Here is a 144,179-nt window from a genome sequence, read left to right on the forward strand (position 1 = left end):
CCAGGTTTGTGTCGTTAAAAAGCAGCTGTTTTTGCGTGGGTCAGGACTGACAGAGCGCTGGCTGGCTTCTGATAGTGGCTATAAGCTAATTGTGAAAAGGCTCATTATATCTGATAAAGAAGCACATAAATCACATAGCGGGGCTGACCTGAGGCCGGCCTCAGAGGCTTGGCAGGGAGAATAGGGGGAACAGGGGGGAACTCTCACCGGGGCTGACTCGGAATGCCTCACATCTCATTACGTCGTCTGCTTCACAGAGTTCTAACCGCATCTTTGATTCTGTTAGGGATTCCATCTTTACATACCAGCTCTGTTTTGTCTGGATAAAAGGAAGCTGAGAATGTGATGATGGCAAATCTTTAGAATCTCTTGATAGTGGTGGGTGGATATGTTCCTCATTGACATGTAAGCCTACAATATAGGCCTGTGTAGGAGTCGGAAAACCATCAGTGCAGACATACCGGCCAAATGTTCCTGTCAGATAAATGGAAGTTATAGACAGTAAACTAGGTCTAGGCTTTCCTTGATCATAAAAACTAAGGATGGTGGTTTGTGTTCCCTCCCAGTTTAACCTCTGTTTGTAACTTTCCACTGACATGATCCCGCTCAATGGCACAGAGCATGTACTGTAGACCGTTGAGTACTCTCATATATGAAAAAACTGTGGGTTGAGAATAGAGAGCACAATGATGAATGGAGTATTTTACTAAATATGAAACATTGGCTTTATTGCTTTCTCCTGAGTTTTGCACATGAGCCGTTGCCCATCCGAAGGCTGCATTTATTTGGCAGTAGCAGAACTGGTATAAACCCAGGAAAGATATTTAAAAGTTCATTTAGAACACATATTGGGAGAGGAAGCTGAACTTGCTTAAAATACAACATCAGACTTGGCTCATTGAGTTATATATTTGATTATTTCCTAAACAGATACAAATAGATCCGGTTGACTTCTGTTATTGGTTTTTATTTACGATTGAAATGTATTTTATTACAGTGCTGTGAAATCTGAATGGGCATCAAAAATAGACTGTTTCCCCACTTGAACTGTAAGACAGCAGGAAAAAATATAACAGAAAACGAGATGTTAACCAGCCTCTGTCTTAGTCATCATTCCTGTGGAAAACCTAAGGGATAGATAGAAATTTACATAATGGATACCTGGAGGAAAATGGGGGAGGGTCATGTTTTTGCAAGAGGGAAGGTTTAATGTTTTTTTAATCTAGACCAGGGGAGGGTCATGTAATTGATGACATTTCTATATTTCTCAGTGTTTTAGAATGAGCTACTTATTAGGCTATATATCATGTGTGCCCAATGCCGCCCCTCATCTCTGATTCTCTGCTGGGGCTTACAATATAACGTGTGCCTATAGGCTATTTAGTGTGGTCTCAATCAAATTATCCATAGCCTTTAGGTTACAAAGTGCATGCTTGGAGAAGCACAGAGCAAAGTTCTATTTCTAAGAGAGCTGCTGGGATGGTGTAAATAAAACTAGGCTGCGTTACACACTGCAGTGTTTATTCCAACCCTGATCCCTGACCTGCTCTGCTCTTGTTGATCAAAACTGTTGTGTGCTGCTTAACCAATGGCTGTGCTGTGTAGGCCTGCAGTGGCAGTTCAGGAGGAGAGTCAAAGGTTTCTTCCGAAAATCGTTTTTGATTAGGCCTAGTCCAAAAAATGCAATATCTTGCGTGCGGACTAGGCTATAGCCTATGTTCTGTTCAGTTTGAGAAGGAGAGTGCGAAGATGAGGAGGACCGTAGGTCAACTTTGATATCTTGCTACTACTATAATTGATTTCATTTAAAACAAAATGTTTCTAACCCATGATGTATGCCTATTTATCAGAGTTATTGACCTCACAATAAGCCAGATTTGAGTAATTTACATTGTGCTGATGATACTTGAAGCAGCAGCTGTGGCACAATCAATCAGAAATGGACAGCTCATTGTGCTGAAAGTCTAGGCAAATTCCAGTAGGTATAATTAATTTCAACCGTCTTCATTTTAATTAGGCTTTACTAACAACAAGAGGGCTTTGTGTTGGAGCCTATTTCTTCCTATTTAAGAAATAAAAGGTAGACCTACCTGTTTAACAGACAAAATTAGGCTATAAGCTGTTATATCCAAAGATTTGTTGGTCAATTCCTCCACCCACCATGCACTCTTTAAATAGCCTACCTGAGTGAACGTGAAGGGTTAATAAATTACAACCAAGATTCGAATTGAGGGGGTATGAGAGAGAATGCCATAGGCCTAGGTTTTATTAAAGAAAACAAGCTTACCTTGTTAGCTTAAGATTTTGAAGAAAATAAAAACAGAGCCGTGATAAAGTGATTTATAACAGTGTTTGGTCTGTGATGCATTATGCTAGAAACAAGCTAAAAAAAAATACCCGGGAAAGACGTGACTCCGATACAATTGGGGATACTTTTTTTTCTTTCTTTTTTTGACATTCAGAACCTGAGCTACAACCTTCTATAGGAGACAAACAATTGACTTTGCTTAGAAAGTAATCTAATTCTGTCACTATCCATTGATTAAGCTATTCACTTTCTGTACAATAGATGTTTAAACCCAGACAGCTTTCAGGGAAAGGGGGGAGCCTTTATCTAGCCTACTATCTATCAAAATATTTATTTTAGTTTATTAGGTACACCACCCCGTTCACGAAAATGGTTCGTTCCCACAGACAGGGAGTCACTTGGCTTGCTATATAAAGCAGGCATTGTGTAACGTAGACGCAGAGTCAGGAGGAGTTTAATGATGAAGAACATGACATTTTACAAAACAAGGGAAGCGTCTAACATGGAAACAAACAATATTGCCTGGTGGGTGATAACAAAGGAGTGCTAGACAAAGGGGAAGTAGTCAGGGTAGTGATGGAGTCCAGGTGTGCCTCATGATGGGGCGCATGTGTGTGTAATGAGGGTTGCCAGGTGTGTATAATGATGGGTTGCCAGGACCGGTGGTTAGTAGACTGGCGACATTGGGCGCCGGAGAGGGGGAGAGGGAGTAGACGTGACAGTACCCCCCCTCCCCCGACGCCAGCCAGTAGGACAGTCCTGAGCGTGAGGAGCGGGCCGCTCCGGTTGGCGAAGGTGGAAATCTCGGATGATGTTGGGATCTAGAATGTCATCCACCAGAACCCAGCACAGCTCCTCTGGACCGTACCCCTCACATTCCACCAGGTACTGGAACCGACTCCCAAGACATTGGGAGTCCAGGAGTGATCTGACGGCATAGGGAGGTGGAGGGGTGTCATGGGGGACGACATCAGCCAGGGGACCAGGCACCACCGGCCTGAGGAGGGAAACATGAAAAGATGGTGAGATCCGGTAGTTAGTGGAGAGTTGTAATCTGTAAATTACCTCGTTGACCCTCCTGAGGACATTGAACCGGGGACTTAGCTTCTTACAGGGCAGGCGGAATGGGAGGTTTCTGGTGGAGAGCCAGACGCGATCACCAGGATGGAATACGGGAGCTTCACTGCAGTGGTGATCCACCTGCTCTTTCTGGCGGTGGACGTGGGCATCGTTCCATACCTCTTCTGCGCTCCTAAACCACTCGTCCACATCAGGAGCTTTGGTCTGGCTTAGATCCACTGTGCCAGGCACAGCTGATAAGCCAGAACACACTGGAAGGGAGTCAGGCCAGTGGAGGAGTGTTGCAATGAATTCTGGACGTGTTCAGCCCAAGGAAGGAATCGAGCCCACTCCCCCTGCCGGTCCTGGCAGTAACTCATCAGGAACCTCCCCAGTTCATCCACTCCACCTTCCTGTTAGATTGAGGACCGTACCCGGAAGTGAGGCTGACCGTGACCCCCAGCTTCTCCACGAAAGCCCTCCATACACATGATGTGAATTGGGGGCCACAATCAGAGATGATATCCTCCGGAAGGCCATAGTGCTGGAAGACCTGCTGGAACAGTGCCTCAGTGACCTGGAGAGTGGTAGGGACACAAAATCTATCGACAGATGGGTCCAAGGCCACTGAGGCATGGAGAGGGGAAGGAGTTTCCCTGCTGGAGCGTTCCGGGGAGACTTGGTTTGGGAACAAACGGAGCAGGAGTTGATGTAGTGGGTGACGTCCAGCACCAAGGTGAGCCACCAGTATTTAACGGAGATGGATTGAGTGTTGCGGGTGATACCTGGGTATCCAGCGGCAAGGGATGTGTGTGCCCAGGTCAAAAGCCAATCCCTTACCTCCGTGGGAACTTAGGTGTGCTCCGGAAGACAGGTAGCCGGTGCCTGGCGTATGTCCACATCTATGTCCCAGAGTACGTGGGCAACGATTTGGGAGGGTCATTTGTGAACACTCAGGATAGGGAACTCTCCTGAATCGTGGAGATGGGACAGGGCATCGACTTTGATGTTCTTTGAACCTGGGTGGTATGACAAGGTGACGTTGAATCTAGTAAAGAAAAGGGCCCACCTTGCTTGCTGAGGATTCAGACACCTCGCTGTCCGTATGTACTCCAAGTTCCGATGGTCGGTAAGGATGAGAAATGGGTCCGTGGCGCCCTCCAGCCAGTGTCTCCACTCCTCTAATGCCAACTTCACTGCTATGAGCTCCCGATCACCAACGTCATAGTTCCTCTCTGCAGGGGACAGTTTTTTTTAGTAGTGTGCACATGGATACAGTTTTTGTGGATTACCTTGATGTTGTGACAGGAAGGCCCCCACACCCACTTCTGAGGCGTCCACCTCCACCACAAAGAGCAGAGTAGGCTCTGGGTATTTCAGCAACGTTGTGGAGGTCAAACGCCCCTTCAGCAGGCAGAAGGCCTCATCAGCTGCAGGATTCCACGGCAATTTGAAGAGAGAGGTGAGAGGAGAGGCTATGGATCTGAAGTTCCTGATGAAGCAGCGGTAAAAGTTGGCAAACCCCAAAAACCATTGTAGTTCATTTATGGTGGCTGGGACTGGCCATGACCTGACTGCATCTACCTTCCTTTCCTCCAAAACCCCTCCCTGCGGGATGATCTGATATCCCAAGAAGGAGATGGCGACATGATGGAACTGGCACTTCTCTGCTTTGACGTACAGATGGTTATCCAGGAGGTGTCCCAGGACTACCCGGACGTGGGTGATGTGATCCTCCAAGGTGGCCGAGTAGATCAGGATGTTGTCAATAAACACAACCACCTGGTGCCCAAGCATGTCCCGAAACACCTCGTTCACGAATGCCTGGAACACCAACGGAGCATTGGCTAAACAATAAGGCATCACCAAGTACTCCTAGTGCCCAGACACTGTGCTGAAGGCCATCTTCCATTCATCCCCCTCCCGAATGCAGATCAAATTGTAGGCACTCCACAGATCCAGCTTAGTAAAAAAAACTGGCCCCCAAGGAGCTGTTCAATGGTGGCCGGCACAAACGGGAGGGGGTAGAGGTATTTGGTAGTGATGGCATTGAGACCTCTGTAGTCAATACACGGATGAAGACCCCCCTCCTTCTTGGCCACAAAAAAAGATACCAGCTGACGCAGGGGAGGTGGATGGGCAGATGAAACCCTGTTGGAGAGCCTCCTGGATGTACTCCTCCATAGCCTTGGTTTCAGCCCCCGATAGGGGGTAGATGCGGAGGCGCAGAGTCTGTTCGCAGGTCGATGGCACAGTCCCAGGGGCAATGAGGAGGAAGACAGATGGCGCGAGTTTTGGAGAAAACCTCCCAGAGATCCTGGTAAACCTCCGTAATCTCCATCCTCGGCCAGGAGATGGTGGGGTCGTGGCGTTGGAGCCACGGGAGGCAGAGGACGACCTTGTGTACGGATGCCTGGATGATGAGGAAAGGGAGGCTTTCTTGGTGCAGGGATCCCACAGTGATGGTGAGTGGTGCTGTGATGTGTGTGACTGTGCCAGACCCCAGTGGTTGTTTATCCAGCGCTTGAACCAGAAAGGAGAGCAGGTATGATGTTATGTTCAGGGAGGAGGTAAGGGCCTGGTCAATAAAATTCCCTGTGGCTCCGGAGTCCACTAGAGCTGTGGAAACAACACATGAGGGACAGCCAACTAGTGAAATTGGTACTAAAAAGGGTTTGATGGAGAGTGATGATGATGGAATAGTGATGATGAAACTCACACCTACCCCAGGAGACAGATGATCACTGGACCACCTAATGCTCGAGTGGTTCTCGGGTTAGAACGCAGTGGACACCGTTGGCGCTGGTGTCCCTCCTGGCCACAATAGGGACAGAGCCCCAGCTGTCTCTATGGCGTCGCTCAGCCGCAGGGAGAGGTGTGGCCCCTACCTCCATGGATTCAGGCTCCGACTCTGATCGGTCAACGAAGGAGGGAGAGAGGCAATGGTAGTGCTGATGCTCCCGAAGGAGGTTATCCAGATGGATGGCCATTGTGATGAGTGCGTCCAATGAGAGGGTGTCGTCTTGGCATGCCAGCTCTGTCGGGACCTCTTCACACAATCATCTTCTGAATAAGGTGCAGAGCACCAGCTCATTCCATCCGCTGGATACTGCCACTGCACAAAAGGTGAGGGCGTACTCCGCAGCGGTCTGGTCCTCCTGCAGTAGTTGGAGTAGGCGTTCACCCTCCTCTCTGGCCTCCGATGGATGATCAAAGACTCTTCTGAACAGAGCCATGAACCTCCCCTAGGAATTCAGGTCCTCCTCTCCTCTCTCCCAGACGGCCGTAGCCCATTCCAAGGCCCGCCCGGTCAACAGGGAAATAACCATGACAACCTTGGACCTCTCGGTGGTGGGGGCTCCCATTTTGATAAGCAAAATAGAGCGAGCACTGGAGGAGGAAGCCACGCATTTGGATGGAGTCCCGTCATGTTTGTCTGGAAGGGACAAACGGGCCTCACTGACTTGGGCAGACTGCTGAATGTGCTGGGGTGCTGGCTCGCTGAGTCGACTCATGGTAGAGGATCCTCCGCTCGTTGGGGGTGATGCCCCTTGTGGAAGATCCAGACGTTGAAGAACACGGAGGACCTCATCCATCGTCTTCCCCAGTCGCGCCAGCTTATCGTGCTGTTGGCAAAGTAGGTCTCCCTGTTCGTCAACCATCTGGGAGATGTCTCAGTTGGCTGCTTCCATTTTGAGAGTCAATATTCTGTAATGTAAACGCAAGGAGTCAGGAAGCAAGTACAGTTAGCGAGTTCAACCTCTCTAGGGTCGGCGGGGCGAAATCGTCCCACCTACGTAACAGCCAGTGGAATCCTGTGGCGCGTTATTCAAATACCTTAGAAATGCTATTACTTCAATTTCTCAAACATATGACTATTTTACACCATTTTAAAGACAAGACTCTCGTTAATCTAACCACACTGTCCGATTTCAAAAAGGCTTTACAACGAAAACAAAACATTAGATTATGTCAGCAGAGTACCCAGCCAGAAATAATCAGACACCCATTTTTCAAGCTAGCATATAATGTCACATAAACCCAAACCACAGCTAAATGCAGCACTAACCTTTGATAATCTTCATCAGATGACAACCCTAGGACATTATGTTATACAATACATGCATGTTTTGTTCAATCAAGTTCATATTTATCTCAAAAACCAGCTTTTTACATTAGCATGTGACGTTCAGAACTAGCAAACTTCCGGTGAATTTACTAAACATTTACTAAATTACTCACGATAAACGTTCACAAAAAGCATAACAATTATTTTAAGAATTATAGATACAGAACTCCTCTGTGCAATCGCTATCTCCGATTTTAAAATAGCTTTTCGGTGAAAGCACATTTTGCAATATTCTGAGTAGATAGCCCAGCCATCACAGGCTAGCTATTTAGACACCCAGCAAGTTTAGCACTCACCAAAGTCAGATTTACTATAAGAAAAATGTTATTACCTTTGCTGTTCTTCGTCAGAATGCACTCCCAGGACTTCTACTTCAATAACAAATGTTGGTTTGGTTCAAAATAATCCATAGTTATATCCAAATAGCGGCGTTTTGTTCGTGCGTTCAAGACACTATCCGAAAGGGTAAATAAGGGTTACGAGCACGACGCATTTCGTGACGAAAAAATTCTAAATATTCCATTACCGTACTTCGAAGCATGTCAACCGCTGTTTAAAATCAATTTTTATGCCATTTTTCTTGTAAAAAAGCGATAATATTCCGACCGGGAATCTCTGTTTAGGTTCAGAGACGAACGAAAATAAAAACATGGGGTCGACTCGTGCACGCGCCTTAGCCCATTGTCCTCTGATAGAGCACTTGCCAAAAGCGCTAATGTGTTTCAGCCTGGGGCTGGAATTACATCATTCAGCTTTTTCCCGCCTTCTGAGAGCCTATGGGAGCCGTAGGAAGTGTCACGTTACAGCAAAGATCCTCAGTCTTCAATAAACAGAGTCAAGAAGCTCAAGGAATGGTCAGACAGGCCACTTCCTGTAAGGAATCTTCTCAGGTTTTTGGCTGCCATATGACTTCTGTTATACTCACAGACACCATTCAAACAGTTTTAGAAACTTTAGGGTGTTTTCTATCCAAAGCCAATAATTATATGCATATTCTAGTTACTGGGCAGAAGTAGTAACCAGATTAAATCGGGTACGTTTTTTATCCGGCCGTGCAAATACTGCCCCCTGCGTCCCGCTCCAGATCCGCCACCGTGGAGAAATGCACACCCAGACCCTCCCCTATAGGTTCAGGTTTTGCGGCCGGAGTCCGCACCTTTGGGGGGGGGGGGGTACTGTCACGCCCTGACCTGAGAGAGCCTTTTTATGTCTCTATTTTGGTCAGGGTGTGATTTGGGTGGGCATTCTATGTCCTTTTTTCTATGCTTTGTATTTCTTTGTTTTGACCTGGTATGGCTCTCAATCAGGGACAGCTGTACTTCGTTGTCGCTGATTGGGAGCCATACTTAGGCAGCCGGTTTTCCTTTGGGGTTTTGTGGGTAGTTGTTTTCTGTCTTCTGTGTTCACCTGGCAGAACTGTTGACTTTCCTTTTCTTGTGTTATTTAAAGTGATTCATTAAAGTTAATATGAGCACTTACCACGCTGCATCTTGGTCCCCTCTGTCAGACGATCGTTACAATGCGCAATTAAAGGGGAATTACACTCAAATCAAAATGTATTCGTTTTCTTCCTGACCCAAACAGTTGTCTTCTGATGTGGTTTAAGTATTGACATTGGCTCTGAACATCCAATTTTGTTGTTTCACTATGAACAGTTGTAATTTTGAGAGTGAAAAAATATATATATTTTGGGAAAATATAAAACATAATTTTGGGGAACAAATCACAGATTTTTTATGGCCCCCCTTAGTTGTTTATTAACCATTAGTTTACCAGGTATATTGACAGAAAGAATAGTGCACTGCTTTCTCTTGTACACTAAGGACCCGGGGAAGAGTTGCAGAGGAGAAGAGAAGAATGTGCGCATTTGAAAGCTAGAAAATAATGTGTAGCTAGCGAAATGTATCATTTTTTTAAAGTAAATGTCATGCTACAAAAGGTTAGGGTTTACTTGTTGATGAGAGGTCAAATGTAATCCTTCTAACCCCCCTTAAAAGATTTAGATGCACTATTGTAAAGTGGTTGTTCCACTGGATATCATAAGGTGAATGCACCAATTTGTAAGTCGCTCTGGATAAGAGCGTCTGCTAAATGACTTAAATGTAATGTAATGTAATGTAAATGTAAATGAGAATGGCAAGAACCATGCATGCTAACAGGCGGGCCACAAACAGACAAATAACGGCGCAGTACAACAGTGGTGTGCAGAACGACATCTCGGAACTCACAACTCGTCGTTCCTTGTCACAGATGGGCTACTGCAGCAGACGACCACTCCTGTCACCTAAAAACAAGAAGAAACAATTGAGGAGTCGAAAAACATTGCCTTGTCCGACAAATCTCGGTTCCTGTAGCGTCCTGCTGATGGCAGAGTCAGGATAAGCAACATGAGTCCATTGCCCCATCCTGCCTGGTTAAACGGTACAGGCTGGTGGCGGTGTAGTAACAATGTGGGGAATGTTTTCGCCGACAGCGTACATTATGCCTCCAATTGGTCCTCACACACCTCCTCTATACAGTGCTTTCACAAATAATAAGAATAATACATTGAATTTATAACATGCTTTTCATTGAAAAACAATCTCAATGTGCTACAGCAAGTGCATTAAAATAAATAAAAACGAGAGGTAGACAAAAAAAGGAAGTAACTAGACAGGGCAACTGACACAAAGGACACAGCTGATGCTACGAAAGAGGCAAGGACAGCAAAAAACACAGCTATATCTAACGGAAGGCCTTCCTTAAGGGTTGTTAGGCCATTTTTAAAGGAGCCTAGAGTCTGTCGTGCCTTCAGGTTGTCCGGTTGCTTTCAGGTTGTCCAGGACTACATTTCAGAGGCGGGGGGCGGTCGAGCAGAAAGCCTGATCACCCATGGAGCAAAGCTTGGTCCTGGGGATGTGGAGGAACAGGCTATCGCTTGATAAGAGGTTGCAGGTTGGGATATGAGATATGAGCTGGTCTTTGAGGTATGGAGGGGCATTGCCATGGATGCACTGATATGTCAGCAGGAGGGTTTTGAATTCGATTCGGGAAGCCAGTGGGGAGATGATGAAAGTGTTTACTCACTTTCATCAGGATCCTGGCAGCGCTGATCTGAATGTACTGGAGCTTCTGGAGACTCCTGCCAGGGATCTGGAGACAAAATAAATGGACGAGTTTCTCTGCATCAGACTGGGACAATGGGACATTTCCAACATTACCGCAGAACTTTGATATGCCTTGTTATTCTTACACATGCCTAATTTCTCTCTGACACATTTAAAGCAAAGACATATTCACTTTACTCGCCTCTGTGAGCTTAGATTATTGATGAGGTTTTGACAGCGTATAGAAAAAGTGATGGCAGACAGAAAGCGTATGCTGTGTGTACATTGCTTAAACCCAGCTGAGGGATCTTGTAGAACTAGACTTGGCCTATATTCCAGGCAAAAACTATCATTGTGTGTCTACTCAGTGGTATTAAACACCTTGGTTTCTTCATTTTCTCCTTTCTCCTCTCCTTCTTTTTAGAAACTGTTTTTATAAACGGTAACGTTAGTGGTCTGTGTGAAGAACCGTTACTATCTCTTGTTGGACCCCAGGAAGACTAGCTGTCATCATGGCTTCAGCTAATGGGGATCGAAATTAAATTAAATAATCCCACTTTGGCACAGTACTTCCCTCAGTAGCAACCCTCCCTTATTCTCACATCTTGTTGGCTGTGTCCATCACTCCCTACCTGCTCCCGGCAAGCACTGGGAGTTGTGCCAGTGAGTGGCAGTGTGTGAGTAATGGTAAGTCATCCATCAAACCCTATAGCATCTGTCTGCTAGCCACGAAACCCTACTGATCCCCAGTCTGAACCCCAGCTCATATAGAAACTCCTCTGCCACTTCTAGGCAAGTGTCACCAAACTGTAAAGCCAAGCTAATTAACCGAGGAATAAAATAATTTACCCTAATTAACAAAGAACAGGCCTATAAAAGGAAGGAATGTCAAACACTGTGAGGTCACACGAATTCTTGCACATAAAGGAAGGAATGCAAAGTGTGTGTGTGTGTGTATCTGTGCGTGTGTGCGTGCGACCCCTGCCTATTATCATTGCGAGTGATATAGACATAATATTTACCCCGTAACAAGACATTATAATCTGTGCTCTAATTACACTTATGATCTAGTCCTGTGTGGCTCACTTGGTTAGAGCATGGTGCTTGCAACGTCAGAGTTGTGAGTTTGATTCCCACGGGGGAGCAATATGAAAAAGTACTGAAATATAGAGCTGTAAGCTGCTCTAGATAAGAGCCTTTGTTGATGTGCCTTCTATTTGTCTCTTTTCTCACAGACACAAACACTGCAGACAGGCTCCCGTACTCACACTCTGTCTGACGCATGCCACTGACTGTCCCATTTACCTTTGTACTAATTCTGTACTAAGAGCAGAGACAGTGGCTGTTACTTCAGTGAACGAGTGTGTTGTTGAGCTGTCCTGTCCTGTCCTCTCTGAGAGCTGGCTCCTGGGACGTGTGTGTGTTACCGTGTAGTGGGTCAGGTGGCTCCTCGGAGCCCGGGGCTGCTGGGAACACCTGCTGCTGTAGCCTGGAGGACTCTACTATCCCACATGCCCCGGCTTGTGTAAAGCCGGGGCTACTGTCTTTTGGGTGCTAATATGATACTGTCTTTTAGGTGCTAATATCCCATATCATTCCTGGACCATTATTTTTCCTGTGTCAGTCAGTGAGAAACCATCAGCCAAATGAAGAGGACAGAAAGTTCTTGTTATGTTATTATCTCACAATTTAATGCAAAAGTAGAATCAGTCCGGAAGAGCAACTACTCATGACCTATCGCATTGTAGGATGACTTTGACAATGTAATACCTGTGATGTTATTACAGATATCTCTCCTGTTCAAGTGAGAACTTCCTGGAATAAAAACTTTTGCACACCTGAAGTAATGCCTTGTCACAGGTATGCACCATATTAGTATCCATTTTACACACAGACTGAAATTCCACTAATTTACCATGGCTGCATTTTGCCTGCTCTGTTGTATATCTGAAAGGTGTAAGTGGTAAAAAAAAAATACATGGGAATCCCCACCTAAAGGCCTAGTCATGATTCCTGCATTTGCATAGACTCTGTAACCAAAATACAGGTATCAGGTCTGTGTGAATGGTTCTCTGCTTGTTTGCAGGTAAATTCATGAACACTATCATTGTTCAACACCTCCCTAATTTGAAATGCAAACAGCCCCCGTGGTTTATCAACACCCCCCTGCCACCACCCCTCCCAATTTGCCAGTTACCCACTGATATGTATGAAAAGGGTATACCTGCAAGAAAGTGGTAAATAAGGGGCTGTTTGAAAGGGGCTCATAAACATTGCCTTGTATTTTTTACAGGTAATATACCACATATTCTGTCTCAAATGGGTATAGGAGAATCAACCATTTTTCTTCAAAGTGAGAAACTGACAGCAACGCTCATTGATCAGACACAGAGGCCAGTCTTCGCTTGGTCAATCATTTTTCTTGTCCAGACCTACATGTGTCTGTCTGGATTATAGATTTATAACTCGTCCATCTGAGAGCCATATTCTCCATTTTCTCTGGCTCCATCTCTCTCCTCAGAAACCCCTTTCAGCTCGAGGCCATCTCTGCCATAGAGAGACGAGAGAGGGATGAATACTCTCTCCACTCCATCTTATTTATAGAGTTTTGAGTAGAGTTACAGATGGCCTATATAAAACTGAATAGGGCTTCATTTCAGTAATAGGGCCTAAAATTGGCCACTGAGCCATTGTGAGGTCTATTATCTGATGTCCAGTAAGTTGTCCCTAGCCAAGTTCAGTACAGTACGGCGGTAGGATTTCTCATGATGATTTTAAAAGAGGCTTTCTCATCATGAGAATTTCCTATCACTCGGCGAAGGCCGCGTCTTCAAACGAGATGATACTGTCTTTTGGGTGCTAATATCCCATATCATTCCTGGACCATTCTTTTTCCTGTGTCAGTCAGTGAGAAACCATCAGCCAAATGAAGAGGACAGAAAGTTTGAATTAAAACAGATATTAAAAGCTTCCCCGGTGAGATCAAATGAAGTCGCTGCGTGAGGTGTGACAGTGATACGAAGGAGAAAAACAGGATCAGGAATTAGAACATGTCAAATGTAAATCATACCACTCCGCTAATTATGTTGCACAAACTAAGTTTGAATTTGATCATGAAATCCCATTTTGCCCTCAGGATACAGTGTGTGTGGATCCCTCAGGCGACATACTTCAGTCAGAACATCCAGCTCCTACCCATTGAGAACATGCTCCTATGTGCATGCTTGTTGACTACTTTCCATAATTCTCTCCTTCATCTATGCAGGATGCAGATCTCTAGTCTTAAGCAGCTGACCTTCCGTTGCTGGGTGTGTAGACCCAACAAGGCTATAATATCAGGGTGTCCCACAGTTATCTGCCAGACTAAACACACAGTACGCTTCCTGTTGTTGACATTTCTCAAGGTGGCAGGTTTTCCTTGCGACAGTTAATGAACGCGATGCGCTCATACCTCCCGCTAATGCATCTGCTGGGTGAGACTCGCCACAGATGGAGAAACAGACAGAAAACAGCTTCTAGGCTTACATTTCAAAGGAAGATGATCCAGCTAGCCCTCCTCTCGTCTATTTAACCCCCCGCCTATATTTCTCTCTCCCTGTCTGTCTGTGAGGTGGTTCATATTTAATGACACATTCATAGTAATCCAATCTAACACAGATCATGTAAAATGAGGCATGTACCACACACTCCCATGGGTGGAAACATATCCTCCATATTAATCACTGGTGCTTCATTGTCAGAAGTTGATCCACAGAACAGCCAGACATAAATCTCTCTGCCTAATCCCATTAAAGAGAACAAGGCTGTGGATTTAACCATCTTAATCATCTCAACATGAGAGTGTATGGAAATGGAAGGGGATTATACTTCACCTGATTCTCTTTCAAGGTAAACCCCCCCGCTACGCAATACTGGGCTATTCCGAGGTTCCTGTACGCATTGTACAGACATTCCTGAGAGAGGGTAACCCTCATTCGTGGTTTACTAAAAGTAAATTATATTCTGTCTGTCTTTCAGTTAGCATACCACACCACAGTGCTGGTTGAGAATAGCAGTGTGTGTGGTCCCCTCAGGACTATGACGTGGAGTGGCGGTGGGTTTAGGTGTCACTGAACAAGGAGAGGAAGGAAGGTCAAAGAATGCAAGCAGATTCACAGGTCGTCTGCCTTGAATGAGACCCAGCTCTTTTTCTCCACCAATCCTGTGTAGCGTGGCTCAACTCTGTCTTGTTGTTGAAGATAAAACACATGATTGTTATAATGATTCTCTCTTGGTTGAGAACTGTTCTTAACCTTTAGTTGTTGTTTGGTTCCCAGGGTCTCTGTGAGGTTGTAACCTAAATAACTGATAAGGCCTCTATAGCTCTCCCTTACATTGTAATTACACTGCTGTTTGGCAAAGGGCTTCAGTGTCAAAATCACTGTCTGCTCCCATTAGAGAGAGAGTGTGAGAGAGAGTGTGTGAGAGAGAGAGAGAGAGAGAGAGCGAGAGAGAGAGACAGACAGACAGACAGACAGACAGACAGACAGACAGACAGACAGACAGACAGACAGACAGACAGACAGACAGACAGACAGACAGAGAATGAGGACAGAGAGGACAGAGAATGGGGACAGAGAGGACAGAGGATGAGGACAGAGAGAGAGAGGGGACAGAGAATGAGGACAGATAGAGAACAGAGAGAGAGAGGGGACAGAGAATGAGGACAGAGAGAGAACAGAGAGAGAGAAAGAGAGGACAGAGAATGAGGACAGAGAGAGAACAGAGAGAGAGAAAGAGAGGACAGAGAATGAGGACAGAGAATGAGGACAGAGAGAGAGAAAGAGAGGACAGAGAATGAGGACAGAGAGAGAACAGAGAGAGAGAAAGAGAGGACAGAGAATGAGGACAGAGAGAGAACAGAGAGAGAGAAAGAGAGGACGAGGACAGAGAATGAGGACAGAGAGAGAGGGGGGACAGAGAATGAGGACAGAGAGAGAACAGAGAGAGAGAGGGGACAGAGAATGAGGACAGAGAGAGAACAGAGAGAGAGAAAGAGAGGACAGAGAATGAGAACAGAGAGAGAACAGAGAGAAAGAGAGGACAGAGAATGAGGACAGAGAGAGAAAGAGAGGACAGAGAATGAGGACAGAGAGAGAACAGAGAGAGAGAAAGAGAGGACAGAGAATGAGGACAGAGAATGAGGACAGAGAGAGAGAAAGAGAGGACAGAGAATGAGGACAGAGAATGAGGACAGAGAATGAGGACAGAGAATGAGGACAGAGAGAGAGAAAGAGAGGACAGAGAATGAGGACAGAGAATGAGGACAGAGAATGAGGACAGAGAGAGAGAAAGAGAAAGAGGGAGAGAGGAAAGAGAGGAAGGTCAGAGAAAGAGAGGGAGAAAGGAAAGAGAGGAAGGTCAGAGAAAGAGAGGGAGAGAGGAAAGAGAGGAAGGTCAGAGAAAGAGAGGGAGAGAGGAAAGAGGGAGAGAGGAAAGAGGAAGGTCAGAGAAAGAGAGGGAGAGGAAAGAGGGAGAGAGGAAGGTCAGAGAAAGAGAGGGAGAGAAGGAGAGAGAGGAAGGACAGAGAAAGAGAGAGAGGGAGAGGGAGAGAGAAGGACAGAGAGAGGGAGAGAGAAGAAGGACAGAGAATGAGGACAGAGAGAGAGAAAGAGATAAAGAGAGAGAGAGGAAAGAGAGGAAGGTCAGAGAAAGAGAGGGAGAGAGGAAAGAGGGAGAGAGGAAAGACAGAGAAAGAGAGGGAGAGAGAGGGAGAGAGGAAGGACAGAGAAAGAGAGGGAGAGAGAGGGAGAGAGTGGAAGGACAGAGAAAGAGAGGGAGAGAGGGAGAGAGAAGGACAGAGAGAGGGAGAGAGAAGAAGGACAGAGAATGAGGACAGAGAGAGAGAAAGAGATAAAGAGAGAGAGAGGAAAGAGAGGAAGGTCAGAGAAAGAGAGGGAGAGAGGAAAGAGGGAGAGAGGAAAGACAGAGAAAGAGAGGGAGAGAGAGGGAGAGAGAGGAAGGACAGAGAAAGAGAGGGAGAGAGAGGGAGAGAGTGGAAGGACAGAGAAAGAGAGGGAGAGAGGGAGAGAGAGGAAGGACAGAGAAAGAGAGGGAGAGAGAGGAAGGACAGAGAAAGAGGGATAGAGAGAGAGAGAAAACAAAGATAATGAGAGAGAAGCCTAGCAGCTTTTGGCAGAGATCCTAAGAAATCACTCAACACATTGCAGGTTCAAGTATGATTGTTTGAAGTTCTGTAGTTTTTCTATTTGTGAATTAACTTCAGATAATAGAATGACAGCTGTTCAGTAGTAAGGAGCATAATTAAACAACTTCGGATGCCTAACACGTACTGCTTATTGACAGTTATCTTCCATTTTTGTCAAAGAGCAATGAACAAAAACTTGTCTCTATTTCATTTTCCATCCATTATTTAACTAGGCAAGTCAGTTAAGAACAAATTCTTATTTACAATGACGGCCTACTGGGGAACAGTGGGTTAACTGCCTTGTTCAGGGGCAGAACAACAGATTTTTACCTTGTCAGCTCGGGGATTCGATCTAGCAACCTTTCTGTTTGTCACGACTTCCGCCGAGTCGGTCCCTCTTCTTGTTTGGGCGGCGTTCGATCCACTTTTCATTTTCCATTTGTTTTGTCTTTGTTTTACACACCTGGTTTCAATTCCCCAATTACATGTTCATTATTTAACCCTCTGTTTTCCGCATGGTTTTTGTGAGTGATTGTTTTATTGTAAGTTCGGTCCGAAGTTTGTGGGCTTGGTATTACTTTATGTATTTGGAAATTTTGAGTAAAGTTCATTGTGTTACTCATCTCTGCTGTCCTGCGCCTAACTCCTCTGCACCAGCTACACCCAGAACCTTACACTGTTACTGGCCCAACGGGCTAACCGCTAGGCTACCTGCCGCCCCATTAGACAAAGCAGTTGTGATTAAATTTACATAAAAAAGAAAAGACATTACAAATTTGAGAGACAATGACAAACAACTTTTATTAAATCTTTTTGTTGTTGTTGTAGTTAGTCATAGCTGCTCCAACACGTGTATTTACAAATAATGGCCTTCGTATGAAATACATTTGCAGAAAAACCTGGTGAAGCGAGTTAGACCAGGAAGAGAAGGAGGAGTTACAACAGTCTGGGGAGGTGAGGACAATAGGTCTGGGACAAGAGGACAGGCACAGAGGACAGGGACAGAGGCCAGGGACATGGACAGAGGCCAGGAGACAGGGACAGAGGACAGAGGCCAGGGACAGAGTCCAGAGGACAGGGACAGAGGACAGGGGACAGATACATACAGTAGGACAGGGTACATAGGAGGGCACAGTGACATTAGGTTCAGGCTAAATGGCTACAGTAACAGGTACCAAATTCAGGCGAAGACCTCCTCCAATCAGACTCACTGTTCACCCTGTAACAAAACTGCATCTAATACTCTACATCAACGTTTGAATAGAAAATTACAGTTAACTGATTTCGGACATTGTGATATGCACAGAAAACCAGCACTCAACAAGCTTTACAAAAAAATGGACACGCCATCTTCTGAATTCAGGTACAACAACATGGTGCTACTAACTACTGAAGCTTCATCTGAAACCATTGGAGAGACCACAGACAAACTAAGCAGGTACAAGAACTCAAAACATTAAGCACCTAAACCACATTCCAGATGAAAATACTACTCAGTAAAGGTCTGGTCGAAAGGGGAGAGCGATAGGAGCGTGGTCTGGCTCTTGGAATGAGCATGGATGGATATAGTGCACTTCCAATAGCAGAGACCTTAACTTCAACCTCCACACACACACACACACACACACACACACACACACACACACACAACACAACACAACACAACACACAACACACACACTGCACAGTTGATATTTGAGAAGCTTACACATAATGCTAACTGCACGGTGGACTCAGAATTGACAGATATAGACTGTAACATTGATCATGTTTCTCATACAAAAAGACATTTAGAAATGAAATCAACTGTTTTTTTATAGCAAACATTTACATTTTTCTCACTAACAACATTAACTATGTCTCCCTTAACTCTGGTTGCCCTTCAAAGAAGTGTGAGAATCACTGCTCTGTACGTTCTATTAGACTACCGCTGGATACACAGTACCCATAAGACAAGCTGATCCATATTTCCCAATGTTGACCGAAGTGAATGTCGGTGACAATGAATTTTAACTTTTCCTATCTACAGATTTGGTCAAACTGAATCCCACAATGACAGCCTACAGAGGCAGAGGCTAAATGTATTTCTCACTGATAGTCCATTCGACCCTTTACAAAGGAGGTGAGTGAGTGTCAGTACACTAAATAGACTGTGTATAAGTTAGTGAAGGGACTGAGGGAAATATTTACCGAGTGTTCCTGGGTTTGAGAAGCCGATTTCTATTGATCTCAGCTGGGGCCTCTCTCACCTCATCACTCACTCCGGTCCTCTGGGCTGAACAGGACACCTCTCTCGCCCCTGCTAGTGAACCTATCCAGAGACTGAACAGGACACCTCTCTCGTCCCTGCTAGTGAACCTATCCAGAGACTGAACAGGACACCTCTCTCACCCCTGCTAGTGAACCTATCCAGAGACTGAACAGGACACCTCTCTCGCCCCTGCTAGTGAACCTATCCAGAGACTGAACAGGACACCTCTCTCACCCCTGCTAGTGAACCTATCCAGAGACTGAACAGGACACCTCTCTCGCCCCTGCTAGTGAACCTATCCAGAGACTGACCAGGACACCTCTCTCGCCCCTGCTAGTGAACCTATCCAGAGACTGAACAGAACACCTCTCTCGCCCCTGCGAGTGAACCTATCCAGAGACTGAACAGGACACTTCTCTCGCCCCTGCTAGTGAACCTATCCAGAGACTGAACAGGACACCTCTCTCGCCCCTGATAGTGAACCTATCCAGAGACTGAACAGGACACCTCTCTCACCCCTGCTAGTGAACCTATCCAGAGACTGACCAGGACACCTCTCTCACCCCTGCTAGTGAACCTATCCAGAGACTGACCAGGACACCTCTCTCGCCCCTGCTAGTGAACCTATCCAGAGACTGAACAGGACACCTCTCTCACCCCTGCTAGTGAACCTATCCAGAGACTGAACAGGACACCTCTCTCGCCCCTACTAGTGAACCTATCCAGAGACTGAACAGGACACCTCTCTCACCCCTGCTAGTGAACCTATCCAGAGACTGAACAGGACACCTCTCTCACCCCTGCTAGTGAACCTATCCAGAGACTGAACAGGACACCTCTCTCGCCCCTGCTAGTGAACCTATCCAGAGACTGAACAGGACACCTCTCTCGCCCCTACTAGTGAACCTATCCAGAGACTGAACAGGACACCTCTCTCGCCCCTGATAGTGAACCTATCCAGAGACTGAACAGGACACCTCTCTCGCCCCTGCTAGTGAACCTATCCAGAGACTGAACAGGACACCTCTCTCGCCCCTACTAGTGAACCTATCCAGAGACTGAACAGGACACCTCTCTCGCCCCTGCTAGTGAACCTATCCAGAGACTGAACAGGACACCTCTCTCGCCCCTGATAGTGAACCTATCCAGAGACTGAACAGGACACCTCTCTCGCCCCTGCTAGTGAACCTATCCAGAGACTGAACAGGACACCTCTCTCACCCCTGCTAGTGAACCTATCCAGAGACTGAACAGGACACCTCTCTCGCCCCTGCTAGTGAACCTATCCAGAGACTGAACAGGACACCTCTCTCGCCCCTGCTAGTGAACCTATCCAGAGACTGAACAGGACACCTCTCTCGCCCCTACTAGTGAACCTATCCAGAGACTGAACAGGACACCTCTCTCGCCCCTACTAGTGAACCTATCCAGAGACTGAACAGGACACCTCTCTCGCCCCTGATAGTGAACCTATCCAGAGACTGAACAGGACACCTCTCTCGCCCCTGATAGTGAACCTATCCAGAGACTGAACAGGACACCTCTCTCGCCCCTACTAGTGAACCTATCCAGAGACTGAACAGGACACCTCTCTCGCCCCTGATAGTGAACCTATCCAGAGACTGAACAGGACACCTCTCTCGCCCCTGATAGTGAACCTATCCAGAGACTGAACAGGACTTCTCTCTCCCTCTCTCTCCTGGTGGTCATTTTTCTTTCCATTCCAGAAATAACCAACGCATGGCCCCCCAGCATGTGGTCTGCAAGGACGCTGCTCCACACGACATCAAAGACACGGCTAAATCATACCAGAGCTGCAGCTGCTATAGAGGAACCTTATGTCCACAACGTTACCACAACCTTCCTGCAAAGTTAGGACTGTGGGGACGTGTGGGTGGATCATCACTGCATGGTCGCTAACCCATCAACATCAATATCAATGAAAGTGTGTGCTGTTTGCCTGGAAGAACCCAAGAATACTACTAAAAACATAATTGAAACTAATCGTGTTAGCTACAGAATGGTGTCATCCCTGTACCTTGTGTTTATAAACGTAAATGTAGTTTGGTAAAGGTTATGACAATGTTTCCAAAAGAAGTAGTGGATTGTAATATGGGCTGACTTTTTAGCACACATATAGTTTGTGTTTATTGTTACAGAGAAGATCACAGTTATAACTCACATTCCTACACCCTGATACAACATGCAACTCTCTGTCCTCTTCCCTGAACTCAGCTTGATAAACACAATCCAAGCCCACAGTCCAAGCCCAGATATTTAATGTGTATGAGTAATGAAATATGAGCATACCTGTCCTAAACAAAAAGAGAGACTGATGCTTTTTAGTGGTGGGATGTTTTGGGCTTCTCTCTGCTATAGTTACAGTGACTGAACCAGGACGGTCATCAGAAAAGGGACAGAGCACAAGGACTCAAGAATAAATAGGAAAATACATTTGCCTGACAAAATACCATATCAGCTCCCACGCTCCTCGCAAATATACAACCGTGTTGGCCGCTAAACTTGAATTATGTGATTTATTTCAAAAATACATTAATCGATCACTAATTCCCCTAAAAGGACAGAAAGTACTAAACATGAGGGCGTATTTTTTCCGGTTAATCTCAAACATCCTCCCCCAGTCTCTGAGTCATTGAATCCAACCCCCATCACCTGAGAGGAACATCTAATGGACTCTTCAAAGGAAAGAAAATAACAGAGCCCCCCTCCGCTTGGCAACAGGATTTCTCCAAGCTACAACCATGGCTTTGGATCCTTGTTTCACCGTTGATTGGCCAGTATGCCTTGTCCTCATTTTATTGGCCTGTATACCTTGGCCTCATTTGATTGGCCAGTACGCCTTGGCCTCATTGCCATTGGCTGATCTGATCAGTCACAAGCCTTCTTCAAACGATCAATTGTCATTTGCTGTAAGACTTCATCATATTCTCAATCAAAGTAATTTGGGGGTTTGGAAAATGTTTTTGCTCGGTAGTTGAATCTTGCAAAATGTTTGTTGTGGCTACAGAGGAGGGAGGGAGAGAGAGAGAGAGAGAGAGAGAGAGAGAGAGAGAGAGAGAGAGAGAGAGAGAGAGAGAGAGAGAGAGAGAGAGAGAGAGAGAGAGAGAGAGAGAGAGAGAGAGAGAGAGAGAGAGAATGTGTGTATGTTAGTGTGTGAGAGGGTGTGGGGAGGGCAAATTCAACGGCATACCATGGCCTTCAAATATCAAAATTCACAGGAAATTAAAAGACAAAATAAGAGTCAAAAAGGCTTTTGGCATCTTAACTCCCCAAAGCAACGTTTATAAAAAAGGACTTCCACTTATAAGTCTCTCCTCTCCCTTGCACTGAGAGAGACTGTCTGTTAAAAAGTGCTCCTTGGGGGTTGTGGGGGGCCTGTGGTCCAGTCAGGGCGGTCCACTCCGCTCTGTCTAAAACCCTCAGGCTGGGCGCTATGAAGACAAGATGGCCGCCAGGAGAAGCAGGGAGGAGGTCAGCAGCAGGCCGGCGGTCTGAACCCGGCCCACGGAGTTGACGTCCCCTCGGGATGGCTCAGCTGACTCGTGGCTGGTGTCATCTAGATGAAGGGAGGAAAAGATGGAGGAGAGAGGAAAGAGAAGGAGATAAGAATCATTGGAGAAGAGACATCATTCACATACAAGACTGAAACATGAATGTGTGAAATTAAGTAGTGGCTTTGTCATTCCATAAATTGTCTATGTGATTGACTTGTCCATTCCATTGGAAGAATGGGAAAATAAGAGCCTCTTCGGGATTCTGTATCAGGAAATACAATTTGTCATTCCTAGGTACACACACACGCAGGCAGGCAGGCACACACCCAAAGACACACACTCACACCCCCCACAAACAAACCTCTTGGTTCTAGGGAATTGTCCACTCTATCATTGACGTCAAAGACCCGATCGTGAACACTGACAGTTTTCACACAATTGTCTGCAACAAAAGGAGTTGGGACGTGAACATTCATAGCGAGCCCAAGATTGATATCAGACTTTCACATAATGCAATAAAAGTTGTCCACAGATTGAAAGAATAGAGAATGGCATGTTCTTTCAGAAATACATTTACTTGCTGGTCTGACGAACACCTTCAGTCGTAGGCAACTTCTCCTTCCATTGTCAGCAATGGTGGAAGCTGTGAAAACATTTCAGATATGTTAAGAACAATGCTTACGTACTTCAACGCTAACAGCAAAGAACTGAGAGCTACTCTGTACAGACATACACTACTGGTCAAAAGTTTTAGAACACCTACTCATTCAAGGATTTTTCTTTATTTTGACTATTTTCTACATTGTAGAATAATAGTGAAGACATCAAAACGATGAAATAACACATATGGAATCATGTAGTAACAAAAAAAGTGGTAAACAAATCAAAATATATTTTATATTTGAGATTCTTCAAATAGCCACCCTTTGCCTTGATGACAGCTTTGCACACTCTTGGCATTCTCTCAACCAGCTTCATGAGGTAGTCACCTGGAGTGCATTTGAATTAACAGGTGGGCCTTGTTAAAAGTTAAAATGGAATTTATTTCCTTCTTGTTGCATTTGAGCCAATCAGTTGTGTTGTGACAAGGTAGGGGGGTATACAGAAGACAGCCCTATTTGGTAAAAGACCAAGTCCATATTATGGCAAGAACAGCTCAAATAAGCAAAGAGAAACGACAGTCCATCATTACTTTAAGACATGAAGGTCAGTCAATATGGAACATTTCAAGAACTTTGAAAGTTTCTTCAAGTGCAGAAACAAAAAACATCAAGCGCTATGATGAAACTGGCTCTCATGAGGACCAAAGGATAAGTTCATTAGAATTACCAGCCTCGGAAATTGCAGGCCAAATAAATGCTTCACAGTGTTCAAGTAACAGACACATCTCAACATCAACTTTTCAGAGGAGACTGTGTGAATCAGGCGTTCATGGTCAAATTGCTGCAAAGAAACCACTACTAAAGGACACCAATAAGAAGAAGAAACCTGTTTGGGCCAAGAAACATGAACGATGGACATCTTTGTGAGATGCAGTGTGGGTGAACGGATGATCTCCGCATGTGTGGTTCCCACCATAAGGCATGGGGAGGTGTTATGGTGTGGGGGTGCTTTGCTGTTGACACTGTCTATAATGTATTTAGAATTCAAGGCACACTTAAACAGCATGGCTACCACAGCATTCTGCAGCGATACTCCATCCCATCTAGTTTGCGCTTAGTGGGAGTATCATTTGTTTTTCAACAGGACAATGACCCAACACACCTCCAGGCTGTGTAAGGGCTATTTTACCAAGGAGAGCGATGGAGTGCTGCATCAGATGACCTGGCCTCCACAATCCCCCGACCGCAACCCAATTGAGATGGTTTGGGATGAGTTTGACAGCAGAGTGAAGGAAAAACAGCCAACAAGTGCTCAGCAGATGTGGGAACTCCTTCAAGACTGTTGGAAAAGCATTATAGGTGAAACTGGTTGAGAGAATGCCAAGAGCGTGCAAAGCTGTCATTAATGCAAAGGGTGGCTATTTGAAGAATCTGAAATATAAAATATATTTTGATTTGTTTAACACTTATTTGGTTACTACATGATTCCTTTGTGTTATTTCATAGTTTTTATGTCTTCACTATTATTCTAGGTTCTCAAAGGATGCAACTTGTGATGAATGTAGCATACGATTTGGTCCTGCCGTACATACCTACACGTACGCTACAGTCACAAGACGCAGGCCTCCTAATTGTCCCTAGAATGTCTAAGCAAACAGATGGCGGCAGGGCTTTCTCCTATAGAGCTCCATTTTTATGGAAAGGTCTGCCTACCCATGTGAGAGACGCAGACTCGGTCTCAACCTTTAAGTCTTTACTGAAGACTCATCTCTTCAGTAGGTCCTATGATTGAGTGTAGTCTGGCCCAGGAGTGTGAAGGTGAACGGAAAGGCTCTGGATCAACGAACCGCCCTTGCTGTCTCTGCCTGGCCGGTTCCCCTCTCTCCACTGGGATTCTCTGCCTCTAACCCTATTACAGGGGCTAAGTCACTGGCTTACTGGTGCTCTTCCATGCTGTCCCTAGGAGGGGTGCGTCACTTGAGTGGGTTGAGTCACTGACGTGGTCTTCCTGTCTGGGTTGGCGCCCCCCCTTGGGTTGTGCCGTGGCCCCCCCTTGGGCTGTATTGGGCCTTGTCTCAGGATGGTAAGTTGGTGGTTGAAGATATCCCTCTAGTGGTGTGGGGGCTGTGCTTTGGCAAAGTGTGTGGGGGTACATCCTGCCTGTTTGGCCCTGCCCGGGGGTATCATCGGATGGGGCCACAGTATCTCCTGACCCCTCCTGTCTCAGCCTCCAGTATTTATGCTGCAGTAGTTTATGTGTCGGGGGGCTAAGGTCAGTCTGTTATATCTGGAGTATTTCTCCTGTCTTATCCGGTGTCCTGTGTGAATTTAAGTATGCTCTCTCTAATTCTCTCTTTCTCTCTTTCTTTCTTTCTCTCTCTCGGAGGACCTGAGCCCTAGGACCATGCCTCAGGACTACCTGGCATGATGACTCCTTGCTGTCCCCAGTCCACCTGGCCGTGCTGCTGCTCCAGTTTCAACTGTTCTGCCTGCGGCTATGGAACCCTGACCTGTTCACCGGATGTGCTACCTGTCCCAGACCTGCTGTTTTCAACTCTCTAGAGACAGCAGGAGCGGTAGAGATACACTCAATGATCGGCTATGAAAAGCCAACTGTCATTTACTCTTGAGGTGCTGACTTGTTGCACCCTCGACAACTACTCTGATTATTATTATTTGACCATGCTAGTCATTTATGAACATTTGAACATCTTGACCATGTTCTGTTATAATCTCCACCCGGCACAGCCAGAAGAGGTCTGGCCAGCCCTCATAGCCTGGTTCCTCTCTAGGTTTCTTCCTGGGTTTTGGCCTTTCTAGGGAGTTTTTCCTAGCCACCGTGCTTCTACACCTGCCTTGCTTGCTGCTTGGGGTTTTAGGCTGGGTTTCTGTACAGCACTTTGAGATATCAGCTGATGTAAGAAGGGCTATATAAATACATTTGATTTGATTTGATACTGTAGGCCACATGTACGAATTAGCAATGTCGATCAACACCTGAAACACATTTCAATTGGCTACTGAGTGAGGGCAACATCTGCGACATAGACTTCCATTAGCTTTAAACAACACAAACACCTGCCCCCTTCAATTTTGATTTTCTTTCGAGAAACATCCGCATCTGCTAATCAAATGTCCATTGGCTGAAAGAACTGTCTGCACCTGCTACTCAAACTTCTATTGGCTCCAAATGTTGTCCACATCTGCAACACAGAATTCGATTGGCTCAGAGTAACATCACCATCTGCTATGAATGATTTGATTGGCTGCAGAGGCCGTCGACACCTGCCACTGGGTTCTATTAGCAGTAAAGTAGCACAACCCTGCAACACAGATGTCTACTCTGGATAACTGGAATATGACTGTTGCTTCACTAAATCCCTATGGTGGCAGGTCACTTCAACTCAGGTCGCCTCACCTTCTGATCTGTCAACAACTAGGCAATATCACCTAGGACGCAGTCACCAAAGTGACAAACTAGACTGCGGGTGTTTCACATTGTGTGATGTCTTGAGAAGCAGTAGTTCTGAAGTCCCAATCACACTTCTATTCTGAAAGTAGGTTGTGACTGAGATCTTGTTCTTGTTGCTAGTTTGACAGACCCTGACCGTGACTGTATTCATCCCCTCTATAGAATGCCTCTCTTATTCTCCCACCCCACCCAGCAACCCCCAACTCTGTGGGCCCCTATGTTCTGACCCCGTCATTTCCTGGCCTGCCTGGGGTCTCAAGCTGCTCTTAATCTAGACATAAACCCCCACCCCTCAGGGCACCATCATGCTGTGTGTGTGTGTGTGTGTGTGTGTGTGTGTGTGTGTGTGTGTGTGTGTGTGTGTGTGTGTGTGTGTGTGTGTGTGTGTGTGTGTGTGTGTGTGTGTGTGTGTGTGTGTGTGTGTGTGTGTGTGTGTGTGTGTGTGAGATAGAGAGAGAGCGATACAGTTTGACTATAGAGTGTCCTATAGCCTATCATCTATCTTGATATACTCTTCTTCCCCGTGAATGATACTGGCAGTCAATTCCCGATAAAAACGAGCCATGTCAGTATTTCCATGACTGAAGACTGAGGTTCCGATTTTAAAGCACTTAGCGTGGCTATGAAATATGATAAAAATTGTCTTTACAACTTGATGTGGAGAGTTATATTGGCAGTGTGGCGTCAATCATGGCTCTTCTGTCTGTGTCAGCGAGTATCGTGTAACTTACCTCACACCCCTACAGTGGCAGGCACTCAGGCCAGACTGTACTAGCTCCCCTTCTATTCCCAGTCAGTCAGTCAGACAGAGACAGAGCCTGGACTCCACAATACACCACACAGCAGTGAGCTGCTTTTCTACGACCCTGTCTCACGCGCTGCGACACTAGATCCCAGGTTAGTCATGCCATGTCGCCCAGTGGAGGAGATTAGCATCCTCTCGTGAACACACACCATCCCATAAACGTCTCACACGTCCACGCACACTATACACATGCAGACACTCCCGAACACACACACACACCACCAGACACACACACGCAGACACACACACACACACGCAGACACACACACACATGACCAGACACAAGCTAGGGGCTCAGATGCCGTGTAACTTAAGTCTGGGGTATAGACCCGAGAATTGGAGATCTGATATAAATACGATGGGATCAGATGATTCCCTTGTGATCAGTTTGTATCCGTCGGAGCAAAGCAAAACCCTAGACAGTGGAACAAACACACTGTTGAACAGGGTTTATCTCATTATCTATGTAGATCTTCAGACTGTGTACGGAGCAGAACCTGGGCTTTTGAAGCTTTACAGCATACAGTCAGCCCCAGTCACACAGAGAGAGACAGACTCTCTACTGTCTCCCCAGATAATTGGATTTCTATCCCCTGAGATTTGGATCACACTTCCCCATTGGCTATTTTAGAAAAACATGCAGCTGTAGCCTGGGAGAAGCCCGGGTTCACATTCAGCCATCAGGACATGCTGAACTTTGACCCCCCCCGGGACGCCCCTTCTGATCCCCCTGATGGCTTCCTGCAGACGTCTGTCTGCCAGACGGACGGACAGACCCAGGGCCAACCGCAGGTGTCAGCCATTTGATTTTACCCACCCCATGTCCCACCGCACCCATTCCTTTCCTCTCGTCGCCTGGGGGGGTTAACTATCCACGGGGGGACAAAGGGTTGTCTGTCTGTCCTCTGCGCTGAGTCGTTGTCACCGGCACATGTCAAACTCCAAACACTTGACTTACTTGCTGTAAGTTCCCAGCTCTATTGTCCAGTAGTGTTACAACATGTGCTAGTATCATCTGACGATGGAACTCTTTAGTCATACTTGACAGATCAGACACATGCAATGTGATCCCGAAACTGATATCACATGGTTTATTGTGAGATATCCAGCTTTTCTGGAACTACATAGAGGGACAAGATGTTGGAGCAGATTAGTGTACACCTCGGTATGTTCCCCGGGGTGTGATTACGTACACGCCTTTTTGTTATTTCATCCTCCTTGCAGGTGACGTGTTCTTGTTGAAAAACAGCCTCCTTTCTGAGTGAATCTCTAACTGTTGAATAATAATTCGGAGTCAAGGAAGGAAATGCCTTTAGGCCATGTGGCCAGTCTCTCTTTCTCTTTCTCTCTCCCCCAGTTTCACTGTAAAAGCCAGTATGGCAATATATACTTGATGGCTATTTTGACTCCATCTTGGCTCTCCTATTAGCACATTAAACAGAGCCTGAGAGACATCCTAACGTAAAGTCCATTACCTGCCCCACACCATCCTTTATTCAATCTATCCCATCCAGTAGAATAACATCCTAGGAGATTGGGCAGGTCAGCATATCATGTGCCTTTAAGGACTGCCGATTCGTCAGGCAGCTTTCTCCTAAATCACATGACGGGGGTCTGAGGCGTGCAGCTGAGGCCGAGGCTACTGAGGAGTAGGCCTAAGTGAAGCATTCTCTGTAAGGGGAATCAGAAATACTGTAGCCTAGCAGGCCGCCCGGTGCTATCTCTTATTTAGTCTCAGATCTCTGCCCTGTAGGGCTCCGACTCGACTTGTAAAAACATGGCTTCAGATGCTTGTGTTCCAGAGGCCTTCTCACGGCCAGTAGGAAGTTGAGCCTGGCGAGATTGTAACAAAGTCTCTTCATATGGAGACCATGAGAATGGAGTTGTTTTCCCTCAGGCAAATGTTGGGTTTTGAACCTCTTTGCCAGGACTTGCAAAACAAAGTTCTACTTTGCTATTGTTTTTTCCCCCGCAGTCAGTTCCATGCTTGGACTCAAATGTTTGGCCTCACATCACACCCTTGAATCGTCTAAGTATGTTGTGTTTTTCCATAGTAGCCTGAGCCCACAACATAATAACTCTTCACTGATATCATAAATGTCCATGCCATGCAGGAAAACTGTGGTAGCTCTCTCTCTCTGCCTTTAAGCAAAGCATTCCTGTACTGTGGTACCAACAGTGGTTTTGTATGATATGTAAATGAGTGGTATTCAGGCATACATGGCCCTGATAACTCAATTTGTTGGGGCATGGTGCTTGCACCAGCAGAGTTGTGGGTTTGATTCCCGCACTTTATACTGAATGCTTTTGTTAACTTTAAGCTTATTTGACTATAAGCATGAAGATTACCATTACTCACAGATGTAGTAGTACTCTCTGCCAGGGCGGAACTCGAAGCCCAGAGAGAAGGGGGTGAAGAGCTGGAACTTCTCGGAGAACTTCAGGGGTCCGTTTGGGGAGTGGGGCCTGTTACACTCCCAGCGTTTGAAGCCCTTGGCCGTGTGGTCACAGGAGCTGTAGCCGTCGTAGTTGACCATGTAGAGGACGTAGTGCTCTGTCCGCTCCTCTGGGACAGAGTCCAGGTAGTGGGGACAGAAGACGTCCAGGTAGTCGTTTATACACACGTCGATGTGGTAGTCACCCCGGTAGAACCTGGGAAGGAAAGCAGAAGGGTTATGGAGTAGGATTCTTCAAGACTACATGGTCTAACAGTATTGATACTATCACGCATTTCCATGACTCTACCGGTCTTGATGTCATCACTGATCTAACACTGTTGGATAGGTAAAGTATACGCAAGAGCTTCATTATGGAGCTCTCACCTACAGTGTCATGTCAGGTCGGTGATGACTTCGAAAAGGGGAATAACATAAGATGCACTAAAAGTTTGTGAACTAGAGCCCTAAACTAGAGAAAATGCAACCAGATGTGTTGTGAAAGACAGAGACACTTCAGACTGCCAGGTATGCCAGGTATTCATTCCTGGGGAGTGATGGGAAACACACATTCCCATAGGCGCCATATACGGTTGCATTTCTGATGCTTTTAGTGGAGACAGATTGGGTTAGGATGGCCAGCACGTCTCAAGAGTCGCTAATGGCCCGAGCTCAGTATCACTGACATACTGCGGATGTCTTCAATACTCCACCTCTGTTCATTGACACACTGGGGCCGGGGGGAACAGGCTGGAGACCGCGTCTGTGCATGCTGAGCACTGATGATCCCATACGGGTGAACTCACTCTGGCTCTGTGGGAGGTTTCTCAAGTAAGGACTGAGACTCACAGGCCAAGGAGCAGATGTTACACCTACCTAACAACCTTTCCAGGGGGGAAAGGACCACTCAGAACTGATTCAGGGTCAGGTGAGAGAGGAGCCTGCGTTGGACGGCAGTGCAGCTGTTCTCACTGACACGTACATTTCCAGGCTTTAAGAGGCGTATAAAGGGAGGTGTGTGTTGGCTGGGACCTGCTGGGGGTATCAGGTTGTCATTATACGGATTGCAAATGTGCTGCAGGATTAGTGACTGTACTACTGGGTTTGGTGGGCCACAGAGGTGTGTGTGTGTGTGTGTGTGTGTGTGTGTGTGTGTGTGTGTGTGTGTGTGTGTGTGTGTGTGTGTGTGTGTGTGTGTGTGTGTGTGTGTGTGTGTGTGTGTGTGTGTGTGTGTGTGCATTCCATGTGTGTCTTATATTATGTGTGAGAGTGTGTCAATGTGTGTGATTCTCATCATTTTTCTTTCAAGTTATAGTCTGGTCAAACACAAAACCAAAGCCTTGTTTTCTCTCTAGTTATAGCCTGGTCAAACATGAAACCAAAGCCTTGTTTTCTCTCTCAAAGGCCCACTTTTCTCATGCTCCAGCTGAGTGCTGTGGCTCCAGGCAGACACAGCAGGGCTTCCATCAGCCTCAGTTTCAGAGGCTTTCACTGATACCATAACTGACAGAGGGCAACCAAACCACAGAAAGCCACCAGTAAGTATCACTTCCTCAGCCAGGGGCACTGTGGGATAGCCAGCTTGGTCTGTCCATCTCTTTAAGCTTTTAATGCTACCTTTCAAGTCAACCTGTGTGTACATGTAGATGCTCTCACCTAACTGTCACTCAAATCTGGCCTGGGACCTGCCATAAAGATTAACACGGATTAGAGAAGAGAGTTTGGCTAGATTTTCGTCTGACCGAGAGGTGAGGAGTGGTCACTTTTCTGAACATGACGAGCGGAGGATTTACGTCAAATGAGCTAGCAGGGACAGCAGAGAGGATTACTCTGGCCCTCCTAGAGAGTATGCTCACCACAGATACACCGAGAGAGACTTCCTTGTGAGTGATAGTACCCAATATCGATCCACACTGAGCCATAATCTTGAACCATAATGCCGAGACATATGTCTCAGTCTGAAACTCATTAGCACCTCGAGAGTGAGTTTTCAATCTTTTTGTGAATGTCTTCAGGCTAGAGTAATGCTTCCCAACTCACAGACAGAGCTCAACTGGGACATCAGCGTTTTCTCAGAGTTCTTTTGGGAGTTTGCACAAAAACAATGACGAACGAGGATACGCTCAAAGTCTCTTACAACGAACATGAATGTAGCAGACAAGGAAGTAAATAACTCAGGCTTTAAAACTGACGACAACATGATCAAGGAATCGACACCTTCATTTGTTAATTCAGTTGTTCATGTGATGCGATGACCCAACAGAGTTTAAAAAATAAAGACAACCAAATCCTAGCACTATGGTGTTTGGGATTAATTACGCTTGATTGGCTGAATTACTCACAGCCACTTAGACAGGCTCATGTCTGATTCAGGGCAAGCACTCTTAACAAAGCACTCTCATAACGATAATCCTTCTTTTTACTCCTCTAATCCTATCTTTGCTCCTCTTTCTCCCGCTCTCTTTCGCTCAGGTGACCAAGCATGGGTAATGAATGGTTTGCACCCTGGTTCAGAGGAGGAGAGGAGGAGGGAGAGAGAGAGAAAGACTTCCTGGTGTTTTCGATAACACATGATTACAGTGGGGTCAGAGCAAGGTCAGATTCCAATGGTTTTATAACAATGGGAGAAAAGAAGAGACACGTTCCCTGCCCAGACCACATGAAACTGCTGACCTGTCCAGAATCACTGTCTAAATATGAAGTAAATGGTCACAGGAGCAAACATTTCAAGGTTCAACTGCACTGTCTTTCCCATAATTACATTGTTTTCCATTGAAAGCCTATGAGTCAACAATCATAGCTTAAAGCAATGTGTATTGTAGACCACAGTCTCTGTGCTTGGGTTTTAAAATATTTCCTTGATATCTATTCTCCTGATATTTGTTGTGTGTTCTACAAACTCGCAACAAGCACACACCCCACACGGTATGTAGTTCATATCCTTGACCTCTAGGGGGAGCTCTTTAGGTAGTTCATTTCACTACTGTGGCCCCACAGGGTGGAGGCTAATACATCTGGTCATTTGACCCTGGGCTCTGATGTCACCATATGGAGTCTATCTTTCCCTCTGCCTGGTGTTCCCCCTCTCCCTCAGGGCAGGAGGACCTGACCCCCATCCACCCGGCCCATCATTCATAGCACTGGGAACCTGTGCCACCAACACCACCAGCACCATCAGCCATGGTTCAGACATCATTACCTCCACTGATCAGTGATCACACACATCTGTGCAGACAAACACACACACACACACACGCACGCACGCACGCACACACACACACACACACACACACACACACACACACACACACACACACACACACACACAGAGAGAGCTGTCTGCCAGGGTTCAGAGTCAGACTGGGTGTTGACAGCAAAAATGGATGAGAAAAGAGAAACTATAAAAAAAAATACACTTCTCTCTTTTCTTTGTGGTAAATTTCCCTGGGAACAAAAGGTTTTGTCTGAGCTTGTCAGACAAGGGGCGAGAGTAACTGAGTTTTAGATTGTAAACCCATTGCTGTTCTTGGGAGGTAGGTCCTACATGGCAGGAATATTACAATGAGAGCAACAGAGAGAGAATATAGACAGAATATAGAGTAGGAGAGTGAGAACCAGAGCACTAAGGAGAGAAACAAAGACAGAAAGAGAAGTTTACAGTAATTCTAAGCTGTTTACCCTGAATGACATAAGAAGTTAAGTCACAGTACAGGACAGGTTAATGAATGATGATGCTATTCTGGTGGTCAAAGGGTCAAATAGGCAGCATGGAGTGAGTGTCACTCAACACACACACACACACACACACACACACACACACACACACACACACACACACACACACACACACACACACAAAGACACAGCAGGGATCCATCACTCACTCAGTGCTTAACCCCAGGGGCTGGCAGCTCATACCATAAACCCCTGGTCTCAAGGTAGACCCTCACACAGGTTGCCATCACACTGACTTATGACAGAGCTGTGCTCTACCTCTTTTACACGCACAGGGTGCTCAAATTCAAGGATACACACACAGATCTCAGGGTGTTCTCCGTCTAAGCTCAGAAGCCACATAACTGGAGAAGCCCCAAGCCTTGTTAAAATAACCCTACTAAATATGGCACACTCAGCACCTTGGACAGAACAGGTGTAACATATAGCCCTAGATCATAGAAACAGACGCCTAGACCTACAGAGAACAGAAACATCAATGATGGAGCATGAGCTTGGATCCCAAATAGATTGCCTGTCTAGATGGCTAGATGCTCCCTATCACTATCAGACATTCCACTCAGGAGGATATCAATCTGACACATAAGAGCCTGGCCAGGGGTGAGAGGTCACTGACAGACCATTATTCATCTAGGGCCTCAGTATTTGGCCAATGTCTGAGCCAGGTGACGGGGATGACTCCAGGGTCGTCCATCTTAGGAGCTGCTGTGTAGGTGGCGGGGCTGCTCAGGGACGGAAGGGGAAGTTTAAAATGGTGGATCCATGAGGCTTACAGCAAACAGAGTGGCCCAGCCCTCTCATTAAACACAAACTCACACACACACACACACACACACACACACACACACACACACACACACACACACACACACACAAATTAATATATACATACACAGACACAAAGTAATGGTATAAGCATCTGTGAGTTATACAGGAAGGGTCTACCTCAGTCCGTGTTTGACTAACATGACCCTGATCCCCCTCACCGGACTGGAGTTTTGACATTTGACCCGTCACTCCGGGGGCGATTTGAACCCCCCGCACCGCCCTATCACTTTACTGCACCCCAGGGAACTCCAACCCGCCCTGCCCTGGGCCAAACCAACCCTGTATAGCGGTGAGAGAAAAAAAACACAACGTCTGGACTCAATCACCCACCCATGACAAGGCTCCACAGCGTTCACACACACCACCAGCCATCCACTAGTGAGGTCTTACCCATATCACAGTAGGGTAACATTGACTAAGTTGAGTAATAGTGTTCTGAGGGAAGATGGTAAAAAACTAAATGACGCTGTTGGATATTTGTTGTGTTCAAGGTTGGGAAAAGTCAGAAAGACGAAAGACGAGGAGAACAGAAAAGAGAGAAGCAAGGCGAAAAAGTGGGAGAAAAGGAGGGATGAGAAAAGGGGGAAGAAGGAGCAAAGTGGGAATAGGAGAGGGAAGGAAAGAGAGATGTGCTCAGGTCAGATGTAACATGGGTATCGTAGAACCAGAAAGGGGTCGGTTGATTTTTTTTACATTTATTTTTTTATTTCACCTTTATTTAACCAGGTAGGAAAGGTGAGAACAAGTTCTCATTTACAATTGTGACCTGGCCAAGATAAAGCAAAGCAGTTCGACACATACAACAACACAGAGTTACACATGGAGTAAAACAAACATACAGTCAATAATACAGTAGAAAAATAAGTCTATATACAATGTGAGCAAATGAGGTGAGATAAGGGAGGTAAAGACAAAAAAGGCCATGGTGGCAAAGTAAATACAATACAGCAAGTAAAACACTGGAATGGTAGATTTGTAGTGGAAGAAAGTGCAAAGTAGAAATAATGGGGTGCAAAGGAGCAAAATAAATAAATAAATACAGTAGGGGAAGAGGTAGTTGTTTGGGCTAAATTATAGATGGGCTATGTATAGGCGCAGTGATCTGTGAGCTGCTCTGACAGTTGGTGCTTAAAGCTAGTGAGGGAGATATGAGTCTCCAGTTTCAGAGATTTTTGTAGTTCGTTTCAGTCATTGGCAGCAGAGAACTGGAAGGAGAGACGGCCAAAGGAGGAATTGGCTTTGGGGGTGACCAGAGAGATATACCTGCTGGAGCGCGTGCTACAGGTGGGTGCTACTACGGTGACCAGTGAGCTGAGATAAGGGGGGACTTTACCTAGCAGGGTCTTGTAGATGACCTGGAACCAGTGGGTTTGGCGACGAGTATGAAGCGAGGGCCAGGCAACGAGAGCATACAGATCGCAGTGGTTGGTAGTATATGGGGCTTTGGTGACAAAACGGATGGCACTGTGTTAGACTGCATCCAGTTTATTGAGTAGGGTATTGGAGGCTATTTTGTAAATGACATCGCCGAAGTCGAGGATCGGTAGGATGGTCAGTTTTACGAGGGTATGTTTGGCAGCATGTGTGAAGGATGCTTTGTTGCGAAATAGGAAGCCAATTCTAGATTTAACTTTGGATTGGAGATGTTTGATGTGAGTCTGGAAGGAGAGCTTACAGTCTAACCAGACACCTAGGTATTTGTAGTTGTACACATATTCTAAGTCAGAACCGTCCAGAGTAGTGATGCTGGACGGGCGGGCAGGTGCGGGCAGCGATCGGTTGAAGAGCATGCATTTAGTTTTACTTTATTTAAGAGCAGTTGGAGGCCAAGGAAGGAGAGTTGTATGGCATTGAAGCTCGTCTGGAGGGTTGTTAACACAGTGTCCAAAGAAGGGCCAGAAGTATACAGAATGGTGTCGTCTGTGTAGAGGTGGATCAGAGACTCACCAGCAGCAAGAGCGACATCATTGATGTATACAGAGAAAAGAGTTGGCCCAAGAATTGAACCCTGTGGCACCCCCATAGAGACTACCAGAGGCCCGGACAACAGGCAATCCGATTTGACACATTGAACTCTATCAGAGTAGTAGTTGGTGAACCAGGCGAGGCAATCATTTGAGAAACCAAGGCTATTGAGTCTGCCGATGAGGATGTGGTGATTGACAGGGTCGAAAGCCTTGGCCAGGTCAATGAATACGGCAGCGCAGTATTGTTTCTTATCGATGGCGGTTACGATATCGTTTAGAACCTTGAACGTGGCTGAGGTGCACCCATGACCAGCTCTGAAACCAGATTGCATAGCGGAGAAGGTGCGGTGGGATTCGAAATGGTCGGTAATTTGTTTGTTGACTTGGCTTTCGAAGACCTTAGAAAGGCAGGGTAGGATAGATATAGGTCTGTAGCAGTTTGGGTCAAGAGTGTCCCCTCCTTTGAAGAGGGGGATGACAGCAGCTGCTTTCCAATCCTTTGGAATCTCAGACGACACGAAAGAGAGGTTGAACAGGCTAGTAGTAGGTGTTGCAACAATTTCGGCAGATAATTTTAGAAAGGGTCCAGATTGTCTAGCCCGGCTGACTTGTAGGTGTCCAGATTTTGCAGCTCTTTCAGAACATCAGCTGACTGGATTTGGGAGAAGGAGAAATGGGGAAGGCTTGGGCGAGTAGCTGTGGGGGGTGCAGTGCTGTTGACCACGGTAGGGGTAGCCAGGTGGAAAGCATGGCCAGCCGTAGAAAAATGCTTATTGAAATTCTCAATTATAGTGGATTTATCGGAGGTGACAGAGTTTCCTATCCTCAGTGCAGTGGGCAGCTGGGAGGAGGTGTTCTTATTCTCCATGGACTTTACAATGTCCCAGAACTTTTTTGAGTTTGTGTTGCAGGAAGCAAATTTCTGCTTGAGAAAGCTAGCCTTGGCTTTTCTAACTGCCTGTGTATATTGGTTTCTAAATTCCTTGAAAAGTTGCATATCACGGGGGCTGTTCGATGCTAATGCAGAACGCCACAGGATGTTTTTGTGTTGGTTAAGGGCAGTCAGGTCTGGAGAGAACCAAGGGCTATATCTGTTCCTGGTTCTACATTTCTTGAATGGGGCATGCTTATTTAAGATGGTGAGGAAGGCATTTTTTAAATAACCAGGCATCCTCTACTGACGGGATGAGGTCAATATCCTTCCAGGATACCCGGGCCAGGTCGATTAGAAAGGCTTGCTCGCTGAAATGTTTCAGGGAGCGTTTGACAGTAATGAGCTGAGGTCGTTTGACCGCTGACCCATTACGGATGCAGGCAATGAGGCAGTGATCGCTGAGATCTTGGTTGAAAACAGCAGAGGTGTATTTAGAGGGCAAGTTGATTAGGATGATATCTATGAGGGTGTGCGTGTTTACGGCTTTGGGGTGGTACCTGGTAGGTTCATTGATAATTTGTGTGAGATTGAGGGCATCAAGCTTAGATTGTAGGATGGCCGGGGTGTTAAGCATGTCCCAGTTTAGGTCACCTAGCAGCACGAGCTCTGAAGATAGATGGCGGGCAATCAGTTCACATATGGTGTCCAGAGCACAGCTGGGGGCAGAGGGTGGTCTATAGCAGGCGGCAACGGTGAGAGACTTGTTTTTAGAGAGATTGATTTTTAAAAGTAGAAGTTCAAATTGTTTGGGTACAGACCTGGATAGTAGGACCGAACTCTGCAGGCTATCTCTGCAGTAGATTGCAACACCGCCCCATTTGGCCATTCTATCTTATCTGAAAATGTTGTAGTTAGGGATGAAGATTTCAGAGTTTTTGGTGGACTCCCTAAGCCAGGATTCAGACACGGCTAGGACATCCAGGTTGGCAGAGTGTGCTAAAGCAGTGAATAAAACAAACTTAGGGAGAAGGCTTCTAATGTTAACATGCATGAATTAAGAAGTCATCAAAAGAGAGCGCCTGGGGAATAGGAGTGGAGCTAGGCACTGCAGGGCCTGGATTCACCTCTACATCACCAGAGGAACAGAGGAGGAGTAGAATAGGGTATGGCTAAAAGCTATGACGTCCAGAATAGAGAGTAAAAGGAGCAGGTTTCTGGGGGCGATAAAATAGCTTCAAGGTATAATGTACAGACAAAGGTATGGTAGGATGTGAATACAGTGGAGGTAAACCTAGGCATTGAGTGATGATGAGAGAGATATTGTCTCTAGAAACATCATTGAAACCAGAAGATGACATAGCATGTGTGGGTGGTGGAACTGAAAGGTTGGATAAGGTATAATGAGCAGGGCTAGAGGCTCTACAGTGAAATAAGCCAATAAACACTAACCAGAACAGCAATGGACAAGGCATATTGACATTAAGGAGAGGCATGCTTAGCTGAGTGATCATAAGGGTCCCGTGAGATTCAGACAGCTAGCAAGGCCATAGGTAGCAAGCTGGCAGAAGATGGAGGGAGGTCTGTTTTTAGCCACCTCGTGCGTTTCCGTCTGTAGATTAGTGGGGTTCCGTGTGGTAGGGGGGACAAGTCCAATCGGCAAAATAGTTATAGTTATAGTGGCCCAAGAAAATTGTCCGATAGACCTATTCAGATAGCAGCTGATAAGACAGCTAACGATTAGCAGGCCACAGATGGGCATTCAGGTTACGTCGCGACGGAGGGGCCAGTTGGATAACTCCCTCGGGCAGACAACGTCGGTAGTCCAGTCGTGAAGGCCCGATGGGGCTCCGCATCGGCAGTAAAACGGGTCCGGATAGGTGATTGTAGCCCAGGAGTGGCTGATGGAACTCTTCAGCTGGCTAGCTCCGGAATAATTGATGTTAGCTCCGGGACCGACGTTAGCCAATAGTCACTCAGGTAGCAGCTAGCTAGCTGCAAGATCCAGGTGTAAATGTCCAGAGCCTGCGGTAGAAATCCAGAGATATGGAGAGAAAATAGGTCCGGTATGCTCTGGTCTGAGTCGCGCTGAACAAAACTGGCGATAGCTTTTCGAGTTAAGGGATAGCTGATGACCGCAAACCGTGGCTAGCTGAACTCCAACGTTAGTCAGTGAACTGGCCAACCTCTGGCTAACCTCTGGCTAGCTTCTGTTGAGGATTTCAGATTTCAGATTGGAGGTAAATAATACTTTTTTTAAATTGGTGAGGCGGGTTGCAGGAGAGTGTTTTGAGGTTGAGTTTTTAGAAAAAAAATATATAAAAAGATATGTGAAGAATATATGTAAATATATATATAAATGGGACACGACAAGACGAAGGACAAAGATGTCTGACTGCTACGCCATCTTGGAAAGATGCCTGTTAGAGTGTAAGAGGGGGTGGTCCGGCCGCCACTGAGGGGGAACCATTCTGTTCTGTCAACAAACAGCAGCAGGCCCAGAAAAAACAGCACATGTACAATCATGTAAGGGCTAAACATAGAGCGTCCCTCAGAGTGCCAGGCATGCCAGCGCCAAGTCACAACACCTGCCCCCCTCAATCGCACCCCTCTAGGCCCCATAACCCACCTTTCTTCACCCACTCCCACCTCACCCCACCCCCTGTCTGTCAAAGCCTCCTCCATCAGTCCACAACCAGAGCTCCACACATCCATCCACATCCACATACACCACCTTAAGAGGCAATTCCACTTCTGCAGCATTTCAGGTGTCATCAAATACACGCTTGCTACCTTAGTAGACCACATGCCCAATACTATACCACTCCAGGAGGACATCATCTCAAACTCAGCCATTGTGACTTTTCAAAGGGCAAGTTTTCTATCCACATTTAACATTTATTTAAAATGGCAACCCACAGATAATATTCACACAGTGGCCCATTAAAGAGTTCATAGCCAAACGCTCACACACAGAAAGTTTAGCGATGCAGCTCATATAGTTCTGAGATCAAGGCCAAAGGACAGCAGGAACAAAAGCCGGTCCTGAATCACAGGCCAAGATCCAGCAGACAAAAGCAGCCCACCCCCGATGTCATGGATGGACCAGCCCAGACATTCCCTTTACCAGCTGGTCACATGCCCCTACAGCACCTGCTCAGGCCTCGCTGAAGCCAACACTGACTCATCCTCCTCCTCTCTGTCCTTCAAAACTGATTTCAGATCAGCTCTCCCAATCCCAGCCCTAACACTAACCATTAAAAGAAGAGAAACAACTCTGATCCTGGGCCAACTGTCTAAGGGCTAATACAAGCCACATGTCACTGGCTGTTTATATATTTGTCCAGGGATGTACAGTGTCTTTCTGGTGATAGAGTAGGTAATAACAGAGCAAGATAGGTTCTTTTGATAGATCACCTCATGACAGGCCAGTTTCCATCCCAAAGAACATTGAGTCAGACACTTCTCTGTCTGAGGTACGACGCCAGAGGAATAGAGACGTACAGTAAGACAGATGCTCTGTCTCCCTCAGACCATCCATCCAGTCAGTGTTGGATCAGTGTATGTGTGTTATTAAGCCTGGCCCAGCAGTTTGGATCTCATCTCAGTATCGTCATGGACGGTGGAGCTGAGCACATGTTCAGGTTAAAGAGCCTTCATTTCATCTGGGCATGGTTCCATCTATACCCATCCCATCCACACAAAAAGCTGTGTGAATATGTGTAGGCTATGTGTACGTGTGAATGTGCATGGGTGAGTGCATTTATTTGTGTGTGTGTGTCGGGGGCAGGCTTTTTGGCTATGTACTGTGCTGCCAGTGCAGAAGGAGGGCTGTGTGCTGAATCATTATCACTGTGTTTTAGTGAACCGACTGTAGTGATTAGCCCCAGACACTGAACCACGGGCCACCTCATTTACCACACCACTTGATGTGATTGTTATTGGAGTGGAGATACTACCCTGCTGTGAAAACGCCACCTCTCCTCTCCTCTCACTTCCGCACAGTCACTAAGTGTCCTTGCCTCAGAGAAATGGAGGGAAAACGAGAGAGAGAGAGAGAGAGAGAGAGAGATAGGTGAGTTAGCGATAAAGCGTGAGGCAGAGAGAGATAGAGGAAGGAGAAAGGAGAGAAGAACAAGTGAGCGAGAGGGAGAGAGACAAGAGAGAGAAAGAAATGGAGGGAGACAGAGTAAGAGAGAGAAAGAGAGGGGCAAGCGAGAGAGAGACAGAAGAGGAAAGAGAGCTGTGCAGTTCCAGCAGGCCTGGAGCACAGTGGTGTGTACATAAATAAACCCCCCTTGTGAATGACAGGCATGCTAGTCCCTCATCTACCCCATGTGGAGAGAGGAGCAGGGAGGCTGCAGCCATCTTAACCCTTACTGTCAGCTCACTTTACAGCCCTACAGAACAGAACACTCTGCTGCAGGCGCTCACTGTCATGGCTACTGGCTAACCTCTACCCCATCTTAAAACCCTAACTGCCAAGTAACCATAGTGATCCTGAAACAGTAAGTGCATAAAGCCTGTACGTCATAATCTCTACACATAACCATTCGTGCCTTCTATATGTTCTATATGTTCTTCATGTTCTATATGTTCTGCATGTTCTATATGCTCTACATGTTCTATATGTTCTGCATGTTCTATATGTTCTTCATGTTCTATATGTTCTGCATGTTCTATATGTTCTTCATGTTCTATATGTTCTGCATGTTCTATATGTTCCTCATGTTCTGTATGTTCTGCATGTTCTATATGTTCTGCATGTTCTATATGTTCTATATGTTCTGCATGTTCTATATGTTATATATGTTCTGCATGTTCTACATGTTCTACTTGTTCCCCATGTTCTATACATTCTGCATGTTCTATATGTTCCTCATGTTCTATATGTTCTGCATGTTCTATATGTTTTATATGTTCTATATGTTCTGCATATTCTATATGTTCCTCATGTTCTATATGTTCTATATGCTCTATATGTTCTGCATGTTCTATATGTTCCTCATGTTCTATATGTTCTGCATGTTCTATATGTTTTATATGTTCTATATGTTCTGCATATTCTATATGTTCCTCATGTTCTATATGTTCTGCATGTTCTATATGTTTTATATGTTCTATATGTTCTGCATATTCTATATGTTCCTCATGTTCTATATGTTCTGCATATTCTATATGTTCCTCATGTTCTATATGTTCTTCATGTTCTATATGTTCTGCATGTTCTATATGTTCTGCATGTTCTATATGTTCCTCATGTTCTATATGTTCTACATGTTCTATATGTTCCTCATGTTCTATATGTTCTATATGTTCTACTTGTTCTGCATGTTCTATATGTTCTGCATCTTCTACATGTTCCATAAGGTTCTATAAGTTCTATTTGTTCTGCATGTTCTATATGCTCTATATGTTCTGCATGTTCTATATGTTCCTCATGTTCTGCATGTTCTATATGTTCTGCATGTTCTATAAGTTCTATTTCTTCTGCATGTTCCATATGTTCTTCATGTGCTATATGTTCTACATGTTCTGCATGTTCTATATGTTCTGCATCTTCTACATGTTCTATAAGGTTCTATAAGTTATATTTGTTCTGCATGTTCTATATGTTCTATATGTTCTGCATGTTCTATATGTTCTATATGCTCTATATGTTCCATATGTTCTTCATGTTCTATATGTTCTGCATATTCTATATGTTCTGCATGTTCTATATGTTCCTCATGTTCTATATGTTCTACATGTTCTGCATGTTCTATATGTTCTGCATCTTCTACATGTTCTATTTGTTCTATTTGTTCTGCATGTTCTATATGCTCTATATGTTCTGCATGTTCTATATGTTCCTCATGTTCTATATGTTCTGCATGTTCTATAAGTTCTATTTGTTCTGCATGTTCCATATGTTCTTCATGTTCTATATGTTCTGCATGTTCTATATGTTCTGCATATTCTATATGTTCTATATGTTCTATATGTTCTGCATGTTCTATATGTTCTACATGTTCTATATGTTCTTCATGTTCTATATGTTCTTCACATAATGGAATATGGACTAACACAGGTAAAATCATGGAACCCACTGGACAAAATGTTGGATCATCTAATTTTGGTTGAGGTAAATTTGACTGAAAATAAAACAAGCCTTTAAACTCTAGCATCGATTTGTGGTTTGAAAAGAGACATGTTTCATCCAGGAGAGAAGGGCCTTGTGTGGAGTGTCCCTTGGATTGTTCTGTGAGTCAGAGAGGGCGGTGGGGCTTATTATAGGTTTGCGTGTTTCCGTGTAAAGCTGTCACTTTATTAGCATACACATCTGTCCTTCCTTTCAGGGGCACAAGGTGGGCAGTCACATGCGTTAAAAACTGTAGCAGAAAGCTTCAGAACAAGGGTCTCGAAGACCAATGTACAGTATCCCTTCTCTCCTGGATGAAACATGACCACCAATGAAATAGAGTGTGTGTGTCCACATGCGTGTGTGTGTGTGGAAGGGGGAGTGGGTAGGGTTTAAAAACCACTGTGAACCCACATCAGTCAACATACACATTAAAAACACATGGCTGAACACACACGGCACCCATTGCACACACAGGAACACACAGTGCACACTTAACGTGCTCAACACGTCGTAGATAGTGTGTTCATCCTTATAACAACACCCAAGTACATAAAGATGGAGGCTTTTCAGCAGCACTACTGGCATCTATCTGTGCTGTATCCATGTTATACTGATGCATAGGGTGTCAAAGGGTGGCTACTGTGTCATCTATAAGAATCGTTTCGAAAGAGGAAGATCAATCAATAGACCCCGATATCTAATTTGAAGGCCTATGAGTTTTTCCTGATCATGTGACCTGACCATGAAGATCTCTGGCTCTAGCTCAAAGCTATAGCAGTTGTGTACATTTGATACCCCAGAAGAAGAATGGACTCTACAGCCACAGGTCAAGAGGTCATCATTAATGTCTAATCCAGCCTAACCCTGTTAGTAACTCTAACCCAGCATAATCCTCCCTCACAAAGCTCCTCTCTCTCAGACAGCAGTGAGTGATGATCTGCCAGGTAGAATAGACTCTGCTGGTCCACTCTATACACAGGAGGGATTACTGACCAAGGTGTGTTACTGGGAGACAACACAATGGGGGCAGGTAGGAGGAGGAAGTCTAATGTGTGTATAACGGGGTTCAACATGATCTGTGACTGTGTGTTGAAGAGTTATGGTTTGTATGTGTAAGGGGTTGGACGATGGCTGTGTTGTGTGTGTTATTTTAATGGATTGTGTGTGATCAACTGGATTCATCCGCGGGCCGATTTCTTCTTGAGCGGATAGTCCGGGGGCTGGAAAAAATTGCTGATCATTTGTAGACTGCAAATTGACTGCAAGAAGCCCAAACAGATATAACATTTGGATAAAATACACTGCTCCAAAAAATAAAGGGAACACTTAAACAACACAATGTAACTCCAAGTCAATCACACTTCTGTGAAATCAAACTGTCCACTTAGGAAGCAACACTGATTGACAATAAATTTCACATGCTGTTGTGCAAATGGAATAGACAACAGGTGGAAATTATAGGCAATTAGCAAGACACCCCCAATAAAGGAGTGGTTCGGCAGGTGGTGACCACAGACCACTACTCAGTTCTTATGCTTCCTGGCTGATGTTTTGGTCACTTTTGAATGCTGGCGGTGCTTTCACTCTAGTGGTAGCATGAGACGGAGTCTACAACCCACACAAGTGGCTCAGGTAGTGCAGCTCATCCAGGATGGCACATCAATGCGAGCTGTGGCAAGAAGGTTTGCTGTGTCTGTCAGCGTAGTGTCCAGAGCATGGAGGCGCTACCAGGAGACAGGCCAGTACATCAGGAGACGTGGAGGAGGCCGTAGGAGGGCAACAACCCAGCAGCAGGACCGCTACCTCCGCCTTTGTGCAAGGAGGAGCAGGAGGAGCACTGCCAGAGCCCTGCAAAATGACCTCCAGCAGGCCACAAATGTGCATGTGTCTGCTCAAACGGTCAGAAACAGACTCCATGAGTGTGGTATGAGGGCCCGACGTCCACAGGTGGGGTTTGTGCTTACAACCCAACACCGTGCAGGACGTTTGGCATTTGCCAGAGAACACCAAGATTGGCAAATTCGCCACTGGCGCCCTGTGCTCTTCACAGATGAAGCAGGTTCACACTGAGCACATGTGACAGACGTGACAGAGTCTGGAGACGCCGTGGAGAACGTTCTGCTGCCTGCAACATCCTCCAGCATGACCGGTTTGGCGGTGGGTCAGTCATGGTGTGGGGTGGCATTTCTTTGGGGGGCCGCACAGCCCTCCATGTGCTCGCCAGAGGTAGCCTGACTGCCATTAGGTACCGAGATGAGATCCTCAGACCCCTTGTGAGACCATATGCTGGCGCGGTTGGCCCTGGGTTCCTCCTAATGCAAGACAATGCTAGACCTCATGTGGCTGGAGTGTGTCAGCAGTTCCTGCAAGAGGAAGGCATTGATGCTATGGACTGACCCGCCCGTTTCCCAGACCTGAATCCAATTGAGCACATCTGGGACATCATGTCTCGCTCGATCCACCAACGCCACGTTGCACCACAGACTGTCCAGGAGTTGGCGGATGCTTTAGTCCAGGTCTGGGAGGAGATCCCTCAGGAGACCATCCGCCACCTCATCAGGAGCATGCCCAGGCGTTGTAGGGAGGTCATACAGGCACGTGGAGGCCACACACACTACTGAGCCTCATTTTGACTTGTTTTAAGGACATTACATCAAAGTTGGATCAACCTGTAGAGTGGTTTTCCACTTTAATTTTGAGTGTGACTCCAAATCCAGACCTCCATGGGTTGATAAATTGGATTTCCATTGATTATTTTTGTGTGATTTTGTTGTCAGCACATTCAACTATGTAAAGAAAAAAGTATTTAATAAGATTATTTCATTCATTCAGATCTAGGATGTGTTATTTTAGTGTTCCCTTTATTTTTTTTGAGCAGTATATAATAATATCAATACTTTGGAACAGATTTCCAAAATTAAAATGTTTTTCCAGTCTTTTATTTTATTTATTATTTTTCTCAGGGGCTAAATAAACTCACCAGCAGGCCAATTTCAGCTCGCGGGCCGCCAGTTGGGGAACCCTGAGGTATGGTTATAGCTTTACAATGCCAGCATACCCTGGGACTGTGTCAGGGCTGTCACAGGTAGACTGATGATGTTGCCTTTTCTCACCACAGGTAAAGGCACTAATCCCCATAATTCCCTCAGTGATCCCACCCAGGTCAGGAGTGATACCACACACACACAACAATGAGGAGTAGAGAATTTGTCATACAGAGTAAATGATGAGGGACCAGTCTGCTGAACGCAAACAAGCAGTACTGCAAACCAAACAATCAGTCAGTACAATTCCATTTAAACACCACTCTCAGAAAGAGATGAACACACACACAACCACACACACAACCACACACAGAGTGGAGTCTGTGCTGCATTCCTCTGTGCCTGCTGGCTCTTGTCCCTCCACACTTGTCACCAGGCGATTCTGGCCCTCGAGCGTGTTGGAGTTGTGTGAAGAGCCTCTCACAGGCCTGTTAGCATGCGGGGGGCGTCGGCTGAGAACTCTTGCCTTGTGGACACACAGGAGGGGACCCTATGGCAGCCTCGGCCCCTCCCAGTACACTCACACACATATACAGGTAACTGCCAAAATGAAGGAAACACTTGAGTAAATAAGGGATACCAAGTACATTGATAGGAGGTGCTTAAGCAATTAACATCCCATCATGCTTAGAGTCATGTATACAAATGTGTGTGTGTGTGTGTGTGTGTGTGTGTGTGTGTGTGTGTGTGTGTGTGTGTGTGTGTGTGTGTGTGTGTGCGTGTGCGTGTGTGTGTGTGTCTCAGTCACCAGATCTCAACCCTATTGATTCTGGAGCGGCGCCTGAGACAGCGATTTCCATCACTATCAACAAAACACCAAATTATTGAATTTCTGGTGGAAGAATGGTTTCACATCCCTCTAACAGAGTTCCAGACACTTGTAGAATCTATGCCAAGGCACATTGAAGCTGTTTTGGCGGCTCGTGGTGGCCCAACGCCCTATGAAAATATTTTATGTTGGTGTTTCCTTTATTTTGGCAGTTACCTATACACACTGGTCGGACACACACATGTGCACACACACCCTGCAGGCAAAGACAGTCAGACTCTTTAGCTATATACACAGTTCTGTGAATCCTACACCAAATGAATCCCGATTTGGGCCCATCTGGCAGTGTGTATACAGCATACAGGCCTCTGGTGCATCTTCCTACATACCTGTGTCTTCCTGTCCAGGGCCGAAGCTGTCAGATTTAAGACAGATGGTTGGATGGGGGGACAGAGACGGACGCAGGCGCTGAAACTGAGACGGCATGTTTGGTTTGGGGCTTAATTGGAAGAATAACAGTGCCCTTTCCAACTCCTAACAGATCTGGAGTAAGGCTCTCCACTCAGGCAAGCAGGCAGAACGTGAAGAGAGTGCAAAATGACCACAGTAGTGGGATTTTACCTTATCCCTCCTCACCCCTTTCTCACCTTCTAAAACATATGAACATCTGCCTCTGTGTCTCTTCTCTGTCTCTTCTCTCTTGTAACATTGTCTCAACTGTTCTTCCTTCTCTTTTTATTATCCCTTTCTTCTACCTACATCCATTTCCCTGTCTCACTCAGTCTGTTCCTTACATCTACATTCCTCTCAATTCCTTTTTCCTCCTTCCTTCTTTTTGCTCTCTTTGTCTCTCTGTCAGTCTCTGAAGCCATTATGTGTCTCATTGATTGAGGCAGTCCTTATTGAATCCTGTGTGTGTGTGTGTGTGTGTGTGTGTGTGTGTGTGTGTGTGTGTGTGTGTGTGTGTGTGTGTGTGTGTGTGTGTGTGCGTGTGTGCGTGCGTGCGTGCGTGCGTGTGTGTGTGTGTGCGTGCGTGCGTGTGCGCGTGTGTGTGTAGGGATTCTATGGATGGGCTTGTTTTCTCAGCAGAGCTTGGTACAAATAGAGGCGGAATGGAGAGGGGTTTAGGGGATTCCAGGAGCAAAGAGAGACCCTGGTGAAGGGTTACAAAACAGCTGTGTCCACTCTGCCCAATATCACTCTGGAAGAGAGGGAGACCACGAGGGAGTGGAGAAAGGGAGAGACAGATAGGGATGTAGAGGTTGGGGAAGAAACGTTGACAGACGTTGCAAAATGAAGAGATCTTACCAAAAACCAACTAATCATCCCAAAAATGTGACAAGGGACTTGATTCAAGCAAGTTTGAAATATTACATATGCGATTGCAGAGGCAAAGAGATACAAAACAAGAAAGAAAAAGCGAGTGAAACTGATCCTATATAAGCCTTTGCACAATCACATCTCTCTATTATGCGTGGGAATAATACATTAAAATCACTTGGAGCTGATTTCCTGGTGTTTTTGCAGTCTTTTAGGTCCAACGCTAATGTTTTTTAGCCAAATAAAACCACCGTAGGCCAAATTTGTTCAGCGGGCCACCAGTTGGGGAGCCCCAGCTGTACAGTATATCTACTGTATCCTGAGCTATGCTGATTAATATTTGGGTCCAAGTTGCATCTGTAATTTAGACGTTGAGTGGTGTTTCCTCCCAGATTCCTCTTTATGAAGGGGATGTCCCTGTAAATGAGAGCCTTGTTTGGAGTAAACATGCAGCTGTCTGTTTACATTTTTACATTTAGCAGACACTCTTACCCAGAGCGTCTTACAGCTAGAGCATTCATCTTGTGGGACAACCACATATCACAGTCATAGTAAGTACATTATTCCTCAATAAAGTACAGTAGCTATCAGCAAAGTCAGAGCTATCTGGGAAAAAGTAACGTGCGGGGGTTAGTTCACGAAAGGCTTATTTTTCTACCACCATCACCTTCCTCTCCTATTTCTCTCTCTCTCTCCTGCAGGATCTGACACCAGAGATGAAAAGCAGAGACACCGTTAGGCTGGCACCACATCCCATTAACACACTGGTAAAACGCTGCCACATCCATATCCACACGCACGCCGAAAGGTACGTACACGCGCACTGCCCCACCCACAGCCACCGCAATCCAAGAGTGAGTGTAAACCCAAGCAGAGATCAGAGACACCGTGACTATGCCGTAACTGACTGACAGTTTACCTGAACAAAGTCAGGACGGGGTTGCTGGTCAGTGTTACCGTAGGAATGAGGATTAGATATGTGTGTGTTGTCATAACACAGAGTAGATTAGACCAGGAGGCTGTGGATACTCTGCCCAGGTTTAAGCCAGCCTGCTCTACCCTGGGTTTATCCACGGCTCTGGCTTGATCACCAACCCCTCGAGGGGTGGAAGACAGAGGAAAGAGAAAGAACAAAGCTTCACTGTAACAGATCCAGGTGTGAATATTTCCCAAACAAACTCGTGGGCTCCCGCCCGCGGTGCCGGGGCTACATTATGGGGAGGTGTCGGGCTGTGGTGAGATAACTGTGGTGAGATAACTATGGTGAGTGGATGGTGTTGACAGTTTACAGTATACTCCTGAATGATATTACATTCAATGAGATCTTAAACGCCCTCGAGTGGTTTCTGAAACACACAGGGCGTCACTGTTTAGGCTCAGGTTGCCATGACACTGCGGGTGGACACTGTTAAGGGCACACATGGAGTGGTCAGAGGACAGAGGAATAAAGGTATAAAGGAATGGAGAGATGGATAAATGAGTGAGAGCAGTGGAATTGATGGCTTCCTAATCAAATCAAAGTTTATTGGTCGCGTGCACAGTTTAACAGACGTTATAAAGCGGGTGAGCAAAAAGCTTTCTATTACTAGTTCACAAATAATCAAAACCTAAATTCAAGAAATGTCAGAACAAATCCAATTAACAACTCAAATAACACTGTATCAGTAAAAACCTGCCCAGGGACTGTGGTTGAAAATTTGGCAACAGGCTAAAACCGGCACTTTTACTGAAACGTTGATTAATGTGCTGTAAAAATACAAATAAAGTCAAACTCAAACTCAATCCAAATGCAATCTTTGCATATATACACCAAAAAGATATACTAAGAATGATATGTACAGCAGTAGATACACTAAACATAAATATAAACGCAACAATTTCAAAGATTTTAGTTACACTTCATATAAGGAAATCACTCAATTGGAATATATTATATTGGGCCCTAATTCAAATAGGCCCTAATCTATGGACTTCACATGACTGGGAATACAGATATGCATCTGTTGGTCACAGATACCTTTAAAAAAACACATTTCCTTTGAATCGAGTTGATCAGGCTGTTTATTGTGGCCTGTGGAATGTTGTTCCACTCCTCTTCAATGGCTGTGTGAAGTTGCTGGATATTGGCGGGAACTGGAACACGCTGTCGTACACGTCGATCCAGAGCATCCCAAACATTTTAAATGGGTGACATGTCTGTTGAGTATAGAGGCCATGGAAGAACTGGTACATTTTCAGCTTCCAGGAATTGTGTACAGATCCTTGTGACATGGGGTGATGGCGGCGGATGAATGGCACGACAATGGACCTCAAGATCTCGCCACAGTATCTCTGCGCATTGAAATTGCCATTGATTAAATACAATTGTGTTTGTTTTCCGTAGATTATGCCTGCCCATAACATAACCCCACCGCCAACATGCCTCTGTTCACAGCGACATCAGCTAACCGCTTGCCCGCACAACGCCGTACACGCTGTCTGCCATCTGCCCGGTACAGTTGAAACCGGGATTCATCCGGAAGAGTACACTTCTCCAGCGTGCCAGTGGCCATCGAAGGTGAGCATTTACCCACTGAAGTTGGTTACAACGCCAAACTGCAGTCAGGTCAAGACCCTGGTGAGGACATGGTTACACGTAGTCTGCGGTTGTGAGGCTGGTTGGACGTACTGCAAAAATCTCCAAAGCAACATTGGAAGCAGCTTATGATAGAGAAATGAGCATTCAATTCTCTGGCAACAGCTCTGTTAAACATTCCTGCAGTACGCAAACCAATTGCACGCTACTTCAAAACTTGAGACCTCTTTAGCATTGTGTTGTGTGAGTGGTCTTTAATTGTCCACAGCACAAGGTGCACCTGTGTAATGATCATGCTGTTTAATCAGCTTCTTGATATGCCACACCTGTCAGGTGGATGAACTATCTTGGCAAAAGAGAAATGCTCACTAACAGGGATGTAAACAAATTTGAGGCCAACATTTTTGAGAAATAAGCTTTTTGTGTGTAGGGAACATTTCTGGGTTACTTTATATCAACACTTTACATGTTTTGTTCATTGTATATTAAAGTGAGCTATGCTATTCCATATGTTACAGCCATTCTGTCACCCATGTCATCATATCCCACAAAAGAAAGTGTTCTCTCTCTCTCTCTCTCTCTTTCCTCTCTCTTCTCTGTCTCTTAGAGGTTCTAGTAGCATACCCTGAGCTGTCAAGGCCAAGTCTAGGGAACAGATCAGAAACAAATTTTGTCTGGCACTCATGAGGAAGGGAAATATGTCTTATCTTAGCTTTAGTGGGGGCTTTAGGAACGCACCTCAACTTCCCCAGCCCTTAGCCCCGTTCCATCAGCCCCGAGCCCGGAGCAAGAGCAGCTCCCAACCCCTTTATCTGAGGAATGTGGGAATGTGGTCTGTGGAGGCTTGGAATAGAGGGATAGGAGAGAGCAACAGGGCTTACTGGGAGAGAGGGATCAGGGGTGGATGGAAGATCTCTATATGTTGACAGCCCCCTTCTCCAAATGGACACCTTCCCCTGAGCGGGAATGCCCGGGTGGATTAGAGGCCTGGTTAAGAGCCAGGCCAGAGCCCTCACCCCCCCACTCTCCCTACACACAGCCCTACCTCCCCCTCTTCATGTGCCCGAGACAGGGCAGCTGTTTCAAGAAGACCAAATGCTATCATAACCCTCAGCTTGGAAAACCAACTACTAACAGAGAGAGCGGAGGGGTAAAGAGAGGAAAGCTAGAGAGAGAGAGAAAGAGAGGGAGCGAGCCTCTATACTGGTTTACGTGTGAGTGAGCAGTGAGCACTCCCTTCCCTCTCTCCCTCTCCCTCTCTCTCCCCCTCTCTCCCCCTCTCTTCGCTCTCATTCCATTTCAGTCGATCTCTGCCTCTCATCCCTCGTAATCCGTTATCCAAACAGTGAAGTGTAAGTATTGACACACAGCCACATCGTCTGTCTCTGCCCTGTCTGCTGGGGATTCACTTCCTAAACAATGGCCCAGAGATAGAAGGGACGGACTAGCCCGACACACACACACACACACACACACACACACACACACACACACACACACACACACACACACACACACACACACACACACACACACACACACACACACACACACACACACACACACACACACACACACACACACACACACACTCCCCACCAACACAACACACACACACACACACACACACACACACACACACACACACACACACACACACACACACACACACACACACACACACACACACACACACACACTTGCAGTTTGCAAACACTCACGCACTCACACATTCACATGTGGACACACACAGACGGGCCCTTCCCAACATACGTGGTCACTTATTCCCATACACACACACAGGTGTGCTCAAAGCAATCCTAAAGATCCTATCTCTCATAGCTTAGAAAGCAGCAGGACTGTATGCTATTGTACAGGCTTGGCCGTATTTCTCCTTAAGGATTCTGTTCCAATGGAATAAACAAGTCCTGTAGTGACGAATGGCTCCCGAGAGGGCTACTTTTCCTTCACTGTCTCTCTCTCTCTCTTTCTCTGTATCTCTATCTTTCTCTGTCTCTCCCTCTCCTTTGTCCATTCCTCTAATAACTGGGCCGCTTGCCGGCACACGGACCCCGGCCCATCCATAACCAACCATCTGTCAGATCGAAACCATCATGTGTTTGCGTGTGTGTGTGGGTGCAGTGTGTGCGTGTATGCCTGCGTGCGTGTGTATTTCTGAGTATATAAACCATGTGTGTGAATGGGAGTGTGTGTCAGGCAGCTTCACACCACACCTGCCACACACACACACCAGTGCCCAGCCTGTTAGCTCCTCTCAACACATCGTATTCATGTATGAGCCAGCGTGGCGTTGCTAATCCATACCGTTAAGGGTCAGCTAGCGGCTATGGAGCTGCTGCTGTACTAACAACAGGGTCCTCCACATGTGTGAATGGGAGCGGAATGCATCACAGATGTTAGCCTTATGCATAGCCTACTGTACATAGCCATGGAGGCCTAAACCTGTGAGACTGGCGATGTACAGTTGGCCTGTATTAGATGGGCAAAATGATAGAAGAGTCACATGCATGCTAAAAAAGAATTGCAATTTCAGTTGTGAAGGGCCACACTGTGTGCACGCTTTTACACGAGCCCAGATTTATAGCAACACTAATTGTTTTCAAGATTGAAGACCATGTCTAATCACAATTAGCTGAATCAGGTGATATAGTGCTGGGATAAAACAAGAGCCTGCATACACTGCAGCTCTTAAGGACCAGAATAGCACCACTTAAAAAGACATGAAGACAATGGGAGCTATAACTCTTCCCTGACTGTTTGAGTGTAGTTATGGCAGGAGGTCCATTAGCTAAATGGAGAATATGCACATAGCAGTAGCCCTAAATGACCAGTAGCCCTAACCCTGGCCCTGACCCCACAGCACTCTGAAGAATCGAGCCGGACTAATTCCACACATCCCATAATAACCCCAGCAGGTCAGGCCACAGTAAATCTCAGGGTGATTAAACTGAGGTGACACCCAGGAATGTCCTAGCAATGACATGATCTCACACACTGCGAGGCATTCCAAGGACTTCTGGTGACCAAATGTGATTAGTAGAGTAGAGTGGTCAATGACTCACGCGGGCCATTGTTCTCAGTGTCGATTGAAGACAGTGGACTGCTGGGCACTGCCTCATTCATATAAGGTAGTTAGGTTTGACAGTGGAGAAAATGTTGCTCAACAGGTCACATGTTAGAACATGCCCTCACATGTTGGAGACAGGTGGGGAACGTACATGCACAGAATAGCACACACCTCTGTTTGACAAGCCAGCGCTCTGACCAAGAATATGGTCCTAAGGTTTTTCCTGACCACAAGAACTGAATGAGAAAAACTCAGGGCCCTAGAACTCTCGGTCAGAGCACTAGAATACCAAAGACAGAAGTCTAATATTCAGTGGTCTAACTGCCTCACAACACGACCCACCACCAGCACTATCTTAGAACCCACAGGTCAATGCCGGGACCAATCAAGCCACTGCTCTGGCCACATTGTATTGAAGCCCAGCTGTTATCAATATCAGCTGTCTGGCTGGCTTCCCACACACTGCCAGGTATCGTGTGTTCTCAAAGAGCGTCACTCTATGATGTATTGAGCTGTTTGGGAGTGTTGCCTCTGATCTAAGGTAACAAAAGAGGCACATGAGCTGCCCAGTGTGTGTGTGTGTGTGTGTGTGTGTGTGTGTGTGTGTGTGTGTGTGTGTGTGTGTGTGTGTGTGTGTGTGTGTGTGTGTGGTGTGTGGGTGGAGGAGGCAAAGTTACTCCCTATGATAAGGTCAGGCCCTCTCATCTCTGTGTGCTGATAAAGGGAATACACACACACTGTCTACACAGCCATACCAGGCATCAAAGCAATGATAAGACACCTCATATATCTCCCTGTTGTTTTGTCCAAGACCACAATAAAATAAATTGTGTCTTGAAACGGGAAAGGCATTTCAAATCAGCTCATTACATGAGGAGACAATCTGGTGTTATCCAGCCCAAACTGAGGTAAACACAATTCTGAAGGAACAAAGCACGGTATCTGTCAAAGTTGATCTGTTAACCTTTTACTGCAGTGGGCTAAATCAGGGTCACACAGAGTGTTTCTTGGTAGTCTTAAACAAATCTACTTTGAAACAAAAGTATCCACCTCACACACATGGTTATGGGCTTAAAAAAAAGAAGACACCTGTACCATGTCAGATATAGAGTTGAAATGTATTACATTTAGAATTTTAATCCCAATGTTACACTTTATATACATCACAGAAGACTGAAATATAACAACACCGTTTGACATAGAAACACCAGATTTTTCAGCGTTTAAAATAAAAAGATGTTTATTGTTTATGAAATTATGAAAACTATTAATAACATTCCACCCATGAGGCCACTAGAGGGGGATTAGGAAAGGGACCCTGGTCTGGGCTTGTACTAAGGCATATATATATATATATATATATATATATATATACTCGAGTAGCTTTGGATTGTATAACATTTCCCTATTATTACTTTCAAAAGAATTCAAGCTCTGTCAAATTGGTTGTTGATCATTGCTAGACAACCATAGATTTTAAAGTGTAAATCGGCCACTCAGGAACATTCTCTGTCTTCTTGGTAAGCTACTCCAGTGTAGATTTGGCCTTGTGTTTTAGGTTATTGTCCTGTTGAAGGTGAATTCATCTCCCAGTGTCTGGTGGAAAGCAGACTGAACCAGGTTTTCCTCTAGGATCTTGCATGTGCTTAGCTCTATTCCATTTCTTTTTTATCCTGAAAAACTCCCCAGTCTTTAACGATTACAAGCACACCCATAGCATGATGCAGCCACCACTATCCTTGCAAATATGCAGAGTGATACTCAGTTATGTGTTGTATTGGATTTGCCTCAAACATAACACTGTGTATTCAGGAAAAAAAGTAAATGCCACATTTTGCAGTATTACTTTAGTGCCTTGTTGCAAACAGGATGCATGTTTTGGAATATTTGTATTCTGTACAGGCTTCCTTCTTTTCACTCTGTCAATTAGGTTAGTGTTGTGGAGTAATTACAATGTTGTTGATCCATCCTCAGTTTTCTCATATCACAGCCATTAAACTATGTAACTGTTTTAAAGTCACCATTGGCCTCATGGTGAAATCCTTGAACGGTTCCCTTCCTATCCAGCAACTGAGTTAGGAAGGACGCCTGTATCTTTGACTGGGTGTATTGATACACCATCCAATGTGTAATTAATAACTTCACCATGCTCAAAGGAATATTCAACGTCTGCTTACCAATCTATGCGAGGCATTGGTTCCTCTCTAGGTTTCTTCCTAGGTTTTGGCCTTTCTAGGGAGTTTTTACTAGCCATCGTGCTTCTACACCTGCATTGCTTGCTGTTTGGGGTATTAGGCTGGGTTTCTGTACAGCACTTTGTGATATCAGCTGATGTAAGAAGGGCTATATAAATACATTTGATTTGATTGGAAAACCTCTCTGGTCTTTATGGTTGAATCTGTGTTTGAAATTCAATGCTTGACTGAGGGACCTTACAATTATACTATATGTATGTGTGGTGTACAGAGATGAGGTAATCATTCAGAAATCATGTTAAACACTATTATTGCAGACAGAGTCCATGCAACGTATTATGTAACTTGTTAAACACATTTTTACTGCTGAACTTATTTAGGCTTTCCATAACAAAGGGGTTGAATGCTTGTTGACTCATGACATTTCAGCTTTTCATTTGAATTAATTTGTAAAAAATGTAGTAACATAATTCCACTTCAACATTATGGAGTTTTATGTGTATGCCAGTGACAAAACATCTCAATTCAATCAATTTTTAATCAGCCTGTAACACAACAAAATGTGGAAAAAGTCAAAGGGTGTGAATACTTTCTGAAGACTCTGTATATATGGTATTACAGTACCATGATCCGATTGTAACGTTCTTCCTCATGGTACTACACTGAGATACAGTATGCTTTGCCAGACCACTTCTCACAGTATCACCCAACCAAAGCCATTATGATCCTGTTACAGACAGGATATACGGTTGTCTCTAGGAGATAAGGTTGGACAAACTCCACACACTCACATCCTACACTTAACAACTGATCTTACATCAGCTTTGCCTCTACCAGCCCCAACCTCCTTCATTCTGAGATTCAACAATAAACCTGGCACCAGGCCAGTTATTAAGGGCATAAGCAACAACATTAGTGAACCTAACACCTAAAGATTCCCTGGCACACACGGGGGCAGTGCCACCCGATCCTGGAGCCACCGGCCCACCAGACTGTAAATCAGGAGGGCTGTGAGACGCTGATCTGGCGTGAGAAGAAGACGAGACAGACAGGAACGCTGATCTCGGTCTCTGATCGCACAACTACACAGTGCTCCCGACTCTTCCCAGTTCTCACACGACTCACAAAAGGCTGGGCGCAAAGAGACCAGCAGGGAGATCACACCAGGACTGACATGGTGGTGTACACACTAATTATCTCCACACCACGCTTGCAGGGCCACAATGGGCTTTTCATAGCCACCTCGTACACTACACAGGAGACGCTGGTATCAGGGTCGGGACCGCTGCCATGTATCTGATACCCCCTTTGATCTAATGTGAGTGGTACTCTGCCCCCTAAATAATACACTACAGAGAGAGGGGGAAGAGAGAGGTGGCTGGACTTGTTTGAAGAGATGACTGTGACAGTGTGAAAGGCTGATGCTGGGTTTTGTTTGGGGGTTGACAGGCGTGTTATGAACAAGCGTTGCTGGTTTTGTTCGGCGAGTGACATTCTCTCAAAGAGAGGGGCCAGAGGGGCCTTTGTTGCCCATGTCCAATGACATGAATGACGTTCCGGACCTGGCCCACTGCCAAAGGGGAGTGGTCAGCAGATCACGGCCTGATGACATCACTGCTGACCTACAAATATGACACTGATACACTCTGACAAACATTTCCAAATGATGCTCTACTAGTATGGCAAACACACACACACACCAACACACACACACACACACACACACACACACACACACACACACAGAGATACTCATGCTCATCTGTGTATACAAGACTGTGTGTGTTGAGTGACACCCTCCCAGCTGTATTTCTGTATCTGTTAACCAGACGAGGCGGATGGTTGTGATAAGCGCATAGTGTTCCATCACACACCCAGGTGGCTGGGATTACACATCAGACTTAGATCATCTTAGATCACAAACTCACACAGTGAACAGCTTGGATGGAGAGACACGTTGATAAAGGGCGGGGTGTGGATTTGGAAAGCTCAAACTCTTTCCACTGTGGATGATTCGGGCAGCTAAAAATGAACGTGTTGTTTCCGCAGACAAAATCGAGATGAAAAGATCTTGGGAACAAGAAAGAAAGAGACATATACGCGTTGATAGAAATATGGGGTGAGTTCCTATCCCCCTCTCCTCTCCTCTCCTCATCTCCCTCCTGAGGTAGCGTCAGTCCACTAGGGGTGCAGAGAACATCCAGCGTGGCCCTGCTCAGCCTCGGAGCTCCGCTGATTTAAAACACCTCATCCATCTGGCCCCCCCCTCAAAATAGCCAACTGTTTATTTTATTTACTGCTCATGGAAAATATCTGTCTGTGAGCCTCCAGCGCTAGTAGGTACCCTGGGTTATCAGTGCGCCAGCATTAAGGAAAAGCACATGTTTGGCCTGACATGAGAAAGGCCTGTCAAGAGGAATGGAGAGACTGACTGGGGGAGAGAAAGAGACACAGAGCGAGAGAGTGGAGGAGTGCAGACTGGTTTCACTGGTCCCAATCCAGCCAACTGCCGACAGGCATGCCTCTTTTCAAATGGCTGTGTCGCTGAATTTGACCAGTCTGCAAATATTTCAAGGTAAATGCAAAACACATTTTATATGTTTTTTATTGGGTGTATAAAATACTGGGTGATAATAAAGAGAAGTTTGGCTCAAGGAGATGGCTTTATGTTAGCTACTGATCTAAGGTCAGTTTCACTCTCTTAAAGGACCATTAAGGAAGACTGAGGACAACAGAGAGAGAAAGCTGAGAAAAGGCATCCATCTCCCCCACCTCTTCAAAGCCAAGCACAAGAGATACACAGCACAGAGAGGGCTAATGAAAGTGTGTGTGTGTGTGTGTGTGTGTGTGTGTGTGTGTGTGTGTGTGTGTGTGTGTGTGTGTGTGTGTGTGTGTGTGTGTGTGTGTGTGTGTGTGTGTGTGTGTGTGTGTGTGTGTGTGTGTGTGTGTGTGTGTGTGTGTGTGTGTGTGTGTGAAATCCTATCAATGTCACAAAGGTCACGCTCCCTCAAGATAACCCGGGGAGATTGCTGTGGGCTCCTGTGGGATTTTTTTCCCTCTCTCTTTTTGTGATTAGGTGTCACGATAATTTCCTTGGTGTAAAGACGAAGCCTTTCATGTTGTGGGTTTCTCAGGGTTTACTGGGCCATGTCGCAGGCCATTCAAACCCATACAAAGCAGGGTCGCAAAGCAAACTACACACTGTTCATTCATTATACATTTGCACAAAGACAAATCCATATTTACCTAAGGAGGTGTTCTGCATCCTAATAGGGTTTTTGACCTGGTTTGGATGTCAATGGGTGGCTGTTTGTGTTATTTCAAAGGGAAGCAAAAGAAACTGGGCTGGTAAAAACAGCATCATGTGGCATTTACTGAGCACCATGACTAGGATGAGCTTATGTTGAGTGTGTCCTGTTTGTGAAGGCTTTTTAGGGGCCAAAGTCAACAGTTAACACAGGACCCACACACACACACACACACACACACAGACACACACCAACAAACACACACAGCGGCTTTTCAGTGACAACTGTTTACAGCTGATATGTTAATGGGTGGTGTAATGCCATTCCGGCTCTTCCATCCCCCAGTGCCAGAACTGGCCTTTTAAAAACCCTTGCTCATCAGGAAACTAATTTACACGTTGGGCCCAGATTTGGCAAGCAGCTAAAAACTTGAATGACATTCCATAATTAAAGTGAACCCTTCCAATTACACACCCCCCACTGAAGATATTTACACCTCATCTGCCTGTGTGTGTGTGTTGCTGAAGCTCTGCACAAATGTCATCTGTGAGCATCGGTCCTAGTTCTGAGATGGACAAACTAACAGAGCAGGATGAGGGGATTTCAGAGAGAAGAAAGGAGTGAGTGATGGGGATTGGGTTGAGATGGAGAGAAGGAGTGAAATATTGAACTAGAAAGATGAAAGGAGGAATAAGGAGGATTAAGAGAGAGAAAGCAGGACTGAACGAGAGAGAGAGACATCGAGAGAGAGAGAGAGAGAGAGAGAGAGAGAGGGGGCGAGGATGGAGAATCTAAGGAATGAGGGTGAGAGGGACAGTAGTGATAAAAGGAGGAAGTGAGGAAAAAGGAGAGTGGGAGTGGGTTTCCTCCATGTGTGAAACAGTTGGGACTGGCTGGGAATCACACAGGGCTGGGGTGGAGCGGTTGTGGCTCTGCTACTACGTGCCTTTCTGCCCTCCGATCCCAATCATTCATACTCCCCAGCAAGGCCACAAGCCCACAGGGAGCGACCCTGCACTGCCCTTACAGTGGTTCAGACTTCCTGTGGGTTCCTTCCTGCCGAGAAATGCACTCCTGCTGCCGCTCCTAAAACCAAGGAATGTCTCAGCTAAATAAACAGAGTGATATGACTTAGAAATCCAAATAAATGCTGTGATGTTTTACAGTGTAAACGTACATACATTGGAGTGGGGATGTAGCCCCTTGGTGATGTACTGAAACATACAGGCCATGCCACTGAGAAAAGGTGTCAGACCCCGTTAGAGGCCTTAGGCTGGACGCAGCTCAAGTACAACTTGGACAAAAGCGCTGCTTGTCTCCCCTCATTAAGTGATTTAAGTCCCGTGTTCCCAGGTTCCTTTCATCGGCCGCCAAAGTGAACACGTTTTTTTTTTTTTTTACAAGAATGCCGGGCTGCGGAGATGAATAGAGCGAGGGGGAAAGCTGGAAGTTAGGGCCAGGGAACTGGGTCAAAAGCTGAGTGGCTACGCTAGCCATGCCTATTAGCGTCCCCAGTACGGAGGGCCATATGTGAATGAACAGTAAGGGCCTACACTGGGAAAACAGCCCCTCACCGGGAAAAGGAGCAGCCACTTAATCCATTAACAGTTCTCTCCCCACAGAACCAGCTTTTCCCATGGAGGTTCAGTTTTGTAAAGTGCTGCTATTTCCACATTTCTTGCTAACGAGACATAGCTGTCATGGGGGAAGGGGGGACTACTGCTCACTGCGCTGACCAGCCCCAGGGGACTGCTGCTTCAGCCGACTGGTGTCATAATTACATCTGATAGCCTATTGGATATCACACAGTTTGCATATTTACTCTTAAAACACCATCACGGTGCGTTGGGATGTGAGTGACGCCACTGGGCTTGGCGGGAGGAAGGAATGTGGCCAGAGAGAGAGTGTTAGCGTTCGCTAGCTGGGATGAGCTCTCTGGCAAACACACACTGTTTCAATTTGCACCTGAAAGACAGCAGGCTCTTCTGGGCCAATATGTCATCTGTTTGTGAGCTCTCTAATTGGAGAGCTGTGGAAGGAAGGCCCCCTCTGTTCAGCACGGACGGCCTCGCTGATGCCTGTTCTGCTAGCCATGCTGCTGCAGTACAGTCCTCTGCTGTACAGGGGGTAAGAGCAGTTATCTCATAATGAGCTGGGTTGATCTGTGATCAGTTTGTAGAGGAAAGGGATGTATTCAGAGTCTCAGTCTGTGACACATAAGTCGCAGAGGGATGATAAATGATACAGTGTGAAAAGCAGCACTTGCACATAGTCAATTCTCTATGTTTCCATAGCCAAGTCTCTCCAGCAGGGGCCCTGGCTATCGTCTGTAGTCCCGGGGAGAATCTCAATTGCATACTTCTCTCGTCCTCTCTCCTCACCTCCTTCTCAAAACCCATTGGAGGAGGTTAGAGGGGCGGGACCTCTGTCTTTCTCATCCAATTGGTTTTGAGAAGGAGGTGAGGAGAGAGGACTTGAGGAGTATGCAACGGAGATTCTCCCCTAGTGGTAAAGACAGGCTCAGGGAGGGTTCCACAGTTCATCAACCCAGTGGGTGTGGCTACACCCCAGCAGCCAACCTCGACCCCCTGACATTACACCCCAGCCATGAGGTCAGAGGGAAGCTCTTTCTTCCTCTTCACAAAGAAGTGATTTTTCTATCTCCCCGTGAGAACAGCAGCGGATCATGAACCTTTGGGCTGAGGATATCACGTTCGCTTTCACACGCGTCAACTCCATTCTGAACCGTAACAAAAGGCTGCAGGAAAACATTGGTAGGGAGGGACCGGGAGTCGGGGTACGCTAAAGCGCATTTATCCATCTTAGATGTGAGGGATGTGGGGAGGTAATGTGGCTTCTGCAGATCTGAGAATTACATGCGGGGCAATACAAACAGATGAGGCCACTGTTAACATTTTAACTGCACTTTATTCACGGCTATTGACGTTCATTAATCACAACCTCTGGTCAAAACACTTATTTACAGGGGGATAAAGTAATGTATGGCATGATGTGTTTGGCAGTTCTGTGTGTGTGTGTGTGTGTGTGTGTGTGTGTGTGTGTGTGTGTGTTTGTGTGTGTGTGTGTTAAGACCTCTGTCTCCGCACAGTCTGCAGACTCATTTCCACACCAGATTAGATGAGAGTGTCTGTCTGGGCCAGAGTGTGGTTTCAAATTAAAATCATGCAGTGCCACACAATCATCTGAAGAGCATCTGTAACAGCCATGAGCACTGAGCACAATACGAGGCCCAGAAACAGTGAACATCACACCCTGCTGCTTACTGTGGTACCACACATCAAGCTGTACACACAGCCTGGATACTGATTTTAAAAAAACAAGCATCTGCTATATGCAGTCATATCCAATCACACATTCACATCCATTAAAAGACGCAGAGGAAAGAGTACGGGTATACAAGTTGGGAAAACACCTACTAGAGATCCATACGATACGATGCATAGTATCGGTCCTGTGGGGTCAAGCCAAGAGGGGAGGAAATGACATCAGAGGTAAACTCTAGCCGTTCCAGTATGGGGGAGTCAGCTGGGTCGGAGGTGGAGGGTCGAGGGGTGGGGGAAGGAGAGGAGTGAAAGGCTGTGAAGTCCCTCTCCTCATATCTGATATCAGCCCAGGACTGGGAGTCAGCATATGTGACAGACGTCTGGACACCAGGGCAGGGAGGGAGGGAGAGGAGGGTGAGGGGTTAGAGAGGGAAAGACAGAAAAAGGAAAGCAGAGAGAGAGAGAGATGAGGAGAGACAGGGATACAGATAAATCATTCTCAAGAAAAAGGGTAAGAGAGAAAGAAAGTGAGGAACAGAGAGAGAGAGAGACAGGTGGTTATAACCTTCTCACATTTACTTCAGATGTCTTGGGCTAAGGGAAGGCACCTGTGTGTGTGTGTGTGTGTGTGTGTGTGTGTGTGTGTGTGTGTGTGTGTGTGTGTGTGTGTGTGTGTGTGTGTGTGTGTGTGTGTGTGTGTGGTTACAATGTGGCATAGACACTATGTTGTGGATACTGTTTTAAAATGATTGCTCTGTGCTTTTCAGTGGTTACATGCCCCAAAATAAACTAGCACTGCCACACAGCATAAATCCAACAGTGCATTAATGGCCTCCCTTTAGGCATGGGTACAGATGGAATACGATTTCCACACGGTGTATCTGCCACACTTTTGGTTATCAGTGCTGATCTCCCAATGAAAACGCAGCTGCTCTACGCCTCATTGGTTGCCACAGGATCTGGCTTAATCCTTATTGGTGAGTTTCTGACTGATCACACCTCTCGCTTCCATTGTCTTTCGGCTTCGATTTGCATAATTCCTATCCCTTACACTAGCCTAGAGGATTTGTAATTCGAAATACTCTGGGATTTAAATAACAGGAACAAAGCTACCAAATGGAGGAGATCATTAGACCAGCACAGGCAAGCACTGCGAGCCACACCACCAGCTGAAACTGAACACCAAAATTATTAACACAATGATATAGATCTATTAAATGAAGCCTTGAGTTTACCTAAAAGTTTTATCAGAATTATCAGTTATTTCAATGTTTTCCAGAAACAATTGGGGCATAATCCAGTTGCACACGGTCAATTTTTAACCAATATAAAAGGAGAATTGTAACCAGCAATATTATCTCAGCCCACCATATTTCCTATCATGTTGCTGGGCAAAATTTCAAATGAGCCTGCCTCCGTCATACTATGGTAGCTTGGTTGGTGGTTATTAATCGTGTGTGATGTGTTAGCCGGTGCACTTCTTTGGCCCCCTGTGTATCGTGTGTCTGACCTCACTAACAGAACTTCTGCATTGCCCAAAGTAGCAGTCACAGGACTTCAGCACCTAACAGACCAGAGGCTTTTTTTCAATCAATTCTCCCTTTTCCCCGTCTTTAATCATTCGCTATGCTCCAATAGGCGAAACAGAGGAGTAGTGACAGATTTGGAAGCCGTCACGAAACACCCATGGTTGGATCAAAGGTCCATCCAAGCACTGAAATGCCAGCTTCCTAAATAAAACTGCATTTTTCTCTTAGACTGAGAGACAAATAACCATTATATCTAGAAAGCACCATTCACATGACTGTGTTATTTACTCATTTCACAAAATATGGTTAGGGCCTCCTTTACATAACTTTTTAACTTATCAAATAACTAACTCAGCAAGAGGATCAAAATGAAAATCCTTGATTGTATTTTCAAACAATTCAAATGTAATTATTTTGTATTTAACACTTTTTGATCGATTTTGTCAGAAGTTCATTGTACATTTTATTTTATTTATACCCACCACAAGACTCTTATGAAAATGTTGTTGTTTTTTGTTTTTTTAATACTGATGTTTATAAAGTTACACATCTATCTTTCTCATCTATCTATCTAAAAAAGAGTTGGCGATATTTAATTTATTTGCTTAAAAGTTGTCTTTATATTTTTCTAAATCCATTTTATTATAATAAAATATTGTACTTCAATTTTGGAGTAATGTAATTGCTGAAATATAGCTAGTACAGTCCAATATTTTTTTATAATTTTTTTGCTTCACTTTAGTGAATGCCTTGATTTCGTTTTTGCTCTTAAACACAGGCTACAAACAAATGCCCTAGCGAGTCCAAACACCGATATTGCAGTACAATATTATATGTGACAATTTACGACTATTTCGTCACCATTTTGAGGATCAACATATGAAAACAATAAATTCTGGTAAATATTACTAGTAGTGCCTCTGTATGAGCGCTACCTGGGTTGTTCCATGTCTGGCCCTAAAACATCTCTGCCCAGAAGTGCACTTAAAGGGCCTGGGCTTTGGTTATTAAGATCATAAAGTCCTGCTCATAAATATGTTTTATTTGTTTCCTGAGTGTGCTCACTGCTTAGGAAGTCTTTATAGCAGAGCGGTAATGTTTTTTTCTCCAGACGGACCTGCCCATTGAGTTATTATGGAATACTGTAACTGGCCAAATCATAGCATGGCTCAGAGTTTATAACTGAAATATATATAAAAAATTCTCCTCTAATAAGCTGCTATAATATACAATCCCTTGAGAATCTTGATTCTTAAAATAAATAGTAATAAATATACAGTACATTGCTTGGTCTGATAGATTGATTCCATGAAATAGATGTTAGGTTTTAATTAATACAACTAAAATATCATCACTTTATTAGATGACTGTTGGTCGTATTCAAATGATATAACGATGGGAAATAAATTGCTATCTATTTCTAACAACTAAAGGATTTCTTTAAAAAATTTAAAAGACATGTTAATTTATCCATTGAAATTTAAGGCATTTTCGTTTATATATTTTATTGCAGACTAGGCTGACTTACATTGAAAAAATACTACATTCTTTTTTATTTAACTAAAAAAAAATCTAATATAGTTGTAATTGTCTCACATCTATCCAGTACAACTGGTCCCTTTTGTCTGTCCCATAGTACTACAATACTACTGGGAAAGATACTGAGCGGTTTCAGGCTCTGATCGCAGCATCGTAACCAGGAACACAGGTATTTCAGATGGGTTTCAGGGGACGTCCTGCAGCTTTTATTGCAGTTTTTTGTTGAGAAAGGTAGTCGTCTGCTTCGAAGTGGAACAGGACAGGTTATCTGTGACCTGGCCTCTTTGTTTAATAGACAACGGAGGTTTTATTTGGCCATTAGTGTATCTTTGTAGTGACTTGTCTAGGTGTGAATACACCCTGTCACTAGAGATCCAGCACAGCCAATCTCTGCTACATCTAATGCATGACAAAGGAACAAAGATGGTGGAGACAGTGCCTTGTGACGCAATGTACCCATAAACACCACAATCCAGGCTCATTCACATGACCAGTAAAATGCCAAATTACTTCAATTATAATCAATGTAATGTAAAAGCGTAATGCTACTCATTCTCTATTTCAGTTTAATTTAATATGAGAAAGGGCTAATAAAACCTATGAAAACTTAGCACATCATCTGCAGACTGCGGACTGCTAACTACGGTCGGTTGTCTGATTCACGGGGAACGTAGTATTCTGCTTTGGCGAAGACGTCTTATTGGTGGGAAGATGTTGAGCTGTGATTGGCTGGGAGGGTGACATTCTGTGTCAAACTCCACGCACCAGAGGACGGGGACCTGTTACTCCAGATGTCCTCTCGTCGTCCCCTCCAATGTTTGCAGCCGCACGCACGCGATCCCTCGCTCCGCCTGGCTGCACCCTCTCATCGCATTACTTCTGCTATTCTAACTCCGCCATCAATTATGCACTAGAATAACTGAGGGACCTGGCGGAGCCAAGACATAAAGGGAGATCATCAGCCCGGGCCCTGCGAGCATCTGCCTGCTTGTTCCCACTGTGTTGCCGTGAAGAGTGATACGGGTGCCAGGCCGCCAGCTCAGCTAGGGCACCGGCAACCACGGCACAGATACAGCTATGCTAAGCTAGGCTAGGGCACTAACGCAACATGGCTATGACACAAACACAGCCAAGCCATGACTATGTTGCTTCTACCATTGTTTTCACTCTAAACTAACGTTGTACATGGTTTTGGAGAAATGCATTAAAATCGCAATATTTTTTTTTGGGGGGGGGTAATCATATCTAAAGCTGTTCGTTGTCTCCTAAGTATCTTCATGCTGAATTAAACAAGGGGCGGAGCCTGTTCAGTAAGGGTCCCAGGATTTTCAACCGACTTTATTTCTTGAAAACAAAATGGAGTCGAATTTGGAGGAAAATGGCGGTCTCTGCTTCCTTCCTTCCCTGCCACAAGACACAGCTGGGAGTCAGGCAAAGAGGAGAGAGAGACACCTATGAAGACAGAACAAATCCTAGCAGTCTGAGATTTCAATCAACAGTGCTAAACTTGGGGTGATGATAAACTCATATGATTTCATCGAAGTCTCTTAACATCAAAGAAACATGGGGTGGGTGAGAAAACATGTATGTATTATGGAGTGAGACAAAATGTCGACCCCTGCATTGAAGTCATGGCAGTCCTGACCTGGATTTCTTCTGGTTGCGTGTGAAGGTTTGCTGTCCAGGCTCTACTGTGAGATCGCAAACAACTTTTTAATATTTCATGGGTTCCAAAGCACTGAGCATGCTCAAAGCCATCAGGAGGAAATACTCTCTGTCTCCATGGGCCAGTAAGCCACACTAAAGGTCCTGCAAAGTCACATCAAGTTCATGAAAAGAACATTGTTCTTCCCAGATATCTAATGTCACTTTTTTTTATTGACTCAGAAATCACATTATCAATGCACTTTACCTAATCTGTCCACGGGTGCCTGAAATGCCACAACGATGCCAAAGATCATTGCATACACTAAGCTAACCCAATATATAAGACTTCTCTTAACATGCTATGAAAAATAATGAGCTTTCATCAGACAAAACAAAGTTTCATCAGACAAAAGTCATATTTACTTCACTTGAACCAAATTAATTACAGAGGAGGAGCACAGTACATTCAACCATTAAAGAATGTAGGCCAATTTCGTCTTCAGAGTGTATCAGTAATTCAATCTGATCTAATCAGCAAATACAATGGGGTGAGAAAATAATACTACACACTTCATCTACCCTGTTTGTCTGATGCAATCACAGAAGAAATTCTGTAGAAGCAAAATGTCTTAATCCCCCCCTCCCCCAAAAAACACAAGACCTTGAAAGTTAGTCACCAATGAAACGAGGAAACTTTGCCTCTTGGAGAGGGATATTTGCTTTTTCTTTCATTTCAAAAGCCACATTGACCCAAATAAAGTTCCAGAAGCATTACACGGATGCTTGGCTGTAATCACATTTGTTTTATATCGTGCATACTTTCCGGCCAATTTGGATTCATTTGGAATAGTATATACTAAGGTCTGTAAAACACAGCTCCCTGCGCCAATGTGCCTGGTGGGAGCCACAAGCATGCCAGGTCTGTGTGCCATAGACCAGAGAGCAGCACTGGTGGAATTCCAGTTAGCAACACTAAAATAGCCAAACTGTCATGACCACACCCTTCTGGCGCTATCTCAGACTGAGCACTACTAACAGCAATCATGACTAATTACTAAAGACAGAGGACGAGCCAGTCGTCTCTAAATAACCAGGCTTTAGGCCAGGGGTGTCAAACACGCGGGCCAGATCGAGCCCACAAAGTAGTAGAAAATGTAGGTCCATTAGAAACGATAATGGGCCTACATACATACAGTTCCATACAGTTGTTGCCAGCTCGCTAATAATCACAGAATGAAAGACAGTCAGGGAGCATCAAAAGTTCTAAAAACGATGAACATAGGACTATTTTTTAATCTATATTTTTGACGGTGAGGAAATATAACACATTGAAGACCGAACGCAGCCCTGGGCAAAATGAGTTTGACACCCTTGCTCTAGCACTCCAGCTGCAGAGAGCTCTGCTATGGTCGACAGAGGGAAAGGAGATCATTCCAATTCTCTTTCTGCCTTTTTCTCTCTCTCTCTCCCCCCATCTTTCCCCTGATTTGCACTGAGACAATTTGTTCTCTCCATGTACTTGATCCATTTAAAGTCTGCAGTGCAAAATGCATCCTTAATTTCCGTTCCTCAGAGAACGTTCTGCAATAGGATGCATGCGGTAGATAACACAACGTTACTGCAGCTCACCGCAGTAGAAAGTGTTCAGACCCTTCACTTTCTTGGTGGATTCTGTTTGTGGAGTCCATTTTCATTACCTTGGCCTTGGCCTACTGTACATAGTCCTCTTTCATTGTGGGTTTGTTCTGCTAAAGCGTACTGTAAAAGGAAGCTCAGATAGCCACTCACCACACTACTGCATAGAGGCCGTCAATACAGAAGCCTTCCCAGCACCCCACTACACTGTCTGTCAGGAGGCTTTAGGGACTCTTTAGGGCCTTCAAGCGGCAGTTCCAGAAGCTTTACTGCAGTCATTAGGGGCTGTGCCAGATTAATGTGAATGGTCAGGCAGACCCTGGCTTTCTGGGGGAAGAACAGAGCGGGGTGAAGGGTCCCACAGGAAGTGTTTTGTGTCTCCACACAAAGGGAGGCTGACCTCTTAAGCCCCTTAGAGCCTCTCTGCTAATACCCTCACTGGTGCCTACAAAGACACAGTGGACGCCGTTTCACCACTCACATTTAAACAGCACACAAAAAGCCCCGCCGAGACTTAAACCTTAAGAAACAGCAGAAAAATGAACCTTGGGAGCACTGAAGTGAGACTTGGAGATTAGGGGCTGGAGGGTTGGCTCTAATCCACTGACTGGCCCGCGCATATTAAATGGTGGATGCCGACTTGCCGAGCTATACCACCGATCGGAAAATGGACTGAAAACAAGTTTACGGAAGTTGCTGAGAGTGTGATCTGCACAAAGTTTAACAGAAACAGCATGGCAAAGACTTTCTATCCAAAAAGGGATTAATTGTGTGGTGCTCTGAATATTGAGTATTGCTGTAAGGTAACAGAGAAATCCCTACTTACACACAGTTAACACAATAAATGTTCACCAACAAGACACCCACTTAAAACACCCTCCTCTTTTTAGTCCCCGTTAGTCAAGCAGTGGCAGCCTTGTTAGTTTGAAGAGAATGACAGGGCCAAGGCACCTTTCTCTGTGTGCAGGGTCACAGAGCAGTGGGACAGGCTGCTTTCTCCACAGGACTATTTTCCCCTTCAGAGAGGGCCAGGACAAATCACCTCACTCTCTGACGCCAAGAGTTCCCTGAGAAGATGGATGCAACATGCGGCTCCATCCACAGGCTAAGTAAGGGCGGGTGTGGAAACACTTGTTTTGACCTCATGCAGGGGGCCCATGGCATGGCCACTATTTCCCCGGGTAACCCTGTGTCCCATCTCCAGAAGCTTCTGTTACCTCTGTGACTGTGTCTCGCTCCCGTTGTGTGCCCCTTCCCTTTCGCCTCCTCACGTACTCACCCTCACAAGAGCCTGCCACAACTACCTTTCTCTCTCCCACTCCCCTCTCCTCCAACTCTCCCTATATGCCTGTCTCGCTTTAAGAGCGTGCATAGTTAAAAGACGTCTATGGGGCCGCTGAGTACGATAGGAACAATAGTGTCCTTTCACGCGGTCTGGGCTGGGGCTGGGAGAGGGTTGCGGTCCTGAGACCCAGTCAATATTTGGACGTGGCTGCTTTTTGTTTCCGTTTTGTATCCAAGCGGAACCCAGCAGCAGGGAGCCGGGAAAAGGCTGAGGGGGAAAACAAAGGTAAACACTCTGAAAAATGCAAACGGAGCAACTCACAATGCCACTGGGAAACTATCACAATATCAACTTGTCACAACCTGGAAAGTGGTGTATTGTTTCTTAAGTGGAGATTAAAAATGTTGCCAGAATAGAGAAAGCAAACAGCCAAGGTCATTTTCGCTGACTGGAGAACTATCTGTGTCTGTAAGGGCAAGGATGTTATGAGGTGGAAAGAGAAGCCACTGAGTCATTTTCACATTTCTTAGGTGTCCTCACAAGGACTGCAGAACCAAATCATAGTATACCAAAGTAGTGGACCGCAAGACAGACGAAAAAGTAGTTTGATTGTCTTCGATAAATATGTCACATCTGTTGTAGAAAGATTTGAGGGGCATTAACGAAGCTTAAACTGCAGTCCCTAGGGTGACAGTGCTCTTGTAGAATGCTGAAATCCCTCTCCCCAGCTGTCAGGTCGTTAGTCCCACCCAATGAGCCTCTTTGATGAGGAAGAGTATCAGTTTCCATGGCATCGGAGACACAAACAGCAGGAAGATTAGGGATGGAACTCAGCCTGATTCTCCACTGATCCCACCTATTAGCAGCAAATAAACACCTTGCCACAGCAATGGTTGCATGTGTCCCATATGGAGCCTGACGGTTTTAATTAAGCAACTATCAAACTAAATACAAGCCGGTGGGGATTTCTCTAATGCTAACTCATCAATGGGCAATAATCCAATCGTTAACTTTACTTACAAATTGAGTTTTAAATTACACATGTATTAAGACAGTATTACTGAAGAAAATGCATGACCAGCCCCTCCACCGTGTTTACAGAACATTCACGCATGTATGTTAACCAACAGCCATCCAAAGATACCACAGCCCTTCTCCTCCAATCTTTACAAGACATTTTATTTTGTGGCCGAGCAATTTCTATAGCTAATTACTACCAATATAGCACATTCTTATAAGATGAACATTTAAAAATGATGCTCTCTTAAAATGTGTCACAAACAAGTCAAACATAACACTCTGACTCATTATAACATAGGGTCATTCCATTTTATTTCAATCACTTTTTGACTGCACCCCTTTTGATTTGAATGAAACTTTCCATTCATATTTGCACATGGTAGAAGCGGTCAGAAAGTTACTTTTTGGAACTGAATGCCAAAACATTCAGGAGATATAGGTGCCCAAAGTTGACCCATTTTGCATACCCCACAATACCATGAGACATCCATGTCTTAATCACAGTAAAAGATAAACGGTTGAGTTTGATATCATTTAAACGCTTACAAAAACAGTTGTCAAACTATTCCATAATTTTGTAATTATATATATTTTAACTTTTTTAGCATTTAACGTCAATTATCTGAAAACGTGGTCAACAACGATTTCTTTCATTTTCGCACATGTAGTTTAGACCCTATTTTACATAATCTGAGGTATTTGTGTTGTGCCCACCATCAGTGGTCTGAAGAGATAGAAATATAATTCATAGAATGGACCTATGAATGAAATGACACCCGCCCTGTATTCAAGAGTATGCTGAGTCTCAACTGATGGCGGGCACAATGCATGCACTTCAGATTATGCAAATTAAGTTTTAAGGTATAACATATGTGAAAATGTAAATAATCGGAGTTGACATGCTTTTAGATCATTGACGTTAAATGTAAAAACAAAATACATTATAATTATTGATTTATTTTTAATTCAAGAAATTATTACATTGTTTGACAACCCTGTTTGTAAGATGTTAAATTATATTAAACTGAACCTTCAATCTTTTCCAGTGATGTCGTATGGCATGGTTGGGTATGCAAAATCTGTCAACTTTGAGAATCTGTATCTCCAAAAAGTCACTTTCTTACCAGTTTTACCATGGGCAAGTATTGAAAGTTTCATTCAAATCAAAAGGGATGCGGTCAAAAGTGGATTGAAATCAAATGGAACGACCCTATATCCATTGCAGCTCAGAAATGTTATGTCTCCTCAACAAGCACTTCATTTTCTTTTAATTAATGCGATTATAATGACTTGAGCGCCTCACTGTCACTGATTGATGCATTTGTACCTCCGAGCATGACTGAATCCTTATCATAGTTACACTACTGTTCCACTGCTTTTGATCCCCACTGTTGGAGTGTATCAACAAAGTGCGTCAGAATGCTGAGAGGTTTTTCTTGGGATATATTGGGAGGGAAATAGGAGCTACGTTTATTAAGCGTGCAACAAACATGACACCATCAACCTACATGAGTTTTAAACAATATAAAATGTCTTCACCATTTACATTTTTCACGATTCACTTCACATTTCAATTTCAGAGTCCCTGTAGGGGATTTCATGAATGGCTGAGTATGGACTGCAGGACTGCAGGGCTGCCGCGTTGGGTGCCGTTTTTCTACTGTGGTCAGAAAAAAAGCCTCATCTGGAAGTTGTGACTATACCCCAGCAGGCTTTGGGCTCCGATGGCTGAGTATAGTTACATTACCCAGCAGGGGCCATGGGCCCAAGGTCTAACACAGAGCATGGTTATATTAAACGGCAGGGCCAGGGGCCCCTGAGTCTTAGCATGGTGCATGGTTACATTATACAGTGGGTTGGGTTTGGATTAGGCCCCTGAATGAGAAAAGGAGAGTCAATTTAGAGTTAGTCATTTATTTACTCGAGGAGCCCTACTCTCCTCAGACAAAACCCAGGCAGGGTGCCATTGCATGGCCATCGCAGAGCCTCAGAGGAGAGGCAGGCTCTGCCCCGGGCTTAACCCTGACTACAGTCCCCTCTGTGCTGCTCTGTGATGGTTAACCCAGGCCCTGCTTGGTTACCACAGAGTGTGTGACCTCAGCATGTGTGTGTCTCTCACAGGAGCATGCACCACACTGGGCCTGGGCACTGCTGAAATACCCCTCTGTGTTCCCCTCATTGTCTGCCCCAGCATGTGTGGGGGGGGGAGGCAGGGACGGGGGGCATGGCTTTGGAGGAGCAGGACTTGGGAAGCTGGAAAGCTTTTTCGTTTCTTTTTAGGCAGGAGCTGTTGGAATGAGCTGACGACACTATGGGAGCACATCAAAGATGTTATCTGTTCCAGGCAAAGAGGTAGAGAGGCAGAGAGCCCTGCCTTTGATGCCACCATGTTTGCGTTAATATCTCACCCGTTCTCTTTCTTCTCCTAACTAGCTCATTGCACACACTTTGCCTCAGGGTTACCACAAAAACACAAACAAGTACAGCATCATCTGTTGACTCCGTGCAAAGCAAATCACCCCAACGGACCAGTTTCTTCTCCTTAAGCATAAATGTTGAGGAGTCATCCCGTAACAGTAAATGTCAGGAAAAACCTGATAAGGTACAAAGGTGATATGTTATGCATGACACGAAGTGGTACACTCATACTACAAACTATATTCTGAGACAGTTAGTCACCTGGGGAGTCAACTCAAAGCTGTAGGCTACTTGAGAATAGTATTGCATAATTAGCATCTCTGTCAAATAGCAGTCGCATCTGACCATTCCATTACAGTGGGTAATTACAGCCATTGCTTTACCCTTGTGACCACACTAACTGGCAACTTTGACCAATTACAATAAAATACAAACGGCAGGTTGAAACCTAACTGAATATTTATTGTATTTTATTGTACAACCATAAGGAAAGGCTTTAACATGTTATAAGCAGGAACAAGTGTTGCGGTTTTTGTTGTGCGTCATATGCAAACGCCTTATCATTTTTTCCAAATAAAACTGCCAGATAATATTGACTCTTATTCAAGGCAACATTTTAGATGTGTTGAACAGACAGTTAGATACATTCGTAGCCAATTCTAACAGAAATCAATAGCTACTGCTGCTACAGAATAATTTTCCTACTGCCGAATCAGTAAAAGTGAACGCGTTAAGAATCTGACTCACCCACAGAATATTTGAAATGATCAAACTAACACCCGATTTCCCTCATTCGAGAGACAAGCCACATGATTTTCCATTAGTTAAATTATAAGCCTAGCTAAAATGAAAGCCTTCCGCGGCAACAGATCTGTGGACGCATTCAGCAGAACCAGGATAATATTAATAATCATTCTGGTGTATTTACAGTATAGGATATAACAAACTTATTGATGAGAGGTAGATAAGATATATGTCACGCAACATACAAGTTCGTCTTTGTAAATGATTGCCGATGTGCATCAATAAAATGTATATTTAGGCTATAAACAAGTGACCATTGGTCAATGAATCGTGGTCAGCATAGTAGGGCAGAATATTTCAAATTCACATTGTAACAAATATCATATGGTCTACGGGCCATCCACCTCCATCCAATGAAGTTGATCCCGCATGAAGTTTGTGACCGTGGCCCATCCCTGACACACATTGCGGTTACGCACGAGACTCACCTGGGGTTGGTCCGGTTCCAGTAGACCGCATAGCGGTCGGACACCACCTTGGAGGCCGGCTCTTGGCCGTAGACACACGTCCATAACACCAGCGAAACGCATAGGATCATTTCCACCTGCGGCATGGCTCCCGAACTTGGACACGCCAAGGTCCCTCTCGATGCAGCGTCTGGCGCGGTAGAATTCTTCAAATGAACAGAGTGAAATTAGATTCACATCTGAAGGCTTTTCAAATATTATTGCCTTATGTCTTAGTTGACTGCTCGAGTATAACGCATTGATTGGATTATTACACGAGGCAGGTATTGTGCTAAGGCTTGAATTGATATTTGTAAAAAGTTGTTTTTTTCATTCAGTAAAAAAAAGCACTGCCAGTTTGTGGAATAAAAAATGATTACAATTGGTTGTTAAATGTCTTGATTATTAATTAGTTGAGGATCCTTTTAAAATACATACTATTTCAGTCAATGTTCTTGTCATGTATTCATAGCAACAAGCGCATCCTCTTCAACCGCAGAAGATGTGGAATGTCACAGATATTATAAACATGAATCTTTAGCTTTATAATAGTTTTCTCCTGTAGTCGGTCTACCACAGCCTACACAAACGAATAATTATTCTATCGGATCAACTCTTCTTTGGGCACCAATAGTATCTGTAACTATAGGCCTACGCAGCGTTGAATTGTTGATTTTCAAGTTAATAACAGCGTGGTCCATGCATAAATATGCTATGAAATGTTTCTATAACATTTGAATAATAATTAACTCCACAGAACCAACGGGCTACAGACAGTGCCAAATCTTCCTTGACGCTGTACTCGCTCGGATCTGTGTCCGTGTCTTCGGCGCTGTCGCTGTCGCTGTTATTGTCACGGCTGAAGAACCGCTGAAGAACTAGGAGCAGCTCTTTCCTTGAACCGGAGTCGTTCAAATGTGCCGTGGCAAAAAACGAGTTCATAAAATCCTTAGCATGGACACAAATACTTCTAAGTGTCGCTTGAAACGAGGCAAATATAAGCAGGAGCGGTGGAAAGTCGTGTAGTTCAGCATGAAGAAATCAACCAATGTCAGAGCAGCGCTCGCTCGGCCATGCATGATCCCCCACTGTGCCAGCGCGGGTACAGTTTCAGGCTCACGCACAGTCTCATTGGTTTGCATTTTGAATGATGGGCGTTTCGCTTACAAAAACAACATCCCTCCTCCTGAGGAGGTGTATCTGCTTCAGTGCTTCCTCAAGCGACGGATAATTTATTTCACAAAGTAGACCTACTGGGCATGAGGACCATGGACCCTAAACGAGATTATAAAGATCTGATACCAGCTCCGCAGGTCGGTTACAGGTTTACACCTTTCACCCAGGTTGATGCTGTCTTTACGCACACATAAAGTATTTTGAAATGAACCATGTTTTTCATTATACAGCATTGTGGCAACTTATGCTGCAACTAACCACTGAGTCGTATTGACCGCTACTGTATTTTCTATCACCCATTGAGCTCAAATAGTTAATTTACTACACCTTTAGCTCCTGTGTTCAATTCCATTTAGATATACCAGTGTGTAGAATGAACAGTTCAGTTAAACATGTGAATAAAGTGACATATGTATGTGGCACTCTGCATTACCTCCTAGTTTTTGTCAATGTATGCATACTATTCAACATTCAAACATTGGCCAACCCTGTCTTGTAGGGTTTGCTGACTTGTAGGCTTGGCTACAGAGACTGATGCGCCACATCGGTTTTTGCCCATACCATGCTTTACGCAGTAGCCTTCCAGTGTTTCTTGGCGCCCCACAGTGGAGGTAAGGAGAATCGCTTATTGGAAGGCAGGAAAGTAGGCTATAAAATAGTCATTCGATTAAATATCAGGTAATGTGTTATGTTTTCTATATTTGTAATCAATATGATTATTTTAGGATTAACATCATAGGCATGTAGTAGGGTCAATTGTTAAGGTATTTATTGTGTATTTTACAATGGGTGGATCTAATTCTGAATGCTGATTGGGTAAAACCACATTCCCACCAGTGTCTATTTAAGCAATAAGGCACGAGGGGGTGTGGTATATGGCCAATATACTACGGCAAAGGGCTGTTCTTAGGCATCACACATCGCAGAGTCCCTGTACACAGCCCTTAGCCGTGGTATATTGGCCATATACTACAAACACCTGAGATGCCTTATTGCTATTATAAACTGGTTACCAACGTAATTAGACCAGTAAAAATGAATGCTTTGTCATACCCGTGGTATACGGTCTGATATACCACTGCTGTCAATCAATCAGCATTCAGGGCTCGACCCACCCCGTTTATAATCCACAAATGACCACCGGCTAAATCTATGACGTTAAAATGCCTATTTACTCTGTTCCATCTGACTACGCAATCCACTGTCTCATCAGCCCAGCCCAGTAAGTTAAAAACTTGATCCCCACTATAAAAGAATCTAGACATTATCTCACGTTTCTTTTTCACTTACATTTAGTTTTCAACAGCAGAGAATTGTATAAACCTTGCTGTCTGTCTCTCTGACATTTGCAACATTGTTTCAATATTCAAATTAGATCTCCAGCTGTCCCATAGTAATGAGCATGCCGGGAGTCGGGATGAGACGGACAGGCAGCGTTTCTCAGCCAGTCGAAATCTTGAATCAGCTGGCATAATTTTTATGGATATATACAAATAAATGTCAATTTAAAAAAGGTAAAACGAAATTAAGTGCAGCTAGTTTGCAGTCTTTCTAGAATCAGTTCAAAATGATTGTGTTAGCTGTGTTGTTGGCTAGCTCCTCTGAACAACAGTGTCCTGACGAGAGAGCTTATTTTCAATGGCAGGCGAAATCGCGCCTTATTAGCTCATTGTTATGGATGTATCCAAATAAATGTCACTAGAAAACAGCTAAACAAATGCAGCTACTGTTGTTATGCTGGCTGCGCGGTTTGACTTGACTGTAAATTAGCCGTAGTTGGCTAGCTAGCAAGCAAGGGGTGAGAACGTTGCCAGCCAGTATGTTAATGGAACATTTAGAACGAACGACTGGGTCGCTTCCACAGATACAGAACAAAAAGACTGAACAACTGGGTCACGTCTCTGGCAACCAAACCGATAGAACGAACGACCATCCGGCTTGTGTAGCAACCCTACATTTGTGTCGGGACTATATGTTGTGGAAGGATGAAATAGCATGAATAAATTCATCAAAATAATTTTTTTAATGAAAATATGTCAATCATTAACCCGTTGTATAAAAGTGTTAATGCCCTGGAAGATATATCCTCCAAACACTGGCTTTTTGGGCATTATTACTTAAGTATAGGCTAACATACCATCCAGCAGACAGAATGGCAGTACTATACGCAGGAGGGTCTGGTGCGCCAAAGATAATCCCTAGTATAACAGTACCACGGAGGAACTCACCTTAAACCCTGGATATTCAACCAGAACATGAATCATTCAAGATCCAGAACATCTCAACATTCCTAACCCTAACATTTGCTCAAAACAGTCGCCAACTCCTGAGTACCTTATTAAGTTCAACCATCCAGTGGCTTGGAATTGAACTTGGCTCTTCGCATAGCGACACACTTTCCAAGGCTGAGATCTCGAAGACATCTGTTGCTTAGTAATCCTGTAAACACTATATCTTTGCAGAACAACTAGCCTGCGTTGCATACAAATACACATAGAAAGGCAATTATATTGTTGAAATCTGAGAACCTAGTTTTGTATGTCGAAAAGAAACCATTAGCGTAATCACACAGGACAATTAGTGTAATATGTTCCTTTGGTTGTGTTTATCTCAGTCTCACACTGTGTTTGTTTGGGTGGCCAGTCTGGCTATGTGTGATGTGTGCGAGCTGGTCACCAACAGGCCCAGTCTCTCACCCAAGTAGACTAATCCATGAGCCTTAATCACCTCACCATCTCCCCAGCTAAAGCGCCTGTCCTACTTCATTCATGCACCATATACATCCATGTCACGAGAGACAATGGAGTCATTATGAATTAGGGTCAGAAGAGCCGCAGTGTGTGCTGGCGCGATACACAGCGCCGCATTCTAATGTGCCCTCTTTCTCATGGCCTTGCGCGGCTGCCTCTGTCACACACATAAAGAAATATAATCTCTATCTGCCTCCACATATGAGCAACATATCACACACACATACAGAAGGAGAAGGAGGAGATTGGATCAAATGAACAAGAAACTGCACGCAAAAAGCAGTGATGGGAAAATGGCTTGTTTTTACCTTTTTTTTCAATGGGTTATTCATATTTCTCATAACCCATTGGCATCAAACCGTCACTGTGTTTGTGTTATAACACACTCATAATGCCCCTAGAGTCCTATTTCGTTAGCAAGGGATAATAAGGCAGTAATCACATTGTAGCTGTGTGTGAAACCAGATTCCACCTACACATCTGATAATCTCCACTGTAATGGTTATGGATTCACTGAGGGTCAACTACCTGTTCACAATTTAGTGGGTATGGAAGGTGTAAGACACAGCATAGGGGTGCTTTATCCTGAGTTTGGTTTACTGCTGGTTGTTCTGGCCTGGCTAACACCTGGAGAATCATTAGAAAGGATGCTGTTATGATCTACGCTAGAAACTGAATGATGAATGGAAATGTCTTTCTCTTCCTTTCTTTCTCTCCCCCTTCTATCCTCTTTGACCACATGTCATGCTAATGCTAACTCCTCATAGAAAAGTAAATGTTTATCTCTCCCTCGGTGGAGCGGTTTATTTCTCTGTCTCTCCCCATCGCTCCTCTGTCTAAAAGTCCACTGTGACCCATTCCAGCTGGCCACTCTGCTAATACAAGACTATAACAGAGCTAAGGTGAAGGATAGTTCCTAATAAAAGAGAGATGCCAAAAAGTGGTAGAGTTACATAAGTTCAGAACAAGAGAGAGAGAAAGAGATGGATAGAGAGATCAAATCAAATCAAATTGTATTTGTCACAAGCGCCGAATACAACAGGTGTAGATCTTACTGTGAAATGCTTACTTACAAGCCCTTAACCAACAATGCAGTTCAGAAATAGAGTTAAGAAAATATTTACTAAATAAACTAAAGTAAAAAATGAAATAAAAAGTAACACAATCAAATAACAATAACGAGGCTATATACAGGTGGTACCGGTACCGAGTCAAGGTGCGGGGGTACATGTTAGTCAAGGTAATTTGTACCTGTACGTAGGGGTAAAGTGACTATGCGTAGATAATAAACAGCGAGTAGCAGCAGTGTAAAAACAAAGTGTAAATAGTCCGGCTGGCCATTTGATTAATTGTTCAGCAGTCTTATGGCTTGGGGGTAGAAGATGTTAAGGAGCCTTTTAGACCTAGACTTGGCGCTCCGGTACCTCTTGCCATGCAGTAGCAGAGAGAACAGTCTATGACTTGGGTGACTGGAGCCTTGAAAAATGTTTGGGCCTTCCTCTGACACTGCCTAGTAAGTAGGTCCCGGATGGCGGGAAGTTTGGCCCCAGTGATATACTGGGTCGTACACACTACCCTCTGTAGCGCCCTGTGGTCGGATGCCGAGCAGTTGCCATACCAGCCTGTGATGCAACCAGTCAGGATGCTTTCGATGGTGCAGCTGTATACATTTTTGAAGGTCTGGGGACCCATGCCAAATCTTTTCAGTCTCCTGAGGGGGAAAAGGTGTTGTCGTGCCCTCTTCACGACTGTCTTGGTGTGTTTGGACCATGACAGTTTGTTGGTGATGTGGACATCAAGGAACTTCAAACTCTCAACCCGCTCCACTACTGCCCCATCGATGTGAATGGGGGTGTATTCGGCCCTCCTTTTACTGTAGTCCACGATCATCTCTTTTGTCTTGCTCACATTGAGAGAGAGGTTGTTGTCCTGACACCACACTGCCAGGTCTCTGACCTCCTCCCTATCGGCTGTCTCATCGTTGTCGGTGATCAGGCCTACCACTGTTGTGTCGTCAGCAAACTTAATGATGGTGTTGGAGTTGTGCGTGGCCAAGCAGTCGTGGGTGAACAGGTAGTACAGGAAGGGACTAATCACGCACCCCTGAGGGGCCCCCGTGTTGAGGATCAGTGTGGCAGATGTGTTGTTACCTACTCTTACCACCTGGGGGTGGACCGTCAGGAAGTCCAGGATCCAGTTGCAGAGGGAGGTGTTTAGTCCCAGGGTCCTTAGCTTAGTGATAAGCTTTGTGGGCACTATGGTGTTGAACGCTGAGCTGTAGTCAATGAACAGCATTCTTACATAGGTGTTCCTTTTGTCCAGGTGGGAAAGGGCAGTGTGGAGTGCGATTGAGATTGCATCATCTGTGGATCTGTTGCTGCGGTATGTGAATTGGAGTGGATCTATGGTTTCCGGGATGATGGCGCTGATGTGAACCATGACCAGCCTTTCAATGCAGTTCATGGCTACCAACGGGAGTGCTAGGCAGGCTACCTTCACTTTCTTGGGCACAGGGACTGTGGTGGTCTGCTTGAAACGTAGGTATTACAGACTTGGTCAGGAAGAGATTGAAAATGTCAGTGAAGGCACTTGCCAGTTGGTCCGCGCATGCTCTGAGTACATGTCCTGGTAATCCATCTGACCCGCGGCCTTGTGAATGTTGACCTGTTTAAAGGTCTTGCTCACATCGGCTACGGAGAGCGTGATCACATAGTCGTCTGGAACAGCTGGTGTGCTCATGCATGTATGCTTTGCCTCGAAGCGAGCATAAAGGGCATTTAGCTCGTCTGGTAGGCTCACGTCATTGGGCAGCTCGTGGCTGGGTTTTCCTTTGTAGTCCGTAATAGTTAGCAAGCCCTGCCACATCCGATGAGCATCAAAGCCGATGTAGAAGGATTCAATCTTAGTCCTGTATTGAGGCTTTGCATGTTTGATGGTTCGTCTGAGGGCATAACTAGATTTTGTATAAGCACGTCGGATTAGTGTCCCGCTCCTTGAAAGCGGCAGCTCTGGCCTTTAGCTCGGTGCAGATGTTGCCTGTAATCCAGGACTTCTGGTTGGGATATATACATACGGTCACTGTGGGGACGACGTCGTCGATGCACTTATTGATGAATCTGGTGACTGAGGTGGTATAGTCCTCAGTGGCATTGGATGAATCCCGGAACATATTCCAGTCTGTGCTAGCAAAACAGTCCTGTAGTTTAGCATCCATGTCATCTGACCACTTCTGTATTGTGCGAGTCACTGGTACTTCCTGCTTTAGTTTTTGCTTGCAAGCAGGAATCAAAAGGATATAATTATGGTCAGATTTGCCAAATGGAGGGCTTTGTATGAATCTCTATGTGTGGAGTAAAGGTGATCTAGAGTTTTTTCCCCTTGCACATCTGACATGCTGGTAGAAATGAGGTAAAACTGATTTAAGTTTGCCTGTATTAAAGTCCCTGCCCACTAGGAGCGCCGCTTCTGGATGAGCATTAACTTGTTTGCTTATGGCCTTATACATCTCGTTGAGAGTGGTCTTAGTGCCAGCGTCAGTTTGTGGTGGTAAATAGACAGCTACAAAAAATATATGATAAAAAAAAATAGATGAAAACTCCCTTGGTAGATAGTGTGGTCTACAGCTTAACATGAGGTACTCTATCTCAAGTGAGCAATACCTCGAGACTTCCTTAATATTAGACATCACGCACCAGCTGTTATTGACAAATAGACACACCCCCACCCCTCGTCTTACCAGACATAGCTGTTTTGTCCTGCCGACGCACGGAAAGCCCAGCCAACTGTATATTATCGGTGTCATCGTTTAGCCACGACTCAGTGAAGCATAAGATATTACAGTTTTTAATGTCCCTTTGGTGGGATAGTCTCCAACGAAGATCATCCAGTTTGTTATCCAGTGATTGTTTGTTGGCCAATAGAACAGATGATAGAGGTGGGTTACCCACTCGCTAACGAATTCTCACAAGGCACCCCGATCTCTGCCCCCTGTATTTTCATATTTTCTTCAAGCGAATGACAGGGATTTGGGCCTGGTCTCAGAGAAGCAGTATATCCTTCGCGTCGGAATCATAAAAAAATATATATTTCTCCAGTTCGAGGTGAGTAATCGCTGTCCTGATATCCAGAAGCTCTTTTCGGTCATAAGAGATGGTGGCAGAAACATTATGTACAAAATAAGTTACAAACAATGCGAAAAAACACACAAAATAGCACAGTTGGTTAGGAGCCCGTAAAACGGTAGCCATCACCTCCGGCGCCATTATCCCTCAAGATAGAGATAGCGAGAGAGAGATAGAGATAGAGAGAGAGTGAACGAGAGAGAGATAGACGGAGAGAGTATATGAGATGCAAGGAGGCAAGGTGATTTAGATTCAGCTAGCTGAAGTTCTGTCCTTGAGCTGTTCTTGTCAATAAATGTTCTGTATTATATCATGTTTTGTGTGGCCCCCCGGAAGAGTATCTTCTGCTTTCATAATATCTAATGTGGATCCTAATAAATACCAAATACCAACGCTGTAGGAATAGTATACATGACCGTTGGAATACAAACGTATACACAGAAACACACACACACAGAAACACACACACACAGAGAAACACACACACACACGGAAACACACACACACACACACACACACACACACACACACACACACACACACACACACACACACACACACACACACACACAGGCTTGTTTATGGCCAGAATAATGACTTCCCTCCATGCATGTTTTCATAATTTATGTTTTCATAATTTATGTTTCCCTCGTCCAAAGTAAGTAATGTCTGTGACCCATGAAGGCTGCACTGTTTAAAGTCATTGTAAAGAAAGTGAGGACTGCTGACATTTGAATGCCAGCTATTTCAGTTGGGAAAGTTCTCACCAGATTTCTACATTTCCACATACAGTGTCTTGCAGAGCCGTAGAATGAAGATCAGAGTCGCGGTCGTGACACGGGGAGAAAAGAGTCACAACTGTGGGTGTCCGCAGTTGGAGAATCAGAGTGGGTCAGAGCCAATCAGCCAAAGGCAGTCACATAGCAAAATCAATGGGGTGGCAGGTAGTCTAGCGGTTAAGAGCGTTGGGCCAATAACCAAAAGGATGTTGGTTCAAATCCCATAGCCGACTTGGTGAAAAATCTCTGGATGTGCCCTTGAGCAAGGCACTTAGGCCTAATTGCTCCTATAAGTCACTTTGGATAAGAGCGTCTGCCAAACGATTAAAATGTGAAAATGTCCAATCAGCTCATCCATCTGTTCATATTGCCTTCTCAGTCCACTGATAACATTGTTCTCTCATCAGTCACATAGTTTGTTACGTGAAATAAGCTTTGTTCAAGGACACAAGATAAGATAATCTTTGTTCTAAGATAAAGAAATAATCTAAAATGGTGTTCTATTGAGTGGTATTACATGGTCACCTTAAGCACTAGGAGGCTCTGCTGATCCATAGCCGTCTGGTTCAGTACAGTATGTCTGGCCTTTTGGTTGTTTTTGTGTCTGCTTCTTATGACAGAATAGAAATTGATCCAGTAACCAAACAAAGCACAAAATGGTCCAGCCTTAGAAGCAGCTTTTGTGTTTGTTAATCTTTTTAATAACTGATTAATTATGCATCATATACTCAAACACACATCTAAACCCCCTAAATGAAAAGGCCTGGAAATTAGTTTTGGCCGCTTTTATTCATTGGCCTTTGATCTGAAGAGTTTCAAGTTGAAGTAGGTATGTGTTCATAACAGGACTAAAGGGAGTTGTCATGAATTGGATGTGTAAAATGAGAAAGCTCAAAGCGGTGTAAAATTTATCTGAAGCCACTAGTGTTGAAGGGACATCAGTTCACGTCTGCCGTCCAATGAAAGGAGTGGGCGGCATGGGGTCGTGATCCAGGCCTGACAGGGTCTAGGGGAGAACAGGAGGGAATACATGGAGGAAAATGAATGTCTGGCTTCACTTCCAACAGACACCTGATCCCCTGTGGGGACGGGCGATCGGTTGTGTGTGAATGAAATAGGCACTTTTCAATAAAGATGAGAAGCCAAAAGGTGGCCTTTAAAACACGCTCGGAAAACAAACGCCTTGTCAAACATGTGTAAAGAGCCTGAAATTGGTATTGAAACATCTAATAAGAATGCCTATATAAGGGTACACTGCAAAGCATAAGATATGTTGATGTAAGGAAATGATACAGCATTGCTGCACATGTGTTACATGGTTTGGTGTAAGAGTTGTACAAGTATGCTACAAAGTTCTTATAACTACACAAGCTGCATGTAGAGGCATATGGTTGATGCAACTGCACTGGGTAGTGTAGGATCCTGTGCTTTAGTCTAAGGCTAGGCAGTCCAGCAGTACTGAGGAAGACCTCATAGGACTGGGGATCGAGTCCTCTGGTACGGCCTTAGGATAGTTTCATTAAAGCCTTGAGATGGAGCAGCCTGCCAAGTGAAACACTGAATAATCCATATGGAAATGTCAGACTAGCCCTTTGGAAGTCAATACTTATTTTATCTTATTCATGAGCCTATTTGATGTTGTAAGGTACAAAACTACAAACTATCAAAATAAAGAAAGTCACACACTCCATGTATAAACTCCCAGCAATTTAATGGGTATTACGAACGTTTCGGCATCACTGTGCCTTCCTCAGGGTGATGTCATGAATACTTGAACCAGGTTATGTAGACAAACAGTGCAATTAGTGCAACCAATGACAATAGTGAGGGGTGTGTCATAATGATTAAGTTAATTAAAATGAATTAGTGATAGTTTATGGCATATTAAATATATTACGCTGTTGTTATCATATAGAAACATAATTGAATATTGTACATCATATTAGCATCAACATACATTATTGTTAATTCAATTTCGCATAATTGTTTTGTATTTCGTATTTCATATTTGTTACATGTAATCTGTTGGTTCAACCTTAATGTATAATGAGCATCATCAGCAGGGGGACATATTAGGTGTATGCTAATAAGCTGTAGCAAGAATATATCAATTTATAAGACTTGTTCATAAAATAAAGATTTGTTCATAAAAGAATGTTCTAACAAATCTTTTTCGCCGTTAGTCAGCACCTCCACACAAACACATTTTTCTGGGTGTATGCCAGCTCGTGTTTTTTAAGGTACAAAACTGACATACTTTCCCATTCACTAACGAGGTACAACCCCATGCTTGTTTTAGTTGGTTTTGCACATCCAATAATTGGGATTGGTTGTTTGGAATTGGATGTCTTTAAAGGCAAATCCTTTATACGTCTTTTAACTCTCTTTAAACACAGCTTTAGTCCCCCAAAGGTGGTGTATTTGTTTAGTTAATCTCAGAGGGAATCCTAAAGCCGCTCACTATGGTGAACAGTCAATGGGGATTAAGGGGCAATCCGAGAGGAGCTGCTTAAAGCATACACGAGGGGCAGAGTTTTTGGGAGGAGAACTCATACTTAACGTACACACAGTGAACGAATTCCATTTCACCCCTGGTTTGTGTCCCACAAAATTAATAATAATAATAATAATAATAGATTTATATAGCGCTTTTCTACCAACTGAGGTACTCAAAGCGCTTTACATAGTAGGGGGAAACTCACCCCATGACTGTATGATGCAGTGAGAGGTGAATAGGAGGAGGCAGCAATAGGACCCCAGTCATGGGGAAAGGGAGGGCCTGGATAGTGTAACATGCTATGAAGGAATTCCCATAGTGGGCTTTGTTAGCTAGTTACATAGAGCAGGTTTCTCGCCTACACCCTCATATCTCTGAGAAAACGACGTGCCTGTGTGTGAAGTAAATGGGTCAGACTAGGTTGCGATAAATTGGCATAGCAGTGTTGCATGGAGAGTTCAATAGGCATTGTGATGAGAAATAATGGAAGGTTTCAACTGTGGCAATGGAACACACATCCATCCTTTGAACTTTTCCAGCAGATGCATACAGTCATTTTCATGTATTCACATAAACACACACACACATTGTGAGAGAGTGACACACCACACACATGACCATCACTGTGTCACTGTAAACACATTTTATAACCTGTGGGTCAGCAACAGTCTAGGTAGGTTGGTTCACCTCTCCTCCTCCAGCTGTACTCCCCACTGGCCTCCACACACACACACACACACACACACACACACACACACACACACACACACACACACACACACACACACACACACACACACACACACACACACACACACACACACACACACACACACACACACACACACACACACACACACACACACACACAGGAGAAGGTGCTTTTACAGGGCTGTGTTTTTCTTTTACAGGATACTGTGAAACCTGCTCCCCTGGGTTAGAGAGAGACTTTAATGAAGGTAGGGTGAGAGCCAGGTCACAGTGACTAGTCACTCTGGCCCGGCCCGATCCCTCCTCAACAACCATCTCAGTTCTGTGGTGGGAGAACTGAGAATAATAATAGAAAATTGGAGTGCTCAGCCTAATGTTTGTAGTAACAAAAAGTATTTGGCTGCTGGGTTCAAAAGGCATATACTTGAAGAAAGGAAAAACCTGCACTAACTGAAATATAAGTTTGAATGTACATTTTTTTAGCAGCAGAGGTCTGAACAAACTGTCACGTTTCGGCGGCAGCCTTCATCACCATTAAATAAATATAATAACTCTGAAATCATACAGTGCTGTTTTCTGGTCTAAATTTGACAATGGTCTAACCCTGGAGGTCACAGTTCATCATTTGTACATCTGTAAATAGAAATATTGATATGCTAATGATTATTCAATTACAGTCGTGGTCATAAATATTGTCACCCTTGCAATTTTCCCTAAAAATAAGTTGAAATTGGCCAAAGTATTTGATCTCCACAATTCTTTATTTCACTGTTAATATTACAAAACCTTTGTTCTGTAATAAATACATTTAAATCAGAAAATAAACAGAAATGCATTGACAAAATTAGGGACACTCTAGACTTAATATTTTGGAGCATATTCTTTGGCCAAAATAACTGCAATCAAACGCTTCGTATAGCCATCGAGGAGCTTCCTGCACCTCTGTACTGGTCCCAATCCTCTGGTGCAAACTGTTCCAGTTCTACCAGATTTGAAGTGTGCCTTCTCCCAACTGCTGTTTTCAGATCTCTCCACAAGTTTTCAATGGGATTTAGATCTGGACTCATTGCTGGCCACTTCAGAACAGTCCAGCGTTTTGTCTTGAACCATTCCTGGGTGCTTTTTGAAGTGTGTTTGGGGTCATTGTCTTGCTGTAAGACCCATGACCTGCGACGGAGACCCAGCTTTCTGACACTGGATCTGACATTGCGCTCCAAAATGCTTTGGTATTCTCCTGATTTCATGATGCCATGCACACATTCAAGGCACCCAGTTCCAGAGGCAGCAAAGCAACCCCAAAACATCACTGAACCTCCTCCATGTTTGACTTTAGGGAAGATGTTCTTTTTTTTGAAGAGTTAATTTTTTTTCTGTAAACATAGAGATGGTGTGCTTTACCAAAAAGCTGTAATTTGGTCTCATCTGTCCACAGGATATTCTCCCAGAAGGATTTTAGCATGCTCAGGTGTGTTTTGGCAAATTGCGGTTGGGCTTTCTTATGTCTCTCTCTCAGCAGGGAAGTCCTCCTGGGTCCCCTACATGTAACCCCCTTTCATTGAGTTGACGACAGATGGTGTGAGTTGAAACTGTCGTACCTTGTGTCTGAAGGTCAGCTTGAATCTGTGTGGCAGTTGATCGAGGTCCTTTCTCCACCATTCGAACAATCCTTTGCTGCAATCTTCCATCAAGTTTTCTCTTGCAGCCACGTTCAGGGAGGTTGGCTACAGTGGCATGGGCGTTAAACACATGTCAAAAATGTTCTAAAATGATTAGCATTTTAATGAGGGAAATAAGTATTTGACCCCTCTGCAAAACATGACTAAGTACTTGGTGGCAAAACCCTTGTTGGCAATCAGAGGTCAGGCGTTTCTTGTAGTTGGCCACCAGGTTTGCACACATCTCAGGAGGGATTTTGTCCCACTCCTCTTTGCAGATCTTCTCCAAGTCATTAAGGTTTCGAGGCTGACGTTTGGCAACTCGAACCTTCAGCTCCCTCCACAGATTTTCTATGGGATTAAGGTCTGGAGACTGGCTAGGCCACTCCAGGGCTTTGATGTGCTTCTTCTTGAGCCACTCCTTTGTTGCCTTGGCCATGTGTTTTGGGTCATTGACATGCTGGAATACCCATCCACGACCCATTTTCAATGCCCTGGCTGAGGGAAGGAGGTTCTCACCCAAGATTTGACGGTACATGGCCCCGTCCATCGTCCCTTTGATGCGGTGAAGTTGTCCTGTCCCCTTAACAGAAAAACACCCCCAAAGCATAATGTTTCCACCTCCATGTTTGACGGTGGGGATGGTGTTCTTGGGGTCCCATTCCAGCCTTGTGTAGGTCTACAATCTTGTCCCTGACATCCTTGGAGAGCTCTTTGGTCTTGGCCATGGTGGAGAGTTTGGAATCTGATTGATTGATTGCTTCTGTGGACAGGTGTCTTTTATACAGGTAACAAACTGAGATTAGGAGCACTCCCTTTAAGAGTGTGCTCCTAATCTCAGCTCGTTACCTGTATAAAAGACACCTGGGAGCCAGAAATCTTTCTGATAGAGAGGGGGTCAAATACTTATTTCCCTTATTAAAATGCAAATCAATTTCTAACATTTTTTACATGCGTTTTTATAGATTTTTTTGTTGTTATTCTGTCTCTCACTGTTCAAATAAACCTACCATTAAAATTATAGACTGATAATTTCTTTGTCAGTGGGAAAACGTACAAAATCAGCAGGGGATCAAATACTTTTTTCCCTCACTGTAATTGGATTTTAAGGCCCATATTCATGTCTCGCTTAATATAATGTTTGTGTCATCAACGCAAATTGACTGCATTATACTTAAAAAACACTTCAACTTCAACCAGTAAAATGGCTCTTTGGCAAGCTTTTGCAACAGCCTACATCAATGAGTATTAGCATTATAGCTAACAAATGCTGCATCCAAAATAGTTATTTTCCAAAGATCACAACCAAATATAATCTTAGCGATTGTTCAAGCAAGAATCAAAACATAATTGTAAGTGTATGAGAACCCAAAAAAGTTATTTTGTTTAGAAGTAATAAAAACTTCAATCTAGGCCATGTTGAATGGGCGCAGATGGCGATGGCTCTCATTCTGCCGCCAAGAGTCGCACGCGTCTGTTCATGATGTCAGTTTGTCGTGTACTGGGAAAAGGTCTAAATTTGAGACCTAAATCTCATTTTCAAATGCGGCCTGTATGATACAACATAAATATACACATGATACACTATATATATATATATATATATATATATCAGTGCTTTCGGAAAGTATTCAGACCCCTTGACTTTTTCCACATTTTGTTAGGTTACAGCCTTATTGTAAAATGTATTCAATTGTTTTTTCCCCTCATCAATCTACACACAATACCCCATAATGACAAAGCAAAAACAGGTTTTTAGAAATGTTTGCAAACGTATAAAAAAAATAAAAACTGAAATATCACATTTACATACACTACCGGTCAAAAGTTTGGGGTCACTTAGAAATGTCCTTGTTTTTTGAAGAAAAGCACATTTTTTTGTCCATTAAAATAACATCAAATTGATCAGAAATATAGTGTAGACATTGTTAATGTTGTAAATGACTATTGTAGCTGCAAACGGCAGATTTTTTATGGAATATCTACATAGGCACACAGAGGCCCATTATCAGCAACCATCACTCCTGTGTTCCAATGGCACGTTGTGTTAGCTAATCCAAGTTTATCATTTTAAAAGGCTAATTGATCATTAGAAAACCCTTTTTTGCAGTTATGTTAGCACAGCTGAAAACTGTTGTTCTGATAAAAGAAGCAATAAAATTGGCCTTCTTTAGACTAGTTGAGTATCTGGAGCATCAGCATTTGTGGGTTCGATTACAGGCTCAAAATGGCCAGAAACAAATAACTTTCTTCTGAAACTCGTCAGTCTATTCTTGTTCTGAGAAATGAAGGCTATTCCATGCGAGAAATTGCCAAGAAACTGGAGATATCGTACAACACTGTGTACTACTCCCTTCACAGAACAGCTCAAACTGTCTCTAACCAGAATAGAAAGAGGAGTGGGAGCAAGAGGACAATTACATTAGAGTGTGCTTTTCTTTCAAAAACAAGGACATTTCTAAGTGTTCCCAAACTTTTGAATGGTAGTGTAAGTATTCAGACCCTTTACCCAGTACTTTGTTGACGCACACTTGGCAGCGATTACAGCCTTGAATCTTGTGTATGACGCTACAAGCTTAGCACACCTGCATTTGGGGAGTTTCTCCCATTCTTCTCTGCTTATCTTCTCAAGCTCTGTCAGGTTGGATGGGGAGCGTTGCTGCACAGCTATTTTCAGGTTTCTCCAGAGATGTTCGATCGGGTTAAAGTCCGGGCCCTGGCTGGGCCACTCAAGGACATCCAGAGTCTTGTCCCGAAGCCACTCCTTCCTTGTCTTGGCTGTGTGCTTGGGGTCATTGTCCTGTTTGAAGGTGAACCTTTGCCCCAGTCTGAGGTCCTGAGCGCTCCGGAGCAGGTTTTCATCAAGTATCACTCTGTACTTTGCTCTGTTCATCTTTGCTTCGATCCTGACTAGTCTCCCAGTCCCTGCCGCTGAAAAACATCCCCACAGCATGATGCTGCCACCACCGTGCTTCACCATAGGGATGGTGCCAGGTTTTCTCCAGACGTGACATTTGGCATTCAGGCTTAATACATTTTTTGGTACCCTTCTCCAGATCTGTGCCTCGACACAATCCTGTCTCTAAGCTCTACGGACAATTCCCTCATGGCTTGTTTTTTTCTCTGACATGCACTGTCAACAGTGGGACCTTATATAGACAGGTGTGTGCCTTTCCAAATCATGTCCAATCAATTGAATTCCCCACAAGTGGACTCCAATTAAGTTGTAGAAACATCTCAAGGATGATCAATGAAAACAGGATGCACCTGAGCTCAATTTTGAGTTTCATAGCAAAGGGTATGAATACTTATGTAAATGTCATATTTCTGTTTTTTAGTTTTAATACATTTGCAAAAATGTCTAAAAACGTGTGTTTTTTTGCTTTGTCATTATGGGGTATTATGTGTAGATTGCTGAGGATTTTTTATTTATTTAATCAATTTGAGAATAAGGATGCAACATAACAAAATGTGTAAAAGTCAAGGCGACTGAATACTTTCCGAAGGCACTGTATCTCCAATGGGTTATATGCTCTGGGTTTACTGTTAGAATTGGTTTTAGGACTACAAAAATACCATTAAAGTAACAATGCATAGGCATAGAACATGCATTGCCGACTTTGCTCCTAGAGATCTAGCTGCTGGGTGTGCAGGTTTCTGTTCCAGCCCAGCCACAACACCTGACATTCTGCTTATTATTTGTATTAGACACTATTCATTCAACTATTCAAATCTTGTTTTGGAGTATGGATGTCTTAACCCACTAACCATTTACATAGGTGTTCTTTGTATGATATGAAATGAAGTGTTGATAATTTGAATTAAATATTGTGTATTTTAGTCATTCCCTGTCTGTCTGTTTTATTTGGTTGTCACACACTCTCAATTTGTCTGATGATATTGCACCAATTTGTAGCTGCAGCTGGTGGCCTTGATCATTGGTGTGGGTGTAACAATCCCTGTGTGGCGGACCTGGGATGCAGCTCCTGTCCACAACATCACTTTATACCCACAGAGCAGCGTCCATTATCCTACAAAAACAAATGATCTTGGTTTGGCTAGGATAACAGTACTTTAGGTCTGGGGGCAGGTGACATCACCACACGATGGCTACTAGGGCTTTGTCACACTTTTTCTTTCCATGATTCTTCGCATCCCATCTCCTCACCTGTATTGTCTCGCAGCTGTATTGGAGAAGGTACAAGGTCCCACCCCTCTGACCTTCTTCTCCAGTGGGTTTGAGAAGGAGGCGAGGAGAAGATTCGAGGAGGGGTGAATTGAGAAAGAGCCTAGCGCTCACCTGTCAACTAGCTCACATGGGCTGAACACTCACCCCTCTGTTACGTTCACTGACCTCCTTCTCCGCATCAACCTCAGCGGCCAGCAGAGCAGACTGTGTGAACTCAGGCAATCTAGCACCCACATAATTCATTTTGTAGATATTTAATTCTGCTACATTGACTCAGACCACACAGTCGGCCTCTGAGTTATGCTGTCGGCGGCGTAGGAGGAGGTGAAAGGGGTGTGACTGGAGCAGAGGTGAGCTGCAGGTGAGTTCTAGTAGCCACTGTGATGTGATGTCACCCCTTCTGAGACTTGAAATAGTGTCTCCTTCTGTCTATCATGAATTGATCTATATTTTAACCCTGTAACTTCTCAGCTGGGGGACAATCTCAAATTTTGCACCAATTTGCTTAATTCTGCTACACTCACTGATCTCCTTCTCCAGTGGTTGGCATGCTAGTGTAATTTGATCAGGGTTTGTGTCCTGGCTCGGTCAGCCATACATGGATGAAACTCATACATTACATGACTACTTTGCAGCCAATGTAAGGTGACCCTTCACTGTGGTCACTCTCCAGGGGATTTTTCTCTTGCCTCCACTATCCGTGCTCTATCCATTTGCTTCTATAGTTTACAGTGGATGTGAGATTATTTATGGCGTGCATGCCCAATGCAGACATATGGTGGGATTAGTATTTGCCTCGTTGGCATGTGCAAAACATTTGAACATGTGGCTTGTCATTTATATACAGAACCAGGATTATCAAATTCTCACACATTGTTTACTTGTTGTTGAGATGTTTTCTCCATTTGAAATGAAACTATTAGAAATAGTAAAAGCACTCACAAATCTGAGGTAATTTATGTGTGAGTGGGAATCATTTGATAATAACTTGAAAGGAAAGAAAAGGCTGTCAGTGAAGAGGTGACTCCGGGATGCTGGCCTTCTAGGCAGAGTTGCAAAGAAAAATCCATATCTCAGACTGGCCAATAGAAATAAAATATTAAGATGGGCAAAAAACACAGACACTGGCCAGCATCCCGGAGTCGCCTCTTCACTGTTGATGTTGAGACTGGTGTTTTGCTGGGTAGTATTTAATGAAGCTGCCAGTTGAGGACTTGTGAGGCGTCTGTTTCTCAAACTAGACACTCTAATGTACTTGTCCTCTTGCTCAGTTGTGCACGGGGGCCTTCCACTCCTCTTTCTATTCTGGTTAGAGCCCGTTTGCTCTGTTCTGTGAAGGGAGTAGTACACAGCGTTGTACTAGATCTTCAGTTTCTTGGCAATTTCTCGCATGGAATAGCCTTCGTTTCTCAGAACAAGAATAGACTGACGAGTTTCAGAAGATAGTTCTTTGTTTCTGGCCATTTTGAGCCTGTAATCGAAACCCACAAATGCTGAAACTCCAGATACTCAACTAGTCTAAAGAAGGCCAATTTTATTGCCAATTTTATTGCTTTTCAAATGTGCTAACATAATTGCAAAAGGGTTTTCTAATGATCAATTAGCCTTTTAAAATTATAAACTTGGATTAGCTAACACAACATGCCATTGGAACACAGGAGTCATGGTTGCTGATAATGGACCTCTGTACGCCTATGTAGATATTCCATAAAAAATCTGCCGTTTCCAACTACAATAGTCATTTACAACATTAACAATGTCTACACTGTATTTCTGATCAATTTGATGTTATTTTAAAGGACAAAAAAATGTGATTTTCTTTCAAAAGTGACCCCAAACTTTTGAATGGTAGTGTATATAAGTTGTCTGTTCAGTTTTTTTGGTTGGATCAAGAAATACAAACTTGTAATTTTGTGCTAGCTAGCTAGCAATTATGGCGTGCTGCAGCGCCGGGTGTTTACTGGGAAAATCTTGGATGTGCATGCATATAGAACACGTTCTTGTTTTGAAAGTTGAAAGGTCTATAACCAATATTAGGATCCATTAGTCCATTATTGCACAAGGCTGTGGATTGACTGCATTGTTTGAATGGAATGTTGGCATATTGGCAGTCAATTAGAACATTTTATGGAATCATTCCTCTAAATCTGTCTGGATAGCTAGCTAACAAACATACAGTGGAGATGAATTCTTCAAATTCATTATTTTACACTATCTTATCACAGCACTGGCAAACCATGGTTGACCAACTCCCTGACCAAAATGGTTGACACTTCTCCCACCATAAGAAGGTTCATGTCCATTCTATATTCTAATTCCTAATTCTATGGGTGAGACAACCACATATTACAGTCAAATATACAGTATACAAACATTCCATTCCAGCTAAACAATGGATATATAGCATTTAGCAAAATAAATACAATGTAACATACATCTAAAATCTATGAATAAACAATCTGAGAACAGTAATATTTTACAGATACATGAAGGTACAATAATCAATCATTTCTGGTGAAAAAAAACACAAATGTGAAAAATGTATGGATATATAGCATTTTGAAATAAACTCTTAATTTCTTTGTGTTCGTTTGTCCTTGAGTGTCTGTAGCTATATGTCTGTACTGTAATAGAGACCATCTCAGACAAACCGTGGAACAGTCAGTGGGGTGGCAGTATTACTATTATGACTGCATTTCCTCCCTCGCCTATTGGCACTTTATGAATATGGCTGTTATTTAGTTTGCCAATTTAGTCAATTAACAAAATTACAATACATTGAGCAGGCTATTGTTGTTTTCCCCCCTGCCAGCTGTGATGGAAGATCAACACTGTCGCAATTTCAATCTCCCTCATATAAATGGTCAAACTAGATCTGAGCATGGTTATGATACACTCTTTGGTTTCATCAGTACATGTCTAGGTTACGCGTTTGAAATTGCAGAAGGGCATGTTTATGTATGTGTGCGTGTACTTGGGTCAGGTAAACAGAGTGTGCATTTGCACATGATGTATATTTAGCACATGGGGATGTGTGAAACTTACTCCTCAGCCTGAAGTGTCCCTACTTGTGACAGCGAATAGCCAGCTTTTCATGTGGTGCTGACTGGTGAGATGCTTCAGGAGGGTGGTTAGGTGTGCTAGCAAGGTAGAGGTCCTGAGTTCGTGCCAGGTATGGGCCAGACCAGGAAGTAATACTAGCTAAGCAACCAGCGTGATGTCTTTTACATATGCACGTCTCACTGTCTCCAAATTGCATGAAAAATAGTAGCTCAGACAGAATCAAGCATCACTTTGCATTCAGTTCTGAGAATAAGTATTCTCAGAAGTTTTTCTGCTGCATTTTTTTCCGAAGCCATCTCTGTCTCTAAAGCCAGGAGATTAGAGAGACAAGCAGATGAAACATCGCGATGATTAAAATAATATGCCTCTTATTGTGGGGGAGAGAGAGACACAGCTTCTAGTGAGGAGTCAGTCTCTCTCCGCTCGATATCACCTCTGTGTTAAAAATGAAAAGTATTGATCCCTTTTACCTCAAGCAGCTTGGCTGATTGAGCCTGAGAAAACCTGCATCAGCTGCCAACACTCACAACCAGGCCCCAGAATGATAAACGGGCCAGGTCGACCATCTCACAGTTAATTTCAAGCAACACATTTCCTGTCCATATGATTTGGGTTGAGCCCTGTCTGCTCCTGTCCTATAACATGGACAGACTTATCTGGAGATCACCAAGGCTTCTCACGTCACACCTGGACATCCATGGTGGCTGAGATAGTGGCTTTGCCCAGACGTGACCCCTTGTTTCCCCCTGCATACCTCGTTGGTGAGATCTGGTTCTATGTTGAATGGAACTGGGTTCCTCCCACTGTAATCTCTATGGGAAGCAGACAGGGCTATGTGAATCAGCTCAAACAGAGCTTGTCATTGAGGAAGGTAATGCGGTGAGTCGGTGACAGGCAAGTCTCTGTTCTTTCCAGACCTCACTCCTGATTGTCATATGGCTGTGGCTGGGCTGTGTGTCTGTTCTCCAAGCTCACTGGCTGCCAATTACATCTGTGGACCTGTAATCAAATGCCAGAGTCTGGTGACCAGCAGCAAGACGTGCACACATTCCTGTTTCGGTAAATGAGTGAATGAGTGAGAAAGTCATGCCTCTGTCAGTCTATGAATGTCAGTCTGTTAAGGAGTGTATGATGAAGACATTACCTGTTCCATACTGATGAAGTGTGTGGTTCACAGTGTCATACATAGGCCACAGTTCAGTGTCTGACCAGCAGAAGTAGCTTATGGAGTTTGCATGGTGTGGAGATGGTATACCCATGTGGGCTCAATTCCAGTCCATTTCAGTCAACTCAGTAGATTAATTAAAGTTTAATGAATGAATTGAAATGTCCTCATTCATTGACATACACAAAATAGTGCACAAAACATTAAGAACACCTAATATTGAGTTGCAGCCCTCCCTTTTGCAGTCAGAACAGCCTCAGTTTGTCAGGGCATGGACTCTACAAGGTGTTGAAAGCGTTCCTCGGGGATGCTGGCCCATGTTGACTCCAATGCTTCTCACAGTTGTTTCAAGTTGGCTGGATGTCCTTTGGGTAGTGGACCATTCTTGATACACACAGGAAACTGTTGAGCGTGAAAAACCCAACAGCGTTGCAGTTCTTGACACAAGGCACTTAAATGTTTTGTCTTGCCCATTCACCCTCTGAATGGCACACATACACAATCCATGTCTCAATTGTCTCAAGGCTTAAAAATCCTTCTGTAACTTCAAATCACATGTTATTTGTCACATGCGCCGAATACAACAGGGGTAGACCCGTGAAATGCTTACTTACAAGCCCTTATCCAACCATGCAGTTTTAAGAAAATGAGAGTTAACTATTTACTAAATAAACTACAGTTTAAAAAAAGTAACAATGTTTCCTCCCCTTCATTTACACTGAATAAAAATATATATGCAACATGTAAAGTGTTGGTCCCATGTTTCATGAGCTGGAATAAAAGATCACAGAAATTTTCCACATGCAGAAAAAGCTTATTTCTCTCAAATTATGTGCACAAATTTGTTTACATCCCAGTTAGTGAGCATTTCTGATTTATCAAGATAATCCATCCACCTGACAGGTGTGGCATATCAAGAAGCTGATTAAACAGCATGTTCATTACATAGTTGCACCTTGTGCTGGGGACAACAAAAGGACACTCAAGTTGTGTCACACAAGACAATGTCACAGATGTCTCAAGTTTTGAGGGAGCGTGGAATTGGCATGCTGACTGCAGGAATGTCCACCAGAGCTGTTGCCAGAGAATTGAATCTTCATATCTCTACCATAAGCCGCCTCCAATGTCGTTTTAGAGAATTTGCCAGTACGTCCATCCAGCCTCACAACCGCAGAGCACGTGTAACCACACCAGCCCAGTGTCAGCGTGTGCGCAACTGGTCGAAAGAAGTCAGGTGCAGGAGAGCAGAGATGAGTGAACAGGCACACTTTAATCAGGCATAGGAAAACAGCCGGACGCAACATGCGTCACAACACTCCGGCCCAAGGAAAAAAGCGAATGCGCACAAATAACACAAACTGGTACAAAATACAAAACCACGAGTTACAATAAGACCCAGCGCAAAACCAGCCTGTAGCGTCACACGTAACGACCGAACAATACCACACACAGACATGGGGGGAAAGAGGATAATATACACGTTCAACTGTACTGAGCAGAAGGCAGACAGTGTGTATGGCATCGTGTTGACAAGTGGTTTGCTGATGTCATCGTTGTGAACAGAGTGCCCCATGCTGGCCATGGGGTTATGGTATGGGCAGGCATAAGCTACGGACAACAAACACAATTGCATTTTATCGATGGCAATTTGAATGCACAGAGATACTGTGATGAAATCCTGAGGCCCATTGTCGTGCCATTCATCTGCCGCCATCACCTCATGTTTCAGCATGATAATGCACGGCCCCATGTCGCAAGGATCTGTACATAATTCCTGGAAACTGAAAATATCCCAGTTCTTCCATGGCCTGCATACTCACCAGCCATGTCACCATTGAGCATGTTTGGGATGATCTGGATTGACATGTATGACAGCGTTTTCCAGTTCCCGCCAATATCCAGCAACTTTGCACCGCTATTGAAGGGGAGTGGGACAACATTCCGAAGGGCACAATCGACAGCCTGATCAACTCTATGCGAAGGAGATGTGTCACACTGCATAAGGCAAATGGTGGTCACACCAGATACAGTACTGTCTAGTTTAATGATCCACGCACCTACCTTTTTTTAAGGTATCTGTGACCAACAGATGCATATCTGTATTCCCGTGCATGTGAAATCCATAGATTAGGGCCTAATGAATTTATATCAATTGACTGATTTCCTTATATGAACTGTAACTCAGTTAAATCTTTGAAATTGCTGCATGTTGCGTTTATATTTTTGTTCAGTCTACATTGATTGAGGTGGATCAATAAGGGATCATAGCTTTCATCTGGATTCACCTGGTCAGGCTACGTCATGGAAAGAGCAGGTGTTCCTAATGTTTTTAACACTCAGTGTATATGTGTAATTTGGAGTTGACACAATGGAATTGAACTCAAACCTTAGTAGCCACACACTCTGACTGGTGGATAGTACATTACTGTCAACTGGATGTTACACTGCACACCATGTGGCTGATGTAGCCGTGCATGTGTGAGTGGTGTTGACATACAGCAGTCTGATTGTGCTGGACAAAGTAAAGAGGAGGAGAAGGAGGAGGAGGACAGATGAAGCCCATTTCAGGCTCTGTCGGAGGCTTCAGACACTAGGTCAGAGAGGTCACAGCTGAATCCACAGATTACTCTACTGCTCAGTGAGACGGAGGGATTTGATGGTGATGGGGATGGTGACCACCTCCCTGAAAGAGGAGGTGATTCATCATACAGGCTATAAATCAGGCAGGCTGACACCCCCACTCACACCTCATATCCGCCTGTTTATTTTACCGCCCCAACTATCCATAATACGGCAACTGTCAGAAGGACCACGGCTGAAATACATGGACCAGCCAGACTAAGATGTGAGTCACTGTGTGTGAGATTGTGTGTGTGTGTGTGTGCGTGCACGTATGCATTGGTGTCGCTGTGTGTCTGTGTGTTTGTGTGGGTGTGCACACGCGTGTGGGAGGAATCTTCTCACAAAAACAAATACAAAAGGCTTGTTTGGACCGTCTGTGCGCTCAAAGTGCTAATTTAGATAAACTATAAGCGAACACACTTGAGCTAGTCAACGTTTATTGCCTAAGAAACGGAGGAAGTAAACAAACACTTATCTCGTGGCCAAAGGGGTTAGTTTGTGTTCTCACGGAGAATGCCTCCGCTAGTGACTGTATGCTACCTTTGTCCTCATTGTCATCAGGGACTTCAAGTAAACGCACCAAAACCTTCCAACAACAAACTAATAAAGGCACAGTTTATATAATTTTTTGGTCTCCTAATCAACTCTATCAGAGCGTTCACCTGAGGCTGTGGAGAGAATTCAAATCCTCATTGGCACAGTAGGCTCTGCTGATTTTGAATCAGGTGAAATAAAAGAAAGAAAATAGTTGTAGAAAATTAAAAAGATGGTGACTGTTAGTTCACAGATAGTTCACCCAAATTAACAAAAATGTATTGTGAAGTTCAACAAGGTCACTTATAGATGTTTTGAATATGATGCGTGAAAAATGCTAATAACGCCGACAGAGATGGTCGCCTCGCTTCAGGTCCTTAGGAAACTCTGCAGTAATTCGTTTTTTTTATGTATTATTTCTTACATTGTTAGCCCAGAAAATATCAAGTGTTATTACATACAGCCGGGAAGAACTATTGGATATAAAAGCGACGTCAACTTACCAACATTTCGACGAGGAATACGACTTTCCCAAAGCGGATCCTTTGTTCGGACCTCGACTCTGGACATGGGATCTTATCCCAGAGGCCGACCCAAAACTACGCGGTCGCCGCAGGAGAGGCAAATGGAGCGGCCTACTGGTCAGACTTAGAAGGCGAGCATACCGCTTCCAAGCATATTACTCGCCAATGTCCAATCTCTAGACAACAAGGTGGACAAAATTAGGGCACGAGTAGCCTTCCAGAGAGACATCAGAGATTGTAACATTCTCGGTTTCACAGAAACATGGCTCACTCGGGATATGTTGTCAGAGTTGGTACAGCCACCCGGTTTCTTCACGCATTGCGCCGACAGAAACAAACATCTTTCTGGTAAGAAGAAGGGTGGGGGTGTATGCCTTATAATTAACGACTCATGGTGTAATCATAACAACATACAGGAACTCAAGTCCTTTTGTTCACCTGACCTAGAATTCCTTACAATCAAATGCCGACCACATTATCTACCAAGAGAATTCTCTTTGATTATAGTTACAGCCATGTATATTCCCCCCCCAAGCCGATACCTCGATGGACCTGAAAGAACTTCACTGGACTCTATGTAAACTGGAAGCCATATATCCTGAGGCTTCACGGCTTAATGTATTGTAGCTTGGGATTTTAACAAAGCTAATCTGAGAACAAGGCTTCCTAAATTCTATCAGCATATCGAACACGCGACACGAGCTGGTAGCATTCTGGACCATTGCTACTCTAACTTCCACGATGCATACAAAGCCCTCCCCCGCCCTCCCTTCGGCAAATCTGACCGTGACTCCATTTTGTTGCTCCCAGCCTATAGACAGAAACTAAAACAGGAAACTCCCGTGCTCAGGTCTATCCAACGCTGGTCTGACCAATCGAATTCCACGCTTCAAGATTGCTTCGATCACGTGGACTGGGATATTTTCCAAGGAGCCTCAGACAACAACACTGACACATACACTGACTCGGTGAGTGAGTTTGTTAGCAAGTGCATCTGTGATGTTGTACCCACTGTGACTATTAAAACTTTCCCTAACCAGAAACCGTGGATTGACGGCAGCATTCGCACAAAACTGAAAGCGCGAACCACCGCTTTTAATCATGGCAAGGCGACTGGAAACATGACCGAATACAAACAGTGTAGCTATTCCCTCCGCAAGGCAATCAAACAAGCAAAGCGTCAGTATAGAGAAAAAGTAGAGTCGCAATTCAACAGCTCAAACACGAGATGTATGTGGCAGGGTCTACAGTCAATCCCGAATTACAAAAGGAAAACCAGCCCCGTCGCGGACATTGACGTCTTGCTCCCAGACAAATTAAACAACTTCTTTGTTCGCTTTGAGGACAATACAGTGCCACTGACACGGCCAATGTGAGTAAAACATTTAAACGTGTTAACCCTCGCAAGGCTGCCGGGCCCAGACGGCATCCCTAGCCGCGTCCTCAGAGCATGCGCAGACCAGCTGGCTGGTGTGTTTACGGACATATTCAATCAATTCCTATCCCAGTCTGTTGTGCCCACATGCTTCAAGATGGCAAACATTGTTCCTGTTCCCAAGAAATCTAAGGTAACTGAACTAAATGACTATCGCCCCATCAAACTCACTTCTGTCATCATGAAGTGCTTTAAGAGACTAGTCAAGGATCATATCACCTCCACCCTACCTGATACCCTAGACCCACTCCAATGTATTTACTGCCCCAATAGGTCCACAGAGGACGCAATCACCATCACACTGCACACTGTCCTATCCCATCTGGACAAGAGGAATACCTATGTAAGAATGCTGTTCATTGACTACAACTCAGCATTTAACACCAAACTCGTCACTAAGCTTGAGACCCTGGGTCTGTATCACCGCCTGACATGGCAACTGCACCACCCACAACCGTAAGGCTCTCCAGAGGGTAGTGAGGTCTGCACAACAAATCACAGGGGGCGAACTACCTACCCTCCAGGACACCTACACCACCCGATGTCACAGGAAGGCCAAAAAGATCATCAAGGGCAACAACCACCCGAGCCACTGCCTGTTCACCCTGCTATCATCCAGAAGGCGAGGTCAGTACAGGTGCATCAAAGCTGGGACTGAGAGACTGAAAAACAGCTTCTATCACAAAGCCATCAGACTGTTAAACAGAGATTTAACTAACATAGAGTGGCTGCTGCCAACATACTGACTCAAATCTCTGGCCACTTTAATACATTTAATAAATGGATTTCATGAAGTCACTAGTCACTTTAAATAACGCCACTTTAATAATGTCTACATATCCTACATTACTCATCTCATATGTATATACTGTATTCTATACCATCTACTGCATCTTGCCTATGCCACACGGCTATCGCTCATCCATATATTTATATGTACATATTCTTATTCATCCCTTTACATTTGTGTGTATAAGGTAGGCGTTGTGAATTTGTTAGATTACTTGTTAGATATTACTGCACTGTCGGAACTAGAAGCACAAGCATTTCGCTACACTTGCATTAACATCTGCTAACCATGTGTATGTGACCAATAAAATTTGATTTGATTTCATGTGGAAACAGTGCCAGGTAAACTAAACCAAAGCATGGATTGCTGTCATAACTTTTCATAGACTGCTTACAGGGTAAGGAAAACACTTTGTCATTTTGTAATTTCGGTGAACAATCCCTTTAACTCTGTAGACCTCCTCAGCAAATCGCTTAACTGTTGTAGCTTATGTGTCCAGTGACTGTGACTTCCCATGACTGTGAGAATGTGCCACACTCCTTTTTAGTAGCTCTTTGTAACTTTTCCCATGGGAACGCATGGTATGCGCATGGAGTGATTACATGGTCCTTCCACTCTTTTTCAGCTGGAGCTCCTCAATAATACAGTATACTGTACACATGCAGGATTTTTTCCATTTGTATTCAGCCTCTGCAACTGAGCCAGGACATATGTGCTCTGAGCTCATGAGAAAGATCATCATTGTCTTCATTCTGGTAGAAGTCCCCATAGACTCACAGTGCAGGCAGCACCTCCTGGTGGAGAGAACAGCTCACTGCAGGGCAGGACAGAGTTCACAGGATCTTATTAGTGTATAAGCAGGATTGGGTTGGTTACTTTCTAAATGTAATCCATTACAGTTACTAGTTACCTGTCCAAAATTGTAATCAGTAACGTAACTTCTGGATTACCCCAACTCAGTAACGTTATCTGATTACATTCAGTTACTTTTAGATTACTTTCCCCTTAAGAGGCATTAGAAGAAGACAAAAATGTATGTTACCAATTGAACAACATCTACTGCACAATAAACCGATGTTAAAGTTTACATAACTGGCCATATATGGATGTAAAATGTTACTTTATGGGTTGGTTATATAGGCCTCTTCTAACCCATCGCTTTCTACTACATATACAGTGGGGCAAAAAAGTATTTAGTCAGCCACCAATTGTGCAAGTTCTCCCACCTAAAAAGATGAGAGAGGCCTGTAATTTTCATCATAGGTACACTTCAACTATGACAGACAAAATGAGAAAACAAAATCCAGAAAATCACATTGTAGGATTTCTTATGAATTTATTTGCAAATTATGGTGGAAAATAAGTATTTGGTCAATAACAAAAGTTTCTCAATACTTTGTTATATACCCTTTGTTGGCAATGACAGAGGTCAAACGTTTTCTGTAAGTCTTCACAAGGTTTTCACACACTGTTGCTGGTATTTTGGCCCATTCCTCCATGCAGATCTCCTCTAGAGCAGTGATGTTTTGGGGCTGTCGCTGGGCAACACGGACTTTCAACTCCCTGCAAAGATTTTCTATGGGGTTGAGATCTGGAGACTGGCTAGGCCACTCCAGGACCCGGGCGGTGTGTTTGGGATCATTGTCATGCTGAAAGACCCAGCCACGTTTCATCTTCAATGCCCTTGCTGATGGAAGGAGGTTTTCACTCAAAATCTCATGATACATGGCCCCATTCATTCTTTCCTTTACACGGATCAGTCGTCCTGGTCCCTTTGCAGAAAAACAGCCCCAAAGCATGATGTTTCCACCCCCATGCTTCACAGTAGGTATGGTGTTCTTTGGATGCAACTCAGCATTCTTTGTCCTCCAAACACGACGAGTTGAGTTTTTACCAAAAAGTTCTATTTTGGTTTCATCTGACCATATGACATTCTCCCAATCCTCTTCTGGATCATCCAAATGCTCTCTAGCAAACTTCAGACGGGCCTGGACATGTACTGGCTTAAGCAGGGGGACACGTCTGGCACTGCAGGATTTGAGTCCCTGGCGGCGTAGTGTGTTACTGATGGTAGGCTTTGTTACTTTGGTCCCAGCTCTCTGCAGGTCATTCACTAGGTCCCCCCGTGTGTTTCTGGGATTTTTGCTCACCGTTCTTGTGATCATTTTGACCCCACGGGGTGAGATCTTGCGTGGAGCCCCAGATCGAGGGAGATTATCAGTGGTCTTGTATGTCTTCCATTTCCTAATAATTGCTCCCACAGTTGCTTTCTTCAAACCAAGCTGCTTACCTATTGCAGATTCAGTCTTCCCAGCCTGGTGCAGGTCTACAATTTTGTTTCTGGTGTCCTTTGACAGCTCTTTGGTCTTGGCCATAGTGGAGTTTGGAGTGTGACTGTTTGAGGTTGTGGACAGGTGTCTTTTATACTGATAACAAGTTCAAACAGGTGCCATTAATACAGGTAACGAGTGGAGGACAGAGGAGCCTCTTAAAGAATAAGTTACAGGTCTGTGAGAGCCAGAAATCTTGCTTGTTTGTAGGTGACCAAATACTTATTTTCCACCATAATTTCCAAATAAATTCGTAAAAAATCCTACAATGTGATTTTCTGGATTTCTTTTCCTAATTTTGTCTGTCATAGTTGACGTGTACCTACGATGAAAATTACAAGCCTCTCTCGTCTTTTTAAGTGGGAGAACTTGCACAATTGATGGCTGACTAAATACCTTTTTTCCCCACTGTAGTAATACAAATAAATTATATCTTTACATTAAAAACCAAAGTCTATCAGAATTCCAGTCATTCCAATAAATGTTATACCTCTTGATCTTCAAGAATAGGACTTGGAAATATGGAAGAATATATTAGTCATATTGTTTTGCCTGAGCATAACCCCAAAACTAAGGACTTATTAGCCATCTGAAGGATGGGCCTGGAGAAGTGTAACCACTCTCAGATTAATAGGCAGAGCAATGGATGCAAGGACTGACCATCCATGATATCAAAATGATTGTTTTAACCATGTTATGAGGCTATACAGTGTTTGTTTACATTTCCAATGTAAAAGACATCAAAAACTATGAAATAGCACATATGGAATATTTTAGTAACCAAGCAAGTGTTAAACAAATACAAATATGTGTATTCAAAGTAGCCACCCTTTGCCTTGCTGACAGCTTTGCACACTCTTGACATTCTCTCAACTAGCTTCAAGAGGAGTGCTTTTCCAACAGTCTTGAAGGAGTTCCCACATGTGCTGAGCACTCGTTGGCTGCTTTTCCTTCACTCTGCAGTCCAACTCATCCCAAACCATCTCAATTGGGCTGAGGTCGGGTGATTGTGGAGGCCAGGTCATCTGATACAGCACTCCATCACTCTCCTTATTGGTCAAAAAGCCCTTACACAGTCCGGAGGCGTGTTGGGTCATTGTCCTGTTGAAAAACAAATGATAGTCCCACTAAGCACAAACCAGATGGGATGGCGTATCGCTGCAAAATGCTGTGGTAGCCATGCTGGTTAAGTGTGCCTTCAATTCTAAATGAATCACTGAGAGTGTCACCAGCAAGCACCCCCACACCATCACACCTCCTCCATGCTTCATGGTGGGAACCATACATGCTGAGATCATCCGTTCACCTACTCTGTGTCTCACAGTTGAAACCAAAAATCTCAAATTTGGACTCATCAGACCAAAGGACAGATTTCCAACGGTCTGATGCCCATTGCTAATGTTTCTTGGCCCAAGCAAGTCTCTTCTTATTATTGGTGTCCTTTAGTAGTGGTTTCTTTGGAGCAATTTGACCATGAAGGCCACGCAGTCTCCTCTAAACAGTTGATGTTGAGATGTGTTTTACTTTATTTGGGCTGCAATTTCTGAGGCTGGTAACTCTGGGTCTTCCTTTCCTGTGGGGGTCCTCAGTAGAGACCTTCATGTCTTAAAGTAATTTTGGACTGTCATTTCTATTTGCTTATTTGAGCTGTTCTTGCCATAATATGGACTTGGCATTTTACCAAATAGGGCTATCTGTATACCACCCCTACCTTGTCACAAGACAACTGATTGGCTTAAGAAGGAAAGAAATTCCACAAATTAACTTTTGCCAAGGCACACAGGTGACTACTTCATGAAGCTGGTTGAGAGAATGCCAAGTGTGTGCAAAGCTGTCATCAAGGCAAAGGGTGGCTACTTTGAAGAATCACAAATATAAAATATATTTTGATTTGTTTAACACTTTTTTGGTTACTACATGATTGCATATGTGTTATTTCATAGTTTTGATGTCTTCACTATTATTCTACAATGTAGAAAATAGTAAAAATAAAGAAAAACCCTTGAATGAGTAGGTGTGTTCAAACTTTTGACTGGTACTGCATATATATATATATATATATACAGTGAGGGAAAAAAGAATTTGATCCCCTGCTGATTTTGTACGTTTGCCTAATGACAAAGAAATTATCAGTCTATCATTTTAATGGTAGGTTTATTTGAACAGTAAGAGACAGAATAAAAACACAAAAATGTTATAAATTGATTTGCATTTAATGAGGGAAATAAGTATTTCACCCCCTCTCATTCAGAAAGATTTCTGGCTCCCAGGCATCTTTTATACAGGTAACGAGCTGAGATTAGGAGCACACTCTTAAAGGGAGTGCTCCTAATCTCAGTTTGTTACCTGTGTAAAAGACACCTGTCCACAGAAGCAATCAGTCAATCAGATTCCAAACTCTCCACCATGGCCAAGACCAAAGAGCTCTCCAAGGATGTCAGAGACAAGATTGTAGACCTACACAAGGCTGGAATGGGCTACAAGACCATCGCCAAGCAGCTTGGTGAGAAGGTGACAACAGTTGGTGCAATTATTCGCAAATGGAAGAAACACAAAAGAACTGTCAATCTCCCTCGGCCTGGGGCTCCATGCAAGATCTCACCTCGTGGAGTTGCAATGATTATGAGAACGGTGAGGAATCAGCCCAGAACTACACTGGAGGATCTTGTCAATGATCTCAAGGCAGCTGGGAACAAAGTCACCAAGAAAACAATTGGTAACACACTACGCCATGAAGGACTGAAAGACTGCAGCGCCCGCAAGGTCCCCCTGCTCAAGAAAGCACATATACATGCCCGTCTGAAGTTTGCCAATGAACATCTGAATGATTCAGAGGACAACTGGGTGAAAGTGTTGTGGTCAGATGACACCAAAATGGAGCTCTTTGGCATCAACTCAACTCGCCGTGTTTGGAGGAGGAGGAATGCTGCCTATGACCCCAAGAACACCATCCCCACCGTCAAACATGGAGGTGGAAACATTATGCTTTGGGGGTGTTTTTCTGCTAAGGGGACAAGACAACTTCACCGCATCAAAGGGACGATGGACGGGGCCATGTATCGTCAAATCTTGGGTGAGAACCTCCTTCCCTCAGCCAGGGCATTGAAAATGGGTCGTGGATGGGTATTCCAGCATGACAATGACCCAAAACACACGGCCAAGGCAACAAAGGAGTGGCTCAAGAAGAAGCACATTAAGGTCCTGGAGTGGCCTAGCCAGTCTCCAGACCTTAATCCCATAGAAAATCTGTGGAGGGAGCTGAAGGTTCGAGTTGCCAAACGTCAGCCTCGAAACCTAGATGACTTGTAGAAGATCTGCAAAGAGGAGTGGGACAAGGATTTTTTGGTTCTTATTCTGTCTCTCACTGTTCAAATAAACCTACCATTAAAACTATAGACTGATCATTTCTTTGTCAGTGGGCAAACGTACAAAATCAGCAGGGGATCAAATACTTTTTTCCCTCACTATATATATAAATCCAAAAATTGGATAATCTTTGGATGCCGACAGCAGTCGCACCATTGGAAGATACAGCTTGGACTGTAGCCTACAAAAGCCCATTCCTGCTCTTTTCCCGCGATCCATCAAAAACATTTTGTGTGTCTTCATAGTGGTCTCTGACTTGTGGTCAGACTCGCTCAGGTGGAACAAACTTAAATGTGCACCTTTTTTCAATGCTGATTTGAATGTCATTGAGAAAACATTGAGGGGTCAACAACAAAAAATTCTCGCAAACATCCTTTCTGAATTTTACAGTAATCCTCAAAGTAATCATCTAGTTTTTCAAAAGTATCTGTAATCTGATTACAATATTTTTATCTGGTAAAGTGACGGATTACAGTTACCAGTTTTTTGTAATCCCTTACATGTACCGGATTACATTTAATCCTTTACTCCCCGACCCTGTGTAGAAGTAATCACATTCATGCAAAACGCAAAACAAGAATCACACATAACCAAACCATTGGAAAAATAAAAAACCCTAAACCCCTATGGCAGAAACACACACAAATCTAATACATAGATCGATCATTCATCTAGTAATTTCATTAACTCATAAACGTTGGTCCTCATAACTTTTCACCTGTTTGTATGAAAAGTCCACATTCCACAGCCAGGGCTCTCTCTGTCAATGCAGAGAGGGGTCCTCATTAGTGGTGACCCTCTTACTAATAGCTCTTAATTTCACATAAGTGCAGCGACCTTTAGCACCACCGAGTCAGGGGTCGCGACCTGCCTCTCGTTAGCTCTCTAAAGGGACATAGGCTACGTTTTATATACCAGTGATTAAAACAAAGCCTCAGCTGTTGCCATTTCAAAAGGCTCTTTCTGGCAATCAGGTGCTCTCTGTGAGTTTACCCAACCCTAACACTCAGCTCTGTTTAGGCCCACAGAGCCTTCAGAGGGAGATGTGACCTCAAAGCCTAACCCCAGCGCATGGAGAGACAGACGCATCGCTGACCCTAACCGCTGACCCTAACACTTACTGTCAGAGAGGGATACAACCCCTAACGCGAACACTTTCTCACACAGATGGATATGCCTTCAAACCTAATGAACATTTAAATGTCAAAGATCCACACAGCCCTTATACAGACGCCCACTCACAATAATTGCATTGTCTCAAAAGCTAATGATTTCATATATGATAACAGTATTTTTCTAATTCTTATCCTTAGTCGGAGGGAGAGTGATATGAAAAGACAACATAACACAGTCAAAGAGCATTTGAAGTATTATTTTGGGGTTTGATACTAGTCAAGAGTGCATACAGTGGGGCAAAAAAGTATTTAGTCAGCCACCAATTGTGCAAGTTCTCCCACTTAAAAAGATGAGAGAGGCCTGTAAGTTTCATCATAGGTACACTTCAACTATGACAGACAAAATTAGAATTTCTTTTCTAGAAAATCACATTGTAGGATTTTTAATTAATTAATTTGCAAATTATGGTGGAAAATAAGTATTTGGTCAATAACAAAAGTTTATCTCAATACTTTGTTATACACCCTTTGTTGGCAATGACACAGGTCAAATGTTTTCTGTAAGTCTTCACAAGGTTTTCACACACTGTTGCTGGTATTTTGGCCCATTCCTTCATGCAGATCTCCTCTAGAGCAGTGATGTTTTGGGGCTGTCGCTGGGCAACACAGACTTTCAACTCCCTCCAAAGATTTTCTATGGGGTTTAGATCTGGAGACTGGCTAGACCACTCCAGGACCTTGAAATGCTTCTTACGAAGCCACTCCTTCGTTGCCCGGGCGGTGTGTTTGGGATCATTGTCATGCTGAAAGACCCAGCCACGTTTCATCTTCAATGCCCTTGCTGATGGAAGGAGGTTTTCACTCAAAATCTCATGATACATGGCCCCATTCATTCTTTCCTTTACACGGATCAGTCGTCCTGGTCCCTTTGCAGAAAAACAGCCCCAAAGCATGATGTTTCCACCCCCATGCTTCACAGTAGGTATGGTGTTCTTTGGATGCAACTCAGCATTCTTTGTCCTCCAAACACGACAAGTTGAGTTTTTACCAAAAGGTTCTATTTTGGTTTCATCTGACCATATGACATTCTCCCAATCCTCTTCTGGATCATCCAAATGCTCTCTAGCAAACTTCAGACGGGCCTGGACATGTACTGGCTTAAGCAGGGGGACACGTCTGGCACTGCAGGATTTGAGTCCCTGGCGGCGTAGTGTGTTACTGATGGTAGGCTTTGTTACTTTGGTCCCAGCTCTCTGCAGGTCATTCACTAGGTCCCCCCGTGTGTTTCTGGGATTTTTGCTCACCGTTCTTGTGATCATTTTGACCCCACGGGGTGAGATCTTGCGTGGAGCCCCAGATCGAGGGAGATTATCAGTGGTCTTGTATGTCTTCCATTTCCTAATAATTGCTCCCACAGTTGCTTTCTTCAAACCAAGCTGCTTACCTATTGCAGATTCAGTCTTCCCAGCCTGGTGCAGGTCTACAATTTTGTTTCTGGTGTCCTTTGACAGCTCTTTGGTCTTGGCCATAGTGGAGTTTGGAGTGTGACTGTTTGAGGTTGTGGACAGGTGTCTTTTATACTGATAACAAGTTCAAACAGGTGCCATTAATACAGGTAACGAGTGGAGGACAGAGGAGCCTCTTAAAGAATATGTTACAGGTCTGTGAGAGCCAGAAATCTTGCTTGTTTGTAGGTGACCAAATACTTATTTTCCACCATAATTTGCAAATAAATTCATAAAAAATCCTACAATGTGATTTTCTGGATTTTATTTCTCATTTTGTCTGTCATAGTTGACGTGTACCTACGATGAAAATTACAGGCCTCTCTCATCTTTTTAAGTGGGAGAACTTGCACAATTGGTGGCTGACTAAATACTTTTTTGCCCCACTGTATCTACAGGGTTCATGACTGGTTGGAATGGGTTAACATTTTTACAGGTATGATGTCATGACAAGACATGATCTTGGGCGTAACAGCATAACCTGGTGCATTATGGAAAGAACTGGACTTCAAATAAAGCCCAGATAGCTCAAATAACTCAAGAGCCAAAATAGTTCTAAGAATGTAAATCTAGAGATTTGGTTGCAGAAAACAAGCAGGTGGAGGAGAACCAGGGCTTTTGTGATTTTGTGTGAATATTCCTGCCCTCTTTTGCTCAAACAAGTTTGTTTGATTTGTTACAGTATTCCTACACCGAGAGAGAGAGAGAGAGAGAGAGAGAGAGAGAGAGAGAGAGAGAACAAGATAAATGTATACAGATAGAAAGAGGAAGAGAGATGGAGAGAGAGATATTGAGAGATATGACACTAAATGAACAGAGAGAGTTGTCGCAACCTGACCATCTATAGCCATCATGCATCATCCATATCCACATGTTACTGACAGACTGATATGAGCAAAAACTGCATCATCAGTGTAGACATATATGATGGAGAGATTTGAGGTTGGCAGTCGACGTGAATCTTAGTTGATGGTGCTTAGGAAGAACCCATATTTTTCTAGGGCTGATAGAGGACATGCTTTTGCATACACAGTGGTGATATTAGTGAAGGCTTGCCTGCGTCGCCGCACAGCAGGTTTATAAAACACTAACGATGTATGCAAATGCAAGCCACAAAATTATTAAACATTGTGACAAACACTGCTTGTTCTATTTAATGTGTACACATCAGATAGGGGGATATTTTATTTTCTGCCCCAAACTGTGTAGGAAGAGATAATACAAGCAGGCTTTGTATTTAGAGCTGTGTGACCTAATTGTAGCCTAATTATTGAATTTCAGACTAACATCATGGATATTCAATTTAAAGTTCCGTCTTCAAGAGAGCGAGAGTTGCACCCCTTCTGAAAAAACCTACACTCGATCCCTCCGATGTCAACAACTACAGACCAGTATCCCTTCTCTGCTTTCTCTCCAAAACTCTTGAACGTGCCGTCCTTGGCCAGCTCTCTTGCTATCTCTCTCAGAATGACCTTCTTGATCCTAATCAGTCAGGTTTCAAGACTGGGCATTCAACTGAGACTGCTCTTCTCTGTGTCACGGAGGCTCTCCGCACTGCTAAAGCTAACTCTCTCTCCTCTGCTCTCATCCTTCTAGACCTATCTGCTGCCTTTGATACCGTGAACCATCAGATCCTCCTCTCCACCCTCTCCGAGCTGGGCATCTCCGGCGCGGCCCACGCTTGGATTGCGTCCTACCTGACAGGTCGCTCCTACCAGGTGGCGTGGCGAGAATCTGTCTCCGCACCACGTGCTCTCACCACTGGTGTCCCCCAGGGCTCTGTTCTAGGCCCACTCCTATTCTCGCTATACACCAAGTCACTTGGCTCTGTCATATCCTCACATGGTCTCTCATATCATTGCTATGCAGATGACACACAATTAATCTTCTCCTTTCCCCCTTCTGACAACCAGGTGGCGAATCGCATCTCTGCATGTCTGGCAGACATATCAGTGTGGATGACGGATCACCACCTCAAGCTGAACCTCGGCAAGACGGAGCTGCTCTTCCTCCCGGGGAAGGACTGCCCGTTCCATGATCTCGCCATCACAGTTGACAACTCCCTTGTGTCCTCCTCCCAGAGTGCTAAGAGCCTCGGCGTGACCCTGGACAACACCCTGTCGTTCTCCACTAACATCAAGGCGGTGACCCGATCCTGTAGGTTCATGCTCTACAACATTCGCAGAGTACGACCCTGCCTCACACAGGAAGCGGCGCAGGTCCTAATCCAGGCACTTGTCATCTCCCGTCTGGATTACTGCAACTCGTTGTTGGCTGGGCTCCCTGCCTGTGCCATTAAACCCCTACAACTCATCCAGAACGCCGCAGCCCGTCTGGTGTTCAACCTTCCCAAGTTCTCTCACGTCACCCCGCTCCTCCGCTCTCTCCACTGGCTTCCAGTCGAAGCTCGCATCCGCTACAAGACCATGGTGCTTGCCTACGGAGCTGTGAGGGGAACGGCACCTCCGTACCTTCAGGCTCTGATCAGGCCCTACACCCAAACAAGGGCACTGCGTTCATCCACCTCTGGCCTGCTCGCCTCCCTACCTCTGAGGAAGCACAGTTCCCGCTCAGCCCAGTCAAAACTGTTCGCTGCTCTGGCACCCCAATGGTGGAACAAGCTCCCTCACGACGCCAGGACAGCGGAGTCAATCACCACCTTCCGGAGACACCTGAAACCCCACCTCTTTAAGGAATACCTGGGATAGGATAAAGTAATCCTTCTAACCCCCCCTTAAAAGATTTAGATGCACTATTGTAAAGTGGTTGTTCCACTGGATATTATAAGGTGAATGCACCAATTTGTAAGTCGCTCTGGATAAGAGCGTCTGCTAAATGACTTAAATGTAAATGTAAATGTACACCTGCTCCCCCGCTCCGCCCTTCGACATCCCTGGTTTACTAACCACCGGTCCTGGCAACCCATCATTAAGCACACCTGGACTTCATCACTACCCTGATTACTTCCCTATATCTAGCACTATGTAGCTTTTCTCACAAGGCAGTATTGGTTCTGTTTTCACGTCAGACACGGCTCTTTTGTGGGGTGCCATGGTTGTTTATATTAAACTCACCGACTGCACTTGCTTCCTGACTCCCTTTGTCTCCATTACAAAAGTAAAATGGAATTATCACTCTGCCCTGACCAGTCATTGTTCTGTTATTCCATTATCCTTCTGATGATTACTGGTCTTTATGGATCTGGCACACGCAGTGAAAATGCATTCTCTGTAGTGATGAATCACACTTCACCATCTGGCAGTCCACTGGACAAATCTGGATTTGGCAGATGCCAGGAGAACGCTACCTGCCCCAATGCATAGTGCCAACTGTAAAGTTTGGTGGAGAAGGAATAATGGTCTTGGGCTGTTTTTCATGGTTCGGGCTAGGCCCCTTAGTTCCAGTGAAAGGAAATCTTAATGCTACAGCATACAATGACATTCTAGATGATTCTGTGCTCCCAACTTTGTGGCAACAGTTTGGGGAAGGCCATTTCCTGTTTCAGCATGACAATGCCCCCGTGCACAAAGCGAGGTCCATACAGAAAGGGTTTGTCTAGGTCGGTGTGGAAGAACTTGACTGGCCTACACAGAGCCCTGACCTCAACCCCATCAAACACCTTTGAAATTAATTGACTGCAAGCCAGGCCTAATCACCCAACATCAGTGCCCAACCTCACTAATGCTCTTGTGGCTGAATGGAAGTCCCCGCAGCAATGTTCCAACATCTAGTGGAAAGCCTTCCCAGAAGAATGGAGGATGTTATAGCAGCAAAAGGGGGACCAACTCCATATTAATGCCCATGATTTTGGAATGAGATTTTCGACGAGCAGGTGTCCACATACTTTTGGTCATATAGTGTATGTTGCCAAAATGTTTTTTTTTTCACGTCTTGTGCAAGACTTCTTAACAGGTGAATGATAACGGCAACGAGAATGAATCCACATTTTAAAATGAATAGATTTGGTCGATAGTTTTTCATTATTTTGACCTCCCCACATAATTGGAAGAGGAAGTGTAAACTCTAACATACCTTTCTAGCTAATAAGCTAACTCCAAATAAATGTTTCACTAATAACTGTTAGTCTAAGCCGTTGGGAGGGGGGGGGGATTTGTTCTTTATCGCCCATAGATGCGAATTGAATAAAATAAGGAATAAGGTTTTTAAGTGTCTGTCCTATATCTAGGAGATAACAAAATCACAGATGACCTGACCTCCACAATCACCCGATCTCAACCCAATTGAGGTGGTTTGGGATGAGTTGGACCTCATAGTGAAGTAAAAGCAGCTAACAAGTGCTCAGCATATGTGGGAACTCCTTCAAGACTGTTGGAAAAGCATTCCAGGTGACTACCTCATGAAGCTGGTTGAGAGAATGCCAAGAGTGTGCAAAGCTGTCATCAAGGCAAAGGGTGGCTACTTTGAAGAATCTCAAATATTTTCATTTGTTTAACACTTTTTTGGTTACATGATTCCATATGTGTTATTTCATAGTTTTGATGTCATCACTATTATTCTACAATGTAGAAAATAGAAATAAAGAAACCCTTGAATGAGTAGGTTTCCAAACTTTTGACTGGTACTGTGTAAATATAGTTCTACACATATAACCCCTTTTTTGGCTAGCCACAAAACTACCTCCATACTTTTAATCCAGTTACCTTCAAATGAGTCCCCTGACACTTGTAGGGATCATAGAGCAAAACAACATTGTGTTCGTGTCGTGAGAATCTCCCCTAACCACAGTGGGATCATGTTAGTTTGCATGCCAAACTGGTACTTGCGATTCCTTTTTCAAAGCCTATGTCAGATACTGCAGTGAGTGTAATTAGCTCAATATTAGGAGTTGTGAAATAAAGTTGACATCTTTAGAAAGATACGCTCATATTTTATACAGAAACAAATGTTTCTGTTGTTGCTAGTGTTATTCATAAAAACTTTATATTCAGTGCATTCAGACCCCTTCACTTTTTCCACTTTGTTACATTACAGTCTAATTCTAAAATAGATTAAAGGATCATAGTACACTCGAAAAACAACAACCACTAAGTCTTGAAACCTCACTCAGGAAACAACCACACACAGTAAACAATTCAAGCTTCTGCAAAGGAAACCAGACAACACACCTCTTTTAACATGCTGACCAGACCGGACATGTCGCGTGCGTGAGCGTCGCAAAATAAATATGGAAATCCATGTTATTCAATTATTGCACCCACACTGCTCGCGCGCGCCAACGAGCGTCTGCGTTACCAAGGGCTAAAATAGAACTCCTTTCTATGTCTGACGCAGATCGCGCTGAAAGTCCTGCCTCTCCCATCTCCTCATTGGTTTGTAGAAGCAGGTACCCACGTGCCATCTCCTCATTGGTTATACCCACGTGGGTGATTGAAAGACGAACTGTTTTGCCGGTTGTTGTGGTAATACTATGAAAGTGTAGATGCCTATCACCATATAAGTTCAAAGATGAAAATGCCTGGAAGGAGGAGAGATGACTATAAACGATTCGGTTGGCCGTTTTATGTGTGGATTAATTGTCAGAGTAGAGGACCTTGTGCATTTCAGGTAAAATAACAACTGAATGTTTATATCCCAGGACAAATTAGCTAGCAACAGCAAGCTAGCTAAATAGGACAAATTAGCTAGCAAGTGCAAGCTAGCTAGCTAAATTTCCATACATGTTTAATGCTTTTCGACTTGTCCCCAAATGAATGTCATTGGTTCAGAGTTTGTTTTGATATTTTAACCTGCGTGTCGTGATCGCATTTGGTGTGGGGGGGACATAATAAATTGATGCACGATAGCGCACGATGGTGCACGCACGCAGCCGGTTTGGGTTCCGTGTTACAGGTAGATCATAATGAGTAACAGGAAACACCTGAGTGTCATTAATGTCTCTAGGGCGGTCTCTGCTGCCCTCTGGTGACAGGTGGAACCATGACACTCAGGGGGTTGAATACTTATCTAATCAAGATATATTAGTATTTATTTATTGATTCATTTTTCAAGATTTATTTTACAAATGTTAAAAATGTTCTTCCACCTTGACATTACAGAGTATTTTGTCTAGATTGTTGACAATTAATGACAATTAAATCCATTTTAATCCCACTTTGTAACACAACAAAATGTGGAAAAAGTCAAGCAGTGTGAATATTCTCTGAAGGCACTGGATATTTTTGCGGGCCCCCTGCAGTACCCTCGGGGTCCACTGACAACAGGTTGAATACTCCTGCACTATGTGATTGGTACTGATATGCCTTATTCATACAGCTCTACTCTACCATAACACATAGATGAGACTTGTTCATATTACTAAAATACATATCCCTAGAAATACCAGACAAAAATCAAAGGCAGAAATCCTGTTGACTGCATTGAGAGAAATCCCATAGAACATGAATAGTCATGGTTTAGAGAGCAGGGCCACTGGGGCTGGGGCTTTTGGGTTTAACTCTGAAGGGGACAGCACTGTGGGCAAGGGTAATGCATTTACATTGACCCACTTCAATATAATGTTGATCAAAACATCCAGCTGTACTCAATGTCAAAATGTATTTCTCAAGGAGTTTTACAATATCTCATGCAAAGTAAGGCTAATGTAATCTTATAAAAAGTGGATGATGATATGGCAGATTACTACGATGTTAAGGGGGGAAATCTGTGCAGAAAAGCAAACAAAAACAAAGTATTGGATTTTTTAAGGAACAAAATCTTTGGGACTGTTGGCACATAACAAACCATTAGGCGCCCGGCTGGATTTAAGAACAGGGGCAGGAAGCCATTTTAGGAACACATCAGTGCATCATAGCAGAAAATAATCCAGCGTGAAATGGAGGGGAGTCCACCATCCTTATAAAAGCCTGGTGTACACACTTATAGACACATGCATACACAGTGCACACACACAGCCTCTTACTGTAGGCCTTACAGTAAGTCTCATCCATTGCGCTGAGAGCCAAATCCAAAAATCTCCTCTGTGCTGGGGCGGTCAGCAGTCTAATGAGGCCCTGTAGAAGCAGCCAGCCCTACTGTAAGCAGTAGTTAGAAAGTAGTAGCTTTGGATGTGTGCTTGTGTTTGCAGGCCAGCACTGCTCTTCCCAGGCCTTGGATCTCACAATCTCAGCAGGATTCAAGGCTTTAGGTGAGTGTACTTTAGCCTGCCGTGTAATGCTGAGAAGACTGAGTAGACATTCCATTGGAAGCATAGAGCAGCGTGGTGCTGTATATGACAGGGCCTTCATAGATATCTAGCATGAGTCTTCAGTGAAACATATTTTCCAACTTCATGTACAGTAAATCCCAGCAACAGTCTGCTCACTGCTTTCCATGTGGACCTGAAGGTCATTTACATTGTACTGCAGCATAACAAGCTCTCAACTAGTGGTTTACTTGTGTGTGGGCATGAATGTGTGTGTACCTCGTGCATGCATATAAGCGTGCATGTGCATGAAACAGTGGCAATGAACTGGGCACTGTGCTGTATGTTGTGCTGGTCCATTCACAGAAAGTGTGTGTGTATGTGTGTAAGTGTGCTCATTTTTGAAAGTAACGAGCATAAACCATCATTATAATGGAACATAATAGTCTCTCCAGAACCGCTTACTTATGTGTGTGTCTGCCTCCTCAGTGTTAATGACCAGAGCTTCTCCCCTCCCTGCCTGCCCCTGACAAAATGGCACCACTGTGAGAATAACAATGATCATTACTCATATGTACACCGCATGCATACACTACACATGAACCGGTAGGGGATTGGAATCATATGTTTTCAAGGTCTCATGTCCAGTCCAGTACTCTACTACACATTACTTACAATAACACCCTCAGGCTAGCATACGTTTTGGCCTGTGATCAAAATGGCATGCTCTCAAAAATGTACATTTTGTGTTAATCCAGAAGTCTTCTTTCACTATCATTTGTAAAATTCAATGTGTATTTGACAAACATGAAGTCTAATTCCTTATCTGTCAGTAACTTGACCTACAATGTTATGACTATTCAACAAGATTTTTCTCTTCTCTCTAATCTACTGTCTTTGTTATGCAGTCCCGCCCATGTAGTGCTGTCCTTGTTACGCTCTGTGTGAGTCCTCTAGTCCACTGTAGTCCTCTCAACGGTTTAGTCTTTGTTCAACACTGACTTCTAGCCCTCTTCTGTCACGCCCTGATCTGTTTCAACTGTCCTTGTGATTGTCTCCACCCCCTCCAGGAGTCGCTTATTTTCCCCAGTGTATTTATCCCTGTGTTTCCTGTCTCTCTGTGCCAGTTCGTCTTGTATGTTTCCAAGTCAACCAGCGGTTTTCCTGTTCTCCTGATTTTTGCATTTTCCTTTTTCTAGTCCTCCCAGTTTTGACCCTTGCCTGTTTCTGGACTTTGTACCGCCCTGCCTGACCATTCTGCCTGCCTTGACCACGAGCATGTCTGCCACTCTGTACCTCCTGGACTCTGATCTGGTTTGGACCTTTTTGCCTGTCCATGACCATTCTTTTGCCTACCCCTTTGGATTAATAAACATTGTAAGACTCCAACCATCTGCCTCCTGTGTCTGCATTTGGGTCTCACCTTGTGCCTTGATATCTTCTCTCTGGCGCCCTACTTCGACTCTTTGTTTGTCCCTTCACCTGGCCTGGCTCTCTCTAGTCCTCTCACAGCCCAGTCACTCTTCATGTCTAACTCCTCTCTCTCTCTCGCTCTCTCACACCACAGGAAACTAGTCAGCCTGTTATTCCTGGCAACCAATTCCGCGACAGTGTTTTAATATTTATTCACCAAACCCCTTGTACCACATAAATCAGCAGCGCGGCAGGTCAATACCAGCTCAATCACACCATTACACAGACCACAAAATGAATGTCCTTGGACAAGCAGGGAAGGTAAATATTTGAACGGATTGGCAAAGTGGAGGGAGTGGCTGCCAAGATACAAATCTGGTTGGTAAATTGAAGTAAATTTTGTGCTCGAGTGATTGAGAGATTCTCCATGCATCTTGATACAGACTCAGACCCCATGTGGACTCAGGACATTCAGATGACACCAAGATCCACGGGGGCAAGATAATGGTGGAGTAGCTCTGCGTGAATCAAGACTTTAATTCCACACCGCACGTAATGGACTGGCTGATTCACTTAGTTTATCCATCATCCTCAATGTGGAGACTTTCTGAGAGGCAGAGCCAGCCAGGGCAGGAATAGGATCTCAGTTGGCCAAGAATTTCACTCACACCTGTCCTCTGAGGATCGGACTCATAATGAAATGGTACAGTGTCTGTAGGTTAAACACATAAATCCATTAGCATGTCATGTCAGTTAACGAGTCCCTGGATCCTATCCTCAGTGTCAGCCGGTGCCGGGATGAGGAGCCTTGAATGTATAAAATGGAGCCTCAACATGGACCCTGTCACCAGGTAATATGTCCTTCACTGCACTCAACAGACCCAAGCTGAAGAAATGTTTTGTTTTTCAGGAACTTCCACTTCTCTCTAGGTTGGTGAGGGGCCAGTGTATCAGAGAATCTCCAGAAGTGTGTAATATTGTGTTACATAGAGTAAGTAATTGATAAAGAAGGCAGACAGTATATTTTTAGTCGTATATACATCATATATGGAAGACGCAAAGGTGTACAGAAACACGGTGCACATTTCCCCCATAAAAGGTTAGCCAGAGTAACACTGGGGCTGCTGAACCAATCAGAGGGACAGGGAGTGCTCCTTGGTGTCCTTAAGCCTGTGTGTCAGAGGGAGTATCAGGTATCCTGCACACGGTCAGCCAGACCCTTTTATATAAATCCCAGATGTTTATGGAGAGATGTATATGGCTTTTAGCTTCAACTAAGGTTCTAGAGCTGACGCTGGACCAGACGCGGCCATATCCAGTCCTCCATGACTGTTTGGCGCATGTGGGGCAGGGAGCTTATTGGGAGCCGAGAAAAGTAGCAGCCCGGGGGAGAAATAATATAGAAAGCACCCATGATATAACTCTCAAATAGGTACATGCAGTATCAAATGTGCAGTGTTCGTAGGTGTGTGTATGTATGCGTGCGTGAGGAAGAGAGAGAAAGAAACAGACAGTACCTGTGAGCCCATATCTGACAGTTGGTGTTGGAGAGGTTTCTCCCGAAGATGTGAATCTCCCTAAATCTGGACCTAACAGGTTTAGCCATGTGATATAAGCACTTCATGTCCATTACAGCACGCCAAGTGTAGAGATGTACCGAGACGAGAAACCTCTCTCCACCTTTTTCTTCCCCTCGCTTTGCCCTTCTCTCTTACTTTCTTTGTCTTTGTCAGCCTAGCTTTGCATTTTGCTCTCTCTCTCTCTCTCTGTCTTTCTATTTCTATTTCTCTCTCTTTCTCCTTATCTCTCTCCTTCTCTCTCTCTCGCCTTGTGCTTGGAGAGGAGCCTTCAGATATATAATCAGCTTCATTTCACCATGCAGAGAGAGGCTTGCTTTCTCACCAAAAATGAGTCTGCCTTTGACAGAAAAGTGCTCTCTCCCCTGAATACAAGGTATATTAATAGAAGCACCAAGCATGCATTCACCATGCTGTGGCATAAATTGAGATGTTTGGTTGGGAGAGGTGCGGAGCTCACGCTCACAAAGGTGTGAGTGGCACAGTACTGTGCTGGTAAAAGATCCATTATAAGCATTGACACATGTAACCTATTTTAATCCAGGGCAAAATTATGTATTCATGTCAGCCTAAGTGACAGCTCATATCAATACCAGCCTTTTAAGCTAACTAAAGCTCTATTGTGTGAAATACTGGTGTTCTCTTGACTGTATTTGTGGATATGGTGCTAAAAGTACTCTAGCAGGATCTCTATAGAACCAGACCCCATATCACAAGTCTCCATCTCCACCAGACCAACAAATGGCCTTTTAGTGGCCCATCTAAAATGACTCATAGCCTATTAGTGTGACCCCTGATCCATTTGGTGACACAGGTACCTGCCTATAAGAGCAGCTCTTAGTGATGTCTGAGTGCTGCTCTATTAGTTAACCCAGAAGCAGGGTTGTTAGTGTAGTTAGTGTTGACTGCAGCCTTGCTGGTTCCTGTAATACTGGGATGATTTCTCTCCCTGGGCTAATGGAAGCTGAGGCGAACCCCGCTCTGAGGAGCATCCGCCAGTCATGACCGATAGCCCTCCACATACCACAATGGCACTTTCATGTTGTTGCCATGACGACGACCACGCTCCCCAGCCGAGTGGAGGGTTTGCGTGCCACTGCGGTATGGCCGGCTCCTTGGTTACGGGAGCCCCTGAAGGGGTGCATCCGTGGCAACCGCATCTCAGTGAGAGTCGATGAAACAGACTGGTTTCTGACTGAACATAACAACACTACAAACTGCTCCAAAGCACAACAGTGACAATGACACAACAAAGAAAAACCCACGCCTTTCACTAACAGTATGAGCAAAAACCATGAGGATTGTAAACTGAGCACAAGCACACAAACACACACCTGACCGAGACGGCTGTGTTATCTACACAACAGTGAGGGGTCAAGGGGTTTGCTTTACTGGGGGGGGTGTAGGTGTGTGTGTAGGTGTGTGTGTTTCTGGCCTCAGCAGGGTTCCATCAGCCTCATGGATCACAGACTGTGACCAACACAGTGGCTGGAAATCTTCTGCCCTTGTTATGAGCTGCATATGAAAGCAGAGGCAACACCAGCTGTGGCTCATCAACACTCCATGGCTCTAGTATTGAGCTTACTTTTTTTGCAAGATTTTATTTATTTAAACAATTAAAACAACATACACATACACATATAGACGCACACAAACATACGCACACAGACCAGTAGGCGTGAAACATGAGCTAAACGTTACAAATGGTTGAAACGCTAAGACCAGAAAACGTGTAGCTGCTGCTACATGGCTGAAAATGGTTATAACTTTGAATCTCCACACGAGTTGAAGAAGATAAAGACTAGACCTTGCCAGTCTGCAGCTGGGCATGTACAAGTGGTCCTAGAATTTAAGACTAGGACTCAAGCTGCAGCTAGGTCTCCATTGGTCAGGACCCTGAAAATCAACACGAGGGGAAGACGACAAAGCAGCCTCTAACAATCAACAATAAGATTCAAGAAGTCTGCAACGTTCAGAATGAGACTGATATGAGGTAATGATTAATAAGTAACTGTTATCCACGTATAACATATCTTTTAGAGTAATTCGGGAGATGGTAACTCTATAAACAACTTCTTCCATGGTGCCCCACATTCCTAATGAGTTAGTTGTTACATGATTAATTTAATCGGGTAACAATTAAACATAGTTAGTTGATTTGATAAATAACAGTCATCACATTATAATAAGTCACGTCACGACACTGATAACTACTTTTTGGGGGAAAAGTCTACTTACTATGCCTGTTATTTGTGGTTTTTCCACATAGTTATCTTTAAGATGGATGCACTAACTGTAAGTAGCTCTGGATAAGAGCGTCTGCTAAATGACTAGAAAATCAAAAGATGAGAACACAGTCATTTTTTTAAATGATTTATTGAAATTAGCTGTCATACATTTTTGCAACACCTCCACCTTTGCAGAATGCGCATGGGATATGGTCACTAGTGTAACCAGGATGAGGCTTCATTTAACATAGTAAATTCATCAGGCTTGAGCCATGTTTCAGTCAGGCCAATCACATCATGTTTATAATCAGTGAGTTGTTTTTTGACTATTACTGCCTTGGAAGTGAGGGATCTAACATTAAGAAGTCCTATTTTGAGATGTGAGGTATAATCACAATCTCTTTCAATAATGACAGGAATGGAGGTCTTTATTCTAGTGAGATTGGTAAGGAGAACACCGCCATGTTTAGTTTTGCAAGACCTAGATCGATGCACAGACACAGTCTCAATGGGAAAAACTGAGCTTTGTTATTACTTTGTTGTCGCAAATTATTCAATTTAGGGATCTGTAACCAGCAGAGCACTCCTGATTTTCCTGATTTTAAAATAATTAAAATAACTATTTGATACATGGAACCAGGAAGTACTGAATTGAGTGACGTGTGTTTACATTTGTGTAAATAGGGGCGCTACTTTGTCCCAAAATGTTAAATTGAGCCGTCCATTCCTGGTGCTTTTCTCCGCTTGAATGTTTTAAAGGTGTCTAATGTTTATCTTTGGGTGGTCTCTGTTTTTAGTGATTCTTTTTTGTCTGCTGATATTTGCTTCAGGGTTGTTGAGTCTAAGAAGGATGTAGGATCAGTCCAAATGTTGTTTAATTCTGATTTATCAATCAATCAATCACATTTATTTATAAAGCCCTTTTTACATCAGCCGTTGCCACAAAGTGCTATACAGAAACCCAGCCTAAAACCCCAAACAGCAATCAATGCAGATGTAGAAGCACTTTCATAGAATCTATATATTGCGTTGTTGTTGTTTCTAATTAACACATTTGTATCTTTATCTTTTAAAATTATAACTGGTTAGGTGTGTATTCATTTTGTGGGGGCTGCAAGATGTTTACCAGGTTTATTTGCAATTAAGTAGTATGCTTTATTTGAGTTTAACCTGCAGTTGTTGGCTCTCTACAAAAGTAAAAGATCATATTCCTGCTTAAATTAAAAACAATTGTATGTTCTTCTTTACCTTGTGAAGATTTTTGATGGTATTTTTCTAAGATAGTTATTTCTTTTTCTTTTACTTACATAAACTCAGGTTTAACTTTTTGCCGAGTATGAGATTATCATTTCTCTAATGTACGCCTTAAAAGCATCCCAAAGTATTTTGGTGGTTGGCTTTTCTCTGTCCTCTATGTTTATATTTGTAATGGTAAAGGTTTACATTTTTCATTTACATATTTCATACAGTACGGGTCTCGAAGATGCACTCTGTTCATTCTCCATATTCTGTCGTTAAGTGTATTTTCTGGTTGTGTAATTAATCATGATACAGGTGGATGATCTGATATCACTATGTCATGGTCTTTTTTAACCCAGCAAATTGTTGAGTGCATTTTTGGAAATAAAAATGTAGTCAATTCTTGAATAGCTTTCTTACTTTGAGAAAAAAAAAAAGTAGTCTTTTGTAGGTGTCCTGGAAATATTTTGTAGAGATGACATTTTTCAGCCTCTTTAGAGACTCCTTGAATTTGTCTTTTTTATTGCTACGTCTGTCAAACTTATCGAATGTATGATTTAGGTCTCCTGCTAAGATAATTGTTCCTGTCTGGATTTGATCTAGCTTGAATTATAGCTTATAGCTTGAATTCTATCTTTAAAAACAGATTTGCCTCTGGGGCAAATACAATGAAATCAATGTGTATTTTTCACCATGTAATGCACAATTTAACATTAGAAAACGTCCTTCTTGATCTGTGTGCTGGGATATAAGGGAAAAAGGTGTATTCTTATTTATTAAGATACCTATACCTCTGCTGTTACTAGTTACTACTAGTATTGGTCTTCCTGTTAGCGTTGTTTCCAGAGAGATAAATAGAAAATATTTTTTGGACACTATCGATCAGTAACACGAAAACCACAAGACAGCAGTGACTGCAGTACATGACGAAGACTTAACGAGACATGAGTTAGAGGTTCTGTCTCAGGTTGTCTCTGTAGAGGGACTGAGGGTTCTGTGCCAGGCAGGGGCTCAGGTGTTCGCATGGCCCCTGTTCCAGAGGCCTGTGTCCCTGTCCTGTCTTCTTCCTGTCTTCTCCCAGCTGTGACACAGTGAGTGTGCTGAAGGTGATTAGATTAGCAGCATCTGAGGCCTCGGTGTCTCTCCAGGTCTCTGTTTGTTTCACTGACAATGACCCTGGGTCCATGGCCATAACACAGCGTTAGTGTCAATATCCCCTATCTACTTTCAAACCTCCACACTTGGCTATTCTTCTGTGTGCGTGCGTGTGTGGGTGCGTGCGTGCGTGCGTGTGGCGTGCGTGTGTATGTCTTGCACTGCAACTGGTGTTAAAACCTAATTAAACTATCAGTATTCACTGTTGAATCATCTCACCATCAGTGGTGGTAGGTCTCAGGTTTTGTTCCTACATAGTTCAACAGCTGGTTAAGTAGTAAACAGAGTGTACATGTAAATGGGAAACCTTGCCTATTGCTTGTCTGTCATTTGATAGATACAAAGCTAAAAGAAGAGCTGCGTTCACCAGCCACATGGGTCCTGTTCTCAATACAGACTAGCTTTACAGAACTCTAAATCTGCGATCAGCTCTGCCACCAACATTACTCTGACGAAACATCTCCATAGAACAATCTCAACTCAATCTTAACTTTCATATTTTTTCTTGATTGTTTTCAGACTTGGAAAGGAAGTGCATGCAACGCTGCCTACCAAACACATCTGTGTTATACAGAGTTCATATTAAAAGTCAGCCACTCCGACTGCAATACATATTTATCATTTTCCTCCTTGAATAATCTTTTCACCTCTCTGTTCAGTTTTGAATATCATTCAAGCACTTCTCTGATGCCACTCTTTGCCAAGCATCTTGTCCATCTCTGGTTGCCAGCCAGGGTACCCAGGTGTAGCATTGAGGTACCCAGCTGAGAGGCCACATGCCCAGGCATGACTCATAACCAAGTCCCCCCCAACCCTGTCATACAGTCAGTCACGGCTGACAGAGGCCTCAGCAGAGCACCGAGCGTGAAGGATGGGGAGTGTTTGGAGGGGTTGGGTGGGTATTCTGTGTGTGTGTGTGTGTGTGTGTGTGTGTGTGTGTGTGTGTGTGTGTGTGTGTGTGTGTGTGTGTGTGTGTGTGTGTGTGTGTGTGTGTGTGTGTGTGTGTGTGTGTGCGAAGGTGTCTGCCTGTCTGCCTTGGCCAGGACATAGTGTGTGAGCCATGATGTGTGCATGGGTGAGTCAGTAAGAGAGTGTGATGTCATGCCCTGGAGTGGGTAAGAGCCCCTGGTGTGCATTATGTGAGGGTCTGTGTAGCTCTATTTAAGTACGCTGAGGTAGTGAGAGCGTTCGCATGGCCACTCTCAGCTTGATCAACAATACTGGTTGCATGTTCTTGCCCTTTCTTCTTCCCACCCTGACTTGCACTCCCCAGTCTCTCTCCCTCCTCCGTTCTCCATTCCCCACTTTCTCACTTTCTTTGCATTTCTCTTGCCTTTCCTCTCACATTCTCTCCCTTCCCCTATCTCCATTGCTCTCTCTCTCCCTCTCACTTTCTCATTCATTGAGCCCACTCATGCGGACTAGATGATCTGCGATTCTGCCTCTGACTCCGTGTTGCGCTGCAATGACCCATCATTTCACACCAGGGCAAGCAGCACGAGTGTATACATATGAATAAGAGGCTGCTCCCGCCGACGCTGAGACTGGGAGAGCACCTCTCTCCCGCTCCACCACCCCACCCTTCCTGAAGCAGACCTGATGAGTTCAGTCACTTGGGGAAGACAGTGCAGATACTGGCAGGAGAGAGAGAGAAGGTGAGAGAGAAAGAGAGATACTGGAAAAGGAGTCCATCCACTGAATTTCATTAAATACTGTACACACTCCAGCAAATGTTTTACTTTTCCTGTTGAAAAACAATATCCCAAATATAAATACAGTAATGTACTCTTATATTTTGAGCAAAATAGTGTTTTTTTAGACATTCAGGGAGTTAGTCTGATGGTCTGGTGCGATGTCATTGGCCTCCCCCCTTGCTTGCGGTAACAATAAAGGACAAAAGAGGAAAGCCCCCCCACACTTGTGCCATGTGATGTCATACCTGGACCACCTATTGAGATGTGCCTTTTGTTAAGTAAATCAGGTGATAAACGAGTTTAGAAGGAAACTGGAGTACGACTTTAAGCGGAAGGAGATGATGCCTGTTTCTAACGGCCCAGTGTTTCTTGGTTAGACATGGTGGGATGATTCCGGTTGCAGCTGATTTCTATGCTTATGTGTGAGTTACAGTGTCAAAAATGTTATGCTCATGTTTCGGCGCTTATGAGGACTAATTTGATCGCGTGAAGAACATAACAATTCTGCCGCGGAGGCAGTCAATAAACATTCAATAGACATCAGGAGGACATTATGTTGTAATGTTCCTCGGGGCAGATAAATACCCTGCCATATGCGGGCCGGCAATGTGATCATTTAAATTATCACCCCGGATATTAGAATTAACCACAACTAGCAATTACGGAGGCTAGGGCTATTAGTGAGAAATGTCAATCTAATTATGCATGGGGATGGGACATTATCAGGTAATCCAGGAGAGAGCCTGGCCCGACGCGTAGACATTATTGTCAATGCCTGCCACACGCCTTACGTGGAAAATCTATTGGCTGTTACTCCGCAAAGGTCAACCTGCCATGCCTGATAACATTCATGTCCTGAGTGTCAATTATGATCCTAGGCTGCCAAAATAATTACAGTGGGAGAAGGGGAGAGACAGAGGAGGAAAGGAGGGCAAGGGCTTCAGAGCTCGGTTGAGATGGGTGGCCAGTAGCTGAGTCTTGACAGTATTGTGATCAGGCATTGTGAGAGGCATACATACATTTAACCTGGGCATGAACATCAACAAGCAACTGCAGGTGCTCTAAATTGGTCACAAGATGCGTAAGTAAATGCGTTTACACAGACAGCCCGATTCTGATATGTTTCCCAATTATTGGCAAAAGAGCTGATCTGATTGGTCAAAAGACCAATTTGTGGAAAAATGGCAGTATTGGGCTGTCTTTGTAAACACAGCCAAAATGTGTTTAAGTTTCTAAAACAATCTACTCAGCGTTCAGCGAGCATGACCAATCGTGTGTCTCAGAAGAACCGAGGAGCAAAGAAGAGGTCAATGGGGAATTTATTTTTCGGAGCTGTATCTTTACAGAGGCAGACTGTCTTCAAAGCGAGCGGGAGATGAGGTGAGCTGTCTGTGTCTCTGTCTTTGTCTCTCCATCAGAGACGGGCCCTGGAGGTGAGGGATGGCCAACCCACTCACTGCCAGGGAGAGGACCAGACCATATCTGTTATTTGACTGATAAAATAGTAAAAACCTCAACACTGTGACCCCCTCTGCTCTCTCGATGCCTCATAGGAACGGGAAAAAACAAAATAATCATCACTGAATCTGACTCCAGTGAAGCATCAGAGGGAGCATAGAGGGGGAGGATTCATTAAGTAACACAGACTCAGATGAACTCACTACTCACAATTGTGATCCTGCATATTCTGTGGTTATTACTATTATGTTTTGTGTCCTACTTACAGGGACTGTGTGTAATTTCCTCCGACTGCATTCATTAGACCCAATCTGAACGATTTTGGCCGGCCAGATGATTCTAAGATAGAGAGTGGGGCTTAGCTGAGTGTTTGGACACTAATGAATGTCTTGTGTGGAGCTGAGAATAACTCTCTCCAAGTGTCTGTCCCTGTGTGTGGGGGAGCCTGGGTAATTGAGTTTGGGAGGAGGCCATGTTTTTAATATAAACAGAGAGTGTCATGTGTCTTGATCTGGTAATGGAGCCATTTGTTGCTTCTATTTGTCATTTGAATGTCATTATAACATCCTCCTGTTTGTTGTGAATATTAATCTGTTTTACAACCGACTGAGGATTTAGACTGGAACAAGAATTAGACTGAAAAATGTGACGACACATTTCAGTAAGATTTTTAGTCACCTTTCAAGATTTCCAAATGTAGGTTTTTCAATAGGAGACCAAAGTCAAGTCTCTGTACTGTATCCTTGCTCTACGCAAACATGAATATCCGAAATCAATGCCAGGCATTCAAATAAGATGTTTTTTTTCTGTTTTTCTTCTGGAAATACAGAGAGGGGATAGACAGGGGTAGGGGCAAAGACAGCTCAACCTCCGTCGCCATGGGGCTATGCGTGGTCCGGAGTCAGGAGTGTTACCGCTGTGCCAGACGCCGGCACAATAAGACCCATTCTCAGACATATTTCTGTTTGGTCTTGTTCAATGGCCATGCGAACCCAGGTATGCGAGGCCAGTCTCTGTCTAAGTATTCCCGACTCTGAGCGATGCTCTAAAACCCTCATTTAATTCAAGAGCACCTTTTCACTCAGAGCGGGATTCTGTGCGGATCGCATCGTCATAAGAAAACACATTCCTCTCCTATTCATTATTCATTCACAGACCTCCCCTCCAGGTGGTCATGACACGGCATTCCTCGTTGACATTCCGAGACGAGGGTCTGAGCCCCGGCTCTTCCGGCGAGATTGAGGAACGCTCTGGAAGCGCAGGGTGACATCAGAGGGAATTAAACAAGGGTAAGAGGCAGAGAGAAGCGTAGCCTCACCTTATTATAACCTAACCCCAGGCCACAGGTCTCTCCCAAGGGAAGGACACGGAGGCAACGCTGCTGTCACACACACACACAGAGCCACCACCACCACCACAGTACATACTCTTTCAACTGTTGATTTGCTTTGAGAATATAGGACATATGTTAACATTAGTAAATCAGGTGTCCAGCTTAAGCAATGAAATACGTTACGATGCCGAAATCGCTCCGCCTTTCCTGGTTGCCACATTTCGAATAGTTCGCCTAATTTCAGTTTATGTGACAAGGCAAGCAAGTTGAGTGTAGAGAATAATTGTACCATCTAAACCGCTGTGAAATATATTTTCCTTAACCAAAAATGTTGTATTTTCAGCTGTTTGAAGATGGTGTACAAAAACGAAAGTAAAAGACGTAAAAACAAAATAGCGCACAGAACAAATCTACCGTTTTTTCGACTTGCTTTCAATGAGAATGACAGATCTATAACTCACATTTCTATGTGAGTTTGGTCAGGTCGCCCAAAAATTCAACATTGCAGCTTTATATATTGGTCAGTGCAGGAATGTGAAACTATGCTCTAGGATTCTATGGGTTGACAACATGACAGGTTGAATTGTACGAAGAATGGAAGGAAAACACATTCAGTGACCCGGAGAGCCACTTTGTAAAAAATGTAGACACACACAGAGACGCACGCTCCTACAGTCCAATATAAACGTCCCTTTCTCGCACAAACACACATTCGCGGAATGAAATTACATTTCCTCTAACACGCCTAAGATCCATTTCTCATTATCCATCTTACCTGGCCTCATCTTTTCCTAAAGTCCCATTGTGTGAGTGACAACAAGCCAGCGTGCATCAGTAAGAAGAGGCTTTGGACCCGGAGGTCCCAGATTTATCTTTGGATGGAGAGAAACCCAGGCAGTAATGCTGAATAGCCCAGGCCTAGGAGCACATACGAACATGGAGGAATTAATTGACCGTGCCTGAGCAGCTGGAATTCTACAATAACATCCGTGGAGAAGAACATGGCAAACGCCGGGCGATAATCACACGTTTCTTCTCTCACTGCTGATGATTTATGAGAGCTTCACTCCTCCAGTCCAGAGACCTGGCACCAGTCCTCTCTGTTTGACAACACGGTTTCATTTTCATTATTCTGTCAAAGCCGAAGATCGATGACTGAGGCATGTGTACACAGACATATGCAGCATACGCTCCGAATATGAACAAGAGGCAAACATTAATTTCCTCATGAAAGCACATACATGTGACATGCTGATGAATTACGTGTGAAATTTGTGTGTTCTAATACATCACATTGATTCCCTGTTACACCTACAATAATGTACACTAGAACACCTATTCTGTCTTTATATTCCTATCATATACCCTGCAGCTTCTATAAAATGAAAACCTGTGTTTGAGAAAGAGCATGAATCTGAAGACTCAGGAGAGAAAGCCCACTAGGCACAGACGTCAATTCAACGTTGGCTCAACGTACTTTCATTGAAATGACATGGAAACAACGTTGGTTCAACCGGTGTGTGCCTCGTGGGAAGGTTGCATTTATCTTAGGTTCCTTTCTTACAAACATATTACCTCATCAACGTCTGGAAACGTACTCCACCCCTCACTCAATCACAACCCTTAGAACACTCAGGATATCTGTTCTCTCATGAACTTCAAGGAGGTAATTGCCACTCTATTTCCTCAACTTTTACAAGCGTAATGAGAGGTGCTTGTCATTATCGACCCCGCCTTTATGTCTTAATACACACTTAGAATACAGCAGAATTAACCCAATGTCTTGATGATGACTCATGTAATGGGTTGAAGATGGCAGGCAGACAGAAACTGTGCAGACTCTGGGTTAGCACAACCGGTGTAGAGAGATCCAGTAAACACACGGCTCAGCCAGGACCTTGGATGTGGAAACCTGCTTCATGAGGTGTTGCTGGACGGGGACAACAGGCTTTCGCTCATGAGGTCATCCATTTTTCATTCCCCCGACATGGCTGTGAAACCTAAGTGGATATCATCAGCCTGTTGGGGACTCGTTGTGGTTCTGAACACCATTGGTCTGGTAATGGGGGCAGAAAGGACGCTGAGTTTTTCCCCTTTCTGCCATCACATGACCACTAACCAGTCTGAAATGACCCCGTAAGGACAGGTAACAGGGTTTTCACTAAAACACCATTCCTACCATGCGGTGCCTTTTGGACCTCAGAACGTTTGGAGAGAAAAAGTATACCATGAAAAATACATACAGTACCAGTCAAAAGTTTGGACACACCTACTCATTAAAGGGTTTTTCTTTATTTTACTATTTTCTGCATTGTAGAATAATAGTGAAGACATCAAAATTATGAAGTAACACATATGTAATCATGTGGTAAGCATAAAAAGGGTTAAACAAATGAAAATATATTTTATACTTGAGATTATTCAAAGTAGCCATCCTTTGCCTTGATGACAGCTTTGCACACTCTTGGGATTCTCTCAACCAGCTTAATCTGGAATGCTTTTCCAACAGTCTTGAAGGACTTCCCACATATGCTGAGCACTTGCTGGCTGCTTTTCCTTCACTCTTCGGTCCAACTCATCCCAAACAATTATGTTGAGGTTGGGTGATTGTGGAGGCCAGGTCATCTGATGCAGCACTCCGTCACTCTCCTTCTTGGTCAAATAGCCCTTACACAGCCTGTAGGTGTGTTGGGTTATTGTCCTGTTGAAAAACAAATGATAGTCCCTCTAAGCGCAAACCAGATGGGATAGTCTATCGCTGCAGAATGCTGTGGTAGACATGCTGGTTAAGTGTGCCTTGAATTCTAAATAAACCATGACAGTGTCACCAGCAAAGCACCCCCACACCATCATACCTCGTCCTCCATGCTTCACGGTGGGAACCACACATGTGGAGATCATCCGTTCACCTACTCTGCGTCTCACAAAGACGCGGCGGTTGGACCCAAAAATCTCAAATTTGGACTCATCAGACCAAAGGACAGATTTACACCGGTCTCATTTTCATTGCTCGTGTTTCTTGGCCCAAGTCTCTTCTTCTTATTGGTGTCCTTTAGTAGTGGTTTCTTTGCAGCAATTCAGCCATGAAGGCCTGATTCACACAGTCTCCTCTGAACAGTTGATGTTGAGATGTGTCTGTTCTTTGAACTCTGTGAAGCATTTATTTGGGCTGCAATTTCTGAGGCTGGTAACTCTAATAAACTTATCCTCTGCAGGAGAGGTAACTTTGGGTCTTCCTTTCCTGTGGCTGTCCTCATGGGAGCTAGTTTCATCATAGCGCTTGATGTTTTTTGCGACTGACCTTCATGTCTTAAAGTATTGATGGACTGTCATTTCTCTTTGCTTATTTGAGCTGTGCTTGCCAGAAAATGGACTTGGTCTTTTACCAAATAGGGCTATTTTCTGTATACCACCCCTACCTTGTCACAACACAACTGAATGGCTCAAACGCATTAAGAAGGAAAGAAATTCCACAAATTAACTTTTAACAAGACACACCTGTTAATTGAAATGCTTTCCAGGTGACTACCTCATGAAGCTGGTTGAGAGAATGCCAAGAGTGTGCAAATTTCTCATCAAGGCAAAGGGTGGCTACTTTGAAGAATCTCAAATATAAAATATATTTGGTTACTACGTGATTCCAAATGTGTTATTTCATAGTTTTGATGTCTTCAATATTATTCTACAATGTAGAAATAGACAAAACCCCTTGAATGAGTAGGTGTGTCCGAACTTTTGACTGGTACTGTCAGAAAAAGGACGTTTGACTTTCAGAAAAACATATTGGTCAAGCTCAGGCACTTAATTTTTTTAGGTGCATTTTCCAACCTGTTACGTGCCTAAATTAGCCATAGCTCTGTGAGTGAGCAAAATTTTGCTAGCATAATGTTGAACACTTGAACAGGATTTTAACTTCTATATCAAATATATTTTAACATTTAGAAATAATAATGTAGCCTAACAGGGTGGATATTTGTAAGTGGGACAGACTGACAACATGAACTGAGCGTGTATATTTAGCTTTGCACCATTTTTTCCCCACCAAAGAAATGACACTTCCTGAATGTGGTGTTGTTGTATGATGGGGTTGTTTTCTTAAATGGAGAATTACAAAGAACTAACAGTGTGGAAAGTGATACAGTATCAGGAACACACAGAAAATCTTAAATAAAATAATAATAAATACAACGTTATTAATGCAGAGAGAATTTAATTAGGACTATAAAATAATGACCAAATATGTTTTATATTTTATTATTTTATGGCATATATTTCTCATGGAAGTTGATGATTAACATCTGGGGACATGACAGAAACGCCCACATCAACTGGAAAAAAAGTGTTCAAAATGCATAAAATTCCATTTCAAGATCCATATTTTTGTGTTTTTAAGGTAAAGGACACTTGGCCTTATATTTAAAGCCTTTTGGAATCCACATTTTACACAAAATAAGAATAATCCAGTTATGTAATTTCCCTGTATGCCCTCTTTCCGATTTAGGACAAGGAGTTTTCATAAGTAAACAGGTGTCTAATGTGTTTTGGTGGTATGGCACAGATGTGTGGACATTTCACGGCTAATAAATAATGTGGAATTGTCCTGCTATAATGACATTTTAGGACAAAAAAGGCTGTCATTCTACTGTAAAGAACTTGGACACAACTCAAGAAGGACTGGCATAAATCATATTAATACCCAGACCATGACATTTATGATATCATAAATATGTCAATGGAATACTATGCCCTACATAGTCCTAATGAGGGCAGCTATAAACAAAAGGATGTCAGATTGACAATTGTCGTATTATTTTTTAATCAAATTCACCTGTCTGACTCTGCACAAGAAAAACTATTTTACACATTATTTTGACACTACTGTTTCACAAGTAGGCTATTCCAGTCAAATCAAGCAGTTCAAGCACAGGTGTACATTCAAAGATCCCCAAGGGCATCCAATTAGTCAACGACAAAGCAAGGCACAAATCCAGTGTGACACATTGATAATGCATGCAGAAAAAGCCAAACCAAAATGGGAAAGCACACGAAAGGTGAGAAAATTAATATAATATGCTGCTTGGTTAGAGAAGTTCATTTGTATACCTTTAATACACTTATCAATCGATTAATTGTTTATATTGGATCCAAATAATGTATAATTGTAAATCATTAGAATTAAACAGGTGACAAAACATTTAAACATTTACCATATAGCCTTTATAGCAAGCTCTTTCTTTTGTGAGGCAGAAGACAAAAAGCTATTTTCAAATCGGATGCCAAAATTGGAGGGGAAAAGTTTATATTAGGGAAAAGAATACAGACTGCAGAGACAGAACAGAGTCATTCAGTCCATTATAGCTAATGCTCTAATGCTGTCACTCTTACGTTAAGAGTACAGACACCTGTGTGTGCCTCTCTGTCCCACTCTCTAAGCATCCCTGCTACGGGTCATTTGGACTAGCAACTTGGTCATTTGGTGATTCAATTTGGACAATAGTTAATTGAGTCAATTTACATTCAGAGCAATAGCTTGAGCAAAGCATCTGAATAATCACAACCAAGCGTTTCGGGAAATCTTTATATAACGTTAGAGGGGTAAGTAGATAAAAACATTAAGTCAGAAATTCCAAACTTTCTTTGTCATCCATTTTCCTCTCATTACCAGAAGTATGAATCAATATGAAATGGAGAAACATTGGGTTGATTCACTCAGCAGGACAGATATGTCACATCCAATCATTTCCTTTTGCTATGTAAACACAGAGCAGGGCAATCTATTCCCTGGAACCTGTGGAGGGAGAACTATAGAGAGGGGCTACGGAGTCCGGTATTCCACAGCACTTCAGTGTCTTAGCCTCCCGCAGTCAACAAATCTCAAGCAGCCCATTACTACGGGAGAGCGGGAGTCAGCCAGCGAGCAGGCCAAACATAACATTACTCACATTCACTATACCATAAAGATGTGTCCAAAACATTGCTCAGCCCCGGCAATTCCTTATGGAGATTGTCATAACATTCTGTAGAAGGATAGAGGGCCACTATCCGGTTTCAGCCAGTTCATCTGAGGACAGGACAGCATGCTGACTCTGTTTGTTTAATTACTTCCCCTTTCCTCTAACCATCAGGTTTCTCAATGTATTCAAACATGGTTTCTTTCTCCATCGGAGCAGGAGCGTAATGCTGTAATGCCAACCCCAGATCAATGCCAAGGCAACATGTGGTTGAGACAGTTCTTTAGTAATACGCAGGTGGCCCAATGGAGGGCAATTTAATTAGTTAAGATTGATAATGTGCCATTTGGGAGATGGGGACTCGAAGGAACTCTATCAATCAAAACTCTCTGCTTCCAAATTGCCTTGTTATATTCCAGTCCACTGGACAGATGGAGCTCTTTAAGTTCTTCTCTCAGACCAGTCTGTGCCCGGTGTAAGTGTGTTGACTATGACATATGGTTGTCTTTATGGTCCTGGCCTAGGATCAGTCTGTGTGCTGTATTGGCTAGTGATACTGTATATTGCACCTTCAGAGGCTGGACTGAGATCAGATGGTCTGTAATCTGAGCATGATGGGATTGTTATCAGGTACTGGAGATGGAAGAGGAGAGCTCTCAGGCATAAGTCAATGAAAAGCAGAAGAAACAATAGTCTCGTTTACATATGTTGTTGATATTCTATGTCTCACTTGACACACTATCACATAATGCTGTCTGCAGTCTTCTTCTTCTGCCACTCTTATATACACAATTGCAATCATTAGACAACATATGAACTGCAATACGATCGATAATCAATATACTGAAGTTCATTGATTTAGTGGAATCGTCTGTCCTCGGTTGCAACACTCACTACCGAGTTCCAAACTGCCTCTGGAAGCAACGTCAGCACAAGAACTGTTCGTTGGAAGCTTCATGAAATGGGTATCCATGGCCGAGCAGCCGCACGCAAGCTTAAGATCACCATGGGAAATGCCAAGCCTCGGCTGGAGTGGTGTAAAGCTCGATGCCATTGGACTCTGGAGCAGTGGAAACACGTTCTCTGGATTGATGAATCACGCTTCACCATCTGGCAGTCCGACGGAAGACATAGGGTTGGTGGATGCAAGGAGAACGCCACCTGCCCAAATGCATAGTGCCAACTGTACAGTTTGGTGGAGGAGGAATAATGGTCTGGGGCTGTTTTTCATGGTTCGGGCTAGGCCCCTTAGTTCTAGTGAAGGGAAATCTTAACACTACAGCATACAATGACATTCTAGACAATTCTGTGCTTCCAACTTTGTGGCAACAGTTTGAGGAAAGCCCTTTCCTGTTTCAGCATGACAATGCCACCGTGCACAAAGCGAGGTCCATACAGAAATGTTTTCTTTAGAGATTCGATGTGGAAGAACTTGACTGGCCTGCACAGAGCCCTGACCTTAACCCCACTGAACACCTTTTGGATAAATTGAAATGCCGACTGCAAGCCAGGCCTAGTCGCCCAACATCAGTGCCCAACCTCACTAATGCTCTTGTGGCTCCCCACAGCAATGTTCCAACATCTAGTGGAAAGCCTTCTCAGTGGAGTGGAGGCTGGTATAGCAGCGAAGGGGGGACAATCTCTATATTAATGCCCATGATTTTAGAATGAGATGTTCAATGAGCAGGTGTCCAAATACTTTTGGTCATGTAGTGTACTAGCCCAAGGCTTGTTTGAGCCTATATAAACACGGGTAGAGGAGCCACAGCACCACAATAACTCCCTCCAACCACCCCTGAAATGACTTTTGTCTCTCCAGCGTATGCTGCCTGTTTGCTGTAATTGAACAGAACAACAACGTACAGTGAGGAGCCGAGCGGGACTGTAAAGGGTCCGTTTGAGATGCGCCCTGACCCTGACGAGGCATAACAGCGCTCCCATCCACCTCATTAGGCCTTAAACAGTCCAAAGCCCAAGGTGTAATGGGAGCAAGCAGCGCAACCAGAAGCCCTCTAGCTCCGACCTCAGGTAGCATTTATGAGCAGATCACTCAATGTGATGAGGAACAATAGCAATAAAGTTGATGGGGAACAGCAGTACAGGTTCACTGGACTAATGGTCCGAGCAATGCAATGAAACATTAGCACTTCTTTCTATAGGAGACAGGCTTGTTGAAAGCAGTTACATGTCAATTACTCAAGGGACTGCGGAAAGGGTTCTGTGATTGGAGCTAGTAATCCAACACCCTACGAAGGCAATCAGGACATGCAGGATTTCTATTGCGACGACTTTTTGACTGCAGATTAGCCCGTCTGCACAGTATAACAAGCAACTTGTTATTATACAACAAGCCATTTCTATGTCATTCATTTGTCCTGATGTCTTTGTATTCCAATTTCCCTGCCTTAATTATGTATTGACCCAGACGAGAATAGGCAGTGAGCAGGGGCAGTGGGTTCACTCAGTGATGTGAAAAGGGCGACTGATGCCACTTGTCCACTTTCTTCCATGCCCTCCTCCAAATGATACCTGCTTATTTTATCCCTTCCTTCCTCTGTCCCAATTCCCTCCATCTCTCCCTCCCTGCGTGCCAGCCTGTGTGCCCCCTGTAGTGACGTGTTTCTCCTACTGATGGGTGTTCATTAGAGCAGGGCTCTCAGCGGGCCTGACTACGCAGGGAACACAGTGTGATCATCACAGGTAATAAGGCTCCAGCAGTGCCAGGGTGTCGTTCACCAGGCAGCGTCCGCTTCGTGCTGCTGCGTGTCACGGCTGTGTCTCCAAGATGGTGAGAGGAAAAGGAGAGAGAAAGTAGAGAGGGCGCAGCAGTGTCCCCCATCAACCATCTACGGGCATGAATACGGTCTCCTTATCAAAGCCTGATTAATAAACCCAGTCCACAGAGAGATAGAGGGGGATGAATCACTGTCTAATTACCTCTTCCGCTGCCTGCTCTTCCCTCCATCCACCCCTCCGGCTCTCTGCCTCCACTGTATTTTGTTACATTTTGTTCCTTCGCCCCATGTTCTGTCCCTCCTTGGACACCCTGTCACCATTTACCCCATCAGGTAAACAGAGTGTGCTAGCATAAGATAATAGATGCATGGGGGTGTTAAAGCACATTTTACGTGGAAGAATACACATTACAATCATTAGCAAATGGTGAGACACTGGTGTGTATTGAGGCAGAATGGGGAGAACTCCTCAGTACAGAAACACTGGAGGGTGTACCTGAGATGGCCGCCAACCGGGAAGACATTTGAACCTGGGAAGAATGTCAGCACAGTCAGTGGAGAAATACTGGGCAGGACATGATACCTTCTCTGCCAACCAGTCAGTCAGTGGGGTACAGGGAGATAGGGGGCAGAGCATGGGTTAGAGTGCTGTCTCTGTGCCTATGGGGCTTCCCCGTCTCTCAACACCTCACACTGTACGGAGTTACTGAAATAGCACCCCACACAGGCAGTATTGATTGAGAGCCGGTGTTAATGAAGCAGGTTGGCATTTATTGGGATGCCTCATGTACTAGAGACAGCTCTGCAATGTTGTCACTATCTGGCACAGCCACAAAGTCATAAAATCTGATTTTAAACCTAACCCTAACCACACTGCTAACCTTATGCCTAATTCTTACCTTAATTTAAAACCAAAAAGCGTTAAAAGAAAATGTATACATTTTTACGATATATAGGCAATTTTAACTTTGCAGCTGGCCAATCTAGTGGAAATCAAGTATGTGAACATAAAGATAGGACAAAGATCTTTGGTACACATCATCTTTAAGGTGTCTAGTATTGATATATGCATTTGAAATTACTCAACTTTGTTCAGTGTGGTCATAGAATGAGTAAACATGTTGACGGCAACAATAGTGACCGGCGGGATAACACAGTGGGTCTAGGTATACACACACCTAGTTCTTGTTCTACCTCACAATCTACTCTGTTCTTTCTTTTACTTTCACTTTGAGTCAAGTTCTGGATATTTTGGATCTAGGTGACTGCCCAGACAAGGCATGCAATATTACACTTATCCCTCAAAATGAGAAAGATACTGTTCTCCGTGATTGTGATAGCGATGGGTCAGATATGGACTATGAGGGGGGAGACAGGCCATTTGCCAGCCAGGCTGTTGAATGCATATGCTGAACCTATGCAAACAGATCATGACAGGAACAACGTTATCAGTGATAATGAAGAGCCAACGGTCTCTACTCACCAGAGGGTCCAGTCAGAAGAGCCAAGGGAAAAGCTGCAAGTGGTCAAAAATTAAGATTGAGTGTTCAAACGATCGAAGACGCCTGCCACCGCTGTGATTCCAAAACACATAGTATACAGCCCAAATGCTGCAGAATGTGTAAAACAAAGCTGCCCCAAGCCAATGGATGTTTTCCTACTAATGTATCCACCCACCCTAAGAGAGATCTCCATTGAAATGTCCAACCTCCACTCCACCCAGACCAAGGACAAGCAACTGTATCTGAGTATGGATGAGCTCCTTACATTCTATGGGATCCTTGTCACGTCTGGGTACAGCTCTGTTCCAAGAAGACACATGTACTGGTCACTTGACAGTGATGTACACAATGAAAGCATTTCAGATGCAATGCGGATAAATCGCTTTGATTAAATAATGGCCTCAGTTCATGTGGTTGACAACACAAAGATCACTGACGACCAATTTTTTTAAGGTTAGGCCCATCTTCTCCGAGCTCAATCAGTCATACAAAGTCATGCCATTTCAGGAATGGCTGTCAGTGGATGAGAGCATGATCCGATAGTATGGTCGACATGGACGTAAGCAATTTATTAGAGGTAAACCAATCCGTTTTGGTTACAAGCTATGGAGCCTTGCCTCACCCAGTGGTTACATGTATCACATGGAGCCATATGGTGGATCCAACACACTCCTCCCTGAGACTGGGTTGGGTCAGGGACCCAGTGTCGTTCTCAGTCTTGCAGAGCAACCTCAGGCGCCTCAAGGTTGCAAGTTTCTTCATGACAACCTCTTCACTTCGCTTGCACTCCTCGATGAAATGACAAAAAGAGGATATGGGAGCTCTGGAGCGATGAGGTAAAATCATCTGTTTGATGTCCCATTCAAGCCACAGAAGGACTTCATGAAGTTACCCCGGGAAACTTCAGAGGTTCTGACCCAAGGAGACAAGGTACTGGTCCGTTGGAAAGAAAATAACATTATCACAGTTATCACGAACCGGCTCAAAGTTCATAACAAAAGGCAGACAACGTGGAGACAAGGAATAACAAAATAAATGTATTAAATAAAGTAAACTAAATACAATTAACAATGTTGTGTATAATCAGTAGTGTGAGTGTTTGCATGCATAAATGTGATAATGCGGAGTGTTGTAAGGTGCCAAAGCAAACAAACAAAAAGGCCACAAAAATCTATAAAGGTGTTTGCATGGAGAGAGTCTCCTTCATGAATGGGGAAGTGGTGTATTTATCCTGGGACACACCCGGGCCCAGGTGAGTCCCATGTCGCTGACGACCCTCCCGGCTCCGCCCACCAGCATCCTAATAAAGAATACAAGAGCAAAGAGAAAGAATACGGCAGACAGAGTGGGAGGGTCGTCACACAGTGGCAACAAACATGGAGGAGAAATACAGTGAGACCTCTGACAGAGTCCAGGTCTCACTGGGCCTTTGACAGAGTCCCACAACCAAAATGCATCAACTGATACAATGAGCACATGGGTGGTGTTGACCTTCACGACCTACAGGTTTCAAGATACCATATCTCGATCAGGTCTAAGAAGTGGTGGTGGCCCATCTTTGCATGGTCTCTCAACAGTGCACTCGTAAACAGCTATCTCACGGATAGTGGCACAGTCTCTTATGCAAAAGTTTGGCCCGAAACCACTGAGCCACAGAAGGAGATCTCTACTGGCTGCTACTGTTGAAGGTCAGGCAAGATATGACAAAGCTTCTCACTGGCCAATCAACACGATGCACCGGTTCCAGAGATGTCGTCATTGTGACAAACGCACTACCTACGCATGTGAGAAACGCAAAGCGCCACTGCACATTGAGTGCTTCAAGATATACCACGGACAGTAGAAAAGGAGATAAGAGTGAATGAAAAAGCCAATAAAAGAAAAACAGAAAAGTCAATAAAGGGTGAGGAGAAGCAGTACAACGGACTCTAGGAAGAAAAGAAAAGTCAACGAAAAAGAATCAAAACGACTGAAATGTTTTTGGGAAAAAAAGGTCAATTGATTCAAGACGTACTGTATGACAGTAGGTCTGACTGATCGTAGTTGAAAATAGTGATGCACAAACTAAATGATTATTTCAAAAGGTTACTAATGACACATGATTTGGATATTTTCATATATGGGAAAAATTTGGGATTAAATGAGTTAAGTTAAACATCCCATATCAGTTGGAATGTAGCTAGCCTAGCACATGTAGGGCCTAGGCTTTGCCTTTTATGTTGGTTATCCCGCCACCACAGACCTTGGTCAAATGGTTAATTCATTCTAACGGACCAAGAGACAGGGCTGAGATATCTTTAAAGAGATGGTGGGAGGCTATGTGAAATGACGATTCCAGGATGCATTATTAGTGTATACCTTGGTTTTAAACGGTCTCTATTCTTTTGATGCCTCCAGGTAAGTTAGTATGTGCAGGTAAGGGGATTTCTACCTTCATTCTGTATGTGAATAGATTCTCAGAGCAATTGGGCCTTGCAAGCACAATGCCTTCACCCTGCTCCCTTTTTGGTGTGGAGAACTAGGCAGCATATCAATTTTTCTAGCCAGTTAAAGTCTGTGGACTGTCCCGCTGCTGTTCCTCTGTTTCTTCCGCGTTTCTTCTGACTAAATCTGCCTGCCTTGTGAGTGAAATTAGCTGGCCGTGCAGATGCTGTGCCACTGGGCTCCTGCTGATAGCCGCCTACCGCCTCACCGCTGTAAAGCCAGAGACAGCGACCAGCAGGCTTCCTTCCCAACAGATAAAAAAACACAAATATGAATTGTTATTATTATTATATCTCCCTCTCTCTGCTTCGCCCTGACATCCAACTGCCTTCTTCCCATTGGTTGTCAATAGAGAAGCCAAGAGCCTGTAAATCTGTCTGTTTATATACATCACATCAAGTGCAAATATGAATGCTCAATTTCCTAGCAGTGGGCCATCCTCTAATGCATTTATCCTCTGCAAATAGCAATGTCACGCTAACTCTGGGGAGAGGCGTCCGCTGAAATGTTATGAATAACTTTATCAAATTACACATTGAAAGCAAGAGGGGAATAATAAGGCTAGTGCCAGTGCTTCCCAGCCCATAGAAGTGAGCCAAGTTAAGAAAACCAGCCAGTCGTCATGCATGGAAATAAATGGAGCCGTTTAGAAATGCTCCAGGTCATTCAGTATCCTGTGTTGTTTTCCCTCAGGACTCAGCTGAAACCTGAGGTATGAAATG

The 144,179-nt window shown here is 44.2% G+C and overlaps 1 protein-coding gene across 4 annotated transcripts; it reads right to left on the reverse strand.

Moving 5' to 3' along the window:
• Positions 1–17,544: 17,544 nt before the first annotated feature.
• LOC106563326 (ephrin-A5) lies at positions 17,545–76,320 on the reverse strand. Of its 4 annotated transcripts, XR_006757651.1 has the most exons (7): positions 75,659–76,320; positions 75,203–75,387; positions 29,774–30,066; positions 23,107–23,178; positions 22,897–22,977; positions 19,199–22,597; positions 17,545–19,057 (listed from the first exon to the last, which is right to left on the reverse strand). XR_006757651.1 is itself a non-coding variant. In XM_014128839.2 (6 exons), exons 1-6 carry the CDS (start codon positions 75,680–75,682, stop codon positions 22,473–22,475), a joined length of 774 nt encoding a protein of 257 aa, XP_013984314.1. In that variant the 5' UTR covers positions 75,683–76,320; the 3' UTR covers positions 17,545–22,472. The 4 variants fall into 4 exon arrangements, 3 of the variants coding, with proteins under 3 accessions (XP_013984314.1, XP_013984313.1, XP_013984315.1); XM_014128839.2 differs by having other exon boundaries at positions 17,545–22,597; positions 23,113–23,178; XM_014128838.2 differs by having other exon boundaries at positions 17,545–22,597.
• Between the last annotated feature and the right edge of the window lie 67,859 nt (positions 76,321–144,179).

This window comes from Salmo salar, chromosome ssa11 (assembly GCF_905237065.1).
Source record: "Salmo salar chromosome ssa11, Ssal_v3.1, whole genome shotgun sequence".
In the NCBI taxonomy this organism is placed as follows: Eukaryota; Metazoa; Chordata; class Actinopteri; order Salmoniformes; family Salmonidae; genus Salmo; species Salmo salar.

Coding starts and splice junctions, on each gene's coding strand:
- LOC106563326 (XM_014128838.2), bottom strand. CDS start 75,682: ATGACAAGAACATTGACTGAAATA. Junction 30,067..75,202: donor TGGAACCGGACCAACCCCAG/GTGAGTCTCGTG, acceptor TTTCCTTCCCAG/GTTCTACCGGGGTGACTACC. Junction 22,598..22,896: donor CAATTCCCTAGAACCAAGAG/GTTTGTTTGTGG, acceptor CCCTTCATCTAG/ATGACACCAGCCACGAGTCA.